This window comes from Euprymna scolopes, chromosome 41, assembly GCF_053919585.1.
Source record: "Euprymna scolopes isolate OS-2025 chromosome 41, ASM5391958v1, whole genome shotgun sequence".
NCBI lineage: Eukaryota > Metazoa > Mollusca > Cephalopoda > Sepiida > Sepiolidae > Euprymna > Euprymna scolopes.
In genome coordinates, this window is record NC_136522.1 from 33,138,563 (window position 1) to 33,239,984 (window position 101,422).

Below are 101,422 nucleotides of genomic sequence, written 5' to 3' on the forward strand. Positions count from 1 at the left end.
TCAATTGATGCCAGATGTGGATTAGAATGTTGATGATGTAAAGAGAGAAGCTTGGTTTTAGATGCATTAAAAGTAACCAGCCACTCCTTTCCCCATTGTACTACGTGCTTAAGATCAGAGGAGAGAGAATTGGAGAGAACTTGGTCGTTTACTGTCTTAGATGTGCTACCATAAATGGTAGTGTCGTCAGCATAAATGTCTACAAATGATGTAAGGATGTGATTTGGAAGAAAAAAAAAAATTCGGGTCCAGAACTGGGAGCATGTCTTTTCCACAAGCGTTGGCAGGAGCTCGGCTAATACTCAGTAGATGGTGGCAATCAAGCTGGCTTTGGTGTTGTGGGAGGTCATGTTGGTGATGTTCTCGTTGTATGACCAAGCAAAGTAATCCAGCGGGTTCAGGTCAGGGGAGGAGGGGAACCAGTGAAAGAAGGGTACTGGGTCTCTTTGGACTTGTGGGCCAGCACCAAATCCTGTTGTCACACCCAGGATCTGTCAGCGGCCACCTGATTGCACTATGTGATCACTACACTCTTCAACACATCCAGGTACACTTTGGTGTTGACTTTCAAGCCGACTTTTGAAGATGTGAGGTGGTATGATGTGGCCCTCACTTGAAACCACACCAAAGACCATAACTATGGCCGGAAACTTTGTTTTCATCACCCTGGGCACGTGCTTGTTATCCGTGGCAATCCAGCAATGCATTTTGAGGGTGCTGGCAATGGTCCTGTTGTCATAACTTGTATCAGTAGAGAGCATAAGTTGCACAGCAGTGTATCTCTGATCACGCTCGTCGAACATTGTGTCACTTTCAGACATGATAGAAGGCTCCTATCGCTCTTGAGATTTGTACGTAACTGGCAAACTAGTAGATGGTCTGCAACAAAAAAAAAAAAACGGTTTTCATCAAACAGAAATGAAATTGTCATCTTTTCTAAGGCGATAATTTTATCATTCCACTCTGTATTAAATGACCTTTGACCAGCCATTAGTGGATGTTTGTAATGTGTCAACTCCAAGAATTGTCTATTCTTCCTTGCATGAACCAGCTTACACTGCAATTTCACCTACAGTGAAAATTATTTCTGTTAAAATATTCTGACTGAATATCAGACATGAATTTACTGACCTGGACACAGATACATACGAGCCCCACTCAGAACCTGCAGTACTATTGTGCATAATTTAACCACATCCACAAGCCAAGGCTATTCAAAGCAGTTTTCTTTTCAGCAAAAGAACATTTTTTTTTCTCTTTTAAACAAAGAATAATCATTTCAGATTGCAAAAGCAAATATTACCCACTTTTTCTACTTTGCATGTTATTTAAATTCATTCTGATGTGTTGTTACAATCAATAATCTTGTTTTTATCTGCAAAAGGCCTAAAGAGGAGGTAATGTAGCAGTCACATGAAAAAAATATTTTTCTCTTGTTTATATATTTTCTCTTGTTTCTATACATGCAATTTCTTACATAATTATTACTCACACTCACAGTTTTGATTCCGTTGGTGAAATAGACATTCAAACTCGCATTTTGATATGCAGGTGATTAGCGCATCACTGTGCATATGCATTTGTTGTTTTGTTTGATTTCCAACCAAAGTTGGATTCATGCCAAATACGACAGTTTGAGGTATCAATGTAGACAGACGTAGCATTTCCTCTTGCCTCTCAACATTAGTGATGAGAGATGGAACTTGGCTCAAGACCAACTTGGACTCAATTACCTCTTGACAATAATATGTGCATGTTGATCCAACTTGCTTTACGTTACCACATTTCTTTGTTCCCATTGATTTATATTATTGTAGAGAAGACATTGGTGATTTTATTTCAAACTCTGGTGACCGTTTTCTTATTCAATTCAGATACAAACACAGCTGACTCTACTAAATTGTTATTTTCACCTCAACACTCTCCAACCAACTCTCAACTCAACAAAAACCAAAATTAGAATGTAGTTAGAGTAATTCCAATTATGAATCTTCATCTAAAAAATTCCAAAACACAAGTTGTTGCATTATTTTATGAATAACATTTGGACTGTGATGAAGAAAACATGCAAAAAGAAAAATGTAAAAGAATCTAACCCAAGGGTTCAAGGGTTTGCCACTTTCTTTATATAAAGAAATGCTAACAGATCAATCACTCAATTACGGTATGATCCACTCTGTTAAAAAGTGCAATTGCGCACGCATTTCACCAGACATTAAAAATTTCAATCACGTACACAATGTCGATTACACCTACGTACACTATGCAAAGAACAAAAACAAAACTGCGTTATCCACATGAACATACCACGTGATCAAAAATGCGACTTACTGGCCAATCAGAGACAAAAAAATTAAACATTTTTGATCCGATTCAAGCCAAAGACTGATTATAAAAGGAACCCCTCCTCCAACCATGAAGCAGTCTTACCGTCTTTGGGGATCGTCTCGACATCACCGTCGCCATCATCAACCTAATGCGCATACTTTACTACCGTCACCGATATCAATCAGACTCGTTGCTACTGACAACAATGATACCAACAATACTACAAATACATCACTGACGACGATGACATCAATGTATTGTGAATATCACTGTCGTCATTGTTTGACCAACCTCCTGCGTATACATTGCTGCCATCGTCGATAACATCATCAACTTACCGTGAGTAACTTGCCGACATCAACCAGACTCAATGCTGCAAACGACGATGCCTTTACCGCTATAAATCTCTGATTTGGTGAAAATAAAATATATATATTTAATTTTATTCAGTCGTTTGTATTTTTTTGCAACTATACGCTTGTCTATTACACTGGTGTCAGAAGCGTACAGCAAGTTAAATATGGAGAATTACACGCTTCACACGGGCCGAACTTTTCACCCTCATTAGAGAGCAGAAAACATTCCTGTTCAATTTGAAGACAGGAGCAACTCAGCCAACCGAACATGCAGTTTAAGAAGTCCACACTGACATAGACGACATGCTGGCGGCTTTAAAGCTGACTACTTCAACGGCACCCATACGAGTCAAAGGAAAATGATTACAGTTTGGTTATCCGTCAACAAGTCATCCGGAATGTCATAAAACAGCAGAAATTATTCCGCCCAGGAAACGGCGTAAACCAGTTCATCATGGCACTGAACAAAGCCTACACCATCCATGTCGCACCAGAATTGAATAGATATCCCAGCCTGGAAGGCGAGTTCATCAAGTCTGCGAAAGATTTACTTGACCAAGGTATCTTTCAGCAGATGGTTGATTCGAAAACAGACTCATCCACTTTTGAAGTACTGAAAGAATATTTGCAAGCAGTCCATGGCAGCCAGATGACGAACTTCCAGCACCTTAATCGAGCCTGGGACATGGAATGACAAGATGGGGAAAAATTGACGGATTTCTCAGGCTATCTGGAAAGTACCCTAAGAGAAGCAGCTGTCCACATAAAAACCAAATACAAAAAAGGACAAAAACACTGAATTAACCATAGATGGGCTTATATCTATCATAGGTGCAATGCTGATGAGTGAAAAGGTGAAGGTCTGGAATTCAAACCTTTACCCCCATCTCATCAAGACAATGGACAACCACTACAGTGCAACTGGCATAGCTTGCAAAGCCCAAATGTACCTCGATCACTGCTGTTTATGAAATTACATACTACACACAAAAACCACAGCAGTCACGTCAAAGAGACATGCCGCTCAGGACAGACTTACCACCCTGAGCCAAAGAATGGCCCCACCAACACCAGACAAGCCCCAGCAACCAACCAAGACATGACCATCATCAGGCACACAAAGACCGCCAACACACGCTATGTACTCCATTGTGCAAGAACTACCCTAAGGAACGACCGTGTTTCCGTGGTCGCAACTGCCCGTATCGTCACCCACCTCACACCCAAGCACAAGCCCACATCACAACAGTGGATGACGACCTATCATACACAAAAGAGGACTCACTCACCAATCACCACTCGTACAATCCATCTTCAACATAAAAGATGTACACTTCTCTGGGATCGTGATGCTAGACTCGGGATGCTCCACATGCATATGTGAATTATTTCATGCAATAATTATTTTTGTTAATAAGAAAGTGATCTCCGAGTTATTGATTATCGAATTGCTTTGATTTGGAAATATAATTATTTACAGCACCAACACCACCACCAAGGCCAGACTGCAAGAAGCAACACCAGAGCACTTATGAAAAGAACTCAAAGCACAGCCTCTGACAACGAATGACCAATCAACAAGTTAAAATTATTGCCATATAGACTTGTGTTGTGTACATCAAAGGAGATGATTTACAATAACCAGTGAGTGTCTGGTCACATTTTGAAGGGTCCATCATTAGACAAAGATAAGAGTGTAGCTACAGATTAGCCCTTATGTTATATTAATTGGGACTTAAGGTTAGCCTCTGGTTATATTAATTGGCGCTGAGAAGCAGGATTGTGGTATCCCCCACCCCCACCCAACCTGCACACAGGTTTATCTTGAATGAGAGCGGGGTGTCTGTAGGCAATACGAATGATCTTATATTTATTATTATATGTGGTGAATAATACATAGCTTACCTGAGTGTAGCTGCCGGAGGTGAGGATGCTCTTCCAACAATCAAGAAGAACAATAGCCTTGTGGTTATTTATACTAATAGAGTAAGGTAATTGTTATAAAAACCTTCCTCCTTTGTGAAGAGTCACTTATTCCTTTATTTTTATGTTACTGTGGTTACAAGACCCAAGAAGAAGGTCACAAAGAAGATTGTATTTTTTTCGCAACCTCACTTCAGGTTAGCTACTCTCAGTTATATGACTTTTTGGGTTTGTATTACTGTACACATAGATTCGAAAAAGTTGTCAAAAAACAAATATATAACAAATAAATGTTATCAAAAGCAACGTAAGTTACTTTTCTACCTAACTGGATATGTTTTTAGTGTTTTTATTTAATGTAACATGTTTATTCAGCTCGAAAAACATAGTGTTTACCGATGTATTGGAAAATTTAAAATGGCGCCCAACTCTCTCTTTCACACGGTAAGTTTGGGAAAAGGAGTTAAAAATTTTAAAAATATGCCAAATACTGTTAAAACCCCACCGAATATATGTCAGTCTATGTTACAATAACATATATTAAGCGAGTTTCTAACAGTATTTTGTCTAGATTTTTATTTATAACCTCTTTTCCCAAACTTACCGTGTCCGGACGCCACTTTTAAATTTTCCAATACATTGGTACACACTGTATGCTTTTCGAGCTGAATAAACATGTTAAATTAAATAAAAACACTAGAAAATTACCCAGTTAGAGAGAAAAGTAACTTATCTTGCTTTTGATAACATTTATTTGTTATATATTTGTTTTTTTTGACAACTTTTTCGAATCTCTGTGTACAGTAATACAAACCCGACTTTTTTTTCCAACATATATATACATGAATGAGGAATCAAAAATAAAAGTAATTTGTTTTTTAACAAAAAAAAAGAAAATTTTAGCATTGATTGAAAAAGATTAACCAAAAATCAAAGAATAATTAATGTTAATAAATATTTATAAATAAAATTATTCCCACACATCTTCATTTACACGACGAAGTAGCCTTAAATAGGCGAAAATCAATAACCACTTTTATAAAGGCGTGAATGAAAAAAAAAAAAAAAAAGATCAGAATTTTAATGTAAAAAAAAACGTTAAAAGTTTGAAGTACTAGTTGCCTTACATTTTGATTTGCATATTCAATGTGATATCCCAGATTTTTAAGTGTTTTCTTCCTTTTTTTTTTTCAGTACCATGTGTTTATTTTTGTTTTGGGTTAAGAACTGAATACCTTTTATTTTGAAATATTTATTTGCTGAGATATAAAAAAAATTACGTTAGCAATAAATTATTAGGCACAAGGCCATATAAAAGTGTGGGGAGAAATTGGTGCCCTTGGTCATTATAGCCCAAAAATGTCTGTCCTTGTTAAGATTAGAATATTCAGCCACCATAATACCACATTTACTACAGGAGTTGTCCTCTTTCTAAATAATAATCGCCCACTTTCTTTCTCTTTTTTTTTTATAACCGAAAACAAGCAGGCCAATCTCTAAGTACCTTACACTTAGTGATGAACAAAATAACCAAAAATCTAACGTAATTTGATCGGGGGTGGGGAGCAATAGATTCTCAACTCTCTAAATGGAGAAACCTCCACTATTTCCGTTTCGTTTACGACAAAAAAAAAAAACAAAACGCGCAGGGATATCTCTAAATTACAGTGACGTGTCTTTAAGTTTGAGAATAAAAAGAAAGCGAGGTGTGTGATAGGGTTGATCAGAGTTAGGTAGTACCAGACACCGGGTAATACGAGTGATTCTATATTATAGCGCATCTGGTCTTCCATACAAATAAAAACAAACTACAGACAGAAGGAAGGGAGATAATCGGGTGGAGTAAGAAAAGAAAACATTCTTTCTAGCAAAGACGCATCTGCGAAACGAAAATGTCGCACTTCTCGCTTTATGTTCTTTTAGTTCTTCTGATCGTAACATGTGATCAAACACATGGTGGAAAATATTCGAAAGAGAAAAATGTCGAACTTAAGAACGACCCATTTGACGGAAGGCAGTTCCGAATGGTAAAAATTCAACAACTTTGGGAAAAGGCGAAAAAGGTAATGGAAGTTAAAACAAATCCAGTACTCATGCAGAGAGTGATCCAATGATCCATGCTGAAATAATAACGTTATTATTTAAAAAGCCATTCTTAACATGAGGAGGGGAGGGTGTTTTGTACCTAATCTGTACTTACAATTGAGTAAACAAACATATCATAAAACTTTAATTAAAGTTGGAAATACGATTTAAAAAATAGCGCGGATCAGTAAGTGCACTAGCACCGTAAATCGTTTGTGCGATTTAAAATTTTTTAATGCAATTTTTAACCATTTTTGTTTTAACTGTATTATTGAATGCGACTTAGAAGAAACGTTTCTCCGTAACAAAAGGATGGGTCGGCACTCCACTAATTGGGTGTAAAATAAAAATGAGATTCTACCTTTTTAGACGATTATTTGTAAACAACTAGAAAAAGTGGGTGGTATATTAAAAAAACAAAAACAAACGAACAAAAAAATCCCAATGAATTTACTGTAAAATGATCATCTGCTCCCGTATCAGATAGCGTTTTTAAGCGTATATAACCAAATAAAACTGTCTCCCGTGTCTATATAACTTTAATGGTGCTTATACAGAATCTGAACCGAAACAAACCGAATTTTGCCAAACTAAACCTGAAAGGATTCTTCTATGTTATAATGAAAACATATTGAATTTCAAGTAACTATCCGATCTCAAATAGTAACATATCCAAAAAGTACGAAAAACGTTAAGGTAGAAAAATAATTATTAACGAAAAAACATTGAAATGAAGAAGCGAAATCACTGTTAGTGTTGTTACGCTTACTTAAAAAAAAAGTTGACAGGGGAGATAATTAAGTTCTGTCACTTAATGAACGTAATTCAAAATGTCAGATAAATTTTATTCCTCATCTAAACTTTATTGAAAATTGTTTTTCATTAATACAGTAGAACCCGAGGATACGCTGGTGGTCCCAGGATACTTTTTTTCGGGTTACGATGCGCCGATGCGGAGTACAATGTTTTTTTTCGGCCCCTGGTTACGGTATTTGCCCGCCTTACGGTGTTATTTATAATATACATGTGTATTTACTGTACTGTATTTTGAATACTTATGTATTATTATTTTGAAAGCCATTTTTAACATAAGGAGAGGAGGGTGTTTTGTATCTAATCTGTGCTTCCACCTAACAATTTGATAAAAAAAACGATATCGTGAAATTTGAATTTAACCTGAAAAAACTATTTAAAAATTACGTGGTACCAAAAATACAAACACCGTATTTTGTTACTAATTTTTAATGCCGTATGCCGGAGTTCTACTGTAATTATTTTTCTCCCGATCGTTTTCCGTAATTTTTGAATATATTACTGTGAAATATGACAAATGACATAGGTACTATTTGTTTTACTTGAAATTCAATATTTTTTTAGTTATTATAATGTAGAAGCAACAACTTACGGCAAAAAAAAGTTTTTTTAAATTTAATAGAAGTACCAACTTTATTAATCAAATTTATTTCAATAGAAAATAAAGTAAAAAATCCTCTTCAAACAAAGAATATGATTTTATTTTTTATTATTTGGACTACTCATCTTTCTAACTTTTTATTTAACCCACGAGTAGATTGTTCTTGTTCCGGCAGGCATGATCAGACAAAAGTTTTAGTTATGTTATTCTAAATATCATCGCCTGTAGTAAGAATTGAAATTTTAACTTTCAGGAAATAGTCACTTAGGACCGGATAACGCCATCATCCGTTGTGCCCCAGGTTCCGTCCTTAAGTGATAATAATCAGAAATAATAAAAAAAATAATAGCTCTTCTACTTCGCTATAGTTGACTGGACGAGAACAAACTACCCCTTGTGGATTAAATATTTATTCAGTTCGAAATTCCATATGGATTTCAGAGTTAGACAAAGATTCACCCCCCAAAAATCAACTGAAGAAGGGCAAAGATTACATGGGCCGAAACGTTCTAAGTAGAAGAAAAATGTGCCCGAATTATTAATCCTCGTCTTATAAATTCTCAAACATAAATACCAGGTAGTTAAAAATTAAAAAATAAATACCAGGTAGTTAAAAATTAAGATTAACACCCTCAGCTTAATTATCTTGTAAAAAAAACAAACTTTTTTTTTTTTAAGTTATTTATAAAACGGTCCTCTATTTTTATGGCTATTCCAACTTTTTAGAACTGTTAACAATTTTATTGTTATCAGCAACCATATTCTGGGTCACCAGGTAATAAAAAAAGTCACGCGTACCCCCCCCCCCTCTCTAAAAAAAAACATAGAATTTATTTCTCCTAGCATAAAAAAATGGTTAACTGCTTTAAAACACAAGACTGGCTCAGAAATGAGTGATCATTTTATGTTATATTTATGTGCAAAATTGATCAATTTAAAAAAAAAAAATTTCCAAGTTTTTCAGTGTAATAATCACCTAAAGAAAGTATATGGTTTGAAAAAGGGGATTTAGCAGAGGAGGTTAGCGTTTAATTTACAATAATACAAAATAGGAATTTTACAATTTCATTTTATTTTTAAGCATAAAAAATTATTTCATGTTAAATTAATTGCTTCAAAATTATTCTTATTTTTGTTGTTACTTTCATAGTTGGTGGGCGTATCTTGTATTGAAATCTTGCTTGAATATTTCAAGATGCCCTGTTTTACAGATGTGCATGTTCGGAATAGAGGTTGCATCATTTTTTTTTCTTTCTTTTTAAGTAGATTATTAAAGCACAATTATTATTTTATCTTTTTAATGTACCAAGGGTTTATGTGTTTTTGATGGCGAGCTTATGTGGTTAGTTAGGAAGAAAGTTAGGACGAAGAACGCAGCTGATTGAAATAGAATGAGCAAAACATTCGGAGACATTTATGCTGACGACACGACCATCTATGGCAACACTTCAAAGGCTGTAAATGACCAAGTTCTCTCTAATTCTTTCTCCTCTGATCTTGAGCATGTGGTACAATAGGGAAAGAGGTGGCTGGTTATTTTTAATGCATCTAAAACCAGACTTTTATCTTTTCATCATCAATACTCTGATACCCATCTGGAATCATTGAAATGAATGGCTCTTGTCTTGAGGAGGCTCCATGTTTTGACAAACTTTTGGGTCTGACCTTAATTCCTGGTCTGAAATGGAACATGTACATCAAATCTGTTGCCAAGGTAACTAGAAAAATGGTGGAATCCTTCTATCGCTCCAGTAGATATCTCACTGCTGATGCAGTTCTCTACCTATACAAGAGTTAAGTACTTCAAAGGATGTAGTACTGTTGCCACATCTGGGCACGAACTGCTAGAAATACTTTACCCTGCCTTGACAGAGTTCAAAATAGACTTTGTAGCTTAGCAGGGGATGCCCTTTTCTTTTCCTTGCAACCCCTTTCCCCCCGAAGAGACGTTGCAAGCCTGTTTTTGCTTTATTGTTATTTTCATGGCAAGTTCTTGTCTGAGCTCCAATCTATGATCGCTCTCGCCAAACTTTCATGAAAAACACTCTTCTAGCTGAAACTGCTATCAATAATTTCCCCCAATCTTTATATGTGCCTAAACATAAATATGGATTCCATGAACAAAGCTGCTTTCTTAGAACTGCACACCTGTGAAACTTTCTTCTGTTTGCCTGCTTTCCAGCTGACTACAATTTGGTTGTCTTCAAGTCCAACGTCAACAAATTCTTGATGAGTAATCCAATTTACCAAATTTCCACTACTAACAATTACTACGATACTAGCTTTACAGTCCTTCTAACCTTTTGACTCCTTGTCCAGAACACTTCCTATTCCCTAGCTGCCAATACGTGTTAACTCATATAAGATCGAACAAATAATTCACAACTTGTTTCCATTCCAGGATCTCAACCAAAAAAAAAAATTTTTTTTTTTAAAATGCAGTTTGAATTGATACATTTGGGAAATCACCATTCTTTGTTTGTTATTTTTATTTATTTTTTGTAGCGTTTATCTGGCGTTCGATTGGCTGATTGTTATGCAGAACTTAAAGTTCAAGATAAAATGCATTATGACTTGAAACGGTTGAAAGTTAAAGAATCAGAAAAGGCAGAACTGAAGGATCGGGAAGTACAAAAACAGTTAAGCCGTAAGTGTTTATAGGAAAAATTATTTAGAAATTCTTCTTGTTGTAGTTTCACGATTTAAAATTACAAAAAAAATATTATGGTTGTATGACACGTGTCACCCCACTTCCTTTTCCCTTCAAAGTAATTCAAATTTTTTTTATAAAAATTTTTCTGATCTTTAAAATAATTCTGCTGTTGTTGTTGAACATCTATTAGCATTCGTTTCCCCAATATTTTGCAATTAAGAATTCTTTCTAGAAGAATATCGGATATTTATAGGAGGGGCTGCATGAAGGTTATCAATGTCCCTAAGTGAAAGTTTTTCTGTGAAACGAACTTAGTACAAGCAGGTTGTCAATTCATGTCGTTAACCACTGAACCACCATCACCTCCTTGTTATTAAGCATCATTCGTTAATTCTGAATGAATCCCATGATTTATGTTGGCATCCATTTCTCTGATATCTTTCTAGTTAGAATTCTTTCTAGAAAAACATTGGATACTTACAGGAGAGACCATGATGATTGCTAACATGCCTAAGTGAAAGTGTTTCTATGGAACTAACTGGATTCAAAATTTGCACACCCAGGTTATCAGTTTGTATCATTAATCACTGCCTCCATCACCTTGCTGCTGTTTTATCCTTAGCATGGTTTCTGTTATCGCCACATATGCGCATGGATGACACTCAAAACTGCTACCCATAGAATTGTTAATAAATTTTACTATCCTTTTTGCAATCCATTCATATTTGATACAAATAAACTGCAGTCTATGCCTGACTTAGCAGTTATGAATACCCAACAGTCTTTGTCTTATCAATGTTCAATGATTAACGCACTTGGATGCAACATACAAAATTGTCAATAAGTTTGACACCCTCTGCTACTCCTGGTACTGCCTTGATTTTAACTATAGTGGCTCTCTTTGGTTCGGGAATATTTAGAGGATTTTTTTATAAACATTACGGTTAAGATAACAATATAGATAAAAATCTGGGGGTGTTATGGGTGAGTGTGAAGCCCATATAGAATTACACAGTGATAAGAGGACCACCAAAGCCTTCCTGCATATTGTTAAACAAGTATAAAACAAAACTGTTGGACATTGTTATAATGTGATGGTGATCTACCCTATTTTGGGAGTAGATAGACTCTTCCAGAGACTATGAATTGTTGTAGCAGTCATAACAGCAGTCATATCTACAGTATCAGACATAGAGATTCTGTAACATAATTATTTTTGGACTTTTGTACATACACAATCTTATGAATACACTACCGCGTTGTCTTAATTATCGGTCATTGAAGGTGACAACAGTCATTGATGGCAGAGAAAACTTTGTGAACACGTCAGATATGGAGTGAAGTTTCTTTGTACCAAAAATTGATTGCAGAAAAGATTGTATAAATATATTAAGAGGTACTGACTCATGGGATGGTGTGTGTGTGTGTGTGTGTGTGTGTGTGTGTTACAACTCTCGTTTTCTATGTATTTTGTCTTGTTCTAAGTGCTAATACCTTTTTCTAATCCATGTTTGAGTATTTCTTGGTGACCTTTTTGGGATACCTACAACACAACAAAATCGGGCAATGAAGAGTTTGAATTCAGAAAAGGCCACCAACAATAAAATCTATTTTTCAAACAAAAACTGAAAAGGATAAACTAATACTAGTAATTATACACTGAAATTATCTGATAAGAGTAGTATTGACAACAAACAACTCGAATTACAAAAATATTGTCCTTCAAGTAATTGAGTAAAAAAGAAAAAAATTGTTTTGTTGAACACCAAAAAAAATAGTTCTCGGAACTGTACTTGAAGAATATTTCCATTTAAACTAATAGAATAAATATGTAAGTAAAATTTCTCTAATCAAATAATCTTTTTTCTTCTCTCAGAGAAAAAAATAAAAAAAATTGTTCAACATCATTAAACTGTGATTAGTAATATTACAGTGACTATTAGAAGAATAAAGATTGTTTTTCTCAACCAAATAAACTTTGTTTTTGAAAAAAAATGTACAAGATGGACAACTTCAAGGCAATTATCATTCGGATGCTTCAACAACAGGAAGAACTACAAAATAGAACAAATTTTACAATAGAAAACGAAAGAAAGATTCATCCAACAACAAAAAGAAGATTACTTCTCAAAAGCTTGACTAATAAACTACACACAAACAGTTACACAGTGTATTCGTAATATGCAATGTGGAACACTGTTGAAATCTTTACCTACATTCCCGATGAAGACAAGACGTTTGACACTTTCTTTCTGAGAATTGTAGCTGAAAAATTCTGATAGTAACTACATGGTTTTCGCAAATGCCAGATATGTGGTCTTTCAGCAGATTTGTAGACTACTTAAAAAGACCAAACATCTGGTATTTGTGGAAATCATGTAGTTACTATCAAGACTTTTCAGCTCAAGTAGGTGATTGTTCCACATAAAACCAACACAAAGTCAAGTATCTGCAGAATGTCTTCTTGGTTCCTCCTCTTCTCTTTTCTCTCTCCCAACAATCGAACACAGCATATAATAACAAAACTCTAAAGCACGTCTGACAGCACTGACTTCTGCCAACAGTCTGCCCCTCCTCTTAACAACACAGGCTTTTTATATCGCAAAATCGTTCACCTCTATTTGCATATTCTTCTAACTCACGTGATCACTACTCTATAAATAAGAGTCTTGACCGTTTCTTTTCTTTCTTTTTATTTATTTTCGGTGACCGACCCGCACGTGGTCTATCCAGGTAAGTCACGCATTTCTCCACACTCCCCCCTGATCTCATGATCACAAACAGGACATGCGGGCAATCGTCGTTGGCGGGTACTCCTTCGAAGAATCGGGGGCAGCACTTCCTCATTGCTGTTTTCTTCATTACCACCATCATTACTACCAGTCTGTTCCATTATCCCGTCTCGTGGTTCCATAGGCGGTGTCTCACAATCAGGGCAGGGGGGCAGTATCCGTCTTTGTCGGGTACTTCTCCGAAGAATCGGAGGCATCATCTCCTCGGTGTGCTCCATCATCCCTTCTCGCGGGGTTTCGCAATCACGGGGGGTGGGCAGTATTCGTCTCTGTCGAGTATTTCGATGAGGCATTACTTCCTTGTGTCCATCGCTCTCATCACTATTGTCATCGGTATGTCCCATCATTCCCTCGTCTGGTTCTGTTGGTGGTGTTTCTATGCTCACCTGAAGGGGCAGTAAGTGATCAGGATCATCTCTGAACGGTGTGTGATCCTCCTCATCGTCCTCAGAATCAGAAGAGGTATAACAAGGGCGGATATCTTTTACGTGACGTGGTATGCCACCAATCAACATGGTCTGAGGACTTATGATTTCGTCTATTTTTCCCCGGAAAATTTCGTAGTGCACCCAGCATTCGGGGGTTTTATACAAACAAGGTCTCCCACCTGATATGGTGTATTGACAACACTCACCACTGATGGTATGGCATCAACTCCTTTCACACGCTGTTCATATTGGTAAATCCCATTGGCTGGTGCAGTTGCTGGTGTTGCATTGTCCTTGGGTGTTATATTATACCAGTACACAGCTTCTGGATTGAGCACTGCGTCCTGGCTGCAATTCTTTTGATGGTGCGGTGACACCGTTCTGCTATACCATTACCCTCGGGATAATATGCACACCGATAATGCATTTTAATTCCCCATTCGTGCACGAATTTCTGAAATTCTTGACATCGAAATGTGGCGGCATTATCAGTCAGAATTTCAATCGGGGCACCACGTTCAAAAAAGACGGCTCTCAACTGTTGTATAATGCTGGCTGCATCCTGTCGTGTCAACAGGCGCCATATTGTGAAACGCGTCGGGCCACAATCCGTCATGGTCAAAAAATGTTTGTCCCCATAATGTGTTATGTCCATCCCTACTCGCTGCCAGTTGCCCTCCACCTCGAGCCTCCCTTTTTGCCATTGGGATGGTGCCGGATCAATTCTCTGACACTCTTCACACGAACGTATGGCTGCTTTCACTGATGCTTTTGTAGTTGCAGGGCATACTCTTCGGACAAAATATGCAGTCCTCTGAATTCCAGGATGTCCAATCTGCTGGTGTATCATACGGATCTGGTCAGGTGTTAATTGATCCGTTACATCGCGCATGTTTGTTGTTGAAGATCGGATCCCTGCCTCATTGCATCGATCCACCTCTTTGGTACTCGAGTCAAGCTATCAGCCAAATTCTGCATCGACGAGACTAACGTAATGTCTACCTGCAAGCTGTATTTGTCAACTAGACGCTTAATTATTGCTAATCTCCTTCGTACTAGCATTTCACTTGCAGCTCTAGTCTTAACTCGAGCCTTTCCAGTCAAGGTGTCGGTTAACCAATGGTAAACACACAATGAGTCAGTGTGGAGATGCACAACATTAGTCTGCCATTGCAATGCGAGATTAAGACCTTTTAACGTGGCATCAAGTTCTGCCAAATTTATATGTTGGGCATCATTTTTCGGACGAAGCCAGCATGCATCTTCCACAACAACACCTAGTTGCTCCAACACGACACCTGTAGCCAACGAACTTGGGTCAACCCATGCATTTGGTTCGTTTCCAGACACTTGCCACTCACCCCGGGCAGGGTTATTCCTATGCACTCTGGACAACATTTCAGCCATCATTTGTTGGAGAGAATCATCATCCGCAACATCGTCCCATCCTTTTGTTACTGTAGTCACTCGTCTTTTCACCACTCCTGTTGCCGATCGGAGCCATCCACAGACAGGTAGATTTCCTACCAATTTACCACAGATAGAAAACACAGTACGTCTTGTTAATACATTGGGTAACTTTGGAAGTGGGCTCCCTCGCTTCCATCGCAACGTATTGCCATCCTCCCAGACCTCAAGGCCTAGCACGGGCACTCCATCCTTTAGGCGCTTAGGGTCTTTGCTTATTAACCCAAACGCTTTCAGTTTTATTCGAACTGCATCCGCAGACATTATGTCCTCATTAACATAGATGTCATCTATGTAGGCTGAAGCAGCTTTTGCTGTGGTCTCATCCTGCATCAAAACAGTTTTAATAATGGTTGTCATAATCAAGGGTGCTACGTTTAGGCCAAAACCCAAACGTGTCAAACAATATAGTTTTCCCTTGAGTAGTACTGTCTGAAACGGCCATAATGACTCATGGACACGTATCTGCAGGTAGGCCCTCTTTAGATCCAGAAGTGCTACATTGCTCCCTTTTTGACGCCACTCTCTCAGTTTAGCAGCGCACACATCTGCGTTTCCGGTAAACGCATCAACATGCCGATTCAACTCTCGGTAATCCATTACGGGACAAATTTTTTCTTTGGTAGGTTGTTCAACAGCCATGAGCGGAATTAATCCCTTGGGTGGTCCCAGACGTTCCTGTGGGTATGGTATTAACTAACCGTTGTCAATCCACATCTGAAGTTCTTCTTCATATGCGGCCTTATTCTTGGTAGAAACTGCATACTCTGGAATCGTGTTGCACATCCGATCTGGTTCCTGGCCCATGGCCCATTTCCACTTTGCAGTCCACACCCTTTCGTTGTCATCAAATGTAGCACAGAAGTCCTTTTCTTCAATCGACATGGCTGCACAGACGTCTTTCCCTTCTCCAAGCCTGATACCTCTAGCTGCTGTGATTGTAACGCCTCCTAGTGCTTGTATTGCATCAATTCCAAGCAACATGTCGTAGCCAAGGGGTTTCTCCTGCATCACCAGAACATCAACTTTAGCTGTGTCACCCTTCTCAGTACAGATTGTGACTGTCCCTTCACCACAACATACCCGTGATAAGCCATTGATGGTCATAACGCAGACTGGGTTCCTCCGCCACACCGGACAGCAATGGGCACTAACTATAGATCGGGAACACCCCGTGTCTATAAGTGCTGAACACTGCACATCATCAAGTTTAACGCTAATGGCAGGCAGTCCTGTGTTTATAGGGTAGCGATAGTACCTTGCCCCCAACTTCGTTTCCCGAACAGTTGCGAGATATGTGCCCAAACTTATTGCAGCGATAGCATTGCACTGGTCTCTTTGATTGTGGATATACACCTCTCCTATCACTCCGGCACTCTTTAGCAAAATGATTGGCCTCCCCACATTTATAGCACACTGGGGTGGCATGCTTATTACTATCTGGAAGAGAGTCCACATTGCCTCCATGTCGAAAACGAGCTGCTGCTGCAATTGGTTCCTGTTCCTTACAGATGTTTCGAGCTCGGGCCAATAACTCATCAGTTGACAATTCATCGATTCTTGATGATGCCCGCAACAGTTTACTGACCTCCTCGGGTAGGCCTACCAAAAAAGCACAGCTTAATATTTTATCGTTGACCCCATCAAACGGTACAGATAATTTTCGCAGGTCGGCTAGGTACACGTCGACTGTTTCCTTGGGTTGAAGTGTCCGGCTCGTGAACTGTTGCCACGCAACAAATGGATCTGTACCAAACGCTGTATACAGGCTCTGCTTGATTTCATCCCAGTCTGGTTCATCCCCGAGTTGTTGGTAGACTGCATAGGCCCCTCCGGTTAGCCTCAAAGGGATAACTGTGGCTGGTTCTTTAATTTTGCACAGTTTACAGATTTTCTCTGCCTTTTCAATCCATTCGACGACAGCCGGTCCAGTGGTAGATCCGTCGAACTCGGGTATTAAGCGAATGTCGAATCTGTCCATTGTTAGTCACCGCACACCAAGCGCCGAAATAGCTTAAAACCAACACAAAGTCAAGTATCTGCAGAATGTCTTCTTGGTTCCTCCTCTTCTCTTTTCTCTCTCCCAACAATCGAGCACAGCATATAATAACAAAACTCTAAAGCACGTCTGACAGCACTGACTTCTGCCAACAGTCTGCCCCTCCTCTTAACAACACAGGCTTTTTATATCGCAAAATCGTTCACCTCTATTTGCATATTCTTCTAACTCACGTGATCACTACTCTATAAATAAGAGTCTTGACTGTTTCTTTTCTTTCTTTTTATTTATTTTCGGTGACCGACCCGCACGTGGTCTATCCAGGTAAGTCACGCATTTCTCCACACCACAAAAGGTGGAATTTTTTTAATTTGGCTAAGTGAGATGATAAAGATTATTTAGCATTTGCATCAGACATAAATAAACACTGTAATGACTTTAGACTAGCAGAATTGTCAGCAGATAATTTTAACTGTCTTATTTTGACTCAAGGACTAGTGTCAGTAAAGAATGCCAACATTAGATAAAAACTACTAGGGAAACTCTACAGAAACTTGCAGAGGATTGCCAACGGGTTATAAACATGAGATATTTTAAAAACATATAGGAATCAAGCATAGCATACATCAGGAAAATAAAGTATAAATCTAAAAGTTACTCCCTAAAAAGAGAAAAAAGAACATTCTCAGTATAAATAAAAAAACTACTCTCCTGGAAAAGAGAGGAAAAATGACTATCCACATTTGCAAAAGAACGGACCATACAAAAACAGAAAAAAAGTTACCTTCGAGACCATGTAACCGATGTAGACAATTATATTGGGAAAAGTTTTGCCTTTTTTGGAATAAAACTTATCAAAATTGCTGCACGCCTCGTCATAAAGATTTGCATTATAGTAGCAAATGAAAAAAAAAAAAAAAAAAGAAGAATCAGACAAAATCCAATGAAAAGTCAGACAAAAATTCACACAGATGAAATAGTCAAGATATTTAATAAAATAATGAAATTACAGTTAGACACTGTTTGATCTTTCAATTATAAATTTGTATACATGGAAGAAACTTAACAAACTGACTTTTCAGAAAACACTGCGGTCTGCTCACACTGTGACTGCTAATAAAATTAATTTTATTGGTAAATTATTTTTACCAGTAAATTTGAATGGTACTATTAAAAAAGTAAGTTTTCATACTGAAGAATTCCAGGAATTTATGAACTATTATATGGATTATTGCACTTGATAAAGAATTTTAACCTTTGGAATTTATCAGCTAGTATTGTTAATCAGAAAATATGTAAGTTGAATAAAGTTCAAGAAACGAAAATGTACCATAAAAAATCTCTTTGAAAGCAAGCTGTCTATGAAAAACAACCAAAGGTTTATCAGCAAATTAAGGAAGACATTGAAAAAAGTAACAATTTGAGACTACATCGACAGCTACGACAAACAATTAAGAAGTGAGCAGAAATTAAAAGCATCACAGTTGCATAAAAAGTTATGCTTTAATGCAAGCAAAAAGAGGTTGAAGTATTAAGAAAAAAGCAACCCGAGAAGCAAGTAGGATTAACAAATACAAAGTTAGTCAGACTATACTATACGGTATAGTATAGTATGCTATACTATATAGTATAGTCAGACTATACCAGCTTCTAACATTCCAGTTTCTTTGTAGAAATACAAAATTAATTGAATGGAATTGGGATGTCATTCAGAAATTAATGGATGATGGTATTACTGGAGAAATGCTAAAGTCCAAAACCTACTCATAAACACCAACAAAACCAGTAAAAACTGTTACTTAGATGACACTAGCAATACATTAACAGTAGAGGAAGAGCCAATCGACACCATTTTTGTAAAGTTTGACCCAACCCAGCCAACACTAGTACAGCAACAGTCTGACAGACAAAAGAAAATGTATCGACCTGAAGAAAAGATATTAACAGCTTTTTATAATGCAAAAAGGCTTGGGAGTGAAATTTGTGGAGATTCACCCGTACGTAAGATATGAATTCTTCTGACTAGTATAAAAATACTGAGAGGTACCGACTCTCATGAGTTGGTATTTGTATTTCGTAATACACAATATTGGCATTAAGTTCTATGGCTCGTTTTTATGTATTGTGTCTTGTGAATACAAATGCTTTTCTAAACCATATCTGTGTTCAAGTCTTAGTAACCCTTTTTGGGCCACAACACTTCCCCAAGTCACTTTGACCTAATCTCTGTAGAAGTTTTCTCATCAGAAAACCAGATCATGTCTGGCTCCAGTGGTTTTTTGAACTTCATGATCAACTTCTCTGTGTGTTTCAGTTGCTTTTCGTGCATCACTTTTAACAAAAGTTGTTGTTTCCTCATTTAGTATGCAACATAATGGATGTCCTCATGCACCACCAACTTAATGAGCTTTTCATCTAAGCCCTTCCCTCTTGCAATATCACATATCACTTTAATGGGATCATTGTTAATGATATATCCCAAACTTCAATGATGAACTCCAGCGTTCTGATAACATTTGGTCATTGATCGCATTATTTGATTGATTTCTTTACATAACTAAAAAAAATTTTTTTTTTTACAGTTATAATGGGCAAATATAATCTTGGTGATCATCGTGAAGTGAAAAAGAAGAATTTTGCTACTCTGTCGGACGAGTTTAAGAACAAAGATTTGAAAAAGTTATGGAAAACGGCACAGTATAATGGATTTACAGGTAAGATGAAAATGAAGCAAATTTCTCAAGTGAATATTTTTTAATGAAATGGAACAGAACACCAGGCATAGATCTTCCATCTTTTATGGCAGGGTACAGAGTTTTGCTGCCACAAGTACAGCTTACTTGCAGCTGTCGGGTTATTCATGGCTTTCACTACCATCGATGTTCAGCCTGATGCCTTTCTTAAGTTCATTGTCATTAACCTTTTTTTTTTCTTTTTCTATTATTACTTGTATGTAAGCAGCTATTATTATTTGAGGCCATATCTATAGGGACACTATGTAGAGAGTTGAGCAGTGAGATGTTTGTTCACATTACATTTAAATTTATGCATGTTAGTACAGTCAGGAAAATAGGAGATCGAGAGAAAATTCCAAAGTCTAACAATTCAAGGGAAGAAACTATCAGAGTAAAAAGCTTTCTGGCATTTAGAGACACCTTCAGTGAAGGGGATGGATTTTGTTGCTTGTCAAATTACATCAAGGGGACACAAGTTCTACAAGTTCATGAGAGCACATTCCATTAAAATACAGGCACAGGGATGCAACATTGTGATGATGGGACAAGGGTTAAAGCTTGGCTGATAGTGCGAGATCTATTAGGTTGGAGACTTTTTTTGAACCTTGCCTAAGAATGAGAGACTAGTGGTAAATGCATCAGCCCAGATATGGCAATAATACTCCATGCATGGACAAATGATGGCTTTGTAGAGATACATGATACTATCAGGTGTAATTTTCTAGCTTAATAGAGAGAACTCACCTTCTTTGCAGCAGCCTTGGCAATGTCTTTAATGATCTACTGAATTTCAGTAAAAAACTCCTGCATTTTGACAGTGTAAGATTGCCGATCATGCTTTTTTCTTTCTGATGTCACCCTGTAGTTGAATCTTGAATCTTCATTTCTGACCTTTTCTACCAAACTTCTGCTGCTGAGGAAATCTGAATTCTTCTTAATTGTTCTTCCAGATTCCAAGATGGACACCATCTCTCTTCCACAATACAAATATGGACAAATTATTGCCCATAATCAATTATTCTGCAAAAAAAAAAAAAAAAATGAAGCTATATTCCCTGCTAAAGCCAAAATTGACAACAAAAGTTTTTCAAAACTATGCATAAATTTAGCAATTGAAAATTACAAATATCATCCACATGCTGTATAATGCTCTTATATTGAAAATGTTTTTATCTGTTCAAACTTTTTAAAAAATTCTGTTTGTTTCAGAGTAAACTTTTGTTTCTTTTTGTAAACAATTTTAATCTGTTAATTTTAATGCTGATTTTTTTTTATGAAAATAATTTTTGTTTTTACAGAAGAGGAATTGAAAATGTTAGAGGAAGAATTCCATCACCACCAGAAACGATTGGATGAATACGAAGCGTTTAAAGATGAACTTGTTCGATTGGAAAGTAAGTATTCATAGAAATTAAATATAATTTTATTTGAATTCAGGTTGCTATTCTCATCCTTTTTAATTTAAAAAAAAAAAGATTTTTTTTAGTTACATTTTTACCCCAAACAAGGCACAGTGCCACTTTGATATAGGAGGCTACTATCAGGGACATGAGTTGCAGGGATACTATGTGGGGAGTTGAGCAGCAAAATGTCTGTTCGCATTGCACTTGAACTTCTGCATGTCAGTACAGTTGGGGAAGCAGGATCCCGGAAGGGAATTCCAAAGTTTAGCAGTTCTGGGGAAGAAACTATTATAGTAAAAGGCTTTCTTACATCTAAGGATCTCTGCTGTGTAGGGGTGGGACTTTGCTGCTTGTCGTGGTTATTTACATCAAGGGGGCACAAGGGCTAGTAGTTCGTCGGAGCATCCATCATTAAAATATTTGTAAAACAGGTACAGGAACATTTCGTCAATGGGACAGAGGTTGAAGCCTTTTGGCCGCCAAGATCAAAGTGTAGTATCTGTTCTTCAGATGCTGCACTTCCATTTCTTGTTCTTTTTCGGTGGAGGAACAGTCCTTCACGACTGAGACAATTTTTTATTTTTGTACCTTTTCTCCACATTAAAAAACGACCCTGGTGTCTAACTCTGTCCCGTGGGGAGGCATTGTAAATAGGTACTCTCTTTTGAATCCTGTCCAGGAGTGAGGGACTAGTAGCAGATGCTCCAGTAGGTGTATCAGAATTTTGGGTGAATTTTTGACATCCCTAACACGAAACTGCAAATAAAATATAAAAAACTCGTAATTTCTCTTTTAAAAGTGGGTTGTTTATTTTCTTTATGGATTATACTTCCAAAATAAACTATTAAAGTTGTATAAAAAGTAATAGAAATATTATTTTTTTATTTTTTAAAAAAACTAATGAAATCGATTGAATTTTACGAGTAAAGTATTTTTCAATTTTTAAACTTGAAAAATCTATCAAAATTTTTCTATTGATTCAATTTTTACAATATTTTTAGGATCAATGTGAAATTTTATGCTCTTTCCAATAAACTAAATATAATATTTTAGACAAACGTTTTTTATTTTTAAATTCACGCCCCCCCCATTTTGAAATGTCTATTAAAAAGTAAATAATTAATTTACTCACCAAAGTTTTATATATCACAAATTGAAGATAAAAGATCAATAAATAATATATTCAAATTTAAAACAAAAAAGAAGTGTTTTTTAGAAATTTACCTGTAAAGTCCAAAGTTTAAAACCTTTTTTTTTTTTTTTTAAATGAAACCTTGGTCCTTGCTCCTTTAATTAAAAAAAATTAGGGTTTGAATTACATTTTTCGAGTAGTTATAAGCTTGGAAACACAGGGGGTCGAATTATTTAATATATTTCACGCATTCATAAGGTCAGTTTCTGACATACCTAATGCACCAGTCCAAATGTGACAACAATACTCCATACATGGGTGATTAGTGGCCTTATAGAGGTACAGGATACTTTCTAGCACTTTGGTTGTGATCTTGGAAACGTTTTGGCAATCTCTTGAGGTACATTTTTTTGAACTTGGAAACCTAGTAGAATTTGGCAACCTAGACAGAATTGCGACTCATCTTTTATTTAATCTATAGGGGTGGATTGTTCTCATTCCGTCAGCTATAACTTGGTAGAAGTGTTAATTTATGTTTTTCTTAGTTTAAAAACAATAGAGAAAAATTCTATGATAAAGTTTATCACATGAAATGAAATTTCAGACAAAAAGGATAGAATATGAAGTTGGAGAATCAGCATATGAGTTGAAATAATAGCATAAACATCTGAAAGCAACCAATATTCCAATCGACCTTAATCTGTGGTAGAAAAAAGGCTTTACTAAAAATGAATGCCTTTTTTATACAGAAAAATGTTGAAAATGTCTAGAAGAGTAGAAGGCACAGTTCAGAGAATTGAGAGATGAAGGAAGTAGGTATTACAGCATGAAAAGGAGGCAAAGCAACACTGACAGTTGTGTAGGATGGTAAGAGTGATAGTGAGTGGAGCAGATGCTAGTATCAACCATGAAGGGACGGAAAAATAATGGGTTGGGTGTGAGAGGAGAGGATTGGGCAATGATAGATGTGAAAGTGGAGAAGGTGATGAATGCTGTTTTAACTCATTCGATTTTTTCTTAATTTTATTCGGATGAGATTTTGTTATATCGAAAATATTAAAAAATCAGGACTTTGCATGATTGTTTTTTGTGTGTTAAAACAAGGATTATAAGAAAGCATGTATGAACTGATTAAAGTGTACTCTAACTTTATAGCCCTATTGTGCTCTCGTAGATTTTTAATTTCATTTTTTGGAGGGGAGGATGCCGAGTCTCTCTGATGTAGACTTTATTCCAGTTACATTTTTATTTTGTGAATAAAAATATCACAAAATCGTATGAATTTGTTTGGATTCAAATGTGAATGCCAACATGAAATCATTCCATCAGTTACTACCAAGTAGAAATATTAATTACAGTATTATTTTTAATATTGAATAATATTGTAATAAGGATTGAACCTTCAACCTCCAAAAGACTATCATTTAGAATTAATTGTTAACCAGTGCTATTAACTATTAGGCCAAATGTCGCTGTGAACATCTGGCTTAGTGATGACCAAAGGACAAAATGAGATCGATCTGCTTTCGTTGATTAAATAAATTCTGTACAAGTTGCCAAGTTTGAAAAAAATACACCTGAAGTTGCAAGATGTCTACAAAACACACGTAGACTGACATAAACATTGATACAACAAAAACCAGAAACGTAACCAACGTATCAGCCAAAGTTAATGTGGAAAACTCTGAAGAAGGTCAAAGGTCACTTTAACAGAAACGTTGTGACATAAAAACCAAGACAAGAATAGTAGTCGAAATAATATAACTTATTGAGTCTTATTTAAAAGATTCTGAAATAAGAAGCTTGGATTATGCTTGTTGACAAACTCCAAGTGTGAGTGTGATACTTACAAAGGTGTTTTGTTAGAGTGAAGTATGTGCTGGAGGATGAGTAAGAATATGGAGGCTAGAAAAGATTAGAATAATGTGCCATATATAGGAGACTTATGAATTCTACTTGTTTATGGTGAAATAAAGTTTGAATTATAAAATTAAGGAAATAAAATATTTTATATATATATATATATATGAGAGAGATAAAAAGCAAGAATAATTCCTATTCAATCAAACAAAACTAATTGACAAGAAAAAGGAGACAAAGCAACTGCTATTTGCTACCTTTAACTTAATCTTTCACTCTCACATTTGCATGTATACACACAAACTAAATCTAGCCTCGGTCCTTGGCAAATGAAAAAAGAAACAGTCATGGGTTACTAAACATAGCGACAGCTTATACGCAGTTTCAAAAACTGACTTGCACACAAATGCGGGCAAAGCAACACTTTCTTCGTGTAGACATTTTAAACATTTTAAACATTTTTTACTTTTGGTTGTAACAAGTTATAAATAAAATCAATATAATTATATATGAATAGATGTTATTCTTTTGATTTATCCAATCTACACATCTGTCAAAGTATTCTCTGTGAAATATTCAATGTTTATTGGTTGAAATACTTGATACTGATTAGTAAATTCTATGAAAATACTTAATTTCAATTGGTTATCTAAACTGGATTTAGAAAAAACCTGTTCTGAGAGCCCACCTCTAGTATCAACTGTTTAAGCGACAACCCAAGTACAGTCGGCATTTAGTTATAACATGAATACACAGACTCTTTGCTAGCAACCTAAATCTTGCCTTGGTTTTAGGAAGTGACCGGCAGATGACATGGACTACTAAACATATGGACAGCTTATATGCACAGTTTCACAAACTATCACATACAGTTTATAAATAAAATCAATATATTTATGCATCAATAGAGTTTATTCATTATTTTAGATATTGCCTTTTCCATTACACATGTTAACTTTCTGATGTTTTGTTTCTCAAACAGAACTGGCATTGAATGCATTGGAAACTGGCGATAATCTCGATTCTGCTCGTCAAATGTACAAAAAGAAAAATTCGGAAACAAAACTGAAACACAAACAAATCAATGAAGGTTTCCAATCTCTTGAGAAACGGATCTACCAAGATGAAGGTCATCCACACTTCACCGATATAAGAGTCTATCAACTCTATGCCATGGCTAAAAAGACCAACATGTCTCCACAAGAGCTGGAATCATTTGAGGTATGGTGAACATTTTTTGACATGTTTTTTTAAAAAATTTTTTTTACTAATTCTGTGATACTATCGACATTGCCCCTTTCCATGTCCCCAACCCCAAATGTTAGGAAGTAAAAAAGAAAAGAAATATAACAAGAAAAGAGGAAATAGAACAAAGGAACATAAAAGAAAACTGGAATAGGGTTGTTGGTCAGTTGTGTGCGGCAGTTGTTAAAATGACAAAGGAGGGCTGAAATGGGGTTCTAATTAAAATAGATGACGGGAACAAGAAGATCTGGGATATAAATAAGATTGGCAAGAGGATCTCGGAGGTCAGTTGAAGACAATGTCCAGTTGACAACGGTTAGGAGTGGCCAGTGAGACACAGTGGACAGGAGTTGCAAGTTTAGACTCCGTCAAAGGCAGATAGTGATTTGGGCTAGATCATACACAACCTTAGCATTAAGAGGGTAGTTTCCCATGATGGTGTAACACACACACACACTCAGAGCCCAACTAATATATACAAAATGTGTTTTCTTTTATATTTTTATGTATACTTGTGAACCTTTATGTCCCACTGAACAGACGTCAATTTGAGAGACACAGCTGAAAGAGAAGACTGATGAAAAAAATATTGAGGTTGGTGAATTATTGAACAGGAGACATGTGGTCTTACAATTGGTATTCATGACCTACACTACGACCTGGCAAAATCAAGTGAGCGAAAAAAATACATAAAAATGTAGCACAACTGGTGATAAAGGATTCAACCCTTAAAAACTAAATGAGAGAAAAACAAAATTGACTCAAAAAAAAAAAATGGCCATTGAATGTGCATATTATATAGCATGATCATGTTAACACATTGGGTCTCGTTAGGTCATTAGGTCACTGAAGTTAAGCAACATTGAGCCTGGTCAGTAGTAGATGTGTGACCATTAGGGATTACCAAGCAATGTCTGTCGGAGGACGTCAACACCTCCCTGCAAAAACTGCAAATATCTAACATCAGCTGACAGAGATATACATGTGACTGGGGAAAGCACTTGTGAATTAGATATTTCACAGAAACTTCCTCCTTCAGAGGAAGCTGGTTCAACCTGCTTAGGGTGAATACCACATAATATTCATGTACTTCAAAGAAAAATATTAGTTTCTAAGAATTATTTTAAACGTCATCATGATGTAGTCCTTCATAGCTGAAGATGACTAGTAAACGTCTCTGTACTTTATCCTATGGTATTGTAGCATTCCACACTCAGTATGGAAAGTTTCCCCACAAGTATTGCATGAGTAGTTACCAGGTTTGTGGCTTTGGTAATGTTTTTGTTCAGACCTGACTTTATTTTTGCCTCTATTTCTGCCTTTCCTTTATGAAAGCTACTGCACCAGCAACTTTGGTCTGTTCGGCCCAATTTTTCGTGTTCATTGCCTTTAGATGACGCTTTATCACATCCTTGTTGTAGAGTTTCGGCTCACCAATCTTTCTGTACCCATTTTCCAATTCTCCATACAATAGGATTTTTGGGATGCGATTGTTTTCTATTCTGGCCCCATTTCCAGTCCATCGCAGTTTTGTGGTGGCATGTACAATTTCTATGCTGTCCATGTTGGCTCTATTGAGTACTGCAACATTTTGTATAAGATCGTTTCATTTAATTTTCATAATTTTTCTTGATGTTGTATTGCTTCCAATCTCTTTATGTGGTCCTGCAAAGTGTGTAGGTTTCTACTGAATATAGTAGAGCAGGCAATATCACTGCTTTGTAAACTTTGCATTTTGTTTCTAGTCTGATGACCGATTTTCTGTGCCATTCTACAAAACTAGTTTACCATGTTTTGGATTTGGTCCTCGTTGCCTGCAAATCGTAGTTCTGTTATCAGCTCGTTTTGAGTTTTTGTCTTTGTTCTCAGTCGTGCCAAGTTGAACAGTTTGCCATCAAATCTTGAGTAACTAAAGATGCCTTTGTCCGTGTCTTGCTGGCGCTTTATTCGTGCCGTGCTTAAGAAAAGAGTAAAAAGTGTTGGTGCAATAACACATCTTTGCTTCGTTCATCATATTCGATTCTTTCTGATCATTCTCTTGCTTACACACTGATACTCTTCCTCTTGTGCCTTCATGAAACTGTTTTAACAATTTCAATAAATAATCTGGGAATCCAAATGTCTTAAGAATTCTCCACAGCATGTTTCTATCAAATGTGTCAAAAGCTTTTCAGAAGTCAATAAAGACTACTAAAGATCTTGGTGCTGTTCAATAGCTTTTTCTATGATCTGTGTGAGGCTAAAGATCATCTCAGTTGTTGGCTTCTCCTGCCTGAAGCCACATTGTGATTTAGTGAACACCTTTTCTACCAGGCCTGAAAGTTATTTAAAAAATTTTTTTTTTTAAACTACTAGCATGGGTGCCCGGCGTTGCCCGGGTGTTTGGAGGTGTGTGTTGAGCAAAAAAAAAAAAAAAGTGGTAGTAGTCTCGAAACTGTACCGCGAAGGAAGAAAAGAATGGGGGAAAAAAACGTGACGTCTTTGCTGTTATGACCACTGCCAAACCGGAAGTGACATAGGTTTAAATTAAGGCTAAACAGTCGAAAAGAGGGGGATGACTTTCGAAAATATCGGCAAAAAAAGCAACCCCTCCCTGTAGAAAAGTGCCCAGTTGAGGGTGAAGAAATGAATGTTTTTAGCCAATTTTTCGGTATTTGTCATCTGAAGGGTCGAGCTTCAAAATGATACTGATCTTGGTAAAATCCATAGCCTCTGTCGAAAGTTTTAGGCAGACATGCAAACAGACATACATACATTTATATATTAGTAGCTCAAATTTTCGACCCAAGCCGGTTAAAAAGGTGGCCCTATCACTGAATACCCTTTATGTAAAATTTCAAATGTTCAGACCAGAAATTGTTTGAGTAATTTGGTAGAGACCGCAGAGGTCAATTTTTTAAAACTTTGACCCCTATTATGACCCTTTAACAGTTATTGTTTTGGGCTCAAATCAAGTTATTAAATTAGATCCATGTTCAAGGAATCTATATCTAAAATTTCAAGTGTTTAGACCCAAAATTGTCGGAGGAGTTTGGTAGAGTTCTCAAAGGTCAAATCATTGAACTTTGACCCTTTAACAACCAAATTTCTGGCCAAAAATGGATTACAAAGATTTTCCCAAATCTCAGTACCCTGTATATCAAATTTCGAGTCTGCAGACTGAAAATTGACAGAGTTATTGTGTAGGGAAATGTACACAGACAGACAGAGAGACACTTTCACTTTTATAGATATATAGATTTTTTCAAAGGTATGTAATAAGTAAAAGTGAATTTATGAAAAATGTTACTTTTTACTTAAAATTACATCTTTATTACCAAAAGATACTCTATTAGATCATCAGCATCATCATTATATTCGATTTAACATCTATTTTACATGCTGAAATGTGTTGGATGGCTTTTAGAAATTTACTTCCAAATTAACCCAAGAACTCTCACCCATTCTTTGAAAACAACCATACCATCAAAGTCTCTTGGTCTGTACACATTTCTCTATACTGTCCAAATTTAATTTCCCTCTGAGGTCATCAGATCTAAGCCTGTCTTTTTCTATTGTATCATTCTTATATCATTTCTTTCCATGCAACACATATCTTCAACCCTCATTGGTCAGGTTTCCCTTCCATACCTAATCACAGTGCGCACATGCCTGATAGACTTTTTGTTTAGCTGAGATTGATTTACCACAATCAACAACATTGAATGTCGAGCCATAAGCGTCCCTAATAATCTAATAATATCATGAAATTTTTACTTTTTTTTTTTCAAAATTGTATATTTATCTCACATTTATTTCACATTAAAACTATTTTAATTTTATTGCTTTTTAGGATGAATTGAAGCAATTCCAACGTCGCATTGACAAACACGAAACACTTAAAGACATGGTGAAGCAGTCCAAGTATCACTTTGATAAAACTGTGAAAGATGGGAATTATCCCCCAAAGCATACAGACCTTGAAGAGAAAGCAAACACCTATCACTACAAGGTTTGTTGTTGGCAGACTTTGTTTTTAGTTCTAATGCAGATGTCAACATTTAACGTTCTACGAATATATCTTGTCTGGTTTTAGAATTTCAACCTAGATAGCATAGTATCTGACGCATTTAATGCTGTCTTATCAATTGTTTTTTTTTCTTTTTGCATGCATATTATTTTCATTGTTTTGCAATACTAAAATGTCTTTGAATTCAGTTTGAACGAAAAAATTAGATAGATGAAAGTTTGAGATAATGAACAAAACTATTGGGCTTAAAATATGAATGATCTCCCTTACATTATTTGAGTTATTTTTTTTCTATTCTTCTCTTTAAAAATGTGCAATTAATGAGTCCCAGGCAATGTCGGGTACTTGCAGCTAGTATAATACTAAAATTGTGATAATCTTTGATGGTGGAACGAATAATACAACAGTTTCTTTGTTCTTTTTTAACTGATGAGTCACCGCTTATCAAGGCTAAGAGCCACTCAAGGATAAGGATTAACAGTTTTTGATATGTGTTTATTGACATTAATATTTTATCTCTCAGGGGTGAAATCTTGTAGCAACATGTACCACAGATGAGAAGTTCCTGGAAAGAAATTTTGTTCATGGAAATTCGATTTGATGTTAGGAAAATTCTTTGCATTGGTAGTAGAAATACAAATTCTTGCTATAAGAATTTTATAAGGAGAAACCAAGGATAGAAGCTCAGTCGGACACTTTCGATTCAAGGAGGGGGACAGAGGATGTAGTAGCAATAGCAGCAGTGCAAGAAAAGGAAAGTAAGAGGATGATATAAAGACATGGAAATCAGAACTAAAGTAATAAAGAGCAACATAAACAACAGAGAATACAATGAAACAGTTTTTAATGGCAATATTCTTTTCATTGTTTTCGCTGTCAAGTATATATCTGACACAGTTAATCAATCGAGAACCACATCACTATATATATATAAAAGCAGAGAAGGTATTAACGGATACACACTCGAGAGTTAAAACAATGAAAAGAATATGCTGTTGTCCTAGCCCTAGTTTTCACTAAACAATGACTTTAGCAAAAAAAACAATTGCAAAGAATAAAATAAAATCAATTCCAATCGATGATCATCATACTTTCATTCAATCAATCTTTTTTAGACCTTCCACGAGTATAGAGAGCAGTTATCTGTGTGCGTATGTCCAGTTCAAAGTCAATAACTACAAAACAAAACCCACAAAGTTTTATTTTCTTGATTGGCATTGCCTTAGTTGAAAAATATTCATTTTTTGGGAGTCAGCTAAGCCAAGTTCTGTTGGGGGGGGGGGCTTGGTTTTCATTTTATTCAGCCATTTTATTTACTAAAAGGAAGTAACTGTAATTTTCTATGAAGGAGTTAATTCCCTTATGCTGACTCATTCTTTGAAAAATCTTTATAAAGGAAAATTGTATGTCCAGCTAAAGAGGTATGGCTTGGGTTGAGGAGAAAGAGGCAGTTAGGGTGTCAGAGGGTAAACGTGAAGGAAGAGGAAGATAGATAGATAGATGGATGGATAGATAGAAGTTTTAATAAAAATATGTTACACTTTTGCCTCTGACAATGGCAAGTAGCTATTCTGATATATACATGCTAGTATATACATAAAGAAAAATTTAAGTTAGTGAACTAAAAAATTAGCTATCCCGGGTGAAATTAGTTTGTATATATTTTTAGTAAAGAAATCGATATTAAGTACCAGGATGTCCTTGAGTTCAGAATAAGTTCAATAACTAATAGGTTTTATCAATCAGTTTTCATATATTAAATGGATAGATTTTAAAAATTGCAAAACATTAATTATAATTTTAAATATTATAAATCCAGCTTCAAAAATGTTCAACAATATCTATATGTACATGCGTTTCTGAAAAGCACATTTATCATCAAAATTGCATTTAAATAAAGTTTCAAAATGTATATTATCTTCATCCTTAGCATATATAATTTTATCAGTTACAATTCCAAATAATATGAATATATCTGAAATCGATAAAGAAAAATCTAATGTCAAGATAGAAAAACTAAATAAATCGTTTTGGATTTTTGAAATGAGAATTGATTCGTATTATTTAGATTATTCGAACTAATGTTCTTGAGTGTTATTCTCATGTTTCTCATCAACCAAACCGTTGTGTGAATATCAATCCAAATTAGAACATTAGTTCAAATAATACAAATAAATTGTAAATCGTTTTACAAAGTATTTTCTTAACAGCATGTACACACACACACACAGTCACTTTCCACATAGCAATAAATTTAACCATTCAGAAGTTTTAAACTTTAAGAATTTAATCTTTAAAAAATGTTTTTCTTCTATCAATTCAAATTTTGAAACTAAAAAAAAGTACATTTTTGAAAGAAATATAAATGTTTTTGTATAGGTGATCAAGTGAAAGTTGACTCTGATCATGACAATGATGATGATTTTTTTTTTATAGTGGTTTGCTTCAACCAGCAATCTTAGTTTAGGATGTCAATCTGAAATAGAAACTTCCAAGAGACAACAAAACTCTTTGCCATTCATATGTTTATTTGTATGGAAATGAAAATAATAAACGTGCGTGTAGTCAAATCATCCCCTACGAGGATTGTTTAGTTCTTTCCCATTTCAAGAATTTAGACACCAGAGTGGGATTGAGAAGTCAACGCCCCTGAGGAGGAGTACTCTGACCTGCAAAAATGTGCCTGGGCAGCCTGTCAGTGTTCCCAATGAGGGTGCCTCAGGTAGTTAACAATAAACTTCTCAGAGAGAAGGCGAAGTCTGGGAGGGTGGACCTCCTACAACTACACAGAACTAAACTCTGACCACAAAATCAACAGAGACCAGATCATTATTGCAGTGGTTTTGGCTCCGGGGCTGAGGCTAAAAATTCCTAGCCAACAAGAAGGGGAGAACCATGCTCTCTGTTCATCAAGACACTGACTGCTGGAAACATGTCTGCTCCAAGCAAAATCCAACAAAAGTGTTGTGGTTTTGTAAGGGTCAAGAAAAAAACCACAACTCAATAATTAGGTGAAACAAAATTGGACAGAAAAACAAATTCAACAAATGAAGAATGTTGGTGTATATCAGTCCAACTGCCGCACGTGCATAACCGCCGAGAAACATGTTCTCCTGGTCTTTATAGTAATTGGAAGGGATGATTATTATTTGTAATTATTATTTGTAAGTTTGAGCACCAAAAATAAAAAGAAAGGAACAAGACAGGAAACAGAAGCAACCTCACTTTCAGTCTGACTTCATATAAATCGGATATCTGCAGTGGCCTGGGAAAGCTCCTTTCCCTCAAGTGTAGTAGGAATTGTTACAAACTGAATTTTTGCAGTAAGGAAAGTTTGATATCTATTATGCATCGGGTTTTTGCATTATTGGTTAGCTATTTTCACACCTCTATTTTATTTATATAGATGAACTAGAACAAAAAATTTTTTTTTTTGCTATTATAAAGTCATAACTCATCAAGGTCTGGAGGCCACTTAAGGATAAGGGTTAATGGGTACCATAATAATTGATAATTTATTTTAGAGGACAGCTCTTCAAAAACCTGTTCACGTTGGACTTGAAAACTTCACGGTATTGTTCCACAGATGAGCAGTTTTGGAAAAAAGACTTTGCTTATAGAATGTTCACTTAGATTTACGCACGGATAAAGAGTAAGGAAAATTGCTAATAGTTGTTGTTGCTAGTCGGGTGTTTGCTTTGAAAGACTTGCTTGGGGTGAGGACCATAGAGTGAAACTCAGTCGAGCATCTACGATGAAAATAATGATAAAGCAGAGAGAGGCTTGCAATGTCTCTTCTATAAGACAGAGGCTGCAGAAAGGAGAAAAGAATGTTCCCCACCAGATTTCAAAGTCGATTTTGTACCCTGTGGAGGCAGAAAAGGTTGCTCTGAGAAGCTCCTCCCCAGATGTGGTAACAGTACTTCATCATAGAATTTATTTGGCTGGTAGAGAATTTTGATAAACTTTCTTTTATCATTATTTTTTATCATAATCATCATTATTATCATTATCATATTATTATCATATTATTTTCATTATCATATTATTATCATCATAATGATTATCATTATCATATTATTGTCATTATATCATTATTATATTATTACCATTATATTATTATAATTATCATATCATTATTACCATTATCATCATCATATTATCATCATTATCATTATTATCATCTTTATATCATTATTAGGGGTTGATTCTTTCCCCTATGAAATAATTGTTCCACTTCTTGAAAGTTTTTAATTTAAAAAAATGTTATTATTTCAGGTGAAAAAATATCATGATGAACTTCACAACCGAGTCGACAAGCTGCTATTTCAACACACAGAATTGTGATATCAAGATTTCTTGACTTTTTTGTATAAATAACAACAAAAGTGTCTGTTTTTGTTCTTTTCCTTTTTTCTTTTTTACTTTCCTTTTTTCGCATTTTTTTAACAAAAAAATTATAAACAGTAGCACAAAACAAATTAAATTCTAATATATTTTTCTTTTTCTCTTTTTTATTTCTTTTCCTTTTTTTTTTCACGTAACACAAAACAATTTTAGCTCTAATATTTCAAATAACAATTATGACATCGAAAACAAATTTCATCTTTAAGAATATTTGTTCTCTCTAAAAATTTAAGTTTATTTTATTTGCATTTAATGCAGTTGAAGAACAATTCATCCAGTTGAAATCTTTCGTATAAATCAGCATTTAAGTTTTCTTTTACCATTTTGGTTCTAGTATTGGTTTCCCAATTCATTTCTTTTTTTAGAAAATCATAAGAAGGACCACATGAAAGTTGTCAACATCCATACTGTAAGATTTGTCCATGTCAGTATCCACCTTTTTCTCGTACCTACACACACGCCTTAAATAAGTAAAAGCATAGCAGTATTATCCATACTACATAAAAAAAAAAAATTTTTTTTACTGAAATTTCTTGAATTTCTTTACTTTTTCTATTGTATTTGCGAAGGAAGTTCAAAATATGTCTCTTAATGTAAGTTTAAATAATAAACCAAACTGAGAATTTTTGGGTTCTCTTAACTCTGTCCTTATAATCATCTCTGTTAAACATTTCTGTTGGCAGGGATTCTAATTGTTTTGTTGAGAAAAATTGTTGTCTTTGTCGTTTGCAAAGGAACAAAACAATAACATCAATGTTTCGTGCGTTTTAGATTTTTTGTTTTGCCGTGTAATGGATTCAACAGTTTTTTCTACAAAACCAAAATATTATTTTTCAAAAGGGGTTAAGTTAACTTTGGAAATTATAAAAATTATTAAACAGTTTTTACAAAGGAATTTATAAATGTTATGATTTCAATGACTATGAAAAAATAAATATAAATTGAAGGGTTCGAAAATGAACCTTTTGAAAACTAAAATCTTTTTGAAAAATTCAAATTTGAGACTCAAAATTGTTTAGTTGGACATAATTTAATATTTTTCATTTATTCTTAATAAATATGTTTGACCTCGAACAATTTATTTATTTAATCTGTATTAATGTTCGATTTCAAATTTATTTATTTAATCTGTATTAATGCTCGATTTCAAATTCGGAGTATTAGAGTTTTACATGATATCTTTGAAAATATATTAGTAAAAGAATTCTTCTGTAGTACCTTTTGAATATATTATTAATAATTATAAAACAATGCAATGTATGTAAAGATAACAATATGTAAATCATGATTTTCCTAAAGTTAACAACTCCAAATCAAAGTTTGTAGCTTTTCAAAAATGACAATTTATGATGCTGGGTTGGTTTAAAATAACTAAAAAATCGTTCAAAATCTAACTTTAGTTTTTACAAAATTTTTACTCACTGCTTTTTACATATTAATTTTTCTATCATCTTCCAATATAGAGGATTATGTTTCTAATATCAACACACCATCAAATTGGTCCCCAGTTTTTTGGGGTCTTTTTGCATACAAGTCATCTTTGCTTCTGACAATTTTCATTGGTGATGTGTTGTAACACAAAATGGCAACTGCCTTTTTTGCATTCACTTTCTATTATTTTTTCTGTTTACAATGCATATTGTAAATATACATACACACTGATCCTTGACTTTTTGACATGCAACTGTTTTTTTTTTTTTTTTTAGAGGGGTGGGTTGGGGTTATTGTATTTAAGTGACTAAAATGAAATGTGTTCATTTCTTGTAGCTTAAATTTTGCAAGATTTACTAATTTGTTGAAATTCCTTTCATCTTCATATTCTCCAATGATTCTCAAACTGAAATTAACATGTCTTTTTTTTTTTTTTTTTATATGAAATTAACCAAAATATGACCCCCCCCTCCCCCACTGCAGTCACATATCTTTGCTAGAAGGATTATATAATTATTTAAAAACTACATACAATACATACTTATAACAAAATAAATTGTTTTGGGCCATTACATTAATTTCCAACATTATTGATAATGTTTGCATATTCATTTATGTTTTATTATCCAAAATTATTTGCATTCATGTTTTGAAACATGGTGTAAATCAAATCTATGACGTCAAACTATAATTATTTTAAGGTATTGGTTTAAGAAAGTTGAAATAGTTCAGTTGGTAGAACCTCAAACTGAAGATCTCAAGGTTTTGGTTTCAATTTCCAGTCATAGCATCTGCTTTATTTGTTGGGAATTTATTAATTTCTAAATTCAGTCAGATTTCTAATTTGAAACAAGACAAATTTCACAATGTATTTATGCTTAAAAAAAAATTGTGACTGGAAAAATAAAAAAAAATGACTGGCTGACGAATGAACAGACAGAAAAAATCTCTATACAAGATTTTAAAATATTCTATGTAATAATGTAAAATACATTTCCAATATATTTTATTTCCTATTTTAATAAAAAAATATATTTTTATTAAAAGTTTACTAAGGAAATAAAATCAAATTATTTTGTTCATACAAAACATATTGTATTTAATGTCTTTTAAGTTATAAATGAAAAACATTTCAAACTGAAAATATTTGACATTCGTTGAATCATTTTTTTTAAACCAAAAAAAAAAAATAAATAAATAAAATAAGTCAGTCCACTTAAAATTGTTTTTGTCTTTATTTATTTTATAATATGACGGTCGCAGCTGGAAGAAGTACCAGTGTTAGATGGAGATAGTTGTAGATTTTTACATGTTAATAAAAGTTGATTCAACTTTCTGTATTTATGATTTATGTCGGTATGCTGGAAATAATGCAGAAAATTTTGAAATCGAATGAAGCTGATAATTTCTGAAAATATGCTTCATTTATTGGCATAAAGTATCGTCATATTGGAATTTTACAGAAGATATAATTTATTTTTAGATACAATCCTCAGTGTGGGTGACGCTCAAAATACAATTACAAATTACTTCTACCTAGTTATGGCTGACAAAATGAGAGCATGCTACGCCTCCTGGATTAAAGGGTTGTGTTCAAAATTTTGTGCAGATTATAAAGTTCAACAGAAAGATTTCCAGATTCAACAAAATATACCGGAAGGTCATAGGTGGCATCAATCAAAACATTGAAAATAGCACTGAAGATGAGAACATTAATCCAAATTATCAATGCAAGAACCTGAGTTTCAAATTCTATATTAGAATTAGAATTCTTACTACAATTATAACTAAAAACATAAATTAATATTTCTACCGAATCATGGTTGATGGAATGAGAACAATCTACTACTGTGAATTAAGGGTTTAGTTGGAAATTCTATATAGATTTCCTAGGATTCATTAGAAAACGATGCGTCCCTTAGCCCTCAGGGGTTGTGGGAGCACTGTATTATTTTATGCAGCATGTCTTGAGCAAGAATAGCCTGGCAGCACCCATCCCTCTCAAGGCTCTAAGCACATACAGCACCTGGTATTACCAAATGGTCACCCATTTTAGTATTGGCTACGATTAACGTCCCTTAACTTTAGTGATCTAACGGGAACTGATGTGTCAACATGATTATGCCGTAGATATGATATATTATTAAGATATTAGATATGATATATTATTAATATATTAGAAGATCCTCAAAAATCCACCTGAAGAAGGGATTTTTTTTTTTTTTTCAATTTTCACCGCAAACAAGGTACAGTGCCACTTTGAAGTATCATGGATATTATGAAGGGAGATGAGTAGCAAGATGCCTGCTCACATTACACTTCAGCTTCTGCATGTCAGTACAGTTGAGAAAGCAGAATCCCGAAAGGGAGTTCTAAAGTCTAATAGTTCTGAGGAAGAAACTTAGAGAAGGCTTTCTTATATATAGGGATCTTTACTGTGAAGGGGTGGGATTTAGCTGCTTGTCAGGTTTGTTGAGGGGGTACAAGTGCTTGTAGTTCGTCAGAGCATTCCCCATTAAAGTACTTGTAGAACAAGCAGAGGGATGCAACATTTCATCGATGGGATAGTAGCTAAAGCCTATATGACAGTTCAAGACCTATCAGGTTGCCGACTCTCTTTTGAACCCTGTCAAGGAGTGAGAGACAAGTAGCAGATACACCAGCCCAAATGTGACAACAGTACTCCATACATGGGCGAATCGTGGCCTTATAGAGGTGCAAGATACTTTCAGGCATAAGTAGCTTTCTAGCATGGTAGAGAGAGCCTACCTTCTTCGCAGGAACTTTGGCAATGCTCTCAATGTATCTATTCCCTGTAAATGTTGGGCCAAGGAGTTCAAAAGAAGTACTTTCAAGTAACGTGTTCTTGGCCATTGCTATTAGTGGTAGTGAAGGTTTCTTGTAATTATTGAAGGAAACAAGCTTAGTCTTGGCAGCATTGAATGTGACCATCCATTTTTGTCCCCATTCCACTACAGATTAGAGGTCATCCTCTAGTGTTTCTGCCATTTCCTTAGATATGTGTTCATTTGTTTTCCTCTCGTGCCCGTTATAGAAAGTGGTGTCAACAGCAAAAATATTCATCTCAGAAACAATTTTATCAGGGAGGTCATTTATGACTATCAAGAATAATAAAGGTCCAAGGATAGACCCCTGAAGTACTCCTGCATTTATATCATATTGTTTAGATGTCTGACCGTTGAGGACAACCTGGATTTTTCTCTTAAGGATTTAATTACATTATGTATTCTTCCAGTGATACCATATGATCTAATTTTCCTTAGAAGACCATTGTGCCATACCCTGTCAAAAGCCTTAGATATATCGAGGCCTACTGCTCTACCCACTCCTGTTTTGTCCAGTGATGTTCAGAGATTACAGTTAGGATATCTGCTGTGGAACGGGCTTGCCTAAATCCATATTGATTGCCAGTCAGGAGTTTAGCAGCTGTAAGGTGATGGACTAGAGCTTGATTAAGGACTCAAATATTTTGGCGAAAAGTGGGAGAAGGCTAATGGGGCGATAATTTAATAGGTTAGTTCTTTCGCCAGAATTCTTGAAAACTGGTACCCCAGAAGCAGTTTTCCAGCAGTCAGGAAAGCAAGATTCGTTAAGGCATTTGTTGTAAAGTTTGGAGAGAACTGGAGCAACCTCAGCGGAGCATTTTTTTAATAGCACAGCTGGGATGAGATCGGGTCCACATGCTTTTGAAGTGTCTGTTTTTTATGTTGGAGGCTACATCAGCTGAAGATGTGAATATAATAACTATTACAAGTATACAAATCCAAACAATTCCCATTTTAAGTTTTGAAGCACAAGATTACATTAATTCCAATCGGGTTGTAGATCTTCAAGAGACTTTCATGCCATTTGTCTTTATGTTTTGTATACAAGTCATAATCTTTGGAAGTATTTTTGTTTATTGGAATGCACGGCCACTGATGACTTAATTATTTTCAGCAAGCGACTTTAGTGACTTAATTTTAATCCTGGTGGCCTCCAGTTCTTATTGCTTTGCTGTAATACTGATGAAGCTATTAACAGAAAAATAATAGAAAAAGAACAAAAAGAAAATGCGTAGTTGATAAAGTTTATTTTTAACTCTAAACACATTCATTCTCTGGATCTGATTAACGTACACAAAAGTAAAATCTCTAAGTCACTCGTACTCTTTCTCTGTTCTTCATACATCACCAAGTTTATCTTCCAGTTTTTTAAATTCTTTGTTGCTGACTTCGTCTACTTCATCCTCAACCTGAAAATACAATATTTACAATATTTTAAAACAAATTTAAGGTTAAGTTTTGAATTAAATTAAATATATAGGTATTTAATAAGGCTGTTTGTAATGTGGTGTAAGCCAGAACGGTAAAAGAAGATGTGAATGAAAACAAACGCAATATTTTTCTTTAGTAAATTTTTCATTTACTGTTAATAAAATTCCTTAAGAGAATAAAAACTATACTATCATTGGAATTTTCTGGGCAGTTTACACAAAATGACGGAAGGTGTTGAATAAAAATTTTGTGATTTTTTGTGCAAAACCTGGCCAATTTTTTTAAATGAAATATATTACTCTCCAAAGATAATTTAATAAAAAATAAATTCAATATTCCTTTTGTTGTTATGAAGACAATACAATGAATAATTATTGGACAATTTTTATGTAACTTTAAGAAAAAAATTCAATTTAAGAAAAAAAAACTAATTTTAAGTTTCATAAACATTATTTTCTGAATCACAAACAAAAATTTTTTGGATGCTTTTTTTTTTTTGTTCAAATCAAAGTAAATATTTAGCAAATATGATATAATAGCAAATGTTTTTTTAAATGACATTGGATGCTGCAAAAATTCTAATGATAGTACAATCCTTATTCTGCATAAATACCAATGTCTACTCGGGGAGAAACTCTCCTTTTTATTTAAAAAAAAAGTCTTTCTGTTGGATTTCAAAAGAAAAACGTCCAAGAGTTGGTGTTATGAATTTAACAGAAATTGTAATTCATTAATTTTTTATTTGTCAATTCTAAATTATGAATTTAACAGAAATTGTAATTCATTAATTTTTTATTTGCTTTTTTCATATTTATTACTAGCTTGGGTGCCAGGATGTTTGGAGATGTGTGTGTGTGTTGAGCAAAAAAAAAAATGGTAGTAAGCAGGCACGTTCAAACCCATACCGCAAAGGAGGAAAAGAACGTGAAAAAAAAGGTGACATCTTTGCTGTTGCAAACTGGAAATGGCGAAGGTTTAAATTAAGGCTAGTCAATCGAAAAGAGGGGATGACTTTCGAAAATATCGGCGAAAAAATCGACCCCTCTTTGCAGAAAAGTACCAAGTTGAGGGTAAAGGAATTAATGTTTTTAATCAATTTTGCCATATTTGTCGTCCGAAGGGTCTTGTGAAAATCCGTTGCCTCTATCGATAGTTTTAGGCAGACATACATACATACATACACACATTTAAACAGACAGTTGAGATCTATATTATAGATAATTGCTTTTTTTAGGGGAACACTGGACAATAACCTCAATTATTAATTGAATCAAAGTCTATAAAAGTATAACTTATCTCAAGAAAAGGTGTGTGTGCTTTTGGCTATGTAAATCGAGCTAACAAAGGGAAAAACACTTATCCCCCAATTTGAAGCAGATAAATACTTGGAATCGTTATGGCAGATCAATCAAAAAAAAAAAAAAAAATCCTGAAATGTTGCTTGTTTTAAGCAGAAAATGGTTTGTTTCAGATGATTGCATTTGAGTAAATAAGGTAAATAGATATAAACCAGCTTATGAATAAAAATTCCATGTGAAATTGTTCCTTATATCATACAGATAAACAATAATGTAATTAGTTCTTTTGAAGGAAAAAATTGCACCTAATATTATTATTAATTTGTAAGAACTAAATACATTAATATTTCAGATACACAAATGTAAATTTTATATGAAGGCCACAAATATAAAAAAATGTACAAATTGTTCTTTTTATGATATAAAGAACAACCGTAAAAATGACTCCATTTTAAGTCTCCCAAGCCAGAACAAGTATTTTCCAAAAGAAAAAATAAGTGAATTACATTTTATAGCGTAACCTGGTGCAAGGATAAAAAAGGAAGTAGCCACGAGTCAAAAAGCAAATATGGATTTGCCGAGTGTAATACGACATTAGTCTAAAGAATCTTTAAATTGAATAATATTTGTATGTTTATTTAGTATAGATTTTTATTTATGCACACAAATGCAAATACGTTTTGATTAGTGCCAAAATTGGGTGAATCTCATAATGCAAAGAGTTAAAATAAATTGAAGAAATCATATTCTACAAGAGCAAGAATATAACACAACAAGATTTAGTTGGACACAAATAATCTGGAAATTCAATCTTAAACCAGAAAAAAATGTATTATTTGTTAAATGGATGAAATGAAAGTGAACAGAAATGTAAAATCTCTTGAGAAAATACAAAGTCATTTACTTTCTTCATCATAGTTTAAGAGTTCTTTTAGAGTTTAAAACATTTGATCAATTTAAAGGCCACACTAATAAGAGGAATAATCTTGTTTCTGAAATTATAATGAGCATTAGTATGAAATTTCATGATAGCAACACCATCGAGCATTAAAACCAAATATCCCCAGGAGAGATACCTTTGGTCATAATAGTGTTTATAACCACGCTACAATATTGTTCACACACAATATCGTCTTTCTAAAATTAAAATTAGCAGATGTTTGTTTTTTTTAATCATGCTGCCATGATTAGGAATAATGAAAAAAAAAAACATTTATAAAACCAGAGTTTACGGTCATGATTTTCGGCATACAGGTGTTAAATTTGATATCTTATTATTCATTATTTGAGAATGAAAAATTTAAAAACAATGTTACAAAGACAAATAAATGTGAACGACAAACCTGTTCGACTTCACGCACTTCAGGAACGTAAAATTGCAGCATATTTTGGACTCCATTTTTTAATGTCACAACGGAGCTCGGGCAGCTTGTACAGGATCCTTGCATTTTCAGTTTCACTAAACCATCTTCGAAAGACTTAAAAAAATAAAATCAAAAAAGTTAAAAGTAACAAAAAATAAAACAATTTTATTATCAACTAGACCACATGTGATTTGTTAGGTCAGTATAAACAGTATTAAATATATTATTTCTTAACTTTGGCTAAAAATCAAATTTAAATAAAAGGTTAAACTTAAGCAAAAAATGGAAAATTCCATTTTCAAGTAAAAAAGTTTAGAATTAAGATTATGTGGCAGAATATGACGTTACAAGAGGAAGTACATTGCTAAAAAGTGAGAGAGTATCTGCCTCTGGGAATTTGATGTAGTGATTTGATATGGGTTTACAATATTCCATCACTCTATACACGTTGGAGAGGGAAGATGCAGTTCATCTTTGTGCATTTGCTGCAAATTAATAGTAATAGATAAAATTTCAGAGCAAATAATGGAGATTTTTGTTGTTCTTTTTAATTGTTTCCATTATTCAAGACACCAAATTGAACATTTCTATGACTTACCACTACAGCCATCTTTACAATGAGATGTTACCAACTACTTCAGAGAGATGAACAGCTATTTCTATCAACAAAACACTTGATACATTGGGATCCAAGTAAACCTCTTCCTATGCTACTAACTATATGTACTGGGGGTCTTGTCATTATGTATGTTTTGCTGAACTATGCCATTTTTTTTTATTGAAAAAATAAAAAAATTTATTTTATGTAAAATCCAAAAAAATGGAACCTCACATTTTATGAAACAAAAGGCAACTGAATAATCCTTTAAGCTCGGACAAAAGTGTAGTACCTGTTCTTAGGTGTAGGCTAAAAATCTTTCTCAACTGGAGAAAATTATATATTTGTCCCATCCAGAGTTTCTCTCTTCAAAAATTGTGTGTGTGTGTGTGTGTGTGTGTGTGTGTGTGTATATGTTTCCCCCAGATATTTGGCCTTGATGGAGGGGAGACAAAAACTTGCTGTTATGGTTTTAAATGATCAGAAATAACAGCAAGAGGAAACTTGATACCAAATATTTCTCATATATTATATCTCCCCTCTTTTGGAAATAGGATATGATTATGAATATCTCCAGTATCAAATAATCCTTATAAACTGTGAAATTGACTTTATGTGTGAAAAACCAAAGAGGGGAGATATGACATATGAGAAATATTTGGAATCAAGTCTCCCCTTGCTGTTATTTCAGATCATTTGAAACGAGAGCAGCAAGTTTTAGTCTCTCCTCTATCAACGCCAGAAGTTTCTTTAGAAATATCAGATATTTTGTAATTCATATGCAAAACTAAGAACACAAATGACTATGATTGAAACATTTTATGGCTGTAAAAAAGTGACAAAAATAGGCTTTGGATGATCCCTTCAATGTGCAACCTTAAGGGCAAATGTCACATAGTCCACTACACAATTCAGGTCTTTACCTTTCCAACAAGCCTTCATTTGATGAATTCTGGTCAACAGTCACTGAGATTTCAAACTTATAAAATTGGCAAAAAAAGGTGGTATATATATCTATATTAGTGGCTTGGTAAGGCAAGAAGGGAGACAATCAAAGCAGCAAAACTGACGCTACCTGTCAGGACACTGTGCATACAAATGTAGGCAAATTGGTGCATATTTTATTGGTTTCAAAATAAAGGTTCTTTTTTTTACCAATTGTCATAAAATTTTAAACATAGAATAGTATTATAATCTTTAAAAAACCTGCAAATTTTTATGCAGTTTTGTTCCATAGAACCAAAGATATGAGCATTTCAATATTCAATTTGGCTACAAGTATAGATATATTCATATATATATATATATATATATATATATATATACTAGCAGGCCGCCTGGCATTGCCCGGTCATAAAATATGCTTAAATATGATATTTTGATTAATGCAGATTTGTATTTATTATTATATTGGACCCCATATATAGTAATGATTTAAAAAGTTAAAAATAAATTACTTGTGCGACACCACCGAGAATTGAAACCAAAATGTTTAGCTTGCAATTTCCATTTTTTTAATTTTCACACTTTTGCACCAATTTCTTCTCTTTGATTTTCATAGATAAAGTAAATTTCACAGTGTATAAGGATTATTTCATACTGGAGATATTCATAATCGTATCCTATTTCCAAAAGAGGGGAGATATAACATATTAGAAATATTTGGTATCAAGTTTTCCCTTGCTGCTATTTCTGATCATTTGAAACCATAACAGCAAGTTTTTGTCTCCCCTCCATCAAGGCCAAAGGTTTTGGGGATATATATCTATATATCTATAAAAGTGAACGTGTCTGTCTGTCTGTCTGTGTACATTTCCCTACGCAATAACTCTGTCAATTTTTAGTCTATAGACTCGAAATTTGAAATACCGGGTACTGAGATTTGGGAAAATCGATGTGACGGGTGTCAGTCAGAAATTTGGCTGTTAAGGGGTCAAATTTCAACGATTTGACCTTTAAGAACTCTACCAAACTCCTCCGACAATTTTGGGTCTAGACACTTGAAATTTTAGATATAGGTTTCTTGAACCTGGATCTAACTTAATAAAGTGATATGAGCCCGAAACTATAAATTTTAAGGGGTCATAATAGGGGTCAAAGTTTTAAAAAATTAACCATTTTTTTTGTTTTTTTGCTTTTTTTGCACAGCATACACCTCCAAACACCCGAGCAACGCCGGGCACCCCTGCTAGTATATATATATATATATATATATATATATACTAGCAAAAGTACCCGTCGTTGACTGGGTTCAAAAACAGCCTACAGAAAATGGACTCTGATTTATGAAAGTATGATAAGTTATGAAAAGGAAGGGTTGTAAAGAGATAGCTTTGAATTTGGGGCTATCAAAACCAAAGCAAAATATGATGAAAGTAAAAATAAAATAGATAAACCCCATAATTTATTATACCATACCTGTTCACACTGAAACACTTATCACAGTATTCTGTGGATCTATATTAAAAAACCTTGTTAAACTTTGTGACATATTTCCATTCTTTGGAGGTCAGGCGTGAACGAACACGCCATAATTTAATTATACCATATTTCTTCAAACTGAAACATAATTATCAAAGTATACTTATGCAGATAGATATGAAAAGTCTTTATTAAAGTTTGTGCCTACTTCCATATATATATACTTCAGAATAAAGTTATTTAACAATCAGCTGGTATGGAAACCTGTGATTATAAGATTTACAAACTATTATTGGCAGTAATATTCTATAAGTATTATCCAATCTACATAAGAATTGCTCGATATACAAGATAGAGCAAACAAATTAAATTATAGTGATTCAATGAATTTCAAAAAAAAATGTTTTGAAGTGAAATGTTTGAGTATAATATCAAAGACTACCATTTCAGCCTTGCATTGCCCGGGTGTTTGGAGGTGTATGTTGAGCAAAAAAAACAGAACAAAAAAAAAAAAAAAACAGTCAATTTTTTTTAACTTTGACCCCTATTATGACCCCCTAACCATTATTGTTTTAGGCTCAAATCGAGTTATTAAGTTAGATCCATGTCCAAGGAACCTATATCTAAAATTTCAAGTGTTTAGACCCAAAATTGTCGGAGGAGGTTGGTAGATTTCTCAAATGTCAAATCGTTGAACTTTGACCCCTTAATAGCCAAATTTCTGTCCGAAAACTGATCACAAACATTTTCCCAAATCTCAGTACCCTGTATATCAAATTTCGAGTCAGTAGACTTTAAATTGACAGAGTTATTGTGTAGGAAATGTACACACACACATTCACTTTTATAGATTTTTATTATTCTAAGCAAGACAAAGAATACTTTAGAAATTTTATCTCCTTAAAGTATTCTTTGTCTTGCTTAGAATAATAAATAAATCTTTGATATGAAACTCAAACATTTCACTTCAAAAAAGGTTTTTTGAAATTCATTGAATCACTATAATTTAAATATATATATCTTTACTCCTATAAATTCGTTTTTTTTTTGTGTGTATTGATATTCATATTAAAAACCCTTTTCTATTTATTTAAAAAGAAAATACAATTTTCTTATGCATGGGTTGTGGAATTGCATTCACTAGCAAAAGATGTAGCCTATTTGCATATTCTTTTAAACATTTATTTTAATTAATTCCCTATTAGTTTATTCAGTTTTCCTATGGGATGATCATCTTTAGTTAACTATTACGTGTAATTATATTAATGCAGATATTCTACATAATATTTGCATAAAAAGTTTATAGTAAACAGAAAACTGTTTCCATATATATTTATGTATACGTATATATTTTTGTTTAACAAATTTTGTCTATGAAACTCCTCCTAGAGTTTTTGATCTACAAACAGGAAACTTCATATATAAAGTATTTGAATCCATGCGAAACTTTATATTTGGATTTTACCCGGGGAAAAATCGGTGCAAAAGTGTGAAAATTACAAGAGAAATTTGCCATTTGAAGGTCAAACGCTGGCATTACGAATGCATAATGTAGTAGCTATTGGTTGATGTTTTAATTTTTAGCCTTACATTATAAATGTTGTCATTGCCCAGTCATTAACGACAGAGGCAAAAATAAATTGTGAGCTGAACGATTTGGTTTCGATTCTCAGTGGTGGCGCATGAGTCTTTTTTTTTTTTTTTTAAAACTTTTTCAATCATTACTACATATTGCGTCCTATCTATCTATATCTATATATCTATAAAAGTGAAAATGTCTGTGCGTCTGTCTGTGTACATTTCCCTACAAAATAACTCTGTCAATTTTCGGTCTACAGACTCAAAATTTTAGATATGGAATATTGAGGTTTGGGAAAATCTTTTTAATCAGTTTTTGGCCAGAAATTTTGCTGTTAAGGGGTCAAAGTTCAACAATTTGACCTTTGAGAACTTTATCAAACTCCTCCACCAATTTTTGGTCTAAACAATTGAAATTTTAGATATACGTTCCTTAGACATGTGTTATATACTAGGTGGTATTTTAAAGAAGGTACCAAATATGTGTGTATGTTATATACTGGTGGTATTAAGATGACATATTCTGTATTGTTGTTGTTGTTCGTCTTATAGAGAGTCTTAGTGAGAGATTAGAGTCTTAGGAGTGTTCATGTGTTTTAAGATGTTCATGTTGTAAGAGATAGCATATTGAAGACATAAACAGGGTATATATAAAGAGAGAGACATTTTTGACAATATATAATAGACAATGTACATGTTACTACACAATGAGAGGAGATTGGATATATAGATAGATAGACCGAGAGTTTGTCATTTCTGTATGAACGGGAGTGTTTCTATAAATATTCATACATATATTTCTTACCTATTTTTGAGATGATGATTTTCACAAAGTTCTTATAATATAAATGGACAATACCTTTTCTGTTGAATCACAACACGAAGATGATGACGTTCTTTATTTCATGACCGGTCCATGATATCGCTCGAGGAATTCAAAGTTTCTTTACATGGCTTTTTCTTCTCTAACCTTTTGCTTCCAAGGTTTGACTTAGCAACTGTCTCTGACCTCTTTCTCTCTCTCGGCTCCCTCTCCCCGACTCTTCTCCCAGACTGCATCTAAAACTCTACCTATATTGAGAACTTGTCATGTCATCGCATGATTAAACATGTGCTCATAAAGCCCATTGGGTGACATGCATCACACTGACATGACCCAACAAGTTCAGTAACCTATTTTTCAAATAACCTTTTTACAAAATATGTTTACAATTTCAATTGACGATTAAATTCCTTATTTTAATTTTCACAGAAACAAATTTCATCATTACATTCCTTTTCCAATAAACAGATATCTAATTATTTTGTGTAAGTTAAACAATTGCGATTCCACATTCCTTATTTTCAATAACATTCTGTATTTATTTTAACTTATGATTGGAATTATCAATTCCAAATCTAGCTTCGCAAGTTCAAATCCTTGACTATCCTATTTCATATTTACATTCAACTAATTCCCTATTTTTTCATTACATGAAAAGGGGACAGCCCTTTATCATGTAACACATGGATCTAACTTTACATTTGAAATTTTACATAAAGTGTATATTCAGACATAGGGCAAGTTTTTAATCATTTTTTGCTGAAAATTTGGATTCCAAGGAGTCAAAGTCCAAAAGATTTTACCTTTGCGGTCTCTAGTAACTATTAAGCCAATTTTAGGTCTAAACATTTGAAATTTTACATAAAGGGTATTCAAACATACAGCAAGCTTTTTAATCAGTTTTTGGGCAAAAATTTGGCTGGCAAGAGGTCAAAGTTTACAGAGCTGACCTTTACAAACTCTAGCAAACTCCTCCGTGAATTTTGGGTTTAAACACTTGAAATTTTAGATGTGGGTTACTTGTACATGGGTCCAATATTTTAATATAAATTGAACCCAAAACAATAAATGTTAAGGGGTTAAAATTGGGGGTCAAAGTTTTAAAAAATTCGACCTCTGCGGTCTCTACCAATATTTCTGTATAGTAGTTAAGGAGGCCTATTATATAGAAAGGCATTACCGTATATGTTCACACTTTTTAATATATACATATGCACATAAAGTTATGTTAAAGTACATAGGCCTGAGCAAAGCCAAGCGGAATTGCTAGTATATATATATATATATATATATATATATATATATATATATATATATATATATATATAAATATATAAATAAATGTTTGGAGGTACAGAATTTATAAATACATTTGAAAATAAGCAGAAATCTCTCAAGAGCTCTTTTGGCCATCATCTCATCAGGAGAAATCGATAGCATTGAAATAATATTAATAACAAAAAAAAAAGAGCAATCGGGAATCTTTTATAAATTAAAGGTGCCAAAAGAGGGCGATTAAAACGAATAATTTAATTTAATAAAACGTGTAAAAAGTGATTAAAATTGCACCATGAAGAAAAAAAAAAAAAAAGGGAGGTGGTCAAAGTTCCCCGAAGAGATTTAATGCTTTTAACAACTCCTTCTGCTGGCACAAAGAAGGTTTACGAATTTTTAAATGATTTTTAGAATCCGCTCTTTGAAGTATCTCAAACCATTCTATTTTATACTGATTGGCACAAGGATTTTCAACCAATAGATGAAGGGAGACTCACAGATCCCGCTTTACCCTGTCTAATCTTGGATGGAATGTGCTGGTTTATACGAGTCTACAAATGCAAGGAAGTCCGCCCAACATAACCAGCATTATACTAGCATTTAAATTGATAATTAATGTTACTATTTTGAATATAAGGCAAATGATCCCTGCAAAAAGAAAGAAAAGCAGGTCTAGTAGTATATACTAAACACAAGGAAACAGAGTAAAAAGCAATTAATAAAACTTTTTAACAATGTGTTTACTTAATTTTGTACCAATATCCCCTATCCACGGCAATTTTAAATAAACAGGGCATTTTAAACGGCCAAATATTTTAGGGATTTAAAATCAGCAACCTTTTTATTTATACAATCATTAATAAGGTTTTCAGGGTAACCATTACTAATGAAAATATTCCTGATCTTGTCCAGTTCGGGTTCCAGTTTAACAGATGAGAAAATCATGAGGGCTCTATGTATCAACATATTAATTAAGCCAATTTTCTGTGATTTAGATACAAAAGAAGACCAGTTCACATACAGGCCAGTAAAAGTCGGTTTCCTGTAAATGGCAGTGAGAAAGCCACCTCTTGAACATCCAAGAAGGGAAGAGTGTTGTCTTTCTCACATTCCATAGTGAACTGCAGAGGCCCGTGAAGGGAATTCAACTTATGAAAAAATGCTGATGCTTCATTTTGCGATAAAAACATAGCAAAAGTATCATCAACATATCTAACATACGTCGTGGGTTTAGTTCCTGAACTGAAAAGAACAGATTTTTTTCTCCCTCGTGGTGCTATTTTAATCGCTTTTTACATGCTTTATTAAATTAAATTATTGGTTTTGTCTTTTTTTGCACCTTTAATTTATACAAGATCCCCCATTGCTCTTATTTCATCAGTAATATTTTAATGCTATCGATTTTCTCCTGATGAGATGATAACCAAAAGAGCTCTTGAGAGATTTCCACTTATTTTCAAATGTGTGTGTGTGTGTATATATATATATATATATATACACAAAATAAAATATGTATTAGAGATGTTTGAAATTTATAAATATATTTCAAAGATATACTTCATCATCAGTATGTCTTTCTTTCTTTTTCTTTCTTTTTGCCATGTTGTTGTTGGCGCATAAAATCAGTAGAAGTTCATTTGTTATTTTTATGGTAATCTTTTCAAATGTCAGAACGGTGCATTGGTCACGTGGAATTCATATTAGGGTTTATGTTCCTTGATAGAAGCACTGGTTGAGTTTGAATAAAATAAAATACGTATTAGATACGTTTGAAGCCAAAACAACGCATTATTACAAAATAAAGATATTTATTTTGTTTGAAATTTATATTAAAATTTATAAATATATTTCGAAGATACACTTCATCATCAGTATGTCTTTCTTTCTTTTTGCCATGTTATTGTTGGAGCATAGCGGCAGTAGAAATTTCTTGCTTTTACAGTAATCTTTTCAAATATCGGAACGGTGCATTGGTCACATGGAATTCACGTTAAGGTTTATGTTCCTTGATAGTTCAAACTCAACCAGCGCTTCTATCAAGGAACATAAATCCTAACGTGAATTCTGCATGACCAACGCACAGTTCCGACATTTGAAAAGATTACCATAAAAACAACAAACTTCTACTGATTCTATGCTCCAACATGGCAAAAAAAAAGAAAAAGAAAGAAAAACATACTGATGATGAAGCATATCTTCGAAATATATTTATAAATTTTAATATAAATTTCAAACAAAATAAATATCTTTATTTTGTAATAATGCGTTGTTTTGGCTTCAAACGTATCTAATACGTATTTTATTTTATTCAAACTCAACCAGTGCTTCTATCAAGGAACGTAAATCCTAACATACATACATATATATATATATATATATACTAGTAGCCAAATTGAATACTGAAATGGTTCTATGGGACGAAATTATATGAAAATTTGCAGACTTTTTGAAGATTATAATACTATTCTATGGTTAAAGTTTTGACAATTGGTAAAAAAAAAATCTATATTTTAAAACCAATAAAATATGTCCAAATTTGCCTAAAAGTCTGTAATCACACTGACCTTCTTAAATTAAATTAAGAATTTGTATATATAAAAAGGAAAATATAATTTCAACAGAAATATATATATATATATATATATCTGTTTTACATGCCGACATGATTTGGACAGACAATAGTAGCATACAAAAAAAAAACAATATACAATATTCTAAAAATACTACTTACACAAAGAGCTTAATTATGAGATTCAATCAATAAGAATGCATTTTGGTTTCTTTGCAAACTAGTAAACCATTATAAAGAGAAAAGTTTAAACCTACCACAAAAACAATGTCACCTCCATCTTCTTGTACTGTTGGCCGTATCCTTGTATCTAAAAGCTCCTTTATCATAATCACTGTCTCATCGTCATCTTCGTTGATGACTGGAACAGAAGAAAAAAGGAAAACGTTTTTTGATAAATACAGAATTAAAATGTTTTCATTATTTTATCAAGGTTAAAAGCCACTTGAGGATAAGAGTTGAATGGTGATATGATGAGAGGATTGGAAATAAGTGATAAAAAGAAGAAAATTTGATGATTTATGAAGTTGGTTTATGGCAATTGTTTATTGACATTGAATTTGAAGATGATCATGTTGTATCCACCAAGGAAGCAATCTTGTGGCAATGTGTTCCACATATGGGAAGTTCATGGAAAGAAACACTGCTCATGAAAATTCCATTTGATGAAAGGAAAATCTTTTACATTGGTGGTAATAAGATAAGTCCTCGCTGTGAAACTTTTATAAGGCTGAATCAAAGAATGAAGCTCAGTCGAACATAATCCATGAACATAATGGTAGAATAGAGAAAGACTAACATATCAGAAAGCTCTCAATCAGCAATGCTATTCAAAATGCTGCCATAGACAGCTGTGTTATCTGCATAAATGTCAACAATTGATCTCAAAATATGATTTGGAAAATCTAATGAAAATCAGGAAGATGATTATGTCCAGAATAGATCCTTGAGGCAGACAAGCATTGATATTCAGTGCTTTAGTTCTCATTATTTGCCACTTTTATATATCCATCAAAGTGAAAGGATTTGATGGTTAAAAAGACATTGCTAGATATTCTATAGCTAGCAAATTTGTGAAGCAACTCTTTATGTCAAACCCATGAAAGGCTTTAAATATGTTAAAGCTATTGTCTTAGAAACAAAGTGTCCATTAAGATATTCACACTGATTCTATGGGATATTACAGTCAGCATGTAAGTAATTGATCTTGCAGGATGAAATCCATATTACTTGTCATTAAGTAGATTGTCTTTACTGAAGTGGTCTACAACTTCTTGATTTATCATAGATTCAAACAATTTATTCATGACATACTAGAGACTGATCAGTCTGTACTAAGATGCGAGTGACTGATTACATGTACTTTTAAATACTGGGAAGACCGATTAAATTTTCTAAGGAGATGGAAAGAATTTCTCCTGAAGACAATGATTCAATAGAAACAAGTTCCGGCAGACGATTCTTAAGCACAATGACGAGAATGTTTTCAGGATTAGTTGACTTGCTAGAATCAGGGTTCTTGATAAGTTTGACAATATTCTGGTAAGATATATGGATATTTTCAGTTATAGGAAGAAATTTTGGAAGTAGGTATTCCTGATTGTAAAGGTCTGAATTTGAAGCAAATATTCAGTATCCTGTTTGTTATGTTAAATATTGGCCGAGTATAATTTTGTTAGTTAAGAATAACATGAAAATAGGGTTCAGTTGGGATCAACTAGTGTACTTGGATATTTGCAGGTGATGTTTATTTGGTTGGGTGAGATCACAGTAGGGGATGTATGCCAATGTACCCCTTATCCTCAAAGTGACATCCTCACCTTTGGCTCTCCCTGGTTCTGGACGGTCACTTGGTACCTGCTTGCAAAAAGGTTTCCACTCCGATATAGATCGCAGTTGTCGAAGGATTGTTTTATCAGATTACCACTCACCCTATGTTGTCAAAATCATGAGGGTAATCGTCTGGCATTGGTCATCTGGAGAAAAACACTTTGACGGTTTTTCTTTTTCAGTAATTATCAACTCCTGTCCCACCTCAACCTCTTTGTTCAGTGATTGACGACAGACAATCCCAGATGAATAAACCTCTCCTTGTCTTCAACTGTTGTTTCTTCTTAGTCCTTATTTTTTTGGTATAAATGAATTTGTTTGCAGCTGATGATTATTCAGTCAGGCAAGATCACAATAAAAGACGTATGCCAGAGTGAACAGCAAGCAAGGTATGCACATTCATGTATTTTAATTGATTGTTACTTGTGAGATGAAACCTCCTCTCAGAAGGGAGGTAATGTGACAGTTATTCTTCAAAACTTTTAAGGGTCAAACAATTCTGGATTTAACAGATTGGGCATCAGATTCAAATACGAGTGGATGATGTCATCCCTTTGTGTGAGGACAAGCAAGATAATAAACAAGCAAGATCCACAGAATTTTAGTCATAAAAAGATATACATTTTCATTCCATAAGTAATATCCTTATACTACTTAGATTTTTTTTTGCATACATATTTATGTATGTTATTGTTAACATGTTAAAGATTATTATATTTTTGAATTTTTTAGATGAGGAATGATTATTCATATTATTTGGATTCTTTGGACTATTGTTCTCATCTTAAACATATCATTCGCACAACGTTTTGGTCGTATAACCTCCAACTTTTATCAAGTGTCTGTTGTTGAACTCATGAATCTTTCTGTTGAACTTGGGAATCTGTTTGAAATTTCGAATGGAACCCTTTATTTAATCAAGACATTCATTCTTTATTGCGAGCAATACTCAAAATACAATTGTGAATTACTGAGGACTGAACGAGAGCATGCTACAAAAGGTTTCATTTTAAATTCTGTGCAGATTTTCAAGTTTGACAGAAAGATTCCAGAGCTTGACAAGATACACCCGAAGAAGGTTAGAAGTTAGATCAACTGAAACATTGTGAAAATAACACTCAAGATGAGAACAGTAGCATGAAGAATCCAAATATGAAAACAAAGTTGGACGTTCATCATGGACATGTTCAGACTGAAGTTTATTTGTACCAAATATTGTTGGCTTGCAAAAAGGATTGCGAATTTTATTAATGATTCTATCGGTAGCATTTTTTGTGAGGTCATCCCGTAATCTTATTAGTTGTTTTGTTGTGTGCTATTTCTCTTCTTGTGATGCCAGATGTTTATATGATGAAAGAAAAAGGTTTTGAGGAGTATACTTCTATACAAGATAGAAAATTCACCCCCCCCCCAAAAAAAAACCGCTTAACATTCACAGACATCATGAATTGGAACAAATACATTGAGGACATTGCCAAAGCTGCTGCAAAGAAAATGGATTCCCTTTACCATGCTAGAAAATTGTTCACACCAGAGAGTATCCTATATTTTTACAAAGCCACTATTTGCCCACACACAGAGTATTTCTGCCACATCTTGACTGATGCATCTACCACTAGTCTTTCACTTTTAGACACAATCCAAAAAAGAGTCTCAACTCTATTAGGTCCTGCATTATCAGTCAAGCTCCAACCTCTGTCCTACCACCACAATGTGGCATTTCTGTTTTACAAATACTTTAATGGTATGTGCTCTTATGAACTTATAGTATGTGTGTCCCCTCAACATATATACTCTTGACCAACCTGACAAATGGCAAAATTCCACCTCTTCACTATTGAAATCCTTAGATGCTGGAAAGTCTTCTACTCTAATAGTTTCTTCCCTTGGACTGTAAGACTTTGGAATTCTTATTGTTTCCTGCGTCCCTGCAGAAGTTTATATGTAAACATACATCTTGCCGCTCATCTCCCCATGATCCTTTGTTAGATATGATCCCAAATAGCAGTTCCTTATATCCCAAATGAATATAATAAAAAAAGAGTATAAAATAGATAATGAGAATGATTTATAAAATTAGCAATGATAAAATATTAAAACACCTTCAAACAAACGAGCAAATTTGGCTGACCTGTTTCTGATGACGGCTGTTCCTCTGTTAGTACTGGAAGACCACTTGCAAAGAAATCCATGATAACAGCAAACACATGCGGTTTGATAACACTCCAATTTACATCTTCATCGATCTGAAAAATTTATTAATGAACAAAAACAAAAGATATAACTCTTGTAGCCTTGAAGGTGGATGAAGATAGAAAGTAAGCACAAGAAATGCACAAGTGACAAGTATAGAAACACATTTAGCAAAATTGGATGAGGTTTACAAAAAATAATGGTATAAACAACATCTTCGACATAACATGAGATTAATTAAGAAAAAATAATTTTTCGTTAAAGGTTAAGTTGGCATGTACACATACAGCTGTGTGATGGGATGAATAGATGTGGCAAAGCGGCGAGATAGATCCCTCTTCAATGTCAAAGTGAACGAATATGGATGTTGTTGTTGAAGAAACAAAATAAATCAATGAGAAAAATGTTGGATACATTTTATTCTTTTAAATTATTAAATCTACCAAGATAAAGATGTTGATAATGAGTCTGAAGAAAAAAGAACAAGCAACACAAAAGACAAAGTAACGGCAAAGTAAGCAGGGTTAGGGTGGGTCCAAAATGGTAATCTTTAATGCTGACAAAAGAAGGCTCATTTACTTGAACAACGATAAAAAAAACCTTTCCAACAACCGATTGTCGTGGACAATAGCATCCTTCCTGAGTGTTCAACATTCAAACTCCTTCAAACATTTTAAGGAAACATGAAGTAGAATAAGTACATAGATGCTGCCAAGTCTGTTGCAAAGAAGATAAAGAAAATTTCTCGCATCTGTCAGTATCTTATACATCTATGAAGCCACCATTCACCTATGTATGAAGTATCATTGCCACATCTTGGACACGATGCACAAAAGAATTTCTAACCTAACAGGTTTCACTGCTAAGCTCTAGCTGCATCGGCGCAATGTTGCATGCGTGTTTATTTGATAATGAAATGTGCTCTGATGAACTTATTGCACTTGTATCCCATCCACAGAAAAATCTTATCTCTTTACTGTAGATGCTAGAAAACATTCTATTTTAATAGATTTTTTTCTTTGGATTACTTATCTTTAAAATTCTGTCTCTGTTCCCTCAACCAATCCAACATGCAGAAATTTAAATGTAATGTGAACAAGTGTTTTGTTATCCAACCCTCCATTTAGGTTGCTTCCTATAATCTGGCTCCTATCATAGTAGTACAATATGCTTTGTTTGGGATGAACTAAAGAAAAAGAAAAGATGGGAAACTGAATATTAAACGAACAATGTAATGAAAAAAGTCACCAACGTATAACAAGATAGTATAGCACTTATGATGAAGCAATCTTTTGATCCGGATGGATTATTTGAATGGTGGCTCATCATATGCTGGAGTTTTGTTGTGTACATGACATGTAGCAGCAATTCATTCTCTTTTTTTTGATAACAATAATTGGAAAATGTTATTAAGACATACAAAATCATTTCAGGTTTAACAATTCTTTTCTAGTATACATACACATGATACCCACAACTCATTCCCAAGGGAGGAATGGGAACAGTTTACCCAAAGCACGATCGCTCTACTCTATAGTTCAGAAAAAACAAAAAAAAAATCTCATCAGCTATTTTTTTTTTTAGGTCACCACTTATCAAGGCCCAAAGGTCACTCAAGGATAAAGTTTACTAAAGTTTACATTACTATTGACTTCCTGTTTTGTGCCACAATATTGGAACACATAACCATAATTCTAAACGTTTCACTCCTGATGGAATTTTTCATTACTCTAACCTTATGCTAACTCTAACCTCAGTTGAAAAAAATATCATTTTTAACATTATTTTTTTTACATAGCCGGGTCTAAATATTGCTACAATAATACTAAGACAAACTACTAGAGGTTCAGTAGCACCTGTGTTTAAAGAGCATCAGCTGCTAACGATTGCATAATAGTTAATGATGTGTTTTCAATGGTGCTCACACACACACACACACACACACACACACACACACACACACACAGGTTGGGCCTCATTATTACTTGTCGAAAACCATCTTTTATCATGTTTCCTCATTGTTGGACTGCAGTAGAGATCTTAATAACAAAAACAACTTTATGGTTCTATTTTTATATCTCTGGCTAGAAAACTTTCTGAAAAATATTAAACAGTCATCACTAGATCCATCCTCCTTCAAGCTAGCCAGGTGCACTACAACTCATCAAAATCGCATGTGCGTACATGCGTGCATGGATGAAGGAAATCAGGTGTAGTTTTTATAAATTTTTGGAAGCCTGGGGCAGGCAGGATTTTCATCCTTCAGCTATTCTAAGTGGGAAAAGATATTTCTGAAAATCATGAGAGCTATGGTGTTAGGCACACACAGATTAAAAAGTGTTCTGAATTGTTGTTGACAATAATTTTGTGAGGATTTTTCAAATCAGTTGCTACACAATAATAATTTTGTGAGGGTTTTTCAAATCAGTTGCTACACAATAATAATTTTGTGAGGGTTTTTCAAATCAGTTGCTACACAATAAATTCAAGGAAAGTCATTACTTGTTCTTGCTGCAACATATCCTCTCTGCAACAAACTCTCTTCTGGAGATGTCGTCACAGGTTTGATCACGCTCGTTGTCATCACGCAAATGATTTCATCCACAAAGCCATGGAATCTGCCCATCTTCAAGGTTGAAAAACATGAAACAGATGTCAGCTGAAAACCTGGCTCAAGATACCGGGTTGATCCTGTACCTTCATTTCTATAGGATTCATTGCTTGTTCCTGTTATTGTGGTGAACTGTCGCACTTGAACACCATTTTTTTGAGATGCTGTAAATTCTCTGGATGAAACCAGCCCAACCATTCCAGGCTGACTGTCAAAACAAATTCAGGGAAGTAAAGCAATTCAGAGGATGGCAGGTGTCTGATGAAGTGTATTCATTTAGTTGCATATTTCTGAACCATTTCCAGGCTTTAATGCTCTAAGCAGGATGTCGGTTCCAGACTAATAATCCAAATTCTAAATGTGGTCGCACACTATAGTTACATGCAGTTTTAAATAGATGGCTGATGAATAGATGTTAGATGTATGGGTCTATACCAAGAAAAAAGAGGCTGACTACTATTTCTCATTCATGACTTGCCCTTCCCCCCCTTTAATAAAAAAACATTAATAATTTATTTTAAAATTTTTATGTGCTAAATAAATCAAATGACAATAAAAAATAGTTTCACCTTGTTGATTGTAATAAAATCAGTTCCCATGAAAACGGACTTGACGCCTTCAATCCGAAATAACTGTCTGAAATAAAGTCAAGAGTAAAAACATATCAATTTCACTACAATAGCAACATTGATATCATGAGAAATTTGAAAATTCAGTAAGAAAACAGATAACACAATGCATTTTTTTTTCAAATACATGAATTATTTATTTTTATTTTCAATTCCATGAGTTTTCCTCAAGGTTATACTTTTTTTTTCATTGTCAAGATCTTACAGCATAGCCAATTTCTTCTGATCTTGTTAAAGAAACTGACTTTTGATGTTCAATAGTTGTTAGACTATTATTATTATTTTAATGGCCAAATGTTTAATAAAAAAAGGCCAAATTAAAAAAAAAGCCACACTTTTTATGGTAAACAGACAATTGGCATTTCTATATTATTCAAGCGAACAAAATATTGAATTTCACAAAAAAACAAATGGTACCTATGTAATTGTCATGGCGAAAATACTAACATATCCAAAAATTATGAAAAATGACGAAATAGAAAATTAATTATTAATAAAAAAAATGTTTGTAAAATTGGTGTTTACATGCGAAATGCGACAAAAACAACATGTACTTTTGCATTTAACAACCTGTGCTGAAATAATAACCTACTATTTAACATGGGAGGAGGGTGTTTTGCAACTATTCTGTACTTTCACCTGACAATTTAATAAAAATGATTTTGTAAAACTTGAATTTAACTTGTAAATATTATTTAACAAATAGAGCGGGTGGTTAAATGCAAAAATCACTAAATAATATTTATTCCCCCCCCCCCGGACAAAAGGAGGGTGGATCTTTAAATTCAACCTTGTCCATTCATATGTTCATCTGTCCGCACTTTTCTCAATAACTGCACCTTGGAATTAAAAAAAAGTTTTACACAAACATTAAACATATGAGTAAAAAAGTAACAGAATGGATTTTCCAGGAAAACCGGTTGCCCCTCTAGGAGTGCCTTTTGGGTTAAAATGGCTAAAATTGACGCTTATTAAAAAAAAATTGATGTCTTGGATTTTTATAAAACTTTCTGAAAAGTTGTAACTAATTGATTTCTATATAATTTTGTTTGTCTATACTTTGCGATAACTCTTGGGTGTGTCCCAGGGATTCTTTTAGAGCTAATAAAAACACTCTACGTACCAAAAAGTGCTATTTTTGGCAATTTTGACCCCTTTTTTACCCCCTGCGGATGCAACCAGAATTTTCCCAGGGTCAAATATTACGTTTTCAGATGTATATCATGTGGTCTTGCTTTTGAGTAATTTTCAGCAAAATCTAATGATCGGAAAATATCCTATGTCCAGAAAACTGTTATTTTTTGCGATTTTGAACTAAAAAAAAACATTTTTGACTGCTTTTGACCTCCTGTTCCGAAAAGTGCTACTTTTGGCCATTTTGACCCCCCTGGGATGCAACCAAAATTTTCCCAAGGTCAAATATTACGTTTCCAGATGTATATCTACATGGTCTTGTTTTTGAGTAATTTTCAGCAAAAAAATCTAATGGTCAGCAAAAAAATCTAATGGTCAGAAAATATTTTATGTCCCGAAAAGTGTTATTTTAGCCATTTTGGCCCTTTTTGACCCCTTGGAATACAATTAAAATTTTTATCAAATCCGAGAATGTTACATTTCCTCCCTTGCCTAGTTATAACTTCATGCAAAATTTCAGAAAAATGTAATGAGTAGTTATTGAGAACAAACAGATGAACGGACAAAGGTGAATTATAAAATCCAAATCTGACTAAGTTGGTGGACCAATAAAATAATAAGAATTAGTTTTACTTGGCAAGTGGGGAACAGTGCGCAGAAGCCAATGTGGGAAAATCCATGGTTCCTGATTCTAAAACCGTCGTCCCTGGCAGGAATTTAAGGCTGTTTGGGTTTGGTGTATCCTGAGTCTGGATAAACATAGTACGTCCTGAAACAGAAAAGATATGTTAAGAAATAAAGCCGAGAGATGATAGAAGCTCTGATTGGTTAAGATTATATGTTAGGATAAAGAGCCTGTTTAAATATAGATTGAACTAGTTAACAAATATTACGGCATGCTTTTTTTAAAATAAGATTCAGCTGACATAATGTGACGTGGATTTAAAATCCTCTTTTCGATACAAAGACTCATTGCTTGATCAATTGTAGGACAAAAAGTGTGACACAATTTGTGATTGTTAGCGAATCACAAAATTCATCTCAAGTAAAAAGATTTGTTTCCAAATTTGATTTCCTCTAATGGATAAAAGCATGAACTAAATTACAAAGTTCTCCATCAAAACTTAATACGAGTCAGATTTGTCAACAAGAACATGTTATGCACTAATAACATGAATTTATTGAAATGGAAAATTATTATTTAACTGCTTGCTACATACGTGGGTTTGAGAAGTCAGCACACTAGAATAAGCACATTTTGGCCTACAAAAAGGCCAAAGACACCCTGTTGGCATTCCATAATGAACATCTCAAGCAATTAACCCATCTCTGAAAAGGTAAAGCTTGGGAGGATGAACCTCTTAGTACTGAACAGAACTATAGATCAGCCCAACATCAACAAAACCATTGTTGGTCTGATTGATATCATAATTACAAGTTTAAATTGTTATTTTTTTCATTGTCTTTCTTCAAGAACAGCTTCAGTAACGAGAATGAAATTTAAAATGGCTATATGGACAAATGTGGTGTCCAAATAAAAGCTAGTAGGCGTGAGATATACATCTGGGTGATGATACTTATTTCAAGATCTTGTCATTTTTATAACTGTGAGATAACTCTTTTTTCAAGTGCATTTATTTTGAACAAAAAATTATATTCAAAATCTCAAATAATTTGTTCAAATGGCGCTATTATTTTTAGTATAAATATTTCATCATCATATGAATTAATTTTGACTATTATTTGCAGATTGGTAAAGTTTCATCTGATGCAACCTTTGATTTTTTTCAGATGCATTTTTGGAATTTTAATGACCAACGCAGGAATCAATATGAAATTTTGAACTAAACTCTTTATTTGCACAAAGTAAAATGGATAAATCAGAATCAAATATTGATTTAATCAGACAAAAGTTATTGAGGACTCAAATCAAAAAACCAATTGATTTTACTTTATTATATTTTAGTAGTAGTAGTATTAGTAGTAGTAGTATTAGTAGTAGTAGTAGCATGTCTCAATAAAGAATGACTTACCTGGCTGGTGAAAGTTAGGTCCAAGTCGGTTAGCACTTAATTTTGAGACATCAAGCATACCTGTAGTTCTTGATGTTAGGGTCGATGCAGGAACTGCAGGTACTCTGGTAAAGATAAAATAATTAACTGACTAATCAAGCTCAAGGTTAAAATGGCCAAAGCAAACATGCTTATCTCTGAACAAAATGTTAAAAAATGTTGAGATTCCTACATAAAAAAATCAGTAGATCTCGACAGCTGACAAAGAAGTTTGTCTTACTATCCACGCTAAGATGGCAGCTATAGATTTGGTACTGGTAGTCAAGGATATGTTGAAAAAATAATGGCAAATATCATCGTTGGAAGAAGCATGTGACCAGCTACAAGCATAAAAAAACAAAATGTAGATAATTGTCTGGTCTGGTGTCAGTGGATATGAATTTAGTGAGCTTTACATCTCCAATTGAATTTATACAACACAGTCTCGTGCTGCATCGGCAAGTTTGAAGATAAATGAAGACTGTTGCATTTCTTGTGTTTGTTGAGACAGCATTAAAAATCTTCCTAAGTTGACAACAAAAATATCAATGTACATAACAATTAGACAATTAACTTGTTTGGCACAAAAGTAAAACTTTTCTAGAATGTTCGATGCAAAAGCTAAGATAATCGAATAACTAACTAGATCGAAACAAGATAGGCATCAATGCATCATGAGTCCATGTCAAAACAATCCATGCATTTCACATCAAGAAATTTGTGATTTCAACCAGAATCTGTTAAAGAAATACTATTTGCAATCTCCACAACACGTGAAACTCAAGCATTAGCATTGCACTCATCAACAGAAGGAACAACAACAGCATCATCTACTTGATTAAAATCGTGTTGATACTCTTTGCATACAAACAAGCAATCAATTCAAGTGTTACGTATGATTGACTCACACATGCATTTCACTACACAACAAACTTTTGGCTTAACTAAAGTGAAGCATATTTTACTCACATAGAAAATCTCATACTAACACAATTCATATTCAAACATCCTCAAATATGTGATTATATTTTTATCATTCTGTTATTGCGATTTAGATTTTTCATCATTTGCATTTTGAACTTTGGGTCTGTTGTTATTTAAACATATATTTATTGTTTATATTTATAAACTGTTGTTTATTTAAACATATATATATATATATATATATATATATATATATATATATATTCACCAACAGAGTACTTTGATGTCAACTAAAAGTTCTGTTGAAGTAATACTATTAATTTATATATGCTATGCATGTGAAACTATCAACCAAACACCAAGCATTTCAGAATACATCCTTGACAGATCTTTCTTTTGTTAGATTGAGATGTGATTAGGTTCGGTCCCAAGAAATGCACCCTCACAGGCATTACAGTAGAGAATTATTATTGTGTAATTCTAAGTGTTTTGTCTTTTTTTTTCAGGTTTTGTTCATTGTCAGTAGACAATAAACAACTGCTGGACAAATAGAATACATTCTTACCTATGAACAAGACAACCGAATTCCAATTGAGCTACCGTGCCTACCATGCAGTGCCCCTTTCCTACATGCAACTACATCACACCAGACCTTGACACAGCTATAGTGGCAGCATTCCTGACAACCCATGGTGCTATACATACTGTTGGTGCCTCTACCCATGTAGCCACACTTAAGGTTAAAAGGCCAACCAACTGGTACTACTGAAGACTGGGCCTACTTTCAATCATGCTGGGCCGATAATGTGGCTGCCACAAAGATATCTGGACGTGAAGAAGTGATCCAACTATTACGTAGGAATCTCAATCACGCATCAGGTAAGAAACTCACATGGATGAGATCATGTGTGTCATCCAGAAGCTAGCTGTCTGAGAAAAAAACACAATGGTTGCACGGATGACACTGCACAATTACGGATCCTGATATTCAACTATAAACCTCCTGGGAAATACAAATCAGGACATATCATTAAAAGAATGTTTCAGTTTATTAAGACTAAAGAAGCTGATAAGTGATCTGCCTCTAAATTGTGGTGGAAGCTACACGGTCATCATACTAGAGAACTAAACACGAACTCGATGATGACAAACAAATTTCTTCTGTGGTAACTGTGGTCATGGCACAAAAAGCTCTGCAGTCTGCACGTATCTGCAGAACTCAATGAATAGCCTCTGGGCACAAGTGTGAACACTTGCTTCCCACATCATTAAGATGTGGGAAGTAAACTCAACTAGACACCAAGCATCAGCATTATACACATCAACCAGCCATGAGACATTTCACTCCCATAGAAACCCTCATACATCATAAAAAAGTTTTATTTTCCTTTTGTGTGACGAAAAAAATGTGCTCCATTATTTGCAGCCTCTCGCTCAATTAAATAAACACAATGTCCTTTTAATAATCATAATAACACAGCATTGTTTCAAATTAAAAAAAGAAAGAAAAAAAAAGTTTGTTCTGTTCACCGAGTGTTCGGTAGCTAAGTACGTCAAAACTCGGGAATTTTCATAAGTGCTAAAATTCTTTGGATGTCTATTCTGCATAAGCATCCATAGGATTGGTATCTCATTCTCAATAATAATAAAAACTCTTTACTGAAATCAACGACCTTGCGTGGTTTTTCTTGTATTGCGTAATTTAGTTTAGTCAGTTTTCGTTTTAACTTGCTTTACCAGCAATATTCTAGAAAATAAAGACACAAAATTGTCGTCATCGATAAATTCGCAGAAACTTACCTCCCGAGGCAAGTGAAGGCTCCAACATTATGTGAAACATTACTTTGCAGACGACGAAATAACATTCGAGCCGCCATCTTTGTTACTCTCTTTGATTATAATCCCGCAGAAGAATGGAGATTTCCTCTTTTTAAACATATAAGTTTATTATGTTTCTGTTAAAACAACAGAAATTAATTTTTCCATTTATATGAAAACATGTTTAGTCGATCTAAACAGATTTATTAATTCAGTTATCTCTACGTTTTTGACTTCCGGTTTCTGCTGACCGTTCTGTTTCACGGTGAATAGTCGTGAAAATTCGCTTTTGTTTTAAACTAAGTTACCGAGCTTGGCTGTTTTTTTTTTTTTATTTTATTTTTTTTTATTTTATTTTTTTTTTTTTAGAATAACAGAATATATTTTAATTGATAAACAATCAGAGGGGACTTTCTTAGTACATTCGTCGGGAAATAGAACGGTCAGCAGAAACCGGAAGTACAATGAAATACCCTACAGGCGCGGAACTTGGGATAATCACTAATTTCTTTAAAATGAAACGTTCACTCCTGGCTAATTGATAAATACTGATTTTCATGTTATTTTAATTTTTATTTTTGTACATAAATTTTTAGTTTACCGACCCCTTGGCATTTATCTTTAATTTGTCAACTTTGAAGGTTTTTGGGTACTCTGAAGACGAATATCGCATTTATTTTTTTGCGCAAACACGCAGTTATCCATATTTGAAGATATTCAGTATTCAACGTAATCCTTATCATTTTTAATGGCGGCCATCTTGTTTTCCCAATAACGAAAAAACGCCAAAAGAAGCTAAATATGCCACATGTAACTGATATCACCCCCTCCCCATTACCGGCATTGGCGCAAAAAAAAAAAAAAAAAAAAAAGGTTTATTGGAGGGGGAAGGGGTAAATTCCAAGAAATCTTGAGCGAAAGGAAAGAACGTAAAGAAAAGACCACAAATTAAAAACAATATAGTAATATTTCTTTTGGCCAAGATCAAAGTGTAGTATCTGTTCCGGCAGATACTGCAAGCTATGACTAGCTAGGACTAGCTATGACTAGCAAAGACCAGATGTGGGGGCAACCCCACATGTCTGACCATTAACCAGCTCCCATTTCCCACCTCTCGGGAGCTGGTCCCCTTTTCCCCTTCCCCCTCCCTTCACTCCTCACATTAAAAATCGGCCTTGTGCCTAATTTGCTCGGTGGGGGAGCAAATAAATACCATCTGTTCCGGCAGATACTGCCAGCAAAGACCATATGTGGGGGCGACCCCACATATAAGACCTTGGTCAATGTAGGGCCGGGTAACCCTTCATACCAATTGTCACTATCCAGCTCCCCTACTCTCCGGGGAGTTGTTCCCCATTTCCCCTTCAGTCCTCACATTAAAAATCGGCCTTGTGCCTAATTTGCTCGGTGGGGGAGCAAATAAATACCATCTGTTCTTCAGATGCTGCATTGCTGAATGCTGCACTTCCATTTCTTGTTCACTTTCGATGGAGGAGTCCTTCGCGACTGAGACAATTTTTTTTTTATTTTTGTATCTTTTCTCCACGTTAAAAAACGACCCTGGTGTCTAACAAACACCAACCACTATTTTTTTTTTTTTTTTTTTAGGAATATTCGATGTTGCTGGCCACAAATCTGATAATCAAATCCGCCGCAAATTTACGGTTTGCATGGTATTAACCCCTTTTAATGGATCTAAAAAAATTAAGTTTTCACGAGCTGTTTACAAAAGCATATTTGATGTTTTTCGTTCTTTTTTTTGGGGGGGGAGAGGGGTATTCAATTAAAGAACTTGTGTAGTTCAACAGGTGCTTGCTTTTGCAGTTTAATTAACCGTTTTTCTATGGAGGGGCGGGTGTGTTGTGGCGGTCGTAATTTCTCTTTTTTAAAGTGGGTTGTTTAGTTTCTGTATGGAATATACTTCCAAAATAAACTATTAAACTTGTTTAAAAAATAGAAATATTTTTTTTTATTTTTTGAAAAACAGTGTCTACAAAATGCCGGCGTGCCTTCATGCAGCCATTTTTTTACGTAATAAAATCAATAGAATTTTACGAGTTCAATATTTTTCAATTTTTAAACTTAAAAAATCTATCAAAATTTTTCTATTGGTTCAATTTTTACAATATTTTTAGGGTCAATGTGAAATTTTATGCTCTTTCCAATAAACCAAATATAATATTTTAGAGAAACGTTTTTTTTTTTCAAATTCACCCCCCCCCATTTTGAAATGTCTATAAAAATTTTAATAATTAATTTATGTTCCAAAGTTTTAGATATCACAAACTGAAGATAAAAGATCAATAAAGAAAATATTCTAATTTAAACCAAAAAAAAAAAAAAAAATAGTCTTTTGGAAATTTACCTGTAAAGTCCAAAGTGTAAAACCTTTTTTTTTAAAAAACCACTTTGATTTTTTTTTTTAAATGAAAGTTCATGTTATGCTTACATCATCAAGTAAATACCAGACGCTGAGGCAAATATTTCTATTTCATTGAATGTTTTCTTTTTTTAGAGATTTAAAAAAAAAAAAAATTAGTCGATAAAGAAGTATTAAAATATATCAATCAAAAACTTGTGTATTTCATTAGAAGAATTAAAAAAAAAAAAATCGATGAAGCGGATTTTTTGTTCTAGGGGAAAAACTTATAATTGAATGTGCGTTTCCTTTTTAACTACAGAGGATGAAAAATACTAATTTTAGTTAACATGCAATAAAAAAGAGACATTAAATCCGCATTTCATAAATTTCATTTTAGCAGCAGCAGCAGCTCTTTACAGCTTCGCGCAAAACACGTTGCGAAAATGTGATTTTCTAGGACCCTCGCTTTAAAAAATCCTTTTATTTAAAAAATACATGGAATTTAAAATATAAATATGGATAAATTCTTAACACTGAAGGATGGAACTACCCATTTAATAGTATATTTTTTTAAGTAAGTGATTTTTTGGCATTTATATATATACATATTGTAGCAGAATTAGCAGTAACCAAAATGAGAAATAGAGAGCTTACCTCGGATACGTCTGTTTTGGGCTGAGCGGAAAAGAGAGTTCCAAGATGGCGTCCATGGACTTTTATTAGCGTTTACCCAATGTAATTATCGTTGAATCACGTCTACTCTCGCGCGATTATACAAATACATCATTCCCGGCCCCGCTATAAAGGCAGGACACTGGAAAGGAGAGGGAGCGTTCTGCAGATTGTGTGTTGGTGATTCTGGCGAGTAGATTGTGCTTGTTACAACCCACGTGTCTGCGAGAAGCGAGTTTTTGTTTCGTCTGTTTTTAGTTGTATTTTTTTTGTTTGTTTTGCCTACTACATTTTTGTTTCAAGCTATTTCGGCTCGACTATGGCGAAGGTGCGGATAAGCAGCGATATTATCAAGCCATTCTCTGGCGAGGGAGACGTTGTAGCGTGGCTTAAAAAAGTGAGACTTGTCGCACAACTTCAGCAGGTGGATGATGTAGCGAGTCTGCTACCTTTATATCTGGAAGGTGATGCACTGGCCCTCTACATGGAAATGGAGGAGGACAATCAAAGAGAAATAGACCAGATTGAGGCCTGATTAAAGGAAGCATTTACCGACGACGCGTTTGCAGCATACAGAAAAATAATTATGGTTCGATGGGCTGGCGAATGTGTGAATGTTTACGCCAACAAAATCAGGCAGTTGGTTGGATTGGCCGGATTCACAGGAGATGGCTTAGAGAGACTCACAAAATTTACTTTCGTCACTAGGTTCCCTGACGCTATCTCAATTGCTCTTCAACAGGTGCCGAACATCAAAGTCCTGACCATGGGGGAACTAATGTCGAGAGCAAGAATTTGGACGACGACTGGGGAACACAATCAGGACGTGGTTGCAGCCACATGCTCACCCAACAACCACAGGGCCCAGAATATTCCTGTTAGTGTGACCTGTTTCAAGTGCAATACGAAAGGCCACTTTGCAAAGGACTGTCGAAAACGTGGAACACGATGTTACCATTGCGGTGAGAGTGGACACTGGGCTCGGAATTGCTCGGGAAACGAGCACGGGGAGGACGCATAAGCGCCAGTCTCCTTCCCCACCAAGATGCGAACATGACGCTCCCGGTGATAAGCATCCATGTTGACGGGACGCGATGTTTGGTGCTTATTGATACAGGATGCTCTAGGACTATTTTACATGCAGACCGGTGTCGATCTTGGAGAAAAACGAACGTAAATGTCAAAATGATTGGTGGAATGTCCCATGTGTGCTGCGGTGTTGGAGCGGCCTCTGTGTCCACTGACGAAGGTGTGTTTGCCAGAATCGATGTGTTGGTGGTGCGTGGCAAACCGCTGGGGTTTGACTTACTTCTAGGGATCGACGCCATAAAAGCTCTGAGTGGTGTCGTTGTCAACCCTACAGGATCAGTGCGGCTGGGCGACAGGAAAAATATTAAATGCGCAGCCATTTCTATTAATGAACCGGATTTCACCGCCACCTTTGATCATCAAAACCGAACGTGGACCACATCGTGGAAGTGGTCTGAGGACCCCCCCCCCTAAAAGACTACACAATCGAGTGTCAGAATACTCAGTGCCGGCAGAAATCCGTGAAGAATATCCGCACCTAGATAGATAATGGTTGGCTCGTGTCATACCCACAGGATAAATTGGGACCTCCCAAAGGCCTAATTCCCCTGATGGCTGTGATGCAGCAGAATAAAGCCAAAGTGCATGGACTACCGGGAGCTAAATCATTACGTAGACGCGTTTACGGGCAACGCAGATGTTTGTGCGGCTAAGCTGCGCGAATGGAGACAATAAGGTGCTAATGTGTCTCTACTGGACCTCAGGAGAGCATACCTACAAGTCCGGGTCCATGAGACACTGTGGCCATACCAGACTGTGGAAATCGATGGGAAAAAATATTGCCTGACCCGTCTGGGGTTCGGTTTGAATGTGGCTCACCTGATCATGAGAGCAATTGTCAGCAAAGTATTGTCTCAGGAAGAAGTTGTAAGCCGTGCAGCATCTGCTTACATCGATGACATTTTTGTCAACGAGGACGTGGTGCCCGTGACCCATGTAAGAGAACACCTAGCGCAGTTCGGGTTGGAGTGCAAGAACCTGGAGCGGTTGAAGGACGGTGCACGGGTGCTGGGATTGGCGGTCTGGATGGAACACAGTGAACTACGGTGGAAGCGAGGAAATGCAATTCCAGAAGCTCCCAGCATTGTTACGCGATGAACAATGTTTTCCCTGTGTGGTCGACTTGTCGGGCACTTTCCGGTGTGTGGTTGGCTTCGTGTGGCTTGTGGAATACTTAGAAGGAGAGTAAGTTCGTTAACGAAGAGCTGGGATGATGAAGCAAAGGACGCCATACTGCATCGTATGATGTTCGATCCGGTCCGGGGAAATTGGTGTGTGGATGGCAAAGAGCTGAATGTATGGGTCAATGCTAGCTCCCTAGCAATTGGTGCAGCCTTAGAGATGCGCGAAGCTGTGTTGGAGGATTCATGTTGGCTGCGACCTGAAGGTGACTCTCAACATATCAACTTAGCCGAGCTGGATGCCGTATTGAAAAGTATCAATTTGGCTCTAGAGTGGCAGAGCAAAGTGCTATACATAAAGACAGATTCTGTCTGCGTATACCATTGGGTCTCGGACACGCTAATTGGAAAGGCGCGAGTGCGCACCAAAGCAGCAAGCGAGATGCTTATTAGGAGGCGACTAAGCACTCTAAAGGAGCTCGTGAAAGAGTACGGGCTGACAGTGGACGTGACGCTGGTTCCATCAGCACGAAACATTGCTGACCGATTGACACAAGTACCACAGACGTGGTTTGAGGCAATGAAAAAGAAAAACGGGCTTGACCCAGTGATAGGCGCGGTTCACACAGACGAGCTGGATGAGAGTCAAATCATGGCTATTCACAAAGGTAGTGGACATCCGGGGGTGTGACGCACTACCTACTTTGTCAGGAGAAGTTGCCCAACCACGACAAAAGCAACCGTTAAAACAGTCATACGGAAATGTGAGGAATGTCAGTCCATTGACCCAGCGCCAGTCAGGTGGGAAAAGGGAAAGCTGGAAGTTAACGAGAATTGGCAAAGAATTGGAATGGATATCACGCATTATGGCACCTTCCATTTTTTAACTCTAACAGACTGTGGTCCATCGTGTTTCTCCATTTGGAGGAAATTGGCAAGGCAGGACTCGGCAGTTGGAAACAGTGTTCCTCGAGCGTGGCTCGCCGCATGAAATCCTTTTAGACAATGACACAGCTTTCTGCAGCAATGCATTCCAAGCATTTGCACATAAATGGGGAGTTCACTTGCGATTCCGTTGTGCATACGCTCCAGCCGGGAATGGCATAGCGGAGCGATGTCACCGTACAGTGAAACGAATAGCGGCTAGAATGCACTATCCCATACAGGAAGCTGTCTACTGGTATAACATCACACCAAGAGATGACACATCTCCCTTCCTGCGCCTGCCAACAAGATTTATCGATACGAAGTTCGAGTAAAGGAGACCAATCTTGTAACTGCGTCCGCAGATCCCAAGGACAGCTCTTACCAGGTTGGAGATCGCGTGTGGGTCAAAAGACTGCAAAATCGATGTATCACGAGGTTCGGCAAGGGTGAGGTGACCAAGGTAATCAGCCCTCAATCGATTTTGGTGGACGGTGTGCCTCGCCACGTGAAAGATCTGTGCCCTCGCCATTATATTGTTACATCGGAGGAAGAGGAAGACGGTACAATGTCTTCTGAACGAGCAGAGAGTATAATGCAGGACGATGGAGAGCGATATAATGCACATACTGAAGAAGCGGAAGAGGGACCACCCGTCTTGCCTTTACGAAGGAGTACCCGACAAAGACGGATACTGCCCCCCTGTCCCTGCCCTGATTGTGAAACACCGCCTATGGAACAGACTGGCGGCAATAACGGTGGTAATGAGGAAGATGACAAGGAGGAAGTGCTGCCTCCGGTTCTTCGAAGAAGTACCCGACAAAGACGACTGCCCCCCTGCCCCGTTTGTGATTATGAGATCAGGGGGGAGTGTAGCAGAATTAGCAGTAACCAAAATGAGAAATAGAAAGCTTACCTCGGATACGTCTGTTTTGGGCTAAGCGGAAGAGAGAGTTCCAAGATGGCGTCCATGGGCTTTTATTAGCGTTTACCCAATGTAATTATCGTTGAATCACGTCTGTTCTCGTGCGATTATGCAAATACGTCATTCCCGGCCGCTATAAAGGCAGGACACTGGAATGGAGAGGGAGCGTTCTGCAGATTGTGTGTAGGTGATTCTAGCGAGTAGATTGTACTTGTTACGACCCACGTGCCTGCGAGAAGCGAGGTTTTGTTCCGTCTGTTTTTAGTTGTATTTTTTTTTGTTTGTTTTGCCTACTACATTTTTGTTTCACATATATTTATAAGCAAGTCAAAATATGTTGATTTTCTTTATATTTTTTTTAAAGAAAACTGTTTTAAAAAAACAAATATTGCATAATTTGCTATTAAACCTGTTATTTTTTTTCATTTGGTCTTTGCTCCTTTAATTGAAAAAAAAATTAGGGTTTGAATTACATTTTACAAGTAGTTATAAGCTTCGAAAAATAGTAAGTTGAATTATTAAAGTTCTGATCATCATTTTTAATGGCCACTTCTGATACACCTAGAAACATCAAGTGACTATGCGTGTGCACACATTTTAGTAAGAAAGTGAAAAGATTGCCCGTTTCGATATCGGCAAGCAGAAAAATATCCGGAAGGGTGGGGTGGGGGGTCATTTCGGCATTGGTCAAAAAATGTTTTTTTGGGGAGCACGGGGGCATCTTTGGACTCGTTTGGCTCTTTTTGCCGTTTTTTCTTAAATAGGAAACAAGATGGCCGCCAGCAAAAACAATAGTGATTACATTGGATACTGAATGTCTTCAAATATGGATAACTGCATGTTTGCGCAAAAAATAAATGCAATATTCGTTCTCAGCGTACCCGAAAACCATTAAAAGTCGATAAATTAAAGGTGAATGCTGAGGGGTTGGTAAACTAAAAAAATACCGTTAAGATTTCTTTGTTTTTATCTGTAAAAAATTACGGCATATCATCCCTTTGTGTTATTTAATACGAAGATGCACAATTTATTGAATACGGATTAATATCTACATTCTATCCACTATTGTTCAAGTAAATAAAAATTCTTCATGAGGAATTCTCTTGAAAAGTTCTTTCTGATTAAGTATATCATAAGTATTGATCATTGATTACCCGACTAGGGTATTAAGACCATAAGTAAAGATATTGATCCTCTTTTGTTGAAGAGTGTCAAATAGCACTAGTAATTCGCATGAAAAATATGAGGGTAGGGTGACTGGCTCAGTAGAAAAATTGGTATAGATAATATTAATGCCGATGATGTTCATTTCCTTATGCCCCAATTATCTAGGAACCCGTTATATTCACTGGAGTCAAATGGTGGTCCGGGATGCCATACGTGCAGAACTAGTTTTGTAGAGCATCACATATGGCCTTGGCATTCCTGGATGACATGACTTCTACCCATCCGGTGTATCTATCTGCATATACTAGGTAGTTCTTCCCTCATAAATCAAAAATGTCTGTCACCGTCTTCTAAAATGGGAACTTGGGGATTGAGGGCGGCATTAGGGGTTCCCCGGCAAGTTGCATACTTTGCACTGGGCCCAGCTCTGACGAATGCTCACGTCCAGTCCTGGTCAAAACACCCATTGTCTGGCACTTGCCAACATTCCATTGACGCCCTGATGTGCCGAATGGAGCTACCTCCGCACATAGTTTTCTGGGTATGAGGATTTTATTTTCCATTATCGTCACCCCTTCCAAGCACTTATGGCACTATCCAAGCACTTATGGCACTATCCATGGTTTGTGCGATGTCCTTTTCATCTGCTTTCTCCTGGCTTAACATTACAGGGCATCTCGATGTACAGTCTGGTGCCGCATTGTGTTTGCCAGGGAGATGCTTTATTCGAAATTTGTACATCAAGGACCGTTTTTTGAAGTTGAACAGTCTTGGGTTCTTTATGTCTTCCAGAGCTTTGTCTGAGAAGATCTTCACCAAGAGCTTATGGTCCATGGTGACTAACAGCTCTGGACATCCCAAAACGAACAACTGGCATGCTTTCAGTCTGTAGACTAATGCCAATGTCTCTCCTTCAAATGGTGCATATCAGGACTCTGCGTCATTAGTAAATTGGGAGCCAGCCAAGATTAATTTCCAGTGGTCCTCACCACACTTCGGTCCAGCTTCGGTGGCACAGTTGCAGTGATTCTGGAAAAGAAAATATCCCAAGCCTGTCCTACTGAAGTCCATCGATAAACAAGTCGGTAGGTTCACTTTGAAGGTTCTTACACCATTCTCGATCTCTTCTGTGATCCTTCTTTTTGACTCTTTGAAAATTCGATTGAGTGTGCTGTCCTAATAAAACGTTCAATTTTTGTCTTCAGTAGCTCCCGGAACAGGGCCATTACTTTGGCAGGATCTTATGTCAGTTATATTTTTTGGTGACGGAAAATTCTGTATTGCTTCAGTCATTTTTATTGGTGGGTTTTATCCTGTCTTCTGTTATCAAGAACCAGGCAAATTCCACCTCTTTTTCTGCAAAGTGAAATTTCTGGGGGTTGAATACAATACAATTTTTGTTGCAGTTATTTATGTACTCCATAGTATGCCAAAATGATGTTTCAATAGAGTCGCCCCATATTCCAACGTTGCTTGTAGCAGGTTTCCTATATCAATGACAATGTAAAGTGTCGGCAAGATGATGCCATGAATGTCTTGTTTAAGTAGCCCGCTCTCACCTCTCATGCAAGTGGGTGAGTCTACTTGTATGGGGGTGTGATGCCAAGACCACTCCGGTCTTGTAACTGGGCTTCTTGGGTTTGATTCCACCTCTACATACTTGTGGGATTCTGAGTCATAATACGAGTTTGTTGTTTCTCATTCTGAGCTAGTCTATCATCCAAACTACATTTTAGATTACCTGAGTTCCGGTCATCCAATTTCATGCTGGCTTGTAGCTTGGATAGAGTTGTTCTGGTCTCTATATTGGTCGAAACCAGAGACTTCAGAGTTGTTTTCGTCTCAGGTATGACCAAAGAATCCAATGTTTCCTGCATTTCTACCTGGTCTCTCTGTATAGCCACAACCTGCAGGTGCAGTTTCCCCCCCTCCTTCATGAGGTGCAATACTATGAAACATTGTTAGGATCACCAGAGATGGCTTCATACAGTTTGGGTGATATTTTTTGGCACTTAGCATGAAACCAAAGCAAACATACCTCACACTCTACAGCATTATCATTACCACACACCTTCTTGCGACAAAAACCACACTAACACTGAATATTGGAAGCTGGGCCAGAGTTATTGGAAGGAGCAGTGCTATGTGCAGGAGCTATAGCCAGTGTTGAAGCGTTGTTAGATGCAGTGATGCACTAATTGGGCAAACAGCTGTAGAATTAGAGGCATCAGCAATGGGAGTGTTACTAGTGAGAAAATCTAAGGCCAGATTGTTGCTTATTTCTTAATATGAAAAATTTAGTATCTTTTGCCGGTTTGTTTTGAAAAGTATCTTCTTTTCCTTGTATGTGCTTATTGTTAATTTTATCGGCAGAAGATTTAACGAGCACAGCTTACTTGATGAATAAATATCTTGAAAATTAATGTTTACCAATGGAAAAATATTCTGTTATTCTGAAACAAACATCCAATTTCTTTTGCTGGTAAACATTAATCAAAAGTGACTTTTCCAAGGCATTCACCGTGAAGCTAAATGCTAAACAGTCAACAGCAACAGGAAGTCAAAAAGCATGCAAAACTTGGAGATAGCCATTAAATAAAAATGCACTATGGTCGTTTTATTGAATTTATTTCAATTTGTATTTTTTTTTAGATTAAAAATTATAATTAAAAAATAAATTTCGTCTACAAATGAACATTTGGAAAAAAGGATAAATATTATTAAAATTGTATAACTATATTTCATGTATATTTCTTGCAGCAGTAATAATAATAATTAGACATTTAATTTTTATTTATTTAGTATTAATGTCGAATATTTATTGAAATAAAAAATATAATAGAGTTAAATGAAAAAAATCCCCAAGATTACAAATTTTAATCCACCAGAGCACACTTCGGTTTCTTCGTAAACAAACCAAATCTTGTGTTAATAATTGAAGAAATACCTTCCGAAATTTGTGGATGTCTGCATTTTAGTATCCCTGGCAAAAACCGATCATTTGAACGTCATTACTTGTTTCCATTTTAGGAGAGTTCCATACGTGACAAGGGTATCTTTTGTTTAATAAACTGTGAGGTGAATATGTTAATTACTGGTTGAATTTATTTCAAAATTTATTTAATTGAATTAACTAAATTTTCTATTAATGAGTATTGTACTTTCTATTATTTTTTTAAATATTAGTCTTTCCTTGTTACGAAATCCCCCCCCCTAAAATGAGAACAAACAAGTTCAAATCATTGTACTGTTTTGCAGGGGATAATACAGAAGTGCCTAAAGTTTACAGGAATTTAGAAGTCTTAAAATTGTTGAATGGAAATTCATTTAAACTGACTTACTGCATTAAAAATTAGCAGTTTTGAAAACTTTTTTTTTTAGATTTAATAATTTTATACATAGAAATTTAAAATTAAATTACTTTAAAGTTGGTTATTGTTTTAAAACAGTTTAATAGTAAATTAAAGGTTATAGTTAAGATTGTCTGTCCTTTTTATTTCTGGTTTCTGTTGTTCATTTTGCTGTATAGGACTGTGGCCTGCGAGCTGGCATTCACCAATTCGTAATTGGAATCCGTCGATTTTAGAGATCAAAGTTGCAGGTGCAGGAATATCTATAAGTCAAAAGTGGTAGAGTATGACTGGGACCGTTAAAGATAAATATAGCAAGATTTCTGACTTATGATTTATATGGATGTGGTTTGGTAGGACACCAAGCCACATCTACATCCATATAAATTTAAAAGCTGTGAATAACTTAGGAAAAAATAACATAATCCAACAAAGAACTCGAGATTGCTGTCATGTTTAAAAAAAGTAATTCAAATCATTCTAACGTTAAGGTTTTTGTCACAAATGTTCATTAGAAAATCTTTACTAATAATTGTGCTGTAGAGAAGGTAAAAAGCTTATGATCACTGATTTTCATGAACAAGGGAACACACGTCGTTATTTTCTGGAAGGAAAAGAAAATGGTCAATAAAACATGTAAGCGTTTTGCATATGTGTGTGAGTGTGTCTGTGTGTGTGTCTGTGTGAGTGTGTGTGTGTGTCTGTGTGTGTGTGTCTGTGTGTGTGTGTGTGTTCGTCCTATATGAAAACAGTGGTTTGAAATAATTTGCTGAAAAGAATTATTCTCATTCGATATGGTGATTTTCCATGCTGAGAATTTATGTGCATGTGTTGTAAACGTTCGGGGTTTCATAGTCGGTTGAATCACTGAAACTAAAAATGCTTACAAACATAAATACTTAACAAACGCAGATAGTTTGCAGATACATAAATATACATTTTATCACAAATTGACAAACATGAAAGTCAGGTAACATCACAAATACAGAATAACAATAATTTGGTACTCACTTAGAAGTGGTTAAAGTCCTACTTTGTCTCATAGTGGGACAATATTCTCACCGGGGTAAAACCTTACATTTCTTGTCAAGGCCAAAACATATCTGTCTCTCTGCCGTGGGTGTTATCCCCAAGGGGTGTTAACACAACTTTCCTTCTTGATGCTCAAATTCATTCTCCTCGTGTCTGTATGTCCAAGGAAGTCACTTCCCAGTGTCTATATAAACCAGTGTTCTTTGTCTAAATTTCCCTACACATGACACATACGAAGTCATGTTGGTGATTTAATATCCCACTAGATGGAGTCGAGCAGCGATGATGTTTATTCATAGAACTGCATCCTGAGCTGAATTGATTTACATGCACAAAAGCTTATATAGGAGAGTTCTAGAACATTTTGGACTATTTGTTGTATTTCTGTGCACGAAACGTAACATAGTCTTTACGACGTTGTGTCTTTACGCATACTTCATATGTGTGTGTGTGTGTTGAAAATGATGATTGCTATTAGAATGTTTCGGCCGAAGATTTGTTCTGGCCGTATATCACGGATGCTACAGCTGGATAATTAGACTTGGTCAAGTGGACTAGAAAGACATTTTTAATACGGGGAAAAAAGGATTGGGGCTCTCACGTTATCCGAGAAAAAGATAATTGTTAATCAGAAGGGACCATATCTGGCACGAGTTTGAATCACGAGTTTTATCTAGGGGAAATAATTAAAAACTCAATTTTCTAATTGTCTTCAGAAAATTGTTTTCATAAATAATTAATTTTCGACGTCATCGTTTTTCGTAATTTTGGATATTTTAATTCCTGTGATATGACAATTAAGTAGATACCATTGGTTTTACTTGAAATTCAATATTTCGACTTTTTATTAATAAAACATTTGGCACTTGTACAGTTTAGTCAAGACATTAAAAAATGAAAATATCGAAAAAAGGTTGTATTTCACGTATCCGTTTTGGACTGAAGATCGAAAAAAAATTTCATTTGATTTGATCGAGTAGTTTTTTTTTACAGCGGAAAAATATGTTCTTATGAGAGCGCGTTGAAGTCAGCCATTGTGAAATTTGCTGAAGCTGAACAACATGCCACGGGGAGATAACTCAAGGTAAAGTGCCGACACTCCCTTCCCATCTTTAATTCTAGCTTTTCTTCCTAAAAATCGAACCTTTTGCTCGGTATCATAACAAATTGTTTTTTCGCTGTAAAAAAAAAAAAAAAAATACCTGATGAAATTAAGTAAAATTTTTTCGGAGAACTTCCTTTCATAACGGATACGTGAAATATAACCTTTTTTTCGATATTTTCATTTTTTTAATGTCTTGACTAAACTGTACAAGTACCAAACATTTTTCAAAGACAACGAAAATTGAGTTTTTTGTGACTGATCTCCCTAGATAATACCCGTGATTCAAACTAGCGTCCCGAACGATACCATAATAATCAAATTAACTTTCAAAATCCTATTAAAAAATATGATAGTTGGAAACACACTCAAATAAGTATCACGGTGACACTTATTTGGGTGGATTTCTATCAATATTTTGTTTATTTTTGGACTTTTGAGCCATTATTGACGCTCTGAAGCCGACATGTTCTTGTCAGCTATGTTGTCAGTTTAACTTACTAACTCAGCATTGTTTTTTTCGAACAGAATAAAAGCTTTAAAATACGATAAAACTCATCCAAGTAGGTAGAAGAGCAACTTATTTTGCCTTTGGTAACATTTATTTGTTACATATTTGAATGTTTGACCCTTTTTTCGTTTACAGACTTCACTGCTACCCCGCTAAAAATGATAAAACCGGCATTGTCTAAAAAAAAAAAAAAGATTAAAGTAACCCCACCTGAGCAACACCATGCAGGTACGGCTAGTAAGTGATAAATAAAGTCATGTTAAGGAATAATTTTTTTTTTTTTTCTATAAAAATGTTTTGTGAAATTTTTGTAGGAATATCGCAAAGTAAGCTTTATACCTTCCTTTTTTTCTTTCTTTTTTTTTTTTAATTATTTTATTGTCGGCCATTCTGTTACCATAGCAACAAACCCAATTATTTACATTTCTTGGACAGAAATTTCGAAGCTAAGAAAATACTTTTGGCGACACAGTTACAGGTCAGCTCCTTTTATATTTAATAATATTTTCTTAATTAGAGATAGAGAGGGCTTGTCTTGTACAGATCAGTCTTTCCGATTCGGTGACGAGTTATGACAATAGCCGAATAATGGCAAATCAATGAAATACAGGCTCCCGAAACGGGGGGGGGGGGCAAAAAACAAAAACTTTCTGAATTATTAAATAAATTAATAAGTGTTTCTTTAAAGATTGGACAATAAAAGTAAAAGTAATAAAAATGCAAACCATTCATCGAAAAAAATCAGATTGGCACTTATAAACAAAAACGAAGAAAAACGTTTATCTTGTATCTAGTTGTCATGAAATTAAAATTTTATATCCCAAAACCCACAAAAATTAATCAATTAGTTTTTTTTTTTTTTATTTACGAAAAACAAATTTGTCATTTTTTACCGATAAGTGCAGACGAGGCTATGTTTACAAGAGAACATAGTAAGGGGAGGTAATCAATGATTTTTTGACAGTTTTCATGTGCATTAGGGTTGTCTGCCCTTGTTCGCCGATTAAATCTGTTTCCGATAATTTTGGTCGTTCTGTATTACCGATGAGTGCTCAGCATTCTGATACGATGCAAACTCTTTCGGCTCAAAGAGATTCAAATTTATTGTACTTGCTTGATAATTCCTATTGAAAATGAAAGAAAAACGGCGCTGTTGTCTTGTGCAGAGGGAGACAACCTTCGTTTACTAAAAGATTCGTTCATATTTTCATCTCATAATTTAGGACGCTCGATGGAACGATATTTTCTATTAAATCAAAACATAGAAAAAAACAAACTGATTTTTAACGTAACAAAATTGATAAGATTAATAATACAAAATGTAGTCTTTACGCGACTATTAAGAGAATCGTTTTTGTTTTCATATCACAATTTACGACGCTAAAACCAACAATATTTTCATTAGATGAAAACATTTAAAAAACAAGCAGTGGATAGAGACATTGAATCTCTACGGTTCCAGGTGAGCACCGTCTGAAGATAACTGTTGCAATCCTATCCAAAGCCGGCCAGAAGCTTAGTTGGCCCAAACGCGGTGAGACGACAACAACTATGGAAGGCAGTCACTGCTGAGGATGCAGTTAGGAGAGTCGGAGTTTCTATCCTGTCACAATAAACACCTGATGAAAGCCAGAGGAATAGTTGGCTGGAACGTCATGAAACAACAACTAAAAGTCCGCAATGAATAAATGAATAAATAATACTCATCTCAATAAATATTCTAATTAAATAATGTATTCCGTATAGTTTTCACTGGTCGCCATGTTTGTTTTCATATGCATGTATTCAATTTTTGTGCGTTTATACATCAATTCTGTAGATTCACTTGCACTTTTATACATTGATTCTATATACTCACTATTCAATAACTAGCTAACATATACTGACTCAACGGGTCATCTAGTATATATATACATATATATATATATATATATATATATATATATATATATATATATAAGGGATAGATGAGGCTCCTTAGCTGTGGCAAAGAAAACTCTCTTTGATGATGGTTACCATAACCGAACTGTTAACTGTAATCAGTTCAGAACTAACGAGGCATAGATGGCTTCTGATCTGTGTGAAGGCAACCTATCTAAAAGAAAGTAAACTTTGACTAAAAACCTGAGAGTCTAGTATGGACCAATCGCCTCATTCAATATGCCATTTGACCTTCTGTACTTCACTCAAAAAGTTACATGATGGGCAAGCTCGATTCCACTGTAAAGAAAGTCACACACAGGTACCTTTCATAATTTTCATTTTTTTTTTCCTGTGCATCCTTCATACATGAGAGAACAAAATATTAAAAATCTCTGAAGAATTGTCGCACTCAAACTATATAAATATCGCGTGTTCTTTAAATAACGTTTTTGTCTTTGATTCAACTTTCATGATTTTATCTGCTTTTTCTCTGTCTTAATATTTTTATAACAACTGTCACAGTGGATTTTAGCATTGTCTTTTAGACACAACCTCTTATTAGGGTCCATACTGCTACAGGTAAATGGTTAAAATTTGATTATTTAAACATAGTGCTTGACAAAAATGTATTAACATTAAATTTTAAGTAGCTCTGTAGTATTGGAAATGAGAAAGCTGGGGCATTGGGACATTCTTAGAAAGAAACTTTGCTCATGGAAATTCCAATTAGTATTAGGTACACAAAGGTAGAAAGAAAAATTACTTACGGTGATTGTAGTTAGACAAGTTTTTGCTTGGAATGTTTTTTTGGAAAGAATCAGAGATTGGAGCTCAGTCGAGCACTTACCATGAAATAACGATAAAGCATAGAAATATTATAACATCGTTTCTGTGAGAAAGGGGCTGTATGTAAGAGAAAAAGTCATCCCCCTTACTAGATTTTAAAGTTGATTTTGTACTCTGTGAAGACAAGAAAGAATGCTCTGACAGGCACCTCTCCATCTTAGGACGTATCTGACTCTTTTATACAAGTGTCAGATTATGCCCTGAACCAAGTACTTTTTTGAGAGGTACAATGATTCAACCATTTTTTTTTTAGTGACTTTAGCCTTTCAGGTCCGGAGTGAAGGTCAGGAGGTTTCTTCAACTGGAGCATTGCTGGTGAAATGGTAGAAGCTTCGTGTTGGAGGTATTAAAAGTAACAAGCCACCTTTTTCTCAATTACATCATGTGCTCCAGGTCGGAAGAGAGAACAACAGGGTAAATTAGTGATGAATTAATATTTATTATTCGATTTCTAAGTGTTTGTAGCGACTGATTGGATTTCAGAAAGAATTGTCAATTTTATTAATGATTTCATGAGTGGCATTTTTTAGGGTGGGGTGGGGCTCACCCTATTTTAATATTAGAGTAAAATGTGTACTGCATGACCGAAAGATAACATAATCAATTCTTTTTTGTTGTTTTGTTTCCAGGAAAGGCAATTATGCCAAAGAATGCTAATGTCTTCCTTCGTTACGGCCCTTACGAAAGCTGCTGGACTGTTGACTACAGAATTAACCGTCTTAAAGGTTTAATCCGTAAGGTTTTGCAATTATCTTCTCATATGGATGAGCAGTGAAAGTGAAAATAATTTTTTGTTATTAAATGAACAAACCTGATTGAAAAAAATCTACCAAAATTAAGAGAATTATCCAATCTTTTTCAGTCATTTTTAATTAATAAGTGAATGTTGTTATAAATAATTTTATTTAAAAAAGAATTCATACATTTTTAAGTCATTTAAATTACTTTGTGTTATTTCAATTTAAACGATCAAAGACACTATAGCTAAATATCGGTGATCACGTTTACAAGGAGATATAACACCCTGAAGGTGTGATTAGAAATGAAAAGTTTTAAGGCAATTCTCAACAAAAAATGGTACTTAAAAAATCAGAAATTTAAATAAATCTCTTCAGAACTTTCAATACTCGTTGCCTTACAAACAATTTTTTTCTAATAATTGTGAAATGAAGGTGGTAAAAACAGAATTAATGATATACTGTAATGAGGAAAGTTTGATTCCAACGATTCCAACGCAAAAAAAGTGATTGGCTTGAATAGGTACCCTCTTTCTTTTTCCAGTTCATGTGGATATGTTCTCCTTTTCATTTTAAAAAGTAAATAACGAGTATTCACATATTGTTACTAAAGCAGAATTTTGCTAATAAGAATATGCCCTGCTCTATTTAAACTCGAAATATAGCAAGCCTGTGTAAAATGAGAAACTCCAATAATAACGGTAAACTATACAGGCAAAAGCAAACAAAGAACATATGTGTCCTTGTGCAAGTTCTATCACATATTCATGCTAAAAAGAAGTCAGGCAAACAGAAGCAAATAGCCCCCCATTCACATGTACTAATGGAATAAAGTAGCCCCTCCCGCCACAGTGCCACACTTCTTAATACATACACATAATACATACACATAATACATATGCATATTCACAGTAACAAATATATAGACATACACATCCTTGGCCCCCTGTGTCTGCTTATTCACTGAACATTTTTCTCCCAAAACACAAGTTTGGTTAAACTTTCCCAAGTGAACATTTCATCACTAAAGATGAATATTCTATTAATATGTTTTATTTCATTATGTTTTGAGTTTTTATTTACAAAATTCTGTTCACTTGCTAGATGGTGACTTTTTTGACTGGCAGACTTTTTTTCTTTATTCTTTTTCACCACAAATAAGACCTATTGACACTGTTTATTCACATTACATTTAAACTTCTGCAGAGTAGTACAGTCAGTGAAGCAGGAGCAGTCCAATGAATCAATACTGAAGGAGTAGGATTTTGTTACTTGTTCGGTTAGTTGGAAGTGTGTCTGTCGAGTGTGTCTGCCACGAAAGTATTTGTAAAATAGACACAGTGATGCAACATTGTGGTGATGCAACAGAAATTGAAACTTGGCCGATAGTGTGGGACTTATTAGATTGAACACTCTTTTTGACCTTGACGTCTAAGGGTGAGAGGTTAATGGTAGATGAACCAACTCAGATGTAGCAACAATACTTCATGTATGGGTGAATGGTGCCTTTGTAGAAATATAGCATACTCTTTGATGTGAGTAATTTTCTAGCACATTAGAGGGGGAACATTTGCCTTGGCAACGTCTGTTCTGGATGATTAGTTTGGATTGAATAAGGATTCCTGCAAAGCAGAATTCTTTTTATCTGAAAATGACTTCCACAAGTTGCTTAGTTTTAGCGTAATTGTAGTCATGTCCCATGTCTGTTTTTGTTTTTTTATAATTTCTATTTTTTTGTTTTTTTATAATTTCTATTTTTTTGTTTTTTTATAATTTCTATTTTTTTGTTTTTTTATAATTTCTATTTTTTTGTTTTTTTATAATTTCTATTTTTTTGTTTTTTTATAATTTCTATTTTTTTGTTTTTTTATAATTTCTATTTTTTTGTTTTTTTTTATAATTTCTATTTTTTTGTTTTTTTATAATTTCTATTTTTTTGTTTTTTTATAATTTCTATTTTTTTGTTTTTTTATAATTTCTATTTTTTTGTTTGAAGACGATTTTGTATGGCATTTTTAACCTACAAATATCTAATTTAACCTACAAATATCTAATTTAACCTACAAATATCTAATTTAACCTACAAATATCTAATTTAAGCGCGATGAATTTTATTGATGGCACACTTTACATTGTATATAGATGCTTCTTTCATTTATTCATTTACAATGTTATCAATTATGGTCATATATTAACGTCATGTTTTAATTCAAAACGCGTTCGAAAAATAAAAATATCTTCACTTACTTTACTGCAATTGTTTGAGGTAAAATTGTCTCTTTTAGCCACACGTGTCATTCAAGTTGTTTAACTACAGTCTGTGATGTCAGCCGATAAACAATGTACGAAGGTCAGGGTTTTAAACTGTTTTTTTCAAGAGGCATATTTTTATTTTTGTTCCTATCCAGAGTGCCCCTATCCGGATTTCCCCCACCTTAAAAACAGACCTCGTGTCTAACTTGTGGGGGAGCAAGTAAATAGGAACCCTAGTCTATAATAATTTTCCCAAAAGGGAGATAACTTTAAATAGAGTCATAGTCAATCACCTCAGCAAAAATAACCTTCGTAGTTACATGCAATATGGTTTCCGTTCTGTTAGATCTACAGCAGATGTGCTAACAGTTATATCTCATAGGATTAGTGAATCTCTCAATGAAGGCTTCTTTTCTAGGGTAATTACTCTTGACATATCAAAGGCTTTTGATAGGGTATGGCATAAAGGTCTACTTCACAAGCTACAGTATAGCTCGAAATGTTTTCTCAATTATTAAATCGTTTCTCTCTGATAGGTTCATAAGTAGTGGTTGATGGGCAGAAATCAGAAGTTCACAGTATTAATGCTGAAGTTTCTCAAGGATCCATCCTGGGCCTAATTTTCTTCCTTATCTACACCAATGATCTCCCAAATCACATCCTTAGATTATTTGTAGACATTTATGCTGACAACACTACCATCTTTGGCAACACATCAAAGGCCATAAATGACCAAGTTGTCTGATTCTCTCTTCTCTGATCTTGAGCACATGATACAATGGGGAAAGAGGTGGCTGGTTACTTTTAATGCATCTAAAACCAAGCTTCATCAATGCTATGATCTCCATCTAGCATCAATTGAAATGAATGGCTCTCATCTTGGGGAGGCTCCATGTTTCGATAAGCTTCTGGGCTTAACCTTTATTACTGATCTGAAATGGAACACGTACATCAAATCTGTAGCCAAGGTCATTGGAAAAATGGTGGGATCCTTCTACCGCTCCATTAGATATCTCACTGTTGATGCAATTCTCTATCTATATAAAATCTAGGTATGTCTAAGGATGGAGTACTGTTGCCACATCTAGGCAGGAACTGCTAGAAGCAGCCTATCCTGCATTGACAGAGTTCAAAATAGACTTTATAGCTTAGTGGGGGATGCCCTTTCCTTTTTCCTGCAACCTCTTTCCCACAGAAGAGACATTGCGAGCCTGTCTCTGCTTTATTATTATTTTCATGGCAAGTGCTCGTCTGAGCTCCAAGCTATGGTTCCCCCTTACCAAACTTTCATGAAAACACTCATTTAGTTGAAACCACTGTCAATAATTTCCCCCACTCTTTATCTGTGCCTAAACCTGAACGTGGATCTCATAAACAAAGCTTCTTTCTTAGAACTGCATGCCTGTGGAACTCTATTCCATTTTCCTGTTTTCCAGCTGACTACAATTTGGTAGTCTTCAAGTCCAACATAAACAAATTCTTAATGAACCGTCCCCTTAAATAATCCAATACGCCAAATTTTCACTACTAACGATTACTATGATATTATCCCATTGACTATTGTACACTCAATAACCCTTATCCTCAAGTGGCCTTCGGATCTTGATAAGTGGTGTCTCCTATGTAAAAAAAAAAAAAAAAAAAACTTAGGACATCTTTACATTGGCATTATTTTATTTACTGTCTTTTACAGAGTAATTTTTCTTCATACTTATATATACAAATAAAAGTTTTCACGTTTATATATGCAAATAAAAGTTTTAACATTTATATATGCAAATAAAAGTTTTAACATTTATATATGCAAATAAAAGTTTTAACATTTATATATGCAAATAAAATATTTCTTTGCACTTATATGCAAATATAAGTATTTAAGAAGTTCTGAGTTCTGCATGAAATTTTATAATTGTTGCAACACTTCCAATGATTTTGAATTCATTTACAGAAATGCTGACGAAGAATGGCCACAAAGTGGAATTGCATCAGCTTCCATACATGAATGTTGTGGAGTTATGGGTAAAGGGTGAACGTGTGTTTACTTGTAAAATCACGGATCTGAATTTTGGTAAGTTTTCAACTTCTTTCTGTTTATTACTTTCCTACTCCTTTCATCCCACCCTCCGTCAAAAATTATAGAAAAAAATTATAGAAAAAAATTATGATTCGTAAGTGTTCACAATAATCTCTCCTTATAAAGTTAGGCTTTATTATATGTTTATATATTTGGTATATGCATGAGTCACATTAACCGATTATTATGAATTTTGGACATAAAAAACCCAGCACTTTTTCGCTTGTTTTATTTATTTTTATTTTTTTGAGAAAGAAAGAATTTCTCCTGAAATATCAGTACATTTTCGACTATCCCAGATTCTATTAATATTAAGTGAAAAAATTGCCGAAAAATAAATAGAAAATTTTTTGAAGAAAATTGTTTCATACATTGTCTCCACTTTTTTCTTTTGTTCATTTTCTTCTTTTTTTACCATTTTTTTGTTCATCTTCTTTTTAACGACTTCATTTTTTTTGTTCATCTTCTTTTTAACGACTTCATTTTTTTTTGTTCATCTTCTTTTTAAGAACTTCATTTTTTTTTGTTCATCTTCTTTTTAACGACTTCATTTTTTTTGTTCATCTTCTTTTTAACGACTTCATTTTTTTTTGTTCATCTTCTTTTTAACGACTTCATTTTTTTTGTTCATCTTCTTTTTTACCCTTTCATTTTTAGTCGTGTGCAAGCGACTCTATAAGTCATTCCGTCGGTCGGTCAGTCTGTCAGTCTGTCCGTAACATTTTTGTGCTTGGCCTTTTTGGTTAAGATCAAAGGTCTGTTGTTAATAGTTGCTGTTCTTAACTTTTTAAGTTTTTCTTGGCCTTTTGGCCAAGATCTGTTCTCCCAGTTATCCCATTTTTGATTTTTTTCAAAGGGCTCCGCCACTTCAAGGTGTCACTTTTGTCACTCTCGTGACGTACTAACTTTTGTTAGTGGGACCGACCTCCTTTTTGGGGAGTCAGGACCCTCTTTGCTCCCCCCAGGACTGACACCATTGTGTGGTAGTCTGGACCCGAAACCGATCCCTTCTTTACGAGTTTTCTGTTTTCGGGACCGACAACACTTTCTTTGGTGGACGCCACCTGATCGGGTTAGCTCTAGTTTGTTGGGTACTTCGTTTCCGCCTCTCCTCTGAGGTTGAAATGGTCTATTCTCTCCTCTCTTAATTGCCTGAGCAGCACTCTGACCTGCCAGGCCCCAAACTTTGTCTTCCTTCGCTGCTCTACCAGTGGATTGAGGAAATTGGGTTCACTTTCTCGCTTCCTTGGGGTTGTTTGTGGGTAGAGTGACGTGGGTAGGGCGGGTGTTTCGTTTCTGCTCCCCTTTCTGGGCAGAGATGTCTATCCTCTCTTTCTCTTAATTGCGAAGCGGCACTCTGACCCGCTAGTACACACTGTGTCTTCCTTCTCTGCTCTCCCCCTCACGGGGGATTCGAGCTGCTAACCCGACATCCCCGCAAGGGGAGGTCAAATCTCTCTTCTCTTCTGATCCCGCTCCCCCCCCCCATTTCCCCTATTTTTTCTTTTCTCCCTGCTGCGGCCAGTGAAACCACTCCACGATGCTGGGCAGAGGGGACATACCACCCCAGATGCACCACATTGCTCCCCTAGAAAGCTCCCTGATGAAGGGAGCAACTCCCAGTTACCCAGAAGAAGAGAAGAAAGGCACCAGCTGGTGAAAAACTAAGTCTGGACCCTGTTCCCCAAGAGGGTCACTTCCCGGCTAAGGGAGCAAAGGCAACGGCGGATGAGGAAACAAAGAACGTTTCAGGTGGACCACAGCTGGTGGCACCTCCTGCACCTCAATCCTCGTCAGCCGGATATGACCCCTCCACTCCTGCTCCCCACGAGGGCAACCATCCAGCAAAAGAGGAGGAGAAATCAAGGGACAAGGAGACAATGGACGTCACAGGCGGACCACAGCCAGTGGCACCCCCGGCTCCTCAGCCCACCACACCATCAACCAAATGTAGCACTCCAGCTCCCGAAGAGGACGACCCCTTCACGGAAAAAGGGGAAAATGATGAGGATGGAGTAGCTAGAAGGACTAAAGTGCTAATCAACGAAGCGATGGTGTCCTTAAAGACCCTCGGTGGAGTGACCAAAGATCTAACCTGCTTCAACGCTCCCCAAGAGACTAAGCCCCAACTAGCCATCCCTTCAGAAAAGGAGAAACCAAGTTTGAAATCCAGCAACATTCGGGTAACAAAAACTGCAGCAGAGGCAACCCTCGTCAGTGGTTGACCATAGCAGGTGGCACCCAGGAGTCAATAACCCTCTCCCAGGAAGAAGAAGAAAGAGACCCAGGAGGAAGGGACCGGCAGATTGGCAACACCTCACACTGATTGACCGGCTCTCATCCCATTAGGCAAACCACAAACCCCACGTCAGCAGAAGCAGCAACAGCAACATCCAAGCCAGACGACAGTGTCCTGGACCCGCATTGCCAGTAAGGAAGACACTGAATGGGGTCCACAAACCAAAATGTCCCCTCAGGAATACCGGGACCTCTTCGAGTCCACTTACAAGGACCTCACGAAAGGGAACATCATAAACCCCTTCCAGGCGCTGCAGAGGACCTTAAGAAGAGGATAGTGTCTTTCATCACCTTTCATCACAAAGAAAAGAGGCTTCACAGGAGTAGACAAGGACAACATGGTGGACCTCCTCCTGGATCTGAAGATCCCAGTCAAATACATATGCAGCAGGAGCTACGTCCTGCTCCCAAACCAAAGAGAGGCCGAAGAGACAGCTAATAGGACTAATCTGTGCTGGAAAAACATCAAACTCCAGCCAGAATACCTTAGTCAAACGGTCACTAATGTCGCCGTACTGAAGTCCCCTGTCTCCTGGGAGCAAAACAACTAGGAGTGGTCTTCAGCCAGTACGGGGACGTGGTGTCTGTGGCCCCAACAAGCAAGAAGAGGGATTTCCTGACTGGAGACTACAGACTTCAGATGTGCCTCGACAAAGCTGGTTTCAACCAAATACCAGCGACACTGAGGTGCGAGGAGGGGACAATGTCCGTCATAGTAGAGGGACGGAGACCGCACTGCTGGCACTGTCAGCAGAAGGGACACATGCCCAAGGATTGCCCCAAAAGAAATCCGACCAAAGCCCCTACAGCTGCCGACAAGCCTTGTGCCCCAGAGACGACAACCAAGCCAGTGGAACCATCCCCCAGCATTGGATGGGTCACAGTGATTCGAAAGGGGAAAACAAAGTCTCCCAATTCCAGCCAGCAAGCAGACGGAAAACAAGCACTGCAGCAACAGCAACAGCCGCTGCAGCCAATACCACCCAAGCAACCAGAACACAATGACCAGCAACCGCTGCAGCCAAAGATGTCACAACCGAAACAGTAGCAGCAGCAACCGCAGCAGAAGCAGCAGCAGAAGCATCATCAACAACAGCAAGAGAAGCAGAAAAAAACACTCCAGGAACAATGAACTGAATCGGGGACCAAGAGAAGGAAGGATTGCTCCTCAGAAGATAAGTTTGCCAACGAGAGGGAGGGAAAACAAATCCCTTCCACTCCCCGGTCCATTCGAGGAACAAAAAAGAAAGAAAAAAAGAGTTAAAAAGATGGAAGGGGAAGAAAAAGTGGACCCCATCTCCTGTGAGCATACATCATCCCAAACAACAACAACAACAACAACAACAACAAAACCCACCCCACCCCCCAAACCAGATGCCGCACCAACACCAAACACCGCACCAACCACCACACCAACACCCAACACAGCACCAACACCAGACACCACACATACCACACCAACACCTGACACTGCACCAATACCCACCCCCACATCAATGCAAACCGAACCAACACCCCAAAGAAATGAATGGGCACGGGAGAGGGAGGGATCACTCTGCCTCTCACGGACCAACTAAAAGACAAGAACTTTGTAAAATTGACCCTCTGACAGTGGCTACGGTCCTCTCACATCGTCAGAGGAAGACTTTAAAGCCACTGCTGGATTGCCAACAGATAGAGTGAAAAGATGTTAACATCCCCTCCAATTTCCCAGACGCCCCACTCCTAATAACTTTTGTTAGAACTTCAGGGGTTTACAAGAGCAACTTGTAGTCACTTCTGGAGGCAGCTGAAGGGGCCTCTCCGGGAATGGAACTTTTAAAAAAAAAAGTGATTCCTCCCTTGATGAACTATCAAAACAATGCAAGGAAAGGGTCCCAGCGTGGGTCCATCTGTCTCTCTACAGGGCCCTAAAATTGACCTTTCCCCTAGACGTTGGAGGCATTGTGAGAGAAAGCCAAGATCTGAAAAACCTGACCTCCTTGAGCATTGCATACAATGTCGGCATCCTCACACCGACCAATTTTGGAGCCAAGTGCGACACATTCTAAGGTAGATACCATGTCTTTAAATTTGGCCAGTTTGAATGCTAGAGGCTTGAGATCACCAGGCCAGGCGGTTCACCTCTGGCACGACCTCTTGTCCTTGGGAGTGGATGTTGCTGCGATCCAGGAGACACATTTTGTTTCTTCTGTGGACTGTCAGGTGCTGAACCGGGATTTCGAAGTTTTCTCGGCATAAGGCAGCCCGTGGGGGAAGGGAGTCTCCTTGCTAGTGAAACGAACTCTGTCCGCGACAGTCAATGTTGTTCCTAGAGATACGGTGGGCAGGCTGGTCGTGGCCGATGTTGCCATAAAAGATTCTGTGTTTCGGGTGGTCACGGTTCATGCGCCCAGCATCGCTCACGAGAGGGTTTCATTCTTCGATCAGCTTGACACATTTGTAGATAGTCGGAAGCAAGTAGTGCTAATGGGGGATTAGAACGCCATCTTAGACCCAGAGTTAGATAAGGTAGGAGGCGAAGCTAGAGGGTCGGAGAGATGTGAGCCCAGCCTGGCTGACCTGATGGCTAGATGCAATCTGGTCAACAGGTTTCGGGTCGAGCATCCAGGGCAGGAGATGTGGACATGGACCAATAGCGTTCCCTCCTATCTGAATACCTATTTGGACAGGATACTAGTTAGAAGAGGCGAAATAGATTTCCTATCTTGCCCCACGTTCACTTGGTTAGATCAGTCAGACCATAAACTAGTTATGGCCTGGCTGAAGCTCAGAAATAGGCCTAAGTTAGCTGGAAGTTAAACACCTTCTGGAGATACAAGACTTCTGAGACCAGTTAAGAGAATTAATTACAAAGGCACTAGTGGGAGCAGTTACCGGGTGTAAGTGGTGGTTAGGTCTAAAAGCCAACATTAGAAGCTTCTCCGTCAAGTATGCCCAACGCCTCGCACTAGATGAGGCCAAGACGAAGAAGCAGCTAGAGCAGAAACTAGCCCGGGCTACGGGGGAGGGTGATAGGGTTAGTCAGGAACTAGCTAGGCAGGACCTTCTACTTGAGACTAGCGAGTGCTACGAAGGTCAAGTAGTCAGAGCTAAGCTTAGAAAGATAGGCAATGAAGCAGTCAACTCTGACACTGTCGCGCGTCATGTGATTTCTAGGCGTGGCTCGGACAAATACATTGCAAAAGTGAGACATCCTGATGGACGCACCCTTGAATCGACTCGGGAGATCTGTGAGCGGTTTCGAGAAGCGTTTTACGCAGCAGCCCGATCTTCCGGTCCTTCAGTCTAGCGACTATTTGGCCAACTCTTGACGCGGCTAGAGCGGCTAGTTGCGAGGGCCGGGTGATGGAGCGGGAGGTCTTTACTGCGCCAAAGCAGGTCAGCTGTGACAGATCACCAGGACCCAATGGTCTTCCATACGAACTGTATTTGAGGCTGTCGCCTATGTTTCTGCCTCTTCTGACGGCTATGTTCAACCATTGGTTTGCTCAGGGATCCATCCCAGGGCAGGTAACCAAGGGAGTGATCACATTGCTGAGGAAAGGTGATGGGCATGGTGGGGAAGAGTTAGACGACTACAGGCCCATAACTCTGCTTAACACAGAGTTGAAGATTTTGGCCGAGGTCCTGTCGAATTAGCTGCATGTTGTTATTGAAGAGTTGATTGAACCGGAACAGAACTACGCTGTGAAGGGGAGATCGATTCAGAACAACTTGCACCTGATCCGTGCTATCCTAGAGGGGGGAATAGATGACGACACGGAAGCTGTGCTGATCAACTTAGATTAGTTCAAAGCATTCGATAGGGTCGACCATCGTTTCTGGCATCTGTCTTAGAGGCCGCCAGTTTTAAACCGGACTTCTGCAAGTGGATCTCCATGATGTATCGACAGCCCATGGCTGTCGATGCATCACGGAAGTCAACGGAAAACACTCGAAACCCTTTGTTATCTCTCGGTTGGTTCATCAGGGTTTTCCACTGTTGCCCCTTCTTTACGTCCTGGCCTTGGAGCCTCCGCTCCGCAAGCTGAGACATGGGGAGGCAAATTCGGCCCTGCGTAGAATGGCTCTACCTGGCGACTCAGCTGCCAAGGTATCCGTGTTCGTCGATGATGTCACAGTCTTTGCGTCGGGCTTCAGAGACATCAAGATCATGTCGGAGGCGCTTGCACAGTACGAAAGAATCATGGGGGCCAAGATAAACCACAGCAAGTCGGTCGGACTGCGGTTGGGTGCCTGGAGTGGCAACGCAAGCCTCCCGGCGCCCTTCAGCTAGACGGATAGCCCGGTTCAGATCCTTGGCGTGTGATTTGGACCGGGTCTCCAGCTTGATAAGAATTGGGCGGAGGTACGGTCAAAGGTGGCAGCTGCAGTCAATGCGTGGCTTCCTAGGAAACTTTCCTTAAAGGGTAGAGCTAAGGCGTGCGCCACATATGTCTTCCCTCTTATCCTTTACTGACTGCCGTACTTCCTCTGCCTGCACAACACCTAACAGCTCTCATTGAACTGTTGTCCTCGCTTCTTTGGGACAGAGAAAGACACTGGGTGAGCAGACAGGTCTGTATTAAACGTCCGTGTGATGGAGGTTGGGGAATGCCAGACTTGAGGTGTCATCGAGATGCTGAGAGGCTGGCCTTCCTTAGCCACTACCCTCAAGACGATCAACCGTGGCACCTCGCGATCACTGCTGCCTTTCCTGACCTCATTCTCGACCCCGCTATCGAGTCGTCGCAGGCTGCAGGGAGATTCAGCTTTCCTGAAAGAGTGCCGGACCACGCTAAAACGACTACCAGGGTCCAGCGACCTTGTGATTGCCACCCATAGGGAACTTCTCAGGGATCTAGTGAGGGGGGCGGCCGACGACTCGCTATGCACACGTTTGGGTTGGCAGCAGAGTGAGATCTGCTCTGTGTGGAGCTGGGCGCCAGGTTCGAGTCATCTGAACAATTCAGAGTTCTTTCTGACCTGGCGATTGGCCTGAAACGCGCTTCCCCTCAACAATATACAATGCAGTTCTGGTTTCCTGGATTCACCGGCCTGTTCCCATTGCGGGACGACGGCCGCAGAAACAACTGATCACGCATTTTTCGATTGCCGCGAATTCCGCCAGTACTGGTCGTATGTTAGCGAGGTGACAGCTCGCATCGACCCTGCGCATCCTCGCCCGATTACTATATCCAACGTAGTGGACAACATGAGGCTGCCGTGGGACCGGGAGAGACAAATGGTCTACATCGCAATCCTGGTCGTGGCGAGAATGGTGATTTGGACATCGAGACTGTAAGATGGCCGGGGGGTACTGCCTTTTTCTGATCAGGATCTGATCGTTTTCTTTTAACACCAACTACGACAGAAGAAGGCTGCATCGCGTGGCTTTTGAAAGAAAATGGATACAGTTAGCAAGTCTGTGTGTACGAAGAGGGGCCAAATTTGAATACATGTTCCCCGCCTAGGTGTGGAGCACTTGGTTCTAGGGTTTCTGTCGGACCCCCGCCTCTTTCCAATTCTACTTCCTTCAGCCTCTTAGCCAGCCGAATAAATCTTGTTTCCCTTATTAGAAAGCCTCCAAGACCCCCAACCTCCAAAAACAACAATTTTTTCTTTTGCCCCCCCCTCCTCTCGAAATTCAACCCAGTTTGGAGGAAATCAAACCAAACACTAACACCCCCCCCGCCCTTACCATCAAATTTTTCTTTTCTCCCCTACTTAGGACACAACCCCTACCCCCTCCACTTAGAGGCTGCTTGCGAAACCCTGATTCCTTTACAAACCAGAGTGAAACATGTGGTCTAGCATTTCAGATAGGTTTGGGAGAGCCTTCCTAACCGGGGGGGGGGGGTTCCCCCCATGTCCCTCGACACAAATGAAATTTTATTAATATTGTTATCTTTTTTGTATTTTTTGATAAAAAATTTTTTTTTTAAATTAGGTTAAAGTAGAAAGACCCCCCCCCCTCCCACCACACAAACATAAATACAAGCTTAAAAGAGTAACCATGAGTAAAGATGCTGGCCGAGAGAAAAATCAATAAAAATTTCCAATGGAGACGAGATGGATCAACCAACCTCACCATCTCCTCCCCCCCTTCTTTTTGAGTTGGCCTTGTGCCTAAGTTTTTTGTTCATTTTCCCTAATGTATTTTTTTTTTCATGTGAATAAAAAATTTAATATCTCAAAGTGTAGCATCTGTTCCGGCAGATACTGCAAGCAAAGACCATATGTGGGGGACACCCCACATATAAGACCTTGGTCAATGTAAGGGCAACCCTTCATACCAATTGTCACTATCCAGCTTCCCTACTCCCCGGGGAGTTGGTCCCCATTTCTCCTTTCACTCCTCACATTAAAAATCGGCCTTGTGCCTAATTTGCTCAGTAGGGGAGCAAATAAATACCCTTTTCTTGGCCTTTTGGCCAAGATCAAAGTGTAGTATCTGTTCTTACTATATGCTGTACTTATTGTGATGTAAAGTGGGGGATCACTTTTCTCAATTAATTTTATGTAAAATGATCACCCATTTTGCAACCAGTCAGTCTCAAAGCCATTAAAGTCATTCTCCATATCATTCAAGTTGTTTTTGAAGATTTCCAATTATTTAAGCATTCAAGTGATTCTTAAGGTCATTCAATTCATCCTTAAGTTCATTAAAAAATTCCAAGTCATTTACTTTTTATTTATTTAAATTTAAGTAATTTCAGCCCATTTTTCTGTCATTTTAATTTATCTTTAAGAATTTCATGTCAATCCTACATTCACGCATTCATTCATTACACGAGAGCATGCGACTAATGGCTATCGGCCTTGTTTTTGTTCATCTTCTTTTTTACCCCTTCATTTTTTTGTTCATCTTCTTTTTGACGATTTCATTTTTTTTTTGTTCATGTTTTTTACCCTTCCATTTTTGTTCATCTTCTTTTTAACGACATAATTTTTTTGTTCATCTTTTTTTTTACCCTTCCATTTTTTTTGTTAATCTTCTTTTTTACCCCTCCATTTTTTTGTTCATCTTTTTTACCCCTCCATTTTTTTGTTCATCTTTTTTTTACCCCTCCATTTTTTTGTTCATCTTCTTTTTACACCTCCATTTTTTTGTTCATCTTCTTTTTACACCTCCATTTTTTTGTTCATCTTCTTTTTTACGCGTCCATTTTTTGTTCATCTTCTTTTTTAACCTTCCATTTTTTGTTCATCTTCTTTTTTACCCTTCCATTTTTTTGTTCATCTTCTTTTTTACCCTTCCATTTTTTGTTCATCTTTTTTACCCTTCCATTTTTTTGTTCATCTTCTTTTTTACCCTTCCATTTTTTTGTTCATCTTCTTTTTTACCCTTCCATTTTTTTGTTCATCTTCTTTTTTACCCTTCCATTTTTTTGTTCATCTTCTTTTTTACCCTTCCATTTTTTTTTTCATCTTCTTTTTTACCCTTCCATTTTTTTGTTCATCTTCTTTTTTACCCTTCCATTTTTTGTTCATCTTCTTTTTTACGCGTCCATTTTTTTGTTCATCTCCTTTTTTACCCTTCCATTTTTTGTTCATCTTTTTTACCCCTCCATTTTTTTGTTCATTTTCTTTTTTACCCCTCCATTTTTTGTTCATCTTCTTTTTTACCCTTCCATTTTTTTGTTCATCTTCTTTTTTACCCTTCCATTTTTTTGTTCATCTTCTTTTTTACCCTTCCATTTTTTGTTCATCTTCTTTTTTACACCTCCATTTTTTGTTCATCTTTTTTACCCCTCCATTTTTTTTTCATCTTCTTTTTACCCCTTAATTTTTTGTTCATCTTCTTTTTCATCCTTTCATTTTTTGTTCATCTTCTTTTTTACCCTTCCACATTTTTTTCATCTTCTTTTTTACCCTTCCATTTTTTTGTTCATCTTCTTTTTTACCCCTCCATTTTTTGTTCATCTTCTTTTTTACCCTTCCATTTTTTTGTTCATCTTCTTTTTTACCCTTCCATTTTTTGTTCATCTTCTTTTTTACCCTTCCATTTTTTGTTTATCTTCTTTTTTACCCTTCCATTTTTTGTTCATCTTTTTTACCCTTCCATTTTTTTTCATCTTCTTTTTACCCTTCCATTTTTTTGTTCATCTTCTTTTTTACACCTCCATTTTTTGTTCATCTTTTTTACCCCTCCATTTTTTTTTCATCTTCTTTTTTACCCTTCCATTTTTTTGTTCATCTTCTTTTTTACCCTTCCATTTTTTTTTTCATCTTCTTTTTACCCTTCCATTTTTTTTTCATTTTCTTTTTACCCTTCCATTTTTTTTTATTCATCTTTTTACCCTTCCATTTTTTTTTTTCATCTTCTTTTTTACCCTTCCATTTTTTTTTTCATCTTCTTTTTACCCTTCCATTTTTTTTTTTCATCTTCTTTTTACCCTTCCATTTTTTTTTTCATCTTCTTTTTACCCTTCCATTTTTTTTTCATCTTCTTTTTACCCTTCCATTTTTTTTTTCATCTTCTTTTTACCCTTCCATTTTTTTTTCATCTTCTTTTTTACCCTTCCATTTTTTTTTCATCTTCTTTTTTACCCTTCCATTTTTTTTTTCATCTTCTTTTTACCCTTCCATTTTTTGTTCATCTTCTTTTTTACCCTTCCATTTTTTTTTTCATCTTCTTTTTACCCTTCCATTTTTTTTTCATCTTCTTTTTACCCTTCCATTTTTTTGTTCATCTTCTTTTTAACGACATAATTTATTTGTTCATCTTTTTTTTTTACCCCTCCATTTTTTTGTTCATCTTTTTTACCCCTCCATTTTTTTGTTCATCTTTTTTACCACTCCATTTTTTTGTTCATCTTCTTTTTACCCCTCCATTCTTTTTTCATCTTTTTAACGATTTCATTTTTTTGTTCATCTTCTTTTTACACCTCCATTTTTTTGTTCATCTTCTTTTTACCCTTCTATTTTTTTGTTCATCTTCTTTTTTATCCTTCCATTTTTTTGTTCATCTTCTTTTTTATCCTTCCATTTTTTTGTTCATCTTCTTTTTTACCCTTCCATTTTTTGTTCATCTTTTTTACCCCTCCATTTTTTTGTTCATCTTCTTTTTTACCCTTCCATTTTTTTGTTTATCTTCTTTTTTACCCCTCCATTTTTTGTTCATCTTCTTTTTTACCCTTCCACATTTTTTTCATCTTCTTTTTTACCCTTCCATTTTTTTATTATCTTCTTTTTTACCCCTCAATTTTTTTGTTCATCTTCTTTTTTACCCTTCCATTTTTTGTTCATCTTTTTTACCCCTCAATTTTTTTGTTCATCTTCTTTTTTACACTTCCATTTTTTGTTCATCTTTTTTACCCCTCAATTTTTTTGTTCATCTTCTTTTTTACCCTTCCATTTTTTTGTTCATCTTCTTTTTTACCCTTCCATTTTTTGTTCATCTTCTTTTTTACCCTTCCATATTTTATTCATCTTCTTTTTTACCCTTCCATTTTTTGTTCATCTTTTTTACCCTTCCATTTTTTTGTTCATCTTCTTTTTTACCCCTTAATTTATTTGTTCATCTTCTTTTTTACACTTCCATTTTTTTACCCTCTTTTTACTCCTCAATTTTTGTTTTGTTCATCTTCTTTTTTACCCCTCAATCTTTTTGTTCATCTTCTTTTTTACCCCTTAATTTATTTTGTTCATCTTTTTTACCTTCCATTTTTTTACCCTCTTTTTACTCCTCAATTTTTTTTTGTTCATCTTCTTTTTTACCCCTTAATTTATTTTGTTCATCTTCTTTACCCTTCCATTTTTTTAACCCTCTTTTTACTCCTCAATTTTTTTTGTTCATCTTCTTTTTTACCCTTCCATTTTTTTTATCCTCTTTTTGCTCCTCAATTTTTTTTCATCTTCTTTTTTACCCCTTAATTTTTTGTTCATCTTCTTTTTCATCCTTCCATTTTTTTGTTCATCTTCTTTTTTACCCTTCCATCTTTTTGTTCATCTATTTTACTCTTCCATTTTTTTTGTTCATCTTCTTTTTTACCCTTCCATGTTTTTGTTCATCTTCTTTTTTACCCTTCCATTTTTCGTTCATCTTCTTTTTTACCCCTTAATTTTTTTGGATCATCTTCTTTTTTTTTACCCTTAATTTTTTTGTTCATCTTTTTACCCTTCCATTTTTTGATTATCTTCTTTTTTACCACTTAATTTGTTTTCATCATTTTTACCCTTCCATTTTATTTGTTCATCTTTTTTACCCCTTAATTTTTTTGATCATCTTCTTTTTTTTCACCTCCATTGTTTTGTTTATCTTCTTTTTTACCCTTCCATTTTTTGTTCATCTTCTTTTTTACCTCTTAATTTTTTTTGATCATCTTCTTTTTTACCCTTTCATTTTTTTTTATTCATCTTTTTACCCTTCCATTTTTTTGTTCATCTTCTTTTTTTCACCTCCATTTTTTTGTTTATCTTCTTTAATTTTATCCCTTAATTTTTTTAATCATCGTCATCATTTTTTTTCCTTTGTGTTGCTTAACTCATATATTTAAAAAAAAATTTGCCTTCCTAAAATCATATATTTAAATTATTTATTTATTTATTTATCGGAAATGTCATTCTGTCAAACGCTGATGGAGGAGGCGAACCTGAAAGTCACCTCCCAAGTAAGAAAAATGTAGCCTTTATATACTGCTGACTCAGTTGCTGCTGATATGCTTTAAAGAAATATGATTGGTACAGATGTTTCTGTATGGCTTTAAATCGTGGGCATAAATCGTGGACAGAAAGAATAAAATGTATCTGTTTTTGTCATGTTTTTAATCTATGATCAAAGTAGAAGCATCTGCTTTTGTTAGGAGTGCCAAATCGTAAACAAGGGGGTGGAGTCACATCTCACCGTGGGCTTTCTTGGCAATTTTAGAGATGAACTAACTTACTCACCTACTCTAATATTTAATAATTGTTATCGTCACTTACAAGCTATTTCGATGTTGTTGTCCTTAAAAAGTAACAAGTTTATATGCGTAGATTTTTACTTAACTACAACCTTTGCAATATGTAATAAACCCATCTTTTTTTTTGCAGGAGGCGATGGGGAATTAGATGAGTTGTGTCATGAAGCTGTAGAGAAAGTTCAAAATGCTTTCTGATCTCAGCAAGATGAAGAGTTCTTCAAACGCATCTAACAATTTATTTCACAAATCAAGAGTTCAAATCCTGTGGACGTTTTGGCAGAAAACAGAACTGAACAGAATTTGGCCCAAAGAAAAGTTAAACATAATCTAAAATAATCGATTTTACACATATCGATATGTGAATGTACTGAAAGCTTATAAGTATAATCCATCTAAAACTAAAATGTATTGTGGTGGATTTTATTTCGTAATAAAATCATGGTGCTAACTGATCCGCACTATTTTTTAAATCGTATTTCCAAGTTTAAAGTTTTATGATATGTTTTTTTATTCAATTGTAAGATTAAATACAGAATAGGTACAAAACACCTTCCCCTCCCCATATTAAGAATGGTTTGTTAAATAATAACGTTATTATTTCAGCACGGATCAATAAGTGCATGAGTATTAAAATTATTTTCTTTAATAGGATTTATAAAAAGTTTCTTTTAGTACATTTTTGATTCCATATTTATTTTACAAGAGACTTTCTCAATCAGCAAAAGTCATGGTTAATAATACTGTACCTGAGAGCTTATCATTCAAACTCCTTGGCTTAACATTTACAGACAACACAAATTGAAACATATTTTGAGGACATTGCTAAGGCTGCTACAAAAAAACGTGTGCTCCCTCTAATGTGATAGAAAATATCTCTACAAAGCCACCAAACAAATTTCCAATCTAATGGATCCCACACTATCAGCCAAGCTTCAATCTCTATCCCATCGTCGCAATGTTGCATCCCTGCACCTGTTTTACCAGTACTTTAATGGAATGTTCCCTGATGAACTCAAAGCACTCGGCATACATACTCCCAACTAACCTGAAAAGCAACAAAATTCCACTGCTTCACTGACAAGGTCCC

General features: G+C 35.6%; 3 protein-coding genes and 1 pseudogene across 4 annotated transcripts; 3 read left to right on the top strand and 1 right to left on the bottom strand.

Annotated features, from left to right (window-relative positions):
- The first annotated feature begins 6,343 nt into the window (after positions 1–6,343).
- LOC145266458 (alpha-2-macroglobulin receptor-associated protein-like) lies at positions 6,344–34,222 on the top strand. The gene is made up of 7 exons (XM_080122137.1): positions 6,344–6,670; positions 10,612–10,753; positions 20,028–20,159; positions 21,479–21,574; positions 25,558–25,796; positions 29,653–29,811; positions 34,108–34,222. Exons 1-7 carry the CDS (start codon positions 6,500–6,502, stop codon positions 34,174–34,176), a joined length of 1,008 nt encoding a protein of 335 aa, XP_079978263.1. The 5' UTR covers positions 6,344–6,499; the 3' UTR covers positions 34,177–34,222.
- A 5,521-nt stretch (positions 34,223–39,743) lies between these two features.
- On the bottom strand, positions 39,744–78,765 carry LOC145266459 (NFU1 iron-sulfur cluster scaffold homolog, mitochondrial-like). 2 transcript variants are annotated; one of them, XM_080122140.1, is made up of 8 exons: positions 77,682–78,765; positions 62,301–62,404; positions 60,901–61,036; positions 59,074–59,140; positions 55,832–55,946; positions 52,128–52,231; positions 42,586–42,720; positions 39,744–39,922 (listed from the first exon to the last, which is right to left on the bottom strand). In XM_080122140.1, the coding sequence occupies exons 1-8, from the start codon at positions 77,711–77,713 to the stop codon at positions 39,851–39,853; spliced, it is 765 nt and encodes a 254-aa protein (XP_079978266.1). In that variant the 5' UTR covers positions 77,714–78,765; the 3' UTR covers positions 39,744–39,850. The 2 variants fall into 2 exon arrangements, with proteins under 2 accessions (XP_079978266.1, XP_079978265.1); XM_080122139.1 differs by lacking the exon at positions 77,682–78,765 and adding an exon at positions 65,043–65,300.
- Positions 78,766–79,659: 894 nt separating this feature from the next.
- Positions 79,660–100,810, top strand: LOC145266460 (UPF0728 protein-like). Its single transcript, XM_080122141.1, has 4 exons — positions 79,660–79,793; positions 82,714–82,818; positions 87,023–87,142; positions 100,466–100,810. The coding sequence occupies exons 2-4, from the start codon at positions 82,725–82,727 to the stop codon at positions 100,528–100,530; spliced, it is 279 nt and encodes a 92-aa protein (XP_079978267.1). The 5' UTR covers positions 79,660–79,793; positions 82,714–82,724; the 3' UTR covers positions 100,531–100,810.
- LOC145266755 (U2 spliceosomal RNA) lies at positions 95,842–95,968 on the top strand (annotated as a pseudogene).
- Positions 100,811–101,422: the final 612 nt, after the last annotated feature.

Coding starts and splice junctions, on each gene's coding strand:
- LOC145266459 (XM_080122139.1), bottom strand. CDS start 65,119: ATGGCGGCTCGAATGTTATTTCGTCGTCTGCAAAGTAATGTTTCACAT. Junction 55,947..59,073: donor ATTTTATTACAATCAACAAG/GTGAAACTATTT, acceptor TAAATTTTTCAG/ATCGATGAAGATGTAAATTG. Junction 52,232..55,831: donor ACAGCCGTCATCAGAAACAG/GTCAGCCAAATT, acceptor CTTCTGTTCCAG/TCATCAACGAAGATGACGAT.
- LOC145266458 (XM_080122137.1), top strand. CDS start 6,500: ATGTCGCACTTCTCGCTTTATGTTCTTTTAGTTCTTCTGATCGTAACA. Junction 6,671..10,611: donor TTTGGGAAAAGGCGAAAAAG/GTAATGGAAGTT, acceptor TATTTTTTGTAG/CGTTTATCTGGCGTTCGATT. Junction 25,797..29,652: donor AAGAGCTGGAATCATTTGAG/GTATGGTGAACA, acceptor ATTGCTTTTTAG/GATGAATTGAAGCAATTCCA.
- LOC145266460 (XM_080122141.1), top strand. CDS start 82,725: ATGCCAAAGAATGCTAATGTCTTCCTTCGTTACGGCCCTTACGAAAGC. Junction 82,819..87,022: donor CCGTCTTAAAGGTTTAATCC/GTAAGGTTTTGC, acceptor ATTCATTTACAG/AAATGCTGACGAAGAATGGC. Junction 87,143..100,465: donor AATCACGGATCTGAATTTTG/GTAAGTTTTCAA, acceptor TTTTTTTTGCAG/GAGGCGATGGGGAATTAGAT.